At 45.2% G+C, this 128,286-nt stretch overlaps 2 protein-coding genes and 2 long non-coding RNA genes across 4 annotated transcripts; 2 read left to right on the plus strand and 2 right to left on the minus strand.

The window, feature by feature from the left end:
- Positions 1-1,114: 1,114 nt before the first annotated feature.
- Positions 1,115-30,702, minus strand: LOC130707094 (uncharacterized). Its single transcript, XR_009007084.1, has 4 exons — positions 30,310-30,702; positions 18,531-18,703; positions 7,683-8,322; positions 1,115-3,733 (listed from the first exon to the last, which is right to left on the minus strand). It is a non-coding gene; the product is annotated as an uncharacterized LOC130707094 (long non-coding RNA).
- A 5,807-nt stretch (positions 30,703-36,509) lies between these two features.
- LOC130707221 (thimet oligopeptidase-like) lies at positions 36,510-44,454 on the plus strand. Its single transcript, XM_057540444.1, is given in 13 exon segments — positions 36,510-36,516; positions 37,631-37,779; positions 38,139-38,264; positions 40,535-40,741; positions 40,888-41,188; positions 41,390-41,431; positions 41,434-41,723; positions 41,725-41,759; positions 41,839-42,105; positions 42,953-43,086; positions 43,192-43,320; positions 43,949-44,085; positions 44,299-44,454. Coding segments are annotated over 13 exon segments (1,980 nt in total).
- A 17,337-nt stretch (positions 44,455-61,791) lies between these two features.
- Positions 61,792-99,320, minus strand: LOC130707110 (uncharacterized). Its single transcript, XR_009007116.1, has 4 exons — positions 98,962-99,320; positions 87,188-87,360; positions 76,024-76,662; positions 61,792-72,689 (listed from the first exon to the last, which is right to left on the minus strand). It is a non-coding gene; the product is annotated as an uncharacterized LOC130707110 (long non-coding RNA).
- A 6,130-nt stretch (positions 99,321-105,450) lies between these two features.
- Positions 105,451-113,075, plus strand: LOC130707222 (thimet oligopeptidase-like). The gene is given in 13 exon segments (XM_057540445.1): positions 105,451-105,457; positions 106,577-106,725; positions 107,085-107,210; positions 109,157-109,363; positions 109,510-109,810; positions 110,012-110,053; positions 110,056-110,345; positions 110,347-110,381; positions 110,461-110,731; positions 111,633-111,708; positions 111,814-111,942; positions 112,570-112,706; positions 112,920-113,075. Coding segments are annotated over 13 exon segments (1,926 nt in total).
- Positions 113,076-128,286: the final 15,211 nt, after the last annotated feature.

A 128,286-nucleotide genomic window follows, 5' to 3' on the forward strand; every position in this document is an offset into this window, starting at 1 on the left:
TTCAAACTAATTGAGATATATACCAGGTACATAAAAAACAGTATGTGTTCTCAAGATGATTCTGTGGAATGAACAGAACAGAACAGAAACAATCAAATAATAACACAAAACATTTTTATAGATTTTTAAACCTTACAAAGCATTTTCATGTTCATTATCTAATTTAATCCTCAAATCAACTCCATGAGACAGTTATTATTTTCCCATTAGAAATGACCACATATTAAATCCTTAGTGATTGCTCAGGAAAAGCTGAAATCTTGAGTGTTACATCTATTAATGCCAGGGTTGGGTTTTTTCCCATGGGAACACTGGATGCTAAAATCAACAGGAATTTTCAGCGCAAGATGGCAGACTAGGAAACATTTACTTTCTGTTCCTCCTGAAACCGTATTTAAATAAAACTGTAGAAATACCAAAATTAAGCAACCAATAAAAGCCAAGACATTGTGGAAGTCATCAACCACAGAAAGATTTCAACACATTTTGAGAAGGCAAACAATGAAATGGAGGAGCCACGAATAAAATAATTAAGAAAAGACTACCTTAAGTAGGGTCTGCACAAAGCCAGTCAGCTTTTGCTGAGCTCTGGTTATAGTCAAGGGCAGAGGAAAGAAGAGGGGCTGAAAACAAGGAGACAAACATCATTTTAGGAACAAAAGTTCATTTAATGAGCTCCAGGGAACACTCAGCCTGCTGCCATACTAACTCATGCATTACAATGGATTGTTGGTAAGCAAGACAAGAAAACAGGGAACAAACAAAACAAAAAAAATCAAGACATCGGGCTTCCCTGGTGGTGCAGTGGTTGAGAATCTGCCTGCCAATGCAGGGGATACGGGTTCGAGCCCTGGTCTGGGAAGATCCCACATGCCACAGAGCGACTGGGCCCGTGAGCCACAATTACTGAGCCTGCGCGTCTGGAGCCTGTGCTCCGCAACAAGAGAGGCCGCGATAGTGAGAGGCCCGCGCACCGCGATGAAGAGTGGCCCCCGCTTGCCGCAGCTAGAGAAAGCCCTCGCACAGAAACGAAGACCCAATACAGCCATAAATAAAATAAATAAATAAAAATTTAAAAAAAAAAAAAAAAAAAAAAAAAAAATCAAGACATCGTTTCTTACAGAACTCTTCTCAAATGAGATCAAGGAATTATGGTTCAATGGCACAGCTGTAAATCATTTCCGCTCCTGGAGAGGTTAGAAAGGGCTTATAATATTTACCCCTTTTTTTCAGACAGAATTTAGGTCTGAGCAAAACCTTTTGTGTCCTCAAACCTCAAAGTTTATTGGGGATGGAAGTCCAAATTAGCTGTCACATATCATAAAAAGAATCTCATGGGCAGAGGGTCAAACCAATTTTGCAATATATGAATTATGCCCAGTGTTATTTTCAATAGATTTTAAACTAAAATATATAAATAAATGTTTACTCATCTATATGACTCTGGGTTCTGAAACTTCTACATGTCACATGCGTGATACAGAACACACAATGTCAGCCCCAGGAGAGAGAAAACACTCCAATGAAGCAAGCCAAAGAAACAAGTTTCAAACAAGGTAAAGTCATGTGTAGACCAGGATTTTTCAATTCTTTCCTGTCATGCTGAAGCTTCCAGCTCCTGAATAACAACACGTTTCCCTTGCCCTAGACACCCAAGAGTATGTCTCCTCTCTTGGGCATAAGAATCGCTAGAGTTACATATGTGTAGTAAACAGTGGACCCAGCTGCCATACTCACAATGACCAAATTGTGTTGATCGTACTTTAAACCAATACCTCACTCCACGATGAAGCTGCAATAAATGATATATTTGCTTTCCAGACACGAATGAGATGCCTTACTGGATATACTCCAGGAAGGCCAGAGAAACTGGAATAATTTACTGGTGAATTTCTTTCCGGATAGCCCATGATTTGTCTAGAATATAAGCTTTACATATCTGGATCCTTCACACTAGACCAAAGGGAAAATCTGGGCTGCAAGCCTCAGTTAGAAATGTGGGACGCTGCTATGCTGACAGCTGGTGCTCCCTGACCTGTATCTTCTGAGACTAGAACCCCGTGTGGTGGATGAGCAATTCATGCGTTGAACAAAAGAAGACCTCCTACAGGGCAGTGTACGTGTTCCTCACACGTATGGCACTTAGGGCTAAGTACCATAAGGGCCACAAGAAAAAAAAAACAAAAGTAACACATGAAGCATATATGATAAGAAGGCGCCACAGTCCAGAGCACGAGCTCTGGAATCACACAGCCTTGCTTCGAATCCCGGCTAAGCCACTACCATCTGTACACCCTGAAGAGCAGTCGAAGGTTTAAATGTTGTTTTACCAAATTTTGAAAAGGAAGTGAAAAAAGAACCTATCTGCCAGGAAGGGACATCGTGGGGTGCAGCACCCAGTCGGGTCAGGGCTCTGCATCCCCTGCTCAGAAACCTTCGCCACCTGGCTCATGGTGATGCTGGCAGCTGAGCAGCCCTGGAGAAGGTGCTCCCGTCATCAGGCCTCGCAGAGAAGCTGGGGAGGTCCCTGGAGGAGGCGGGCCACAGCCTGGCAAGCTCTGGGTGCCTCCTGCACTCAGCTCTGAACAGGCTCCGGCCCCTGGGCCCCTTGGGGGGCAAGGGCTGGCCGATACATACGCAGGGCTGAGGGGCCTGCAGAGCCGGTGCCCAGGCAGGGCGAGCTCTGCAGGAGAAGGCTTCCAGAGTCCCCAACAGTCTCCGCATGGTGGCCCATCCGGTGCCAAACACCTGCCACCCACAGCGAGAAGTCCCAGCCACTAGAAAGTCCAGAAGGGGTCGGGCTCTGGGGCCCCGCCCTTTGCCCTTGGGCGGGGGTTTCTCCACGGGCTGGGCTTGCATGCGACCCCCGCCCCACACCCTGCCCCGCCCACCCTTTCTCTGTGACGAGTACAATGGACATGTCACAAGCGCCAGGCTGAGCCATCCAGTGTCCAGTGCGTGCTAGACCTTGAGAGGAGGTGAAGCGAAGGAGAAGCTCTCCCAGTTTCACACTCTTCTCGGATCGCTTGGCGCACAACCGGTCCTACATGGGCAATTTACTGTGTAAATTTCGTACCTGGCTCCGCCACCGCCGCCGGCCCCACCGGCCCCGCCGCCCGCCCCGCCGTGGGGCCCCGGTGGGCTGTCACCCGCTGGTTTTGCCCTCCTGGGAGGCTGCCACATCTGACCGGGACCACCCTGCTGCTCCAGCGCCGGCCTTCTGCCCTGAGCAGGGAGTCAACGTCAGGAAGCCGCTACCATCCAGTCACCTCCCACTGAGGACACGGGGGCTGGGGAAAACAGGGGCACAATGGAAAATGACAGCCCCGGAAGGAGGTGAGAAGAGGGAGGTGAAGGCCCCATCCCATGCCGTGCTGTCCTCTGCCCCAACCGCATGCTGTTCCCTGCTGCTGAAGAAGCCAACAAAAAAAGTGCTGGGTGAAGACCACCGGCCCAAATCACCAGGCTCACCGACGTCTGGGAAGGAGCTGCAGCGTGAAGAGTCTTCACGCATCCCAACAAGAAGCTCCTCTTCCCTGCTATCTACCAGCAGTAGGCCCTGGAAGCGGAAGATTCCCCTGCCGCTTTTTCTGCCGCTGCCAAGGCTGAGGTCGCCCCCGTCGGGGAACGAGGCACTGACGTGGGATCGAGGTGAGCTGCCCCCTCCTCCTAAGCTTCCGTGCTTAGCTGCTGCCAAACACCCAGGCACCTTGGAGAAGAACATTCAGTGTCGCTGGAAAAAGATCCCCAAGAATGGAAGGAAGGTCCAGACACCGTCCCATGAAAAAGAACCCCCAACACCCATCTGTGTAGATCCTACCCCTCCTTTATACTCACCTACCCCTCTTCCAGCCCCTACCATCCATCCCCCTATTGTAACTGGGCAGCCCAGGACTTCTGTGGCAATCCCTTCCACCAGCATGGTCACGGCATCTGGAAGTGTGACCTTGCAGCCTAGTGTCTACATGGACACTGCTGCCCCTTCCCAAGCTGTCATTGTTAGGTCTCCCCCAGGTTTCAGGGTGGAGCAGAGGCACCTTACAGGGGTACCAGTGTCCATCACCCAACCTGTGCCAATGGTCCCCTGCGCCACCCCAATTGTTAACCATCCCTTTGGCCCCCAAACCAACCCTCAGCCCATATTTGGGACCTCTGATGGGCAGCAGAGGGCCTCTCTCCCTGGTGCTCCTGTTTTCTCCAGCCGCCCATTTAGGGCTTCAGCTCCTGTTTTCCCCAGACCCCCATTTACGGCTTTGGCTCCTGTTTTCCCCAGACCCCCATTTACAGCTTTGGCTCCTGTTTTCCCCAGACCCCCATTTACGGCTTTGGCTCCTGTTTTCCCCAGACCCCCATTTACGGCTTCGGCTCCTGTTTTCCCCAGACCCCCATTTATGGCTTCAGCTCCTGTTTTCCCCAGACCCCCATTTACGACTTCGGCCGGCATCGGTGCTTCAGCAGGCAGCACCTCTGACACTGTACCTATGGACACCACACCTCCTTCTCAGGCTGTCATTTTCCATCTGGCTCCTGCTTTCCCCAGCCCCCCAGTTACAGCTTCGGCCGTCACCAATGCTTCAGCAGGCAGCAGCTCTGACACTGTACCTATGGACACCACACCTCCTTCCCAGGCTGTCATTTTCCATTCGGCTCCTGTTTTCGCCAGCCCCCCAGTTACGGCTTCGGCCGTCACCAATGCTTCAGCAGGCAGCAGCTCTGGCACTGTACCTATGGACACCACACCTCCTTCCCAGGCTGTCATTTTCCATTCGGCTCCTGCTCTCCCAGGCCCCCCAGTTACGGCTTCGGCCGTCACCAATGCTTCAGCAGGCAGCAGCTCTGGCACTGTACCTATGGACACCACACCTCCTTCTCAGGCTGTCATTTTCCATTCGGCTCCTGTTTTCCCCAGCCCCCCAGTTACGGCTTCGGCCGTCACCAATGCTTCAGCAGGCAGCAGCTCTGGCACTGGACCTATGGACACCACACCTCCTTCCCAGGCTGTCATTTTCCATTCGGCTCCTGTTTTCCCCAGCCCCCCAGTTACGGCTTCGGCCGTCACCAATGCTTCAGCAGGCAGCAGCTCTGGCACTGGACCTATGGACACCACACCTCCTTCCCAGGCTGTCATTTTCCATTCGGCTCCTGTTTTCCCCAGCCCCCCAGTTACGGCTTCGGCCGTCACCAATGCTTCAGCAGGCAGCAGCTCTGGCACTGGACCTATGGACACCACACCTCCTTCCCAGGCTGTCATTTTCCATTCGGCTCCTGTTTTCCCCAGCCCCCCAGTTACGGCTTCGGCCGTCACCAATGCTTCAGCAGGGAGCAGCTCTGGCACTGGACCTATGGACACCACACCTCCTTCCCAGGCTGTCATTTTCCAGTCTGCCCCTGTCTCCAGGCCGAACCAATAGACGTTTCACAGGGCTGTTCCTAGTTCTGGGAACACACCACCCAGTGGTAGCAATGCCTCAGCCCATGACTCGACTCATTTACCTGCAACGCCGGCCAACAGATAGACCAACACTTCAAGCTTCCTTGGACCTAGGTCTCCCGTCTCAGGCCACATTGGGGGCCAACGATGGGCAGAGGCCTAACGATAATTTTCTATTGGGAAACCCAGCAGCCTCAGCACAAGATAAAGTCCTAGTCGCCCCTGCAGCCTAGCCACCGCGAGTCAGCATCATGCCGGCAGCTTCGCCAGCTTCCCTATTCACCACCACCAGCAACACACAGCCGGCCTTTGGCGACAACCCAGGCATTCTCCCCAGGGCTGTGTCCATTGCTACTGGCTTTGGACTTGCCACCAGGATGCCCAGTACTGGGGACAGCGGCTCGCTCTTTGCCGACACCACACCGGGCCCACTGTTCATGGGACCTGCAGCCCCTACGGCCGGTGGGAGCCTTGGGGTCGGTGTGTCAGCCCCAGGCCTCACTCACTCACAGGCTTCCAGACCACTTAACTTTGGGGCAGGACTAAGTGGGGCACCCAGCACCGCTTCTGTTCCTACTTCGGGCCAGACAACCTGCCATCTACCTGACCACGGCAAGGCTGCTGCACTAGGAGGGGCAGGCACCATCCCAGCATTTGGGAACATACCTGATTCCACCTTAAATCCAAATACCTGGGGCCCACCTGGGCTGAATACAGGTGGTACGGTGATGGCAGGGGACAACACCATCCCCACGATGGGAGGCCCTAGAGTTTCCACTTTCCGTCACTGCACACAGGGCCCATCTGGACGTAGAAAATCTACATTTCAAAGTTCCATCACCAAGGAGAAGAAATCTGTGTCAAGAGACATGTCACTTTCCACCTTCTAACAGAGCACACCACATCTGTTGCAGTTGCAAGTGTGGTTATCACCCGTGGGTTTCAACACACTTCTAGTTCTACCTTATTTCCAAGCACAAGGGGCCCACCTGCCCACAATCTAGGTGGTGGTCGTCTAGGAGGGAACAACATCATGCCCATGATTGGAGGACCTGCTATTCCCGCTTACAACTGGGACCCACCTGGCCAACACACAGGTGGTGCGGATGGAGGGCACAACATCTCACCGGTGCTGGGAGGCCCTGTGTCAATAACTGCCATCAGACTTGGAACCCATCTGTGCAGAGAACCGGGGGGGGGGGCATGGGGGACAGCACCACACCTGCTGTGACTGGATACACTTCTGGTGCCACATTCATACAAAGCACCTGAGGCCCCCCCTGGTCAAAACCCAGGTGGTACCATGGGGGATAGCAGCATCCATACTTAGAGAGGAAGCTCCCCTCTCAGTAAGAACACTGGGGTCCCCGAATCAGGACACCCCTCTGACTTAGACGAGCCAGCATTGTGTTTGCAGGCCCCTGGTCAGGGCAGCTGTGCCTGTGCTCATAGGAGTCTGGCAGCCTCATAACCTGCCCAGGGCTTCCTAGGAGCCACCAGCGAATTCCTTTCTTCTATGAAGAAACTCAACAAATGAAGAGCAGATCTTATTCTGCAAACTGTGTGTCACCATGAATGGACCTTGCCTCACTGGAAAGTGGCTCAGCCCCTTGAAGTGAAACTTCACCTCCTCTCTTCCTACAGCAAGCCGGAGGACCACACCTCAGGGGTGTGCAAGTGTGTGTGTGTCTGTGTGTGTCTGTGTGCGTGTGTGTGTGTGTGTGTGTGTGCTGGAGGGTGAGGAGCATATGAGCCCACTTCAGCACTACACCAGACTTGAGAAGCTCCAGTCAGGAGAATGGAAGACAGCTGCCTGTATCATCCTCTGTGCCATCCCTGGCTTGACTGTTAACTTGGCGGACCCAAGTTTTCCCTAGACTTGGAACTGGCAGGATGCCCACTGCTGTTCTCAGATGCTTCCTCTCCCCCTATGCATTTGCCTCAATGGGCCTTTCTCTTTCCCAGCTTTATGTACATATATATATATGTCAATAAAACCTTGTTCGTATTAATCTACTTCTGTTTATGTGTCTTTACTCACTGACTCAGCTGTAGAGGAAGAACTGACATATGTGAGTGGTGATGTGGGAGCCAGACTTAAGACACTAAAATTTTGTGTCCCAGTGACTGGGATGTGGAATTAGGCACACATTATGGCTGCATGTGCTGACTCCTGAAATCTGTTTTCAGTGTAACGAGTGACAATCAGGAGGAACTAAGGTCCAGAGGAGGGAGAGTTGGGGTGACTCACCCTGACTGATTAAGTGTGCTGATGTGTCCAATCCCTGCCGACCCCTGGAGCAGTGCATTGAGTGGGCCGCACGTATCTCAGACGAATGTTTTTCTCAGACTGATGAAGAGAAGCGACAGGACTTGCCTGTGGTGATGGCAGTTTTTGACAGAAATACCTGCAGCATCCCCAAATCCCAAATCTCTTTCATTGGCTATTTCATCACAGACATGTTTGCTGCTTGGGACGCCTTTGTAGACCTGCCTGAGTTAACCCAGCATCTTGACAACAATTTTAGATACTGGAAGGGACGGGACGAAATGAGGCTGCGGAGCCTCCGCCCGCCTCCGGAACAGTGGGCGACACTGCCTGGGGCCCTGACGCGGTGTCCCTCCAGTCACTTGGGATTCCCGAGGGCGGTCAGAGTTCCTTGGTCCTTTCGTCCCCCGGTCTGCAGAGCCTGTCAGAGCACACAGGGACGTCGGCAACCTTCTGTAGCCACCATCTGATGCCATTGCCATAAAGTGAGACTTAGTCCACTCAAGGTACCTGGGCCTGCTGCGGGGGCTCTTCAGAAAGTCACGTGAGAACCACGCTTTGCATTCGCGTCCGTTAAAACATGAGCTCGGGACTGCCCCCGCAAAGGACGGAGATGGATTTCCTGCCAGTGACAGAGAGTGTCTTGTTACAATTTCTCTCAGTTATGTTCAGCACTTAAGAACAGCTAATGGCAATCGGATCTTTTTTCACATCATACAAGGTGCAATCACTCACTTTGGAACACTACTGAAAGTGACTTCTCTTTTAAAATTGAACAGAAAATGCAGACAAAGAAATTTTGAAGTTGATTATTAATATCAATTATTACAATGTTTTATTTATTTTATTAGAAGTTCAATATTTTCTATGAATTTAAAAATACTTCAAAGCCAAAGCCAACTTTAAATACCATGACCAAATTTACATGATTCATATTCATTAAATATGTATTACTTCGTGTACAGACTTATTTTCACAATGCAAATTTAAAATATAAAATGACACATTTTTACTGCAAAAAACAAAAACCACACTGGAGGCTAGATAATCCCTGATGTGTGATAAGGAACCACACTTTATGATTGAACTTTTCGAAAATGTTGAAATGTCTTTTGGGGCATCTTTTTATTCAACTGAGACTTAGGCCAGTCATCTTCATACATTCCCACTACACCCAGAGAGGATGGATTTGGCATCCAGGTTCATGTGTCTGGAGAAACAAAGGAAGAGTTCATACCTGCTCTGCAATTATTGAAAATTTAAGTTGACCTCAAACGTACCATGCTGCTTCAAATAGCAGAAAAGATCCTCTTTAATAACTGGCTTGGCTCTGAGCTAACCCACTAAAATATCAAATCACGAGAGTTCTAATTGTGCCCAGTTCTGGCTGACCCTAGAGCTCTGCTGGGCCTCCACTAGGTTTAATAACGGCAAGATTCCTGAGTCTGTGCAGCCTATCTTCCAGTTGGAGGGGAGAACAGAAACCCATGTACATTATTTGGTAGGTTCGCCAGGAATAAATGTTATGGAGATTAAGCAGTATATGGTGAGGTGAGATTGTGGGCAGAGAGGAGCGAGGCTTTCAACTTAAACGGTAGACAGGATAAGTCTTCCTGGGAAGGTGGAATTTGAACAGTCTAGAGGGAGGCAGATGAGTCAGACATCTGAGGGAAAAGCATTCCAGATCATGGGAATAACCTCTGCAAGGCCCAGAGGAAGGATGCCAGTGTCCTCAGGGAAGAATTAGTAAATAATGTGGCTGGAATAGAGTCAGCAAGTAGGAAGGAGGGAAGGAGGAAGGGAGGACAGAGAAGATGTGGGTGGAATTCCCTGCATCACCATTTCCTGATTGAGTGATCACAAACAGTTAATTCAACCTTCAAGTGTTTCAGTGAACTCAGTGCTTTTCCTATGGCCTATTGACCTCTCAAGAGTTTTGGAAGGATAAAATAATGTAGGGAAGTGACTTATAAGCCATTGTTACTGTTCTATACATAAGGATAGATGGGTAGACAGGTAGATATAGATAGATACATAGATAGATAGATACATAGATAGAGAGATGATAGATAGATAGATGATAGAGTGATAGAGATAGATAGATAGATAGATAGATAGACAGACAGACAGACAGACAGACAGATACATAGATAGAGATAGATAAACAGAGAGATAGATAGATAGGTAGAGATAGACAGATCGGGAGATAGAGAGACAGATAGAGAGAGCGAGATAGGCAGATAGATAGAGAAGAGAGAGAGAGAGAGAGAGATAGATAGAGATAGACAGAGGGATAGATAGGTAGATAGAGTGATAGATAGATACACAGATAGAGATAGACAGACAGGTAGATAGATAGAGAGATAGATAAACAGATAGATTGATGGATAGATAGATAGACAGATAGATGGATAGATAGACAGATAGAGATAGATACATAGATAGATAGATAGATAGATAGACAGACAGACAGACAGACAGATAGATAGATAGATAATAGAGTTAAGGACTGAATTTCTGTAAAATCATAATTTTAAATAATAGTTTCATTGAGATATAATTTACTTCCATATTATTTAAAGTGTACAATTTAATGTGTTATGCATCTACCACCACAATCAATTGTAAAACTTTCATCCACCCCCCCGCCAAAAATAATCTACTATAAATCACTCACTCCCCCACTTCTCCGAACCCTAGGCAGCCACTAATATACTTTGTCTCTACAGATTTGCCTAGTCTGGACATTGCATACAAATGGAATCATACAATTACTTAGCATGTTTTCAAGGTTCATCTATGTTGTAGCATGTATCAGTACTTGATTTCTTTTTATGGCTGAATAATATTCCATGGTGTGGTTATTACTGTGTTTCATTGATCATTCACAGTAAATGGCCATTTGGGTTATTTCCTCTTTGGGGCTCTTATGAATAATGCTGCTGTGGTTGGATTTACGTGCAAGTTTTGTATGCAGGTCTACATTTGTTTTTTAAATTAATAGACTATTTTGGAGCTGTTTCTGGTTTACAGAAAAATTAAGCAGAAAGGACAGAGTTCTCATACTTCCTTACCTCTCAACCCAGTTTCCCCTATTATTAACATCTTACATTAGCATAATATATTTGTTATAGTTAATGAACCAATATTGATACATTATTACTAACTAATGTCCATGCTTTACTTTACACTTCACTCTTTGTTTTGTACATTATATGATTTTTGACAAATGTGCAATAACCTGTATCCACCATTACAGAACCATACACAGGAGTTTCTCTGCCTTTACAATTCCGGGCTTCACCCATCCTTTTCTCCCTCCCCACAACCTCTGGCAACCACTGATCTCTTGATTGTCTCCACACTTTTGCCTTTTCCTAAATTTCATATAGCTGCAATCATATAATATGCATGTAGCCTTTGCAGATTGGCTTTTTTTCACTTAGCAATATGCATTTAAGCTTCTTCCATGCCTTTTCATGGCTTCATAGCCTTTTCTTTTTATTGCTGAATGCTATTCCTTTGTACGGATACACAATAGCTTGTTTATCCATTCACCTATTGAAAAACATCTTGGTTGATTTCAAGTTTTGGCAATTATGAAAGAAACTGTTATAAACATCCATGTGCAGGTTTTTATGTGGACATAACTTTTCTGTTCCTATGGGTAAATACCAAAGAGCATGATTACTAGATCACTGTATGGTAAAAGTATGTTTAGTTCTGTAAGAAACTGCCAAGTATCCTGCTAGCAACAAATGAGAATTCCAGTTGTTCTGCATCGTCAACATTTTTGGTATTTCAGTATTTGGATTTTAGCCATTTGAATAGGTGTGTAGTGGTATCTCATTATTGTTCTAATTTAAAATTCCCTGATGACATGGAATGTGTAGCATCTTTTCATACGCTTATTTGCCATGTGTCTATTTTCTTTGTTTAATCATAGTTGTTTTGTTTTTTTTTTAACCAATGCCTGGTAACTCTTGTCCTCCTTTGTCTATTTATATTGTCTTCTTTCTTTCTTTCTTGTTCTGTTTTTTTTTTTTTTTTTTTTTGAGCTTTGGATCATTTAGTCTTTTTCCTAGTATATCAAATTATTTTTTATATTAAAATTGGGCTTAACTTATTTTAGGAAACTATAAAGATACCTCCACATTCTGGATGTCGTTATCATTCTCTTGAAAAGATTTCCTTTTGCCCATGGCAGACAGTTACTATAGGGACTGGAAACCTTAGTCCATTCTCAGTTTGAGCTCATTCAAAGCTGTTTTTCAGTCTGTGTGAAGGTTGCTCTATTTCTGTCTTGTCCTTCCTCTACGGGTGTTGCCCTTTGGGATTACCATATGAGCGTTTGGATTCAACCTATTCCCAACTACCCATGTATTTGTTAGGCTTTAAATGTAATGGTTTCCGCAGCCCTGTGAGACTAAAGATACACTTAGCTTGTCATTCCATTAGTTGTTGCCTTTAGCTTGAGCTTTTGCCGTTTGGCTTCTGTGGTTAGAGTCTTTTGAACTCCTTGGCTTTTCAGCTCCTAGGCTGTAAGATTTGAATCAGCAAATGCCCCAAGGAGAAAAGCTGCACCAAATGTCAAGCTTGCGTCTGTGTTTCCCTTCTCTCCAGAACTTGGCCCACATGTCTTGGTGTCTCTCTAACATTCAGATGCCAGCAAACAGATGTTTTCTTACTTTATCCAGCTTTTCTAAAATGTCTTTAGACTTCACCTGATCTTATGTTATTATTCAACTATCATCTCAATTACCCCAAGAAGAAAATCTACAATTTCATGTTTAATTTTCTTATTTTCTATATTACCTCAGTTTCTGTAGAGACCTTTTACCTGACTGTTCAGTCTAGTTCCTGTGTTACCAGATAAAGTGGAGGCTAAGAATATTGGGGGGAAACCACTGATGAATGATAGGTCTCGTTCGTTTTGTTTTTCCTCTCCTTATTTACTCCGGCAGCCTACATTTGCCTTTCCTCATTTGACCCAGTTGCCCAAATAAGGAACCCACTCTGGCAAAGACCTGACTTTACTCTCATAAATGTCTGCATGTTAGGATTAGCGAGATGATGAACACCATGCCAAAGCTCTTGGTGCGAGACTTTTGCAGACTTTTGTTATCCCTTTAGTTTGCCTCTTGCCATCACTGCTCAGATTGTTGAGGTTTTCTAAGATTCTGTAGGTCAAACCTCTCTACCTGCATACCAGATGAGCCCTTCTCTCTTTCCTGAGCTCACTTGCGGGAGGTTAGCCCTCGGTTTTTCTTTTTCCCCATCCAATCATAATTGTTCATGAATTCCAAAAAGCCCTGAAAGTACCTGTCATCCCTTTCTCTCCTCTCTTTTTTATCAACACTGTGAAATGTTAAGCATATATTTGCATACCTCTTTCTTACTTACAATGGAATACTGGAAGGCGCGATCATGCAGTGTGAGCCCCACCAAACTAGGACTCATACAACACTCTCCCCCAGGCCTAAACTTGTGACATCCACTGGTTTTCTTGTAATATCTTATATGTATCTAAATTTGTAATGATTTAGTTAATTCCTGAGTTATGTGACAATAAGAAATCAGTCAAATTAGCACTACAGAAGCACAGCTTAGACCTAGGGACCAGAACCAAGAACCACAAAAACCTGTTAACCAATAAGTTTCACTTGTACTTTGTGTTTAACAAGTGGGTGAATGGGAAGTGAGGGAAAAGGAGTTTAACTTCATATCACAGAAACTTGCACTAAAATGAAGAGGAAAATGACCCAGTTCCTGGTTCAAGTCACTATAATCTGCTTCAATAAATAATAACAGCACATAAGAAAAACAAACACTATATGATAGGAACAATGGATAATTAATTACCAGATCAGGGAGGACAGATGACACTTGCTATGGGATTTCATTAAAGAAGGATTCCAAAAAGCACTGGCTTCTTCTGAGAAGACTTCTTAGAACAGGCAGCATTTAAACTGAGTCTTGAGCAAGTATATAGAGGGTGGGGAACAGGCCTTCCGGGCAGGGCACAGGCACAGTGTCAGCAATGGCGCAAAGGGCTTATGGAATAGGGAGCAAAACCGGCTGAACACAGGAGTGCTACGTGTTGGGGAATATGGGGGAAAGGCTGACTGAGGTTGGTTAAATGAAACATCATTAGACGGAAGAGAAAGTAGGTGGAAAGACAGACGGAAGACTGTGGAAAGCCTCTGAAGATGGAGGTCAGCATAATAATATTAAGAAATCAGTGGTACTTTGACACTGTATGAATGTCTAGGTTTAAAAAATCAAGAAAACACAATAAAAGAATAAACTACTGATATAATGATATGTAACCAAAGGCCAGATACCAAAGAATACACACTGTGTGATTCCCTGTATGTCATATATGGTGAAAGAGGTCAGCTTGGGTGTTGCCCTGGGGGAGTATGGAACAGAAAGAAATAACAGAGAACCTTGTAGGGTGTTACAAATATTTTATAATACCTTGACCTGGTGTTGGATACATGGGTGCATAGAGATGTAAAAATTCAGTTATTAGCAATGCAACTGGTGTTTATGGTTTGTATGCATACATTAAAAAAAACTCTAGTAGGTTAATTAGGCTGTCAGTTGTATGAAGTAAATTTTGGTCAAGGAATAGCCAAGGTAGTAATGCAGTAATAAGTTATACATGTGCTCACTGTGCTCTAGAACGTCACGACTGGAATACAAGAAATATGTGTAAGAAAAAAGACAAATGTTCAATATTGATGGTTGGATGAGCTGAATAAATTAGATCACTCTACTTTCAATTTAAGAACTTGGCCAGTGTTTGGATACCTTTGAACAAAGAAAAAAAGGAAATACAATTGTTATTGAGCATATGCTATATATCAATCCCTGACTTATATTTTGACACACATAAACGTGGGAAATATTGCACCTTGTAACTGAGACAATGAAGATGAGCGAGGTGGCTGGTTTTGACACTAGAGGCTGAGAAAACAATCAGCTCATAATCGTAAGAAGTTTGAAGTCGGAGGAAAAGAATCAAGAGGAAATACTGGTAAGTGCCAGGAGCTTCTGGAAACTACATAAGAGATGAAGACCGCAGAATTGTTGAGCTTTCTAAGAGGCCCAATGACTCAGGTAAAAACAGAAGGCTTAAAACTGAAACCTGGGGATATATGTATACATACAGCTGATACACTTTGTTATACAGCAGAAACTAACACAACACTGTAAAGCAATTATACTCCAATAAAGATGTAAAAAAAAAAAAAAAACAAAACAAAACCCTGCAAAGTAACAATTGTTAGGACAAACAGTAAAGAATTATAAGAAAAATAATCACATGCCTGTCCCCACACAGAAATATCTTAAGCTCCATCTCAGCATTTCTCGATTGGCCTTTCACAAAATACAGTCCCATCAGCTGAATATAGGTTTCTCAAGTAACTGTGAGTAAGACTGAATTAAAAAAATGAAATCACTTCCTTCCTCCAAAACTTTTCAGAGTACGTAATGTAACAAAGTGAAACCTGAATTTCATGTCGGGATGTACAGTACGGCTCTTCCCATATGCTTCTGTCTTGTAACTACATCAACATCATCTAAAACCAGTGTTCTGCAGGACAGACATTGTGAAACGCTGTTCTCATCATGTAAGATATCAGGTCCTTCTCAAAATCCATTCTTCCTTCTGCCCTTTCTCATGTTGTCCCTGCCACCTGATGGGTCTCTCCTAAGCTCCACCTGCCAAAACCCTACCCATTTTTAGGATCCAAGAGATAATAAAGGCTTACATTACTAAAAAGCAGAGAAAGAAATCCCTTCCCAGGGATCTACATTTCCTTCCTAGGGAAAAGAAAAACTGTAAAGTATACCACAGTGACCTTAAGTCTATGAATGTAACTATGTTGTGTTACTTTGAGTTCTGTAAAAGTCAATGTGCTACAGTATATACGGATATGAATATTTGATCTCTTGCATGCAGATCTTGCTGATAACTTTCATCGTGAGCGAGGTTAATGATTCAGGAGCCACGCTATTTGGCTCAGCCCTTATAACCAGGGAATGTTAAAATTGGAAAGGTCCCTAGATATTAGCAAATCTATCCACCTCATATTCTAAGTAAGGAAACTGAGACGTTCGTAGATTGGATATTTATATTAACAAAGGATAAGGATATAAGATATTGGCAGATATATCTTTTAGATTAAGAATTTAGAGATTTTTATAGAATACTAAGACATTATGTCCACTGATACTGAGACAATGTGTTTTTGTTTTTGTTTTTCTTTTTTTTATTAATTAATTAATTAATTTTTGGCTGCGTAGGGTCTTCGTTTCTGTGCGAGGGCTTTCTCTAGTTGTGGCAAGCGGGGACCACTCTTCATCGTGGTGCGCGGGCCTCTCACTATAGTGGCCTCTCTCGCTGCGGAGCACAGGGTCCAGACGCGCAGGCTCAGCAGTTGTGGCTCACGGGCCCAGTTGCTCCCCGGCATGTGGGATCTTCCCACACCAGGGCTTGAACCCGTGTCCCCTGCATTAGCAGGCAGATTCTCAACCACTGCGCCAGCAGGGAAGCCCAGAGACAATGTGTTTCTTAGTCATCATTTTCTATTGCCGTGATGAAGCGAGGTGGTAGTCAGTAGTTGTACAAAGGGAAAAAGATAACTTTACAAACTCCCAATTTATATACACAGGGAAATTCATCATTCATGTTATTTAAGCTAACTGGATGCAGTTTATCAGCTACATTGAGGAATGGTGAAGTGTCTATACAATTAACATGTTCGTTTCTGTCATGAGCTCCCTGTTGTTCAAGTGAGTTAATGGTCAGCACTCAACTAGGCACTTAGAGTCCATTATAAATCTGGACTAAACGTTTATCTGTGGCATCTTTATTCTTCTTTGGTGCCCTTAGGCAGAATTAGCTCTCTTATGTTTTGATAAATTCAAGTATTAAACAGGGCTAAGGTTTCACAAGTTCTTTGGCCTAAACAGGGGGGTAAGGAGGACCAATGAGCTGGAGTACTTCTAGATTTGAGAATGGTCAGATTGAGGAAGAAGAGTCTTATACCAGAGGTGAAAGAAGACTTATTAGAATTACCTATTTTTAAAAATTCCAACCCTTTTCAATGTTCTAAAGTGATCATGAAGTACATGGGTATGCTAGGAAGTAAGGGAGTCAACCAAGAATATTCTGTAAGAGTTTGTGGATGGCAATAAAGAGGCAAGGAAGATAGAGAACAGACTAGAAAAGGCTTCGGTTGGCCATAATGAAGACAGAAGGAGAAGGAGAAGAAGAATGACAGATGCAATGGGAAAGAGAAAGCAAGAATAGAGAAGCAAAAGGGAAAGTAGAAAAATGAGACAAATTTGGAGAAGGAAATGAGGAAGAAACCTGGGTGAAAGAGGGAAGCACTGATGGTAGACCACATGACACTCAAAACTTAACACGATGGGGCTTCCCTGGTGGCGCAGTGGTTGAGAATCTGCCTGCCAATGCAGGGGACACGGGTTCGAGCCCTGGTCCGGGAAGATCCCGCATGCCACGGAGCAAATGGGCCCGTGAGCCACAATTACTGAGCCTGCGCGTCTGGACCCTGTGCTCCGCAGAGAGAGAGGCCGCGATAGTGCGAGGCCCCCGCTTGCCACAACTAGAGAAAGCCCTCGCAGAGAAAGGAAGATCCAACACAGCCATAAATAAATAAATAAATAAATAAAATTAAAAAAAAAAAAACTTAACACGATGCACATTTAACATGAGCCACCAATGGCCATGGTCATTACCCTCAAATAGTTTACAATATGTGTTTCAAAGACATTTATAAATTGAAAATGCCATTAAAATAAGTGCCAGGGTAAAAGTATTCATGGAATTGTATGGGAGAATAAAAAGTCTCCCGTCAAAGAGCCTTCTGAGACATAGGAAAAAAAAGAAAAACCTAAAAAGCATAAGAGTCTTCCTATTTTCATTTCCAATGATACATCCCAATCTTGATGATCAATCAGCGATTTAAATGTCAACTATAAACCCAGTATTTTATTAGCTGCTATGCAGTATACTGGAGCAATAGAAGAGAGAGGACCTCAAACCCTCTGTTCCCTCAAACTGAAAGGCAGGCTTCCTGACCCCTCCAGACCACTACTGGACACAGGGAACACACACACTAATGTTTCAGGACCCCAACCAACAGTCACCTGCTTTGTGATTACTTCCGTGACACACCCCCACTAACACCACTGACTCTGCTGCTCCTACGGGACATTACATATATTTCCTATTTTAACACATACCACAGTGCATTATAATTATGATTGCAGATACATGTTCTAACAATTTAAAGAGAATGATGACTTTTTTGCTCTTTACATCTTGCTATTTCCCTTCTCATAATATTTCTTGAAGAGAAACCATAAAAATGTAAACAAACACAAAAAACAGAAATTATACAAAATGTGTGCTTTGCGGCTTAACACAAACTTAAGTAAAATTCGTTCTGACAGCATCCAGCATGACAAACTTCCATGGTACAAATGACAATGGACCAAGGTTTGAGCAGGTACAGGAGACAATCCAGGCATGAACAACACCAAGAAAAGGTAGACAGGAAGTAACATGGTGCGTAGGAAATCACGAGACCAGTCTGATGGGAAGAGACTTAAACAAGACTGAAACTCACTTTCTAAACCTCCATCTCCAATTGGACAATTCGCAAGACACAGGTGCACCAAAGTGGCCTATTTATTCAATCCCTTTAATGGGGAGAACAGTTTAAAATTTTACCCGTTTAGTTTGCCCCAAAAGCAACTATCAAATGTTGGCAGGACACAATGAAGGCTTACCTTTGTTAACGTAGTTAAGTCTCTCTCTCTCAGAACTAGCCCATTTAGCTCCAGGTTCCTTATTGCACCCGACGCACTTACACAGCATTCATGAGCTTTACACAACTGGAAGGTCATATCTTTATTTCTTATTGCAGGAACACAACTTCTGGAAACTTTATTTCTGTCACAACCTAAAGCAAAATTATTGTAAAATGAGTGATTTAAACCGTACATTTTATCATCATTAAAAAGCATCTAAAAAGAAAAAAAAGCATCTGCTCTGTGCTAAGGATTAGAAACGACTCCTGCCCTTAAAACCTCGTTAAGGAGGGACATGTATAAACTCAAAATTTCAATCACATGAGATAAAGAACCATAACCTTTATGCACAGAGGTTCCTATGGAGGCAAAAAGTTATATCTAAGTGATGGCTTCATGATAACTCTGAAGTACAATCGAGAAAGCTGAGGCTCTGCAGAGGTGGAGGAGGAGGTGCAGTAACTGCAGAGGGAGCACCTCTGCAAAGACACTCAAGCCTGACACCTGCTGGGCACTGTAAATACTGCAGGTGGGGATGACTAAACGCCGGGGGGTCCAAGTGTGAGAAGGGACAGAAAATAGAGATGTTGGTCGAAGCAAGCCTGGGAGAGAGCATGGCTTGTATCCCACAGGTGATGAGCCCTGGGGCTACCACAGGCTGAGTAAGGGTGCCTCCGCTGATTAGAAAAAGGCGCCCCGCTGCTGAAGGACTGATTAGATAAAGGGAGTGATCACAAAAAGCTCCCCTTCCTCAGGGCCAAAGAGCCCCAGGAGGCTTGGCCAAGCACAGTTCAGACTACACGCCTCTGGGCAGAGCACACGCTGGGCGGCTAGTACGCACTAACTCTGTGTGGGCAAGTCATTAGCAGCATTATTTTAGGCGTATCTTTTCATGTTAGAAGATCACTCAACCCGAGTAGGCAGATGAACTTAGAGGAACTGAGTCCAGGGGCCGCGAAACCACCCAGGAGCTTCTGCCATAGTCCGGGCAAAATGTAATGTGGATGAAGAAGCAAATTTACGAGGAGGCCAAAATCTACAAGCTAGACCCACTGGATGAAAAACACAAAGAAAGTTCAGTGAAGGACCTCTGAAGAGAATGGGCTCTGCAATAAATTTTTCTTACAATCAAGGTAAAATATTAGGCAACATTAAGTACAGTGGCCTTTAAGGTCCCTTCCAGCTCTAATTTCTTTTGATTTCTAACTTATTACTCTGGTTAAGTAAAGTCCCTTCAGAGGGACAGAACAGTTCCTACACCTGAATGGGATGCAAAGAATAATCTGACTTCTCTTCACCAGGGGATGAGTTGAACTGTCCTTGCAGAAGATATAACACACGGTGTGAAGCCCAGATCCTAGAAAACGGCCAGGCACACAATAAGTATTCAGCTTTTTGAAAACAAATGAGCAATCATTTCCTCTCCTAGATCTTCACACCCTTCCTATGCTGGCTACTTTCTTTCAGCTTATAAGCATCCTCAATATACCCACTGAAAAAACTCTCACACCTATGACTCTTTGGACCTTCTTGTGGGTAACCTAAGTCTCTCCCATGCCTTCAAACACCTGTCCTCCCAAAAAGCCCAGATCTGTACCTTGGGCCCAGACCTGTCTACCAGGCCCCTCAAAAGCACTGAAGATGAAGTAAGATCCTCTCCCCAGCCCCAATCCCTTCCTACTGTGCTCTGTATCTCACAAAAAGATGCAGCTGTAAACTGTCACCCACGCTTGCTGCCCTCCCTTTTCTAACTGGTCACCAGGCCCCACCCATTCCCTCTCGGATCTCCGAAATCCAATCCAACCTTTTACAACTTAAGTGGGACCCTTAGATTACAATGCAGCCTGCACCCCATCAAGTGCTTTCCACATGGAGGTCCGAGTGAGTCTCTAAACCAGAAGTCCATCTCACTGTTGTTCAGCGTTTCCCACAGCCTTCAGGATAAACATTAAAACCTCTGACAGGACAAAGGCCCTTTTCTGTTTGGCCCCAGTAGGTTTCCAGTATCAACTCTCATTTCTTTCCCAAAACCTGAGTTCCACTCGTGTACCTTAGTTTTGCCATATTTTCTTATATTTCTCAAACTTTGACACACACTGCTCCCTCCTGCCACCCCAGGAGCTTCTATATATCCTGAGAAAGGATAGCACCTCCTCCAAGAAGCCTGAACTCTCCCTTCCAAGATTCTGTGCTCTGCAAAGGGGAAGGGGGGGAGGGATAAATTAGGAGTTTGGGATTAACATATACACACGACTATATATAAAATAGGTAATCAACAAGGACCTAATGCATAGCACAGGGAACTCTACTTCATATCCTGCAATAACCTGCACGGGAAAAGAATCTGAAAAAGAATGGATATATGTATAACTGAATAACTGTGCTGAACACCTAAAATTAACACAATATTGTAAATCAAGTATACTCTAATATAAAATAAAATTTAAATTAAGAAAAAAAAAAGATTCTGTGCTCTGCAGCACCAGAACTCACTTCTTCCAGAGCACTGACTACTGTGTCTGTGTTTACTTGCCGCCCAGTAGAAGGGGAGATGACCTAGGGCATAAGCATCGTCTCCAGCAGCCCTTGGTTCTGACAACTCATTCAAGTGCCAGGATACTTTACACACATAACCTGCTTAATTAATTCTAAGAACCCACAGAAAGAGTGGTTTTTAATGTCATTTTACAAGTGTGGGGATTGCAGTTCAAAAGTAACCTGGGCTTCCCTGGTAGCGCAGTGGTTGAGAGTCTGCCTGCTAATACAGGGGACATGGGTTCGAGCCCTGGTCTGGGAAGATCCAACATGCCGTGGAGCAACTAAGCCCGTGCACCACAGCTACTGAGCCCGTGCACCTAGAGCCCATGCTCCGCAACAAGAGAAGCCACCGCAATGAGAAGCCCGCACACCGCAACAAAGAGTAGCCCTCACTTGCTGCAAATAGAGAAAGCCCACGTGCAGCAACAAAGACCCAACGCAGCCAAAAGCATAAATCAATAAATAAAAATCAAAATTTTTAAAAACACAAAAACACCATCACAGAAATATCCAGAAAAATATTTCACCAAATAACTGGGCATGGTGGCCCAGACAAATTGACATGTAAAATTAACCACCTAAGCCATAGTTTTACCATCTTTTACTGAGAAATTTGACTTATCTGAACTATTTTGATACCTAGAAGATACCTTCTAGAGGTAACACCCTCAGTTTTTGACATGGTAGGCAGCAGAGGGAAAGAGCCCATTTGCCCAGTCAGATGACACCTAAAAGGATAAAATGCTGTCTTCTCTCTCCAACCCACAAGGATGAATGCCAAAAACACATCACTTATATCTGTTTTAGCTAACATATGATAGGTCTGGAACAGACCTATGCTCCCAGCAAGTCTCATGAAATGCTGTTTCATTAAGGGGAGACTTTACTTGCTAAGATTAGAAGCAAAAGAGGGTGGTGGATGAAAAACTGCCCAAGGATATAAGTTCACGCAAGGGAGCAGGAGAGAGAATGGGTATCCGAAGATGTGCGCTCTGAGCCAACACTAATTGCACAGCATCAGGTTGTAATTCAGGCAGCCAAACTGCTGGGGTTTCCCCCCCCCCCCTTTTTTTTTCCTCCAAAGAGGGACAAATCAAGCATACTGACAAAGGAAGAGCATTAGTCACCACAGATAAACTCCTTTTTAGAGGTGATACCGCAAATGATTTGGCTCAGTGTAGACTATGATTTGGCTCCACAAACCATAAGCTAGAGCACTTCATGCCAGGCCCCTCCTCAAATATCCATGATAGGTAGAAATTAGGCATCAGTAGTTTTTGAAATCTTCCCAGGTGATTGTAATATGCAACCAGGGCTGAGAATCTGGAGATGTAGAGAGAATTTAAATTGAACTTTAGTTTAACAGTAAAACAAGCTCTGACTCTACTGGCTGGAGCTAGACAAGGGATATGGATTTAGTGGGATGAGAAGATAAAGAACACCAGGGAGTAAATCAAATGCTTTACACCTGTGCTTAGCTAATTGTTACTCAGATAATTCAGACAATCTTACAGCACCTGAACCCTGAAATTCCTTAGCTCTGTTTTAAAAAAAGTAACTCTTCAAGTACCTGAACTCTGAGAATCACGTAAATCATAAAGAAAAAGAAGAAATCTTACTTTTTGAATTAGTTGATTTCATATATACTGTTTCACTTTCATGATATTAACTAGATATCTTTCTTTCCATTTTATGTTTGAGGAAAGTAAGGCTTTAAAAATCTCAGTAACTTTCTCAAGGTCACTTGTTAAGGGTGTGGTAGGCAGCATAATGGCTCCTAAAAATGCCCTCACCCTAATCCCTAGAACCTATTAATATCTTACGTTACATGGTAAAGAGGACTTTGCAGATATGACTGAAGTTATAGACCTTGAGATAGAAAGATTATCCTGGATTACCTCATGGAACAAATCTAATTGCATGAGTCCGTAAAAGCAGAAAATCATTCCCAACTGTAGAAAGAGAAAGAGAGAGATGTCCTAATAGAAGCAGAATCAGAGAGATGCAACATTTTGGGTTTTGTAGGTGGAGAAAGGGGACTCTGAGTCAAGGACTATAAGTGACCGCTGGAAGCTGATAAAGTCCAGGGAACAGAAACACCCCTAAGAGCCTCCAGAAAAGAATGTAGCTCTGCCAACACTTTTTTTTTTTTTTTAACCATCTTTATTGGAGTATAATTGCTTTACAATGGTGTGTTACTTTCTGCTTCATAACAAAGTGAATCAGCTATACATATTCATATATCCCCATATCTCCTCCCTCTTGCGTCTCCCTACCACCCTCCCTTCCCTAACCCACCCCTCTAGGTGGACACAAAGCACAGGGCTGATCTCCCTGTGCTTTGTGGCTGCTTCCCACTAGCTATCTATTTCACATTTGGTAGTGTATATATGTCCAAGCCACTCTCTCACTTCATCCCACATTACCCTTCCCCCTCCCTGTGTCCTCAAGTCCATTCTTTATGGCTGAGTCTTTATTCCTGTCCTGCCCCTAGGTTCTTCATAACCATTTTTTCTTTTTTTTTTTAGATTCCACAGATATGTGTTAGCATACGGTATTTGTTTTTCTCTTTCTGACTTACTTCACTCTGTATGACAGTCTCTAGGTCAATCCACCTCACTACAAATAACTCAATTTCATTTCTGGCTGAGTAATATCCCATTGTATATATGTGCCACATCTTTATCCATTCATCTGTCGATCCTGCCAACACTTTTACTTGACTCAATTGAGACCAATGTCAGACTTGTAAGGTAATAAATTTACGTTGTTTTGAGTCACTCAATTTGTGGTAATTCGTATGAAAGCAATAAAAAACAAGTACAGAGGTCCTACAAGAGCCAGGCTACATATTTATATTTAAATATTTCTAAAATGAATTTAACCTTGTGATTGACAGCAGCAGCAGCTTCCAAGGGATCCCACCACACACCTGAGGCAAAAGCAGCCTAATAAAGAAGCAGTGACAGCAGCAGCTCACTGCCCCACACCTGGGGTAGAGGGGGATTTGATCAACTGTAGCAGCAGCATAGCCTGAATGGGAATGCATCCTCCTGGGGCACTAGTCCCATCAACATTAGTCTAATCTGCTAGCATCTGCTGTGCCAACAGGCCCAACATATACAAACCCTCCAACTCAGCAGCATTAAGTGAGCCAGGCTCAGTGTTTCCTGAAACTCATATCCAATGGCACTGGAAAGCCCAGATATCACCTACTGTTATGAAAACATAAAAAAACAATAACAGAAGACTGGGAACTTCAGAAAGAAAAGGGGAACAATGGAATGGGTGAAAACAAATGGGGTAAATATAAGAGACTCTCATTAGCTTCATGAGTTTCTTAAATCCTATATGATGGTCAAAGCAAAAATTATGACACCATCTGATGTGGTTCTCAATGTATCTAAAGGAAATACTACAGAAAATCATACTTTAAAACTGGGGAATACTAAGAGACCTAAATGGAAGTAACATTTTGAAACTTCACTTGAAATAATAAAACACTGATTCCAGTAGGCTATGATAAGTTACATATGTATAGTGTAATGCCAAAAGCAACCACTAAGAAAACTATACAAACAGTATACACAAATGATTATAAGTAAATTAGATTAAAATGGACTTATTAAAAAATGTTTAAGTAACCCACAAGAAGGCAAAATAAGAGAAACATAGGATTCAGAAACTAAGGTAAAAGACAAAACAAAAAATAAAATGGTAGACCTAATCTTTAACATAGCAATAATTACATTAACTGCAAATGATCTAAGTAACCAAGTCAAAGACAGAGATTGGAAGAGTAGATGAAAAAAATCACAAGCATGATCCAACTATATACTGTCTATAAGAAGCTTACTTTAAACATCATGATCTAGGTAGTTCAAAGTAAAAGGATGAAAAAGATATATCATATGACCATTAATCAGAAAAAGCAGGAATGGTTATATTAATATCAGATAAAGTAGATTTCAGAGCAAAGGAAATTATTAGGGGCAAAGAGGGTCATTACATAAAGATAACAGGAATAATCCACCTAGATGACCTAGTGATACTAAGTGTGTGTGCACCAAACAAAAGAACTTCAAAACACATGAAGCAAACACTGAAAAAGGTAAAAGGAGAAAATTTTAAATCTACAATTATTATTTGAGACTTCAACACAGCAATTTATAGAACTACCAGAGAGAAAAATCAGCAAGGATATGGAAGAACTGAAAACATCATCAATCAACAGGATAGAACTGACATTTAAAGAACACACTCAATAAAAGCAGAATACATATTCAAGTGTCCATGGAACATTCACTCATATACCATATACTGGGTGATAAAAAAACATTAGCAGATTTAAAAGAATTAAAATCATAGAGAGTATGTTCTCTAGCCATAATGGAATCAGACTAGAAGTCAATAACAGAAAGACAACAGGAAAATCTTCAATCACATGAAAACTAAACATCACAATTCCAAATAACTCATGGGTAAAAAGTCAAGGAAAAAATTTTAAATGCATAGAATAAAAGAAAATGGAGGTATAACAGATCAAAGTTTGTGGAATGAAGTGAAAGCAATGCTGAAAGGGAAGTTTATAGCACTAAATTGGGAAAGTAAATATTACAAAGCAATCATCTAATTTTCTATATTAAAATAGTAAAAACGGAAGAGGAAAAAACACTAAACAAGCAGAAAGAAGGAAATAATAAAGATGAAACAAAAATCCATGAAACTGAAAACAGGAAAATGGGGGGGGAAATCAATGAAACAAAAGGCTGGTTTTTTGAAATAAACAATCTTCTCAATAAAGATGTAGCAAGACTGATCAAGATAAAAAGAGAGATGGCACAAATCACAGATATCAGAAATGCAACCGGGGATACCATGACATATCCTGCAGGTTAATAAGGGACAAGTTATTATGAACAAGTCTACACTATAAATTCAAAAATGTAGATGAAATGGACCCATGCTTCTACACCCAAAACTACCAAAACTCAGCCAAGATGAAATAGATAATCTCAATTTTCCTGTAACCATTAGAAACACTGACTTTTCATTTAAAAACTCCCAAAAGAAATATTCAGGCTTAGATGTTTCACTTTTACCCAAGACTTAAAGAATTAACACCAATTTTACATGACTTGATAAGAAATAGAAGTAGAGGGAACAGTTCCTAATTAATTTTATGAAGCCAGTATTACCTTGATACCAAAACCAGACAGGGATAGTATAGAAAGAAGAAAATCACAGACCAATATTTATTATGAAATTGCCTGTAAAAATCATCAGCCAAATATTAGCAAATTAAATCCAGAAATATATAAAAAGAATAATATACCATAACCAAATGGTATTTATTCCAGTTATGCAAAGTTGGTTAAATATTTGAAAATCAAATAATGCAATCCACCATATCCAATAGATTAAGGGGGAAAAGTCATATAATCCTATCCATTAATGCAGAGAAAGCATTTGACAAAATCCAATCCCATTCATGATTTTAAAACAAGAAGAAAGAAAACTCCAAGCAAACTAGGAATAGAAAAGGAACATACTGAAACTCATAAAGATGATCTACAACCTATACCGACATTATAGTTAACTGTGAAAGACTGAATGCTTTCTCTGTAAGATCAGAAACAAGGCACCGATATCTGCCCTCACCACTTTTATTAAATATATTACTGGAGGTTCTAGTAAGAAAATAAAGCAAAAATAAAGAAATACATACATTCAAAAGTTAAGTTTTTAAAAAGTTTATTTAAAAGATAAAAGGACTATTCCTACTATGTTGAATAGGAAGGAATATATCCTACTGAATGTTGAATAGTAATATATCCTATTCTATTGAATAAGGAAAAGTAAAACTGTCTACATCTGAAGATGAGATGACAATCTAAATGGAGACAATACCAAGGAATCCACAAAAAGCTTGAGAAATAATATTAGTTTGTAAATGTTTTAGAGTACAAGATCAACACAATTTTATCAAATTATGTATTAATAACAAATGTGTACAAGCTTAAATAAAAATATGTGATGCCATTTACAACTGACCTAAATAAATACTTAAATGTAAGCCCAATAAGACATTTATAGGACCTCTATACTGAAAATGACAAAATGCTGATGAAGAAAATTTTAAAAGTCCCAAACAAATAGGGAGACATACCTTGTTCATGGATTAGAAAACACAACATAATAAAGATGTCAATTCTCCCCAAGTTAAGAGGCTTAACACAATTACTCTTAAAATGCCCTCAAGGTTTTTGTGGATATAGACAGGCTTATTCTAAGATTTATATGGTAAGAAGAGGCTGAAGAATAGCTAAAACAATTTGTAAAGGAAGATTAAAATGGGAGGAATTAATCTACCCAATTTCAAGATTTTGCAGTAATGATGGAGGCTAGATACATAGATCAATGGAATGGAACAGAGAACCCGGAAAGAGACTGACATAAATACATTTAACTTGTTTTTGACAGCAGTGCAAAAGCTATCAAGGAAGAATAGACTTTTCAAAAAATGGTACTGCAACAGTTGGACATCCCTCGACAAAAACAAACAAATAAAAAATGAACCTTAACCTAAACCTTACACACCTTACACAAAAATTAAATCAAAGTGGATCATAATCTTAAATGTAAAAGCAGGACATTTTTAGAAAAAAAAAAATAGGAGAAAATCTTTGGCATCTAGAACTAGGTGAATAATTCTTAGACTTGACACCTAAAGTATGATCGATAAAAGCAAAAACTGATAAATTGGATCTCATCAAAATGAGTGAAAAATGCTTCATAGAAGATCCTTTTAAGTGGATGAAAACTCAAATTACACAGTGGGAAAACATATTTGAAAATCCCAGATGAGACAAATGACTTGTATCTATAATATACAAAGAACTCTCCAAACAACTTACAAAAATCCAACTAGAAAATAGGCAGAAGACAGGAACAGACATTTCATGGAAGAGAATATACACATGGCAAAGAAGCACATGAAAAGATGTTCAACGTCGTTAGCCATTAGGGAAATGCAAATTAAGACCATAATGACATATCAGAGAATAACTAAAATTAAAGTATAGTGACAGCATCAAATGCTGGCGAGTACGTAGAAAAATTATATCACATCACTGGTGGGAATATAAAATGGTTTAGCCACTCTGAGAAACAGCTTGACAGTCTCTTTTAATCCTAAAAGTAGATTCACCCTACAATGCAGTAATTGTCCTCTTGAGCATTTATCCAAAAGAAACAAAAACTTAATGAAGTTCCCACAGAAACTTACACATAAATGTTCATAGCAGTTTTATTTATAATAGCCCAAAACTGGCAACTACCCAAATGTCTTTCAATGAGTGAATGTTGAAACAAATTGTGATAAAATCTTATGATAGAATACTACCGAGCAACAACAAGGAACAAATTATTAATATATGCAAAAATTGAAATGAACTTCAAGGGAATGATGCCGAGGGAAAAATTTTAAAAAGCCAATCTCCGAAGATGAAGTAATTCATGATTATGTTTACATATTATTCTTAAAATAACAAAACTGTGGAGATGGAGAACCGATTAGAAGTTGCCAAGGGTTAGAGATGGGAGTAGAAGGTACAGCGGGGGAACTTTGTGAGGTTTTTGTGGTCCCAGTACAAATAATACAGCAATCTTGGTTTTAATCCCTAAAGAGTTTTAAAAGCAATTCCTAATAAAGAGGTGTCCAGATATTTAGCAATGGCAGCAGATTAGAGGTATAGCTCCCCAACATGACAACTTCGAAAGAGATCTATACTATCAACACTAATTTAATGCATATGTTAATTTTTAAAAGGCCAGTCACAATACTTAAATGGTACATATCTTAACGATATTATTCTGGGTATCCAGCTACACCAGATGGACTAGCAGGATTTTCTGTACATTCAATCTTATTTAAGACAGTAAATCTTATAATAAGACAGTGAAAAAAAGAAAAAGAAAAAGAACAAACCTCAACTACAATTGGATATTCTCATAGGAAGATGAGGTGAAAATATGTAGCAGCGGTTCAAACGCTTAAGCAGTGGCACCTAAATTTGGCTGCACATTAGAATCATCTGAAGCACTTTTTAAAAACCCTCACACCGACGGTTGGTCATCCTAGACCAATAAAATCATTTTAAATCTCCTCAGACGATGCCAATGTCTAGCCAGAACTGAGAACCAGCGGACTAAGCAGAAGGGGATGTTTCTACAAAGATCTCTTAACAGTAAGTCCTTTCACCCAATCAGATTTACCTCCCCGCAAAAGGGTAAAGAAGGCTAGATGTTGTCCATACTTGCTTAGCTTTAATTAGCACTTGTGACTTGCCCAAAACCTACATCTTGTTTCCCCTAAATTTCATGTTATTCCCTAAGCTTTTCAAACCCAGGGCTAAGGGGTTTGCCAGGATGAGATTTTAAGTGCTCACACAGGGGAAGTCCCTGGCAAACCAGGACAGCGGTCACTCTACACTGAAATGTAAAGCATCCTAAATAACCCTGCCACTGCTCCCAGATATTAGTCTGTGCCAACCAGTGGAGAAAAGGCATTCTCCATTACTACCACGGCAAATGCTCCTGTACTTGCCTTGGCCAGTCCCTATCTTTTGCAGGCGCCACTCCCCTTCACCTGCTGGTGGACGCTTTGGTCAGCTGACAATGCAGATATTTTCAAACTTTAAGGTGAATAAAAATCACCTGGAGGGCCTGTTATAACAGAGATCACTGAGCCCCACCAGAGTTGCTGATTCCATAGGGCTGGGACCGGGCCCTAAAACTTGAATATCTAACACATTATCAGGGGACGCTGGTAAAGCTGGTCAGGTAAAGTCTGGTAAAGCCGGTCAGGAAAAAGAAACCCGACGTGTCAGATCATGAAGTACGGAAGGGCAAGCCCGCCGGCAGTCCAGGCCCGGGGGGACCGGGGTCCCCAGCCCTACAGAGCCAACGGCAGCCCGGCTCGGGCGCCCCTCGGAAGCACGGGGTCCCCGCGGCCGAGTCTGCGCCCCCAGCCGGTCCCGGCTCCCCTCTGCCCACTCTGCGCGCGGGGGCTGGAACGGCCGCGGAGAACCACGGGGGGGCGGGAAGGGGGGCTCCAAAGGGTCTGGCGACTCGAGTCGCTCCGTTTCTCGGTGGGCTCAGCGCACGCCGTGGGGGAAGAGGGGCGGGGGTCCGGGAAGAGGGGACGGGCGGCACTCACGTAGACCGGCAGCGGCCACGGGTAGACGGCGGGCTCGGCCCCCACGGGCGACTCCAGCCTCAGCTTCTCTCCCATGTCTTCGCGCGCGGCCCCCCCACCAGGCTAGTCTGGCGGTTAGGGGAGGGGCGGGGCGCCGCCGGCGGGGGCGGGACAGGCGGGCGGGCCGGCGGGAGGCTGAGGGGAGGAGGCCTGGCCTGGGCCTCAGCCGGCGCCGCCGCCGCCGCCGCCGCCGCCGCCGCCGCCGCGCTCCCGTCCGGCCCCCGGCTCCCTCTTTGTGGTCACCGGCCCGGGGCCTCCAGCGCTGCTGCCAACTCCGGCCGGTGTGAGGCGAGCACAACGAGCCGGGGCCGAGCTGAACCACTCACTCGTGGCGAGCGCCGCCCGCCCCGTGGACACGCCCCCTCTCACGCACGCACGCACGCACGTCTTCGGCTGCCCCCGGCCACCCCCACCGGCCCGAAGTGGGGACCCGGGGAGACACCTCGGGGCCTGGGGTGGCGGGTTCGACTCCCGCCCTTGACGTACCGTGACACGCCCCCCCCCCCCAATAATAAGACTATAATTCCTCATTAAGTATGACAGCCGGAATCCTGGCTTCTGTTCACAAAAATGCCGTGTATTTAGCCTATGCTAGGCACCAGACCCTGGACGCTCAGTACTGGCAAAAAAGGAAATGCCCTGCCCTCATGGCGCTGCCATTTTAATTGGAATAGTAGTGACAATGGTCAAGGGAGAAAATAAAGTGTCATCATCGCCACGGGGATGGTTAATCTCATGTGCGCACTGCGTGGGGCCCCGGCAGCCACAAACATTATTCCAGATGTGGCCAGGAAGGTATTTTTCAGAAGAGATGAACACTGAAATTGGTCCACTTTGAGTAAAGGAGATTGTCAATGCCGCGGCGTGGGTGGGCCTCGTCCATCAGTTGAAGGACTGGAGAGAAAAATGAGGTTCCGTAGAAAGAGGGAACTGTTCCTCCAATGGCCTTGGGACATCAGCTCTTGCCTGTGTCTCCAGCCCAGAGTCCTGCCCTGACTTGCCTGCCTCACGGTCACATGAGTCAACTCCTTAAAACAAAACTATATATGTAAAAATACTGAATATATACAAGCCTATTAATTTGTATATGTGTGTATACATATTATATATATGTATACACATATGTTTATATGTGCGTGCGTTTGTAGTATATGTGTAAGTACTATATACAGTATACATACAAGCCTATATATTTGTGTGTATATATTGTATACATGAATGTCTGTGTATATATATAGAATACATATTATAAATGTGAACATGCTGTAAATATACACACACCCATATATTAATATATGGGCGTGTGTATATATACAGTATATGTACACTGTATGTATGTATGTATACAGTGTATATTTATATATAGGTGTGTATATATGTTGTATACCTGTATGTGTATATGTTTCCAGGTATTATATGTATATCTGTATATACTATTATATACACACTTGCGTATGTATTTATATGTGTATGTACATGCGCATATTTACATATAGGTGTGTATGTGTGTGTATACATTGTATATATGTATGTGTCTATATCTTATATATATGATATATGTATGTATATATACGATGAATTTATATATCCAGTACATATATATTTTTATGCTATGTGCTTTTATATGTAGGTGTATATGTGTGTCTATATGTATATATACGTGTATGTATTGCCTATATTATATGTGTATGTATGTATACTGTCTATATACACACCTAAATATCTTTGTATGTGTGTATATATGTATGATATATATGTACCTAGGTGTGTATATTGCATGTGTTATACGTATATGTACATACTGTATATATACAAACTATGCATTTTATATGTGTGTATATATGTATGTGTGTATTGTATATACTATATGTGTCTATGTGTGTATGCATACGGCATATATACACAGCTGTCTATTTTTGTATGCGTGTACATATGTACGTGTGTCTGTATATACACACACACACCCTATGGATTCTGTTTGTCTGGAGAACCCTCACTGATACGGACACTTATGACAATTGAGTAGCTGCTCTTTGCCAGCCAGGGAGCCAAAGGCTTGTCCTTTCGGTGTCTGCCTTAAGTGTCCCAAGTCCCGGGAGGGAAGGGGATGCGGCTCCTACCAGCTGAGGTGCCTCAGGGTCAGAGAGGCGCACAGGGCGGGGGGCTGGAGCCTGGTGGAGCCCAGGTGGAGTTCTAGCAGCAGTACAGCCTAGCAGTCCCACTTCCCCGGGTGCTTCTCACAAAGACGCCGAGGGAGCGACGGGATCTGAAGGAGGGGATGAGGAAGCTTCCGTGGGTCCGCAAGCCCAGACCAAGGCTGACTCGTCAAGGGTGTTAGAGGTCAGGACTGTGGTTACCCTGGGGGTGGGCTTACACAGAGCCATTCACATTCTGAAAAAGTATCCATTCTGCTCTTGTTTGTATGTTTACCCCCCTCCCCCAAATCTTTTAAAAACAGACTCTCTTGGTTGCTGGGAACACACACGGGGAAGTTGTGTGTGAGGGGGTGTGATCCAGGGGACAGGGAGGAGAAGCCCCCCACTCGTAGGGCAGGAGTGGCTCAGCTTTGTGAGCTGAGGATGGCCCACGAGGTCCCAGAGAGAAGGGTCCCCGCTCCGTCCCTGCTCTGTGCACCCCATTCCCAGCCTGAGAAGCCCAGAGCCACCCCCCCCCACCCCAACACACACACACCAGGGAGGAGAGCCAGTCACCCTGGCTCCCAGGCTCCGGCTCCAAGGCTCCCGGCACTAGGAGCTATTTTCAGCTTTCATGCCCTAGGACACGGCCAGAGCTGTAGTCTCCGGAAACTCTCTGTCTCTCGCCTGCCCTCCCTCCCTCCCTCCCTCCCTCCTCTGCTTCTTCCCCTCCCGCTCCATCTGTCCTCCCCTCCACCCTGCATTTCTACACAGGATGGCTCACAGACAGCTGCTCCCCGCGCCCACCTGCCACCATTCGATGGATGTCAAAGCAAGCCCTGGGGACTTCCCTGGAGGTCCAGTGATTAAGACTCCGAGCTTCCACTGCTGGGGGCGCGAGTTCGATCCCTGGTCAGGGAAATAAGATCCCACATGCCGCACGGCACGGCCAAAAAAAATAAATGAATAAAAAATAAACTTATAGTGATGAAACAGCCCTAGTGGTGCAAGGATGGGACGTATAGCTCTATGGTATAGAATAAAGGTCCAGAAACAGATATATGAGAACTTGCTATGACAGAAAGTGGGGAAATTAAGGAGTTTTCAATAAATGGCATGAGGACAATTGCATATCCATGTGGGAAAAAGTAAATTAGAAAAAAAAAAAGCAAGCCCTGGTCAGGTGTGACCTTGGGCCCAGGGCCATTGGCACACGTTGTCATGTGGGACGTTCTTCCTTCGACTCCTCCCTCCCTCCTGTGTCACTGTCACTTCCTCCAGAACCTTCCTGGACTCCCCTACACAAGCCCGGGTGTGCCCTCACCCGCCCTGGATCGCCAGAATTCCAATCCCGGCCCACCCTTCCCCGCCAGGTAAAGAACTGTGCATGGTCGATAAGACCGTAGAGGTCATTGGCCATTGCTACTGCAGCTGGAATTGTTACTGTGTTTAGATAGGGTGACCAACACCCGCCCCCAGTTTGCCCAGGACCGCTCAGGTTTGAGCGCTGGAACTCTGGGGAAACCCTCAGTCGCGGGGAACCCCAGAAGGCTGGTCAGCCTATTTAGGACGGATCTTTCACTTGATCTCCCAACCCCCGAGAGCTAGAAAGGGCATCTCCCCCCTCCTTCCATTGTAACCTTCATTCATTCATCCACTCATCCCTTTATTCAACTCCTTTATTCAGAAAGTATTTAGGAAGCATCTACTGCACAGCAGACACTCTTCTAGGTGCTGGGGACATAACCGCATCCCTGTCCTCAAAGAGCTCACGTTCTAGCGAGGGCAGCAAACAGTAAACTGAGAAGGTGTGATTTATTACATGGGGATGATGTCTCGGAGACCACTGCAGGGCAGGGGAGGTGGGAGAGGAAAGGGGCAGTTCTAAATGCAGGCGCTGACGGGATTGGGGCAGACCTTGCCCTGGGCCAGGCTGGTTGCTTCCACACAACTGTCCTCGCCCAGGGCCATCCTGCCCCCGCCTGACCCAGTTCTTCCGTGATGTGTGGGGAAAATCTGTGGTTGTCACAACTCGGGGGGAGGGGCCCCTGGAATCAAATGGGTGCGGCTAGGGATGCTGCTGAACCCCACACAGTGCCCAGGAGGGGCCCTCAGCAGAGGGTGACCCGCCCCGAATAGCCCCAGTGCCGCGGGGGAGGCCCTGCACTAATATGATTCAGACCCGCTGGTGCCCCCAGCTTCCTGCACAGGCAGGGGCTCTAACTGGGTCACCTCTGTATCCCGAGGTGACCTAGTGTGGGGCAGCCAGGAGGGCTGAGATGAGTATCGGGGGTGAAATGACAAATCTCTGTGCCCACTCTCCCCGCCGCACCCCAGGGGCGATGGCCTCTATCTCCTCCCTGTGCAGGTAGCTTTTCCCTGAGCCATTTCTTCTTGTCAAGGTCCCTGTCGCAGGTTGGGTTCCCCAAAGATGACGTTGAGAGCAAGGATTGGAGTGCAGGTGGTTGATGTGAGACGTGCAGGAACAGATTCAGCTGCCATAGGGTCCCGCAATTCCACTCCTGGGCATAGATCCGGAGAAATCTCTAATTCAAAACTATACATACACCCCTGGGATTTCCCTGGTGGTCCAGTGGTTAAGACTCCGTGCTTCCAGTGCAGGGGGCATGGGTTCCATCTCTGCTCAGGGAACTAAGATCTCACATGCCGTGTGACAATAAAAGAAGAAAGAAAGAAAAAAGAAAGAGAGAAACAGAGAAACAGAGAAAGAGAGAGAGACAAAGAAAGAAAGAAAGAGAGAGAAAGAAAGGAAGAAAGAAGAAAGAAAGAAAGAAAAGATACATGCACCCCAATGTTCATTGCAGCACTATTTACAATAGCCAAGACATGGAAGCTACCTAAATGTCCACTGATGGATGAATGGATAAAGAAGATGTGGTACATATATACAGTGGAATATTATTCAGCCATAAAAAGGATGAAATAATGCTATTTGCAGCAACGTGGATGGACCTAGAGATTATCATACTAAGTGAAGTAAGTCAGAAGAGAAAGACAAATATCATATGATCTCACTTATATGTGAAATCTAAAATACGACACAAACGAACTCGTCTAGGAAACAAAAACAGACTCACAGACATAGAGAACAGACTTATGGTTGCCAAGGGGGAGAAACAGTGAGGGAGGGTTGGATTGGGAGTTTGGGGTTAGCAGATGCAAACTATTAAATATAGGATGGATAAACTACAACGTCCTACTGTCTAGCACAGGGAACTATATTCAATATCCTGTGATAAGCCATAATGGAAAAGAAAAAAGTTTTATTTATAGGTCCCATCCCGAACTGAGCTGGCCCATCCCCTCCCATGGTTCTAAGTGCAGCCCGAGGCTGCAGACTTCCCACCGTGGTCTTCAGCTCCAGAGCAAGCCACCTGCAAACCACCCACATCTTCCCAGGGGCTGGCAACTCTCCTTTGCTACTGATTCCAAGACACATCCAGATAGCAAAAATGTGACCATGAAAAGAAACTCAGGCATGTTCAAATCAGGGAAATAACATTCTTATCTCTGTTCAGTACTCGCTTAATTTTAGAATAGCTTAGAGTTACAAAAAAGTTGCAAAGATCTGTACAGAGTGTACAGAGTGCCGTGGACCCTGACCCAGTATCCCTATTTCCAACACGTTAGTACGTTAGTACGACATGTTTATCCAACTAAGGAACCAAGATGGATACATTGTTATTAACTAAAGTCCACACTTGATTAGAATTTCCCTAGTTTTCCCCTAACATCCTTTTTCTGTCCCAGTCTCCTCTGGGCTGTGACATTTCTCAGACGTCCCTGGGTTTTGATACCTTGAAAGTTTTGAGGAGGACTGGTCAGGTATTTTGTCCCTCAATTTGTTTGTCTGTTCGTTTTCTGATGTTTTCTTATGGTTGGTCTGGAGTTATGGGGTTTGGGGTGGAAGATCCAGACAGAGATAAAAATGCCATTCTCCTCAGGTCACATCAAGGATACACACCATCAACGGGACTTATGACAAACGATTTTACCCTTGATCACATGGCCAGTATCGTCTTTTTTTTGTGTGTGGCTGCATTGGGTCTTCGTTGCGTGCGGGCTGCTGTAGTTGTGGCACGGGGGCTCAGTAGTTCTGGCTCCCAGGATCTAGAGCGCAGGCTCAGTAGTTGTGGCCCATGGGTTTAGTTGATCCGCGGCACCTGGGATCTTCCCGGACCAGGGCTTGAACCTGTGTCCCCTGCATTGGCAGGCGGATTCTTTTCTTTTTTTCTTTTGCAACCCAAACTTTAATCCCAAGGATTCTCACAAAACATATTACAAATGACAGCATGAAAAAAAAATTGCACAGTAACTCAAAGTTCAGCTCTACAATATACTCTTAATCTGGCAGGACATTGGTATCCTGATAATCTCAAATTTCCAAAAAATATTACAAAGAGCTATGTATTCATGTACAGCAATCACAGAGGGGACTTATGACCTAACTCAAAGGTAAACCAACTTCCTTGAAACTTCTTAGATTCTAAACTCCCTGGACAACCTCTTGTCCAGTGTGAAGACTAGTGGAATTTCTAAACCTCTAATCTAGGGTAAGGGTGCGGCTTTCATTTTTACCTGCTGGCTTGTGTTCACAGCACCTTTTAAAGACTGCTTGCTTAACTACAGCTGCATACCATATCCCAGCTACAGAAAGCCTTTTCAATGTTTGCCAGTGTTGTTTCCATAATAGTAAACATCACACTTTAGGTGGGCAGGAGTTAGAGTTTTATTATCAGTCTAGGCAAGACCAAAAATTCAAAGCAAATTCAATTTTGCCTAAGGGAACATTGTAAGGTAACAATTCTTCACATTACATGCCTCATATGACCCATTTCAAACCAGAGAGATTGACACCTTTATGTGTCACTGGGTCAAGAGACAAACAAATGTGAACAGCTAAAACATTTAAAAAGTGCACCAAGCGTCGCAAGTCTCAAACAAAACTTGAATTTTCTGTACATACTCTTGCCAAATGAAGTTATTGCCTGTACACCACTCCTCTTGCAAAGTGGTCTTCTATTTCCTTTCATTTGGCCTAGATCGGCTAGGAGACATAGAGAAAGATCGGGACGGCTTGTGATTTCTCTCCTGGGACAGTGATCTCTCTCTTCTCCTATATCTAGAAAGGGACCTGCTCTGGCTGACGGAGAAGGCTCTCCATCTCGGAGATGTGTGGGAGGTGGAGGACTCCTCCTCCGATAATCATCTCGAGGGCGACGACCCCAAGAAGGAGGCGGTCACGATTTCGACTTCTCTTTTCCCCATTCGACAGGTCCACTCTTACTCGGCAGCCACATAGTCTTCTCCCATCCAGTTCTCGGACAGCATCGGCTGCATCTCGGGGATCTTCACGTTCAACAAGAGCGAAGCCGGGAGGGTTTTTAGCAACCCACACACTTCCATAAGAGTGTCCATAATAGCCTAAAGCTCGTTCCGATTCAGCCTTGTTACCACTGTTTCCAAGATTCCCTACATAAACTTGACAGTCCAAGGGACAGGAATCACGATGCAAGGCCCTCGTGGCTCCTGGGTTTCACGGGCCACAGGGTGGTCCCGGGCCTCTATAATCTGGCAGCTGAATCTGCTCGCGTAAGTTGTCCTGTGGGGATGCTTTGCCCCCTATGTGTCCAGCCCGGGGCCCTGCTGTCTTGGCCCGGCCTCCCGGGTGAGAAGGTGAACCCCAGCTCCCTGGAGCAGACACTCAGAGCCCTGGTGATCGGACTCATGGCTGACGGGGCTGGAGTGGCGGCTGGACATGTGTGGCCAGCCTGGTGGTGTTTGGCCCCGTCTGCAGTTCCCGTTCCAGCTGAGAAAGAGCCTCCCTGTGCTATTTTCTCCTGGTTGTGTAAGGATCCCCGGTGTCATTTGACAGAAATGTAGATGGTGTGTTCTTTCTCTCTTTTCTCCCTGCTTCCTCTCCTCCCTCTCTGCCTCCCTCTCTCCCTGTCCCTCTTTCCCTGTTCTGCTCTCCCTCTACCTCTTTCCCTCTCCCTCTCTCTCTCCATCTGACTCTCCCTCTCCCCCCTCCCTCTCCCTCCCTCTCCCTATCTCTCTTTCCTCTCCCTCTCTCCCTCTTCCCTCTCGCTCTCCCTCTCCCTCCTCCCTCTGCCTCTCCCTCTTCCCTCTCCCTCTCTCCCTCTGCCTCTTTCCTCTCCCTGTTTCCTCTCCCCGTTTCCTCTCCCTGTTTCCTCTCTGTTTCCTCTCCCTCTTCCCTTTCCTCTCTCCCTCTCCCTCCCTCCCTCCCTCTCTCCCTGTGCCTGTTTCCCTGTCCTTGTTTCCTTGTTCCGCTGTGCCTCTACCTCTTTCCCTCTCCCTCCCTCCCTCTCCCTCTCTCTCCCTCTCCCTCCACCTCCTTCCCCCTCTGGAGAGGGAAGGAGGTGGAGGGAGAGGGAGAGAGAGCAGGAGAGGGAGGGGGAGAGGGAGAGAAAGGGGGGAGAGGGAGAGAGGGATAGAGGGAGGGAGGGAAAGACATCTCTCCCTTCCTCCCTCTATCTCTCTCTCCCTCCCTCTCTCCCGCTCCCTCCCCCCTCCCTCTCCCTCTAACTTTCCCTCTCCCTCCGTCTCTCCATCTCCCTCACTCCCTCCCAGAGAGGGAGAGATGAGATGGAGGGAGAGGCAGAGACAAGGGAGAGGGAGAGAGGGAGAGGGAGAGGTAGGGGGAAGAGAGGGAGAGAGAGAGAGGTCTCTTCCTCCCTCCCTCTCCCTCTCTCCTCCTTCTCTCCCTCTCTCCCTCATCCTCTCTCCCTCTCCCTCCCTCCATCACTTTCCCTCCTTCTCACTCTCCCTCCCTCTCCCTCTCCCTCTCTCCCTCCCAGAGAGGGAGAGACAGAGGGAGAGGGAGAGGGGGACAGGGAAAGAGAGACAGGGATGGAGGGAGGGAGAGAGGGAGGCAGAGAGGGACGGGGTGGAGGGAGGCAGAGAGGGACAGGGGTGGAGGGAGGGAGAGAGGGAGGGAGAGAGGGACAGGGAGAGAGGGACAGGGAAAGAGAGACAGGGGTGGAGGGAGGGAGAGAGGGAGGCAGAGAGGGACAGGGAGAGAGGGAGAGGGAGAGAGGGACAGGGAAAGAGAGACAGGGATGGAGGGAGGGAGAGAGGGACAGGGCAAGAGGGACAGGGAGAGAGGGAGGGAGAGAGGCAGAGGGAGAGATGGAGGGAGAGGCAGGGAGGTAGAGGGAGGGAGGGAGGGAGACAGGGAGACAGACAGGGAGACAGGGAGAAGGGCTGATGGGGGCTCCCTCCGCCTCCCATGCTCTCCCCACTGCTTTCTCTTTTTTCTGCTTCAACAAACACCAGGTGCCTTTTAGATCAGCCCTGAAGTCAACGTTGATGCTTGGACGGCCTGACCTCCCCGCTGCCTTCCAGCCCAGCCCAGGACCACAGCTGGAAGATGAAGTCTGCGGGTCCCTGGGCGGTGGCGGCGGGCTGCACAGACAACTCCTCTGACGCCCAATCTCTCCTCCTTTACGAGGCAGCCGCCAGCTCCCTTCCCTGACTCCCCAACATTTGGGGCTTTTTAAATATGTGTCGATAATGCCATGAGCTACTATTTAACTTTTCCACGAGGACCCATCTCCCAAAATGCAGTGGTTTTCAGGCTTGGCTGCAGTAGACAACCCCCAGGGAAGGGAGAGACATCTGTACCTCCCTCTCTCTCCCTCTCCCTCCGTATCTCCTTCTGGCTCTCTCCCTCTCCCGCTCCCTCTCCCTCTGGGGTGATGCCCGATGAGCTCAGATTCGCAGATGTTCCCCCCATCCCCTCTCTGTGCCTTGCGTGGGGCCTGGGCCTTCTCACTGTGGGCCGGCTACGGCCTTGACATTCAGACATCGGTTCCTGCAAGGACACTTGCGTTTGGTCCATACCGCGTGTGGCTGCAGTCTGGGCTTCTCCCTTTCAGCATCTTCAGTAGATGGGGGCTGTGCACGAGCCCTTCATCTTCCCCGCAGACACCACTGGTGCTTGCTCGGCCTCGCGGGTGATGCGGGGGGCACGGGGGACAGTCTTGTGTCCCCACCTTCTTGGGCTGCAGACAGGCCACGTTGGTCCTGTGGTGACTGGGGGCTCCCAGGAGAACCCCACCGCAGAGCCGGAGAGGTGGCCCCAGAGAAGGAGGCGTACGCCTGGGGCCGGGCCTCACCAGCGAGCCCCGGGCCACCTGCAGCAACAGGCCTCTCGCCGTCCAGGGGCTGGGTGTTCGGGCGCCGTGGGCATGAGCTGCTGTCTGCACGGCAGCCGAGTTTGTATTGTTGAGCCCGGGGAGGCCCCTGGGTGGCTCCTGGAGAGCGTGGCCGCATTTCTTCCTGCCCTTGGCCTTAGAGCTCATCACGGGTCACGCCGTTTCTGGTTCCAAAAGGACCTGTGTTCATAAAGACCACGTGTTAGGACAACACCAAAGTGTCTAGAAATCCGGGCCAGGAGGAGGAGGGAGGGGGATTGGCTGTGCCCGCCAGTGGCCTGAGAGCCCTGGCCGCCCGCAGAGACCTGACCCAGGGCCCGTGGGGAGGGCGTGGCCCACGGTCCCCAGCGCTGGCCGTCTCTGGGTTCCAGGAGAACTGCGCGATCCTCGGGGAGCTGGTGAGGCTGCAGGCTCAGAAGTTCCGCCTGCTGGGGTTCAGCACGCGTGCCGACTCCGTGCTGGAGATGAACATGGCCAAGACCAGCCAGCTGGTGAACACTTTCCTAGGTAAGCCCGCCTCCCCGAGTCCCAGTGGGGACGGGGGTCAGGCGGACCTTCACTGGACGTGGCGCTGCCTGAGACCCCACTGTGTCAGCCCTTGGGGGTCGCCTTCTCCAACCCTTCATTCTGCCTCGAGGGGCGTGGGGTGGGGGGCGGCTGGGGGGGCTGCCACAGGGACATAGCCAAGCCTCTCCCCTCCGCCCGCAGATGAGCTGGCCCAGAAGCTGAAGCCCCTCGGGGAGCAGGAGCGGCCGTGATCCTGGAGCTAAAGAAGGCCGAGTGCCAGAGGCGGGGCCTGCACTTTGACGGGCCCATCAACGTCTAGGACCTGCGCTACTACATGAACCAGGGGGAGGACACGCGCTACCACGAGGACCAGTACCTGCTCAATGAGTCCTTCCCCATGCAGGTGGTCACGCGCGGGAGGCTGGGCATCTCCCAGGAGCTGCTGGGGCTGACCTTCGACCTGGAGAAGGGCGCCAACATGTGTCACGAAGATGTGAGGCTCTACACGGTCCAGGACGCGGCCTCGGGCAAGGTCATCCATCGGCAAGTTCTACCTGGACCTCTACCCTCGGTGCATGCGTGGGGGAACCAGTCGGCCATGGGCCGGGGCTCCTCTGTGGAAGCGGGGCATCACCCGCGTCCCTCCCCAGGGAAGGGAGGTCCGGGCACATGGCCTGCTTTGGCCTGCAGCCGGGCTGCCTGCAGCAGGATGGGAGGCGCCAGATTGCCATCGCGGCCATGGTGGCCAACTTCACCAAGCCTATGCCCAACCCGCCCTCCCTGTTGCAGCATGATGAGCTAGAGACCTACTTCCATGAGTTCTGGCAAGCGATGCACCAGTTCCGCTCCCAGGAGGGTGCGGGCGCGGTGCTGCAGGCAGGGGGCGGGGAGGGCCCAGGCTCTCCCGTGGTCCTCCGGCAGGCCCTGGCCACGGGATTCTTCCGCTGATGTCACCCCGCATGTGGCGACGCCCTCGGTGTCAGCTTCCATCATCAAACCCCACGCACTGGGCGCGTAAACAACGGAAGTGGATGTCCTCGAGATTCTGGAGGCTGGAAGCCCCAGGTCAAGGAGTCAGGACTGGTTCCCTGAATGTTAAATACATGTATTCAAGAGTTGCCTTCAAAAAAGACAAACGACAAGAAAGGCACGTTGCCTGCGAGTCTGGTGACAGGCGGTGATGAGACCCAGAGGGGAGGCTCTGGGGCCGGGAGCGCCGCGCCCTTTGAAGCCCTGGTGCTGCTGCCAGTCTCGGTGGAGGCTCAGCAAGTCCCAGTGACTTCCCCACGGGGGTGGTCCCCAGCTGAGAGTCTGGGCCCAGGACCCCGTGCTCGTTCAGTCTCCCTGCGGTCAGCCCTTCGTCCTGAGAGCGATGCTCTCACAGGCTGCACCGGAGCGCGTGGGGACACCTTACTGAGCTGTGCAGCCGTCACTACTGCCCTGTTTTGGAACATTTCCCTCACCCCAGAAATGTCCCTCACGCCCTTAGTTACCATTCCCTCCCCTCCCCTGCCCCTGACAACCAGGAACCCACTCTGACTCTGTGGATCTACCTGTTCTGGACGTTTCCCCTCAGTGGGGTCACACCCTGTGTGTCCTTCTGTGTCTGACTTCTCTCGCTGAGCATCGTGTTCTCAGGGTGCATCCACGTGGCAGCGAATGTCAGGGCTTCACACCTTTGCGTGGCTGAGGGACGGAAAACAGACAAACGAAAAGAAAGGCACGTTGCCTGCCAGTCTGGTGACAGCCGGTGATGAGAACCAGAGGGAAGGCTCTGGGGCCGGGAGCGCCACGCCCTGTGAGGCCTTGGCGCTGCTGCCAGTCTTGGTGGGGCACGGGCAACGCCGTCCCCCAGGGGCTGCGGGACAAGCTCATCAAGTCCCGGCAGGCCAACCCAGGTGCGGCCGGGCCGAGGGAAGGGAAGGGAGCGCCCGGACCGCCCGGCTGGAAAGCGCAGCCTGGACACAGTGCCAGCCCCCCGTCTCCTTCCGCCCGCCCCCCAGGCCTCTTCAACCTGTGCCAGATCGTCCTGCCAGATGTGGACCAGGCCCTGCACACGCAGACGCCCGCGGACCCGGTGCAGGAGAATGCCCACCTCTGCCAGGAGATCTTCGGGGGCCCAGCCACGCAACGTAGCCAAGCGCTCACCGAGCCCACCTTGGCGGTCGGTTGGCAGCTACTGCCCAGGACAAGAGGATCCTCTGGTGGTGTGTGAAAGGGGACCGACTGACAGGCTCTGGCCGAGGCCCGGTGACCTCTGGCCTCTTCCTGCCTGGGTTCCTGGGCTGGTCCCTCCAGCTGTGGCCCGCCGAGTCCGAGGGTGGGGTGGGCGTATCTGCACGTGCTTTCTGGAGAGCCTGGAAGAGGCAGGAGAGGGCTTCATAGCCCGGACGGAACGCGTCGACGAGGTGTGCCTGCGCGTGTCGGTGCGGACACGCGGTTCACTCCCTCGTGAGCGCTTTCACCCGCGCTCTCCCCGTGCTGGAGGGCGAGCCCTGACTCATCCCTCGGAGCCTCGGGCAGCTGTCCTTGTAAGAGGCTCAGGGGTGAACCCTCGTGAGCTTCAGCAGAAAGTCGGCAAAGATTGATTTGTGTCCCTCCACTGAGTTGCCCGCAAGGTCCCCGTTTTCTAGAAGTGTTGGGCCAATACTCCCTCTAGTGGCAGGGGACTCAGACAGGGCTGCTTTGAGGCCCCCGCTCTGGGGAAGGGGCACGGAGCGGCCAGGGGGCCGGGCAGGAGCCTCTCCGCGTGTGTCCCAGGGACCCACCTGCCTGCAACCTTCGGCCGCCTGGCAGGAAGCTACGACGCCCAGTCCTATGGCTACCTGTGCAGCAAGGTGTACTCCATGGACACGTTCCACACACGCTTCAAGCAGGAGGGCGTCCTGAGTGGCAAGGTGAGAGGCCGGCCTGCCGCGCAGACCAACACGGAGGTCCTTGGCCTGGGCCTAGATGCTCATGCCGCCCGCCTGGACCTGCCAGGCTCTGAGGGCCCTGCCCTGGACCTCCTGCTCCCCTGCCCTTTGTTGAGTCACAGCAGAGGTGGCCACACCCACACCCTCAGTGAAGGGGGTGCTCCACCCTCCTGCAGCCCCGCCCCCTCTCGGCAGGTTGCCATGGACTACAGAAGCTGCATTCTGAGGCCAGGGGGCTCCGAGGATGCCAAGGGCATGGTGACGCTCTTCCTGGGTTGCGACCCCACGCAGGATGCCTTCCTCCTGAGCAAAGGGCTGCAGGTTGAGGGCTGCAAGCCGCCGGCCTGCTGACGGCACGGGGTTTTGCCCACCCAGGCGGGCCCGGTGGCTTGGCGCCCCACCGGGGCGGGGGAGGGGCCACGTGTCCTCCCAGCCCCTGAGTCTCTGGTGGCCGGCCTCGGCCAAACGTCTCCACCTGGACATGTCTGGAGAGTCTGGCGTCAAGGCTCCCCCTTGTTGCACTAATGCAATCCCTTCCTGGGGAGCTTTCCTGCTTACAAAATGGTTCTTTGAAAACGCAGCCATTAATAAAAAGACTCCACTCCTGGTCTCTGCCTGCGGTCCCTTCCACCACAGGAGCGGGATGGGGGCCGTCACACTGGGGGGAGTTCTGACCTTGGTCGGGGATCAGCCCTGGGGCCGTGGTGACGCGTCTGGGTCACTGGGAGACGGCTGAGCTGTGAGGTGAGTTCAGACAGCGATGGTGCCCCGCACCCCAGCTGGGCAGGCTGTCCAGTGAGGGGGTGTCAGTTTCCTGCCGGCCTCTTGCCCATCACTGTTTGGCATCTCGGGGGCTGTGATTGGCTGCAGCCGGTTCTGGCGGTGGGCACAGCTGCGGGAAGCCCGGCTGTGGCTGTCCCTCTCCCCGAGTCCTGTCCTCCTGCTCACGGCCGGCCGGCTGGCTCCCTCCGCTCATCGGCAGCTGCTGAAGTCTGGACCACAGCAAGGGGCCGCCTTCCTGGGTCCTAGCGATTCTTCCCAAAGGCCTTAGGGATGCGGTTTGGTGGCAGTAGGAATTCAGAGAGGGTGCTGCCCCACTGGAGCGCTAGGGTGGCTCTGGACCGTCCCGTGTGTCCTTCCCTGGCCTTTGAGCTCCTCAGGAGCCCTGCCTCCGGCCCTTCGCCCCCACAAAGGACGCCAGGCAGCGGAGCGAGGGCGCGGGCGGCGCCCCGACCTTCTCCCCGTGGCCCAGGCGGGCAGGCCGTGCCACGCTCTGTCCTTCCCTCAGCCTGCCCGCCCGTTCTCACCCACCCTGGGCCAGTCGGCTGTGGACCAGGCTGTGGTGTCTGCCCTTCTGCCGACCCGGCTCAGCTCCCTGCACCCACTTCTGTGCCTTCTGTGTTCTGGGCTGGTCGCAGGCCCAGAGCCGGTGGGCAGGCACCCCGTGGCCGGGAGGGCTGTCCGGGTGAATTCCCTGGGGCTCGAAAAGGAGCACAGCCGGCCTTCCATCCGGCACTTCTCGATGGACATGGAAGGGGCGTTTCGAGGCCTGGGGGCTGCTCGTCTCCCCGTGCACCGAGCCCCCGGATGGTCCCCGCGCAAAATCCAGGTGTGGCGTTGGCACCCCAGCCGTGTGCCAGGCAGTCCGTGGCGGGCGCCACAGGCCTCGTGCTGGTGGGCCACAGGGTTTCCGAGCGGCAGGTCAGGACTGAGAGGGTGAGGCCTTTCCCTGGGTCCAGGGCCCAGGCTGACGCCGGCTGGAGGCCCCTCTGCTCACCGCCCGCACCCCCCAGCCCCTGCCCTCACGTGAGCCCCCAGGGCTGAGCTCAGGTGCTGCATGCCCAGGCTCCCCGGCAGCCCAGCCCGTTCCCACTCCTCCGAGGTCACTGAAGGACTTGGAGGCAGGCTGCCCCACAGAGACTGCTGTTCCCCGAGCCCTGGGCAGGGGGCAGGGAGGACGGGCACAGGGCCTGCAGGGGTGTGGTCGCCGGGGCAGCCGGAGCAGCTCCACACAGTAAGTAAGAGCAGCTCACCAAAACCAGTGCGTTTCTCCAGCCGCCCCGGGACCTGAGCTCAGGTCCTGGGGCAGGAAGGGGCAGCACTGCAGCTGTTAGCTGTCACTGGGGGTCGACTGTGGCCCAGTGCCACCTCTTAGATCCTCCCCCGTCCCCTTACGGGGTTGCGACCGGACCCCTGCCAACCGGGTTCTCACTCCTCCCCGTCCCCTACGCCTGCTCCATGAAGGTGGAAGGAACACATTTTTTAAAAGGTTAGAGCTCGGGTTTCCCTGGTGGCGCAGTGGTTAAGAATCCGCCTGCCAATGCAGGGGACAAGGGTTCAAGCCCTGGTCCGGGAAGTTCCTACACACCGCGGAGCAATGAAGCCCGTGCGCCACAACTACTGAGCCTGCGCTCTAGAGCCCAAAAGCCACAACTACTGAGTCCTCATGCCCCAACTACTGAAGCCCGTGCGCCTAGAGCCCGTGCTCCGCAACAAGAGAAGCCACCGCAATGAGAAGCCCACGCACCGCAACCAAGAGTAGCCCCCGCTCACCGCAACTGGAGAAAGCACGCACGCAGCAAGGAAGACCCAACGCAGCCAAAAATAAATAAATAAAATCAATAAATAAATTTTAAAAAATCATATTAAATACCTATTAATGAGATTTTAAAAAATAGTCAGTTAGTTAGTTAATTGTGCCGGGTCTTAGTTGCCACAGGCCGGCTCCTTAGTTGTGGTAATGAGATATTTTATATTCTTTTTTGTCCCTGAACAAACGCCTCAGAATCCAGTATCTATTTGATAACGCTCACAGCATAGCTCAGCACGGAATAGCCACATTGTTTTTCTTTGGCTGCTATGTACCAAACAGCCTTTTGTACTGTTTTACCAAATGCATGTATTTAATACCTGTTTTAAAAAACATAGTGAGATCTCAAAACTTTAAATTGACTAAAGTAAGATTCTCTCCGTAATACTGCTTATTTGACCAACACCACCTGATAACACCGGTGTGGTGCACTGAGCCTTACTCTAGCATATCGGGATAAACCCTGTTGCGACAAGTGTTCATCCTCCAAGTCCCCAAGGCCTCTCACACACTGCCAGTGAAACTGCTTCCTGCTTGGGAAAGAGTGCCCCAGTTCGTTTCTTCAGAAGCTTGAAGGCTATGTATGCCCTCCAAAAGGTTAGAGGGCAAAGAACAACTCTAAAACTGGCACATTTGTTTCAAAAAACAAAGACGTGTCAATATTACAAGAGCCAGCTTGCTTTCACTTGTGACACGTTTTCTTAGGAGGCAAGGGATGTGGCCATGTGACTTGGACAAGCTCTTTCCCTCTGTCTCAGTGTCCCACCTGTGAGTGGGTAGTCTGACTCAACTTAATTACAGACATCTGAATAAGGATCATGAACAGTGGCATCTAATTTCCAAAGTAAAAACAGGAGAATGAGTATGTCTCTTACAACAGGACGTCAAGTCTACCTCAAAGATATTGGTAGCCTTGAGTCCACTGCTTCTCACTGAGTGCAATTGTGCCCCCCAGGGGACATCTGGGAAAGTCTGAAGGTGATTTTGGTTGTCACAACTGGGAGGAGAGAGAGGGAATGTTACGGGCACTTAGTGAGTTGAGGTCGGGACCTTGCTAAACACTCCACGATGCACAGGACTCACACACCACAGCAAAGGTTTACCTGGCCCCAAAAGTCAATCCCTTGGTTGAGAAACCCTGCCTTGGAGCAAACCACGGATACTCATCTTTAGCAGGTAACAGGGCATTTACTACCCACCTGTAAACCTACAGACTTCCCGACTTACACAGCTAATCCTGTGGCAGGAATGAAATAGATAGCGTGTGACCATCTGGTATTATCTAGGTTTGCCCCTCAAGTCACATGGGACAGTGATAGAGACTGACATTTTCTATATTGGAAGTCTTTGGCAAGTCACCAGTTTCCTAACCTAAGAAGTCTAAGCAGCATTATTACAATACACATAATAACACAACAATTCTGCTTTTACAGAGAAATTAGATGTGGGAAAGGAGCTTATCTGACATCAGAAGCAAATGCTTTGAACACATCACATCTGCTGGTTCGACTGTCAAATCTTGACAGCTGGAGACGTAGGACGGTAGACAGGAGAGAACAGACCAAAGTTACGGGCCTGCTGAGTCCTCGGGTCTAACCATAATACACTTCGTACTGCCCTGGGTCCAGGGATGTGTTCTAACACCCTCTCATCGAAAGACAAAGGAGAAGCCACAATGAGACGGTAGGAGGGGCACAATCAGAGTAAAATCAAGTCCCATAACTTGTGGGTGGGTGACTCACAGACTGGCAAACACTCATACCACAGAAGTCCGCCCACTGGAGTGAAGGTTCTGAGCCCCACGTCAGGCTTCCCAACCTGGGGGTCCGGCAACAGGAGGAGGAATACATACAGAATCAGACTTTGAAGCCTAGTGGGAATTGATTGCAGGACTTCGACAGTACTGGGGGAATCAGAGACCCCACTCTTGGAGGGCGCACACAAAATAGTGTGCGCATCGGGACCCAGGGGAAGGAGCAGTGACCCTGGGGGAGACTGAACCAGACCTACCTGCTAGTGTTGGAAGGTCTCCGGCAGAGGCGGGGTGTGGCTCTGTTTCACCGTGGGGACAAGGACATTGGCAGCAAAAGTTTTGGGAAGTACTCCTTGGCGTGAGCCCTCCCAGAGTCTGTCATTAGCCCCACCAAAGAGCCCAGGTAGGCTCCAGTGTTGGGCTGCCTCAGGCAAAACAACCAACAGGGAGGGAACGCAGCCCCACACATCAACAGTCAAGTGGATTAAATTTTACTGAGCTCTGACCACCACAGCAACAGTCAGCTCTACCCACCACCAGAGCCTCCCATCAAGCCTCTTAGATAGCCTCAACCACCAGAGAGCAGACAGCAGAAGCAAGAAACACTATAATCCTGCAGCCTGTGGATCAAAAACCACATTCACAGAAAGATAGACAAGATGAAAAGGCAGAGGGCTACATACCAGATGAAGGAACAAGAAAAACCCCCAGGAAAACAACTAAATGAAGTGGAGATAGGCAACCTTCCAGAAAAAGAATTCAGAAAAATGATAGTGAAGATGATCCAGGACCTCGGAAAAAGAGTGGAGGCAAAGATCGAGAAGATGCAAGAAATGTTTAACAAAGACCTAGAAGAATTAAAGAACAAACAAACAGAGATGAACAATACAATAACTGAAATGAAAAATACACTAGAAGGAATCAATAGCAGAATAACTGAGGCAGAAGAACGGAGAAGTGACCTGGAAGACAGAATGGTGGAATTCACTGCTGTGGAACAGACTAAAGAAAAAAGAATGAAAAGAAATGAAGACAGCCTAAGAGACCTCTGGGACAACATTAAATGCAACAACATTCACATTATAGGGGTCCCAGAAGGAGAAGAGACAGAGAAAGGACCGGAGAAAATATTTGAAGAGATTATAATCGAAAACTTCCCTAACATGGGAAAGGAAATAGCCACCCAAGTCCAGGAAGCGCAGCGAGTCCCATACAGGATAAACCCAAGGAGAAACACGCCAAGACACATAGTAATCAAAGTGGCAAAAATTAAAGACAAAGAAAAATTATTGAAAGCAGCAAGGGAAAAACAACAAATAACATACAAGGGAACTCCCATAAGGTTAACAGCTGATTTCTCAGCAGAAACTCTGCAAGCCAGAAGGGAGTGGCATGATATACTTAAAGTGATGAAAGGGAAGAACCTACAACCAAGATTACTCTACCCAGCAAGGATCTCATTTAGATTTGATGGAGAAATCAAAAGCTTTACAGACAAGCAAAAGCTAAGAGAATTCAGCACCACCAAACCAGCTCTACAACAAATGCTAAAGGAACTTCTCTAAGTGGGAAACACAAGAGAAGAAAAGGATCTACAAAAACAAACCCAAAACAATTAAGAAAATGGTCATAGGAACATACATATCAATAATTACCTTAAACGTGAATGGATTAAATGCTCCAACCAAAAGACACAGGCTTGCTGAATGGATACAAAGACAAGACCCATATATATGCTGTCTACAAGAGACCCACTTCAGACCTAGAGACACACACAGACTGACAGTGAGGGGATGGAAAAAGATATTCCATGCAAATGGAAATCAAAAGAAAGCTGGAGTAGCTATACTCATATCAGATAAAATAGACTTTAAAATAAAGAATGTTACAAGAGACAAGGAAGGACACTACATAATGATCAAGGGATCAATCCAAGAAGAAGATATAACAATTCTAAATATATATGCACCCAACATAGGAGCACCTCAATACAGAAGGCAACTGCTAACAGCTATAAAAGAGGAAATCGACAGTAACACAATACTAGTGGGGGACTTGAACACCTCACTTACACCAATGGACAGATCATCCAAAATGAAAATAAATAAGGAAACAGAAGCGTTAAATGACACAATAGACCAGATAGATTAATTGATATTTATAGGACATTCCATCCAAAAACAGCAGATTACACTTTCTTCTCAAGTGCGCACGGAACATTCTCCAGGATAGATCACATCTTGGGTCACAAATCAAGCCTCAGTAAATTTAAGAAAATTGAAATCATATGAAGCATCTTTTCTGACCACAACGCTATGAGATTAGAAATCAATTACAGGGGAAAAAACGTAAAAAACACAAACACATGGAGGCTAAACAATACGTTACTAAGTAACCAAGAGATCACTGAAGAAATCAAAGAGGAAATCAAAAAATACCTAGAGACAAATCACAATGAAAACACGACGATCCAAAACCTATGGGATGCAGCAAAAGCAGTTCTAAGAGGGAAGAGGGACGTTTATAAGAGGGAAGTTTATAGCTATACAAGCCTACCTAAAGAAACAAGAAACATCTCAAGGAAACAATCTAACCTTACACCTAAAGGAACTAGAGAAAGAAGAACAAACAAAACCCAAAGTTAGCAGAAGGAAAGAAATCATAAAGATCAGAGTGGAACTAAATGAAATAGAAACAAAGAAAACCATGGCAAATATCAATATAACTAAAAGCTGGTTCTTTGAGAAGATAAACAAAATTGATAAGCCATTAGCCAGACTCATCAAGAAAAAGAGGGAGAGGACTCAAATCAATAAAATTAGAAATGAAAAAGGAGAAGTTACAACAGACACCGCAGAAATACAAAGCATCTTAAGAGACTACTACTAGCAACTCTATGCCAATAAAATGGACAACCTGGAAGAATGGACAAATTCTTAGAAAGGTATACCCTTCCAAGACTGAACCAGGAAGAAACAGAAAATATGAACAGACCAATCACGAGTAATGAAATTGAAACTGTGATTAAAAATCTTCCAACAAACAAGGGTCCAGGACCAAATGGTTTCACAGGTGAATTCTATCAAACATTTAGAGAAGAGCTAACACCCATCCTTCTCAAACTCTTCCAAAAAATTGCAGAGGAAGGAACACACCCAAACTCATTCTATGAGGCCACCATCACCCTGATACCAAAACCAGACAAAGTACTACAAAGAAAGAAAATTACAGACCCATATCACTGATGAATAGAGATGCAAAAATCCTCAACAAAATACTAGCAAACAGAATCCAACAACACATTAAAAGGATCATACACCATGATCAAGTGGGATTTATCCCAGGGATGCAAGGCTGCTTCAATATATGCAAATCAATGAATGGGATACACCATATTAACAACTTGAAGAATAAAAACCATATGATCATCTCAATAGATGCAGAAAAAGCTTTTGATAAAATTCAACACCCATTTATGATAAAAACTCTCCAGAAAGTTTGCCATATACGACAAACCCACAGCAAACATCATTCTCAATGGTGAAAAACTGAAAGCATTTCCTCTAAGATCAGGAACGAGACAAGGATGTCCACTCTCACCACTATTATTCAACATAGTTTTGGAAGTCCTAGCCATGGCAATCAGAGAAGAAAAAGAAATAAAAGAAATACAAATTGGAAAAGAAGAAGTAAAACTATCGCTGTTTGCAGATGACATGATACTATACATAGAGAATCCTAAAAATGCCACCAGAAAACTACTAGAGCTAATCAATGAATTTGGTAAAGTTGCAGGATACAAAATTAATGCACAGAAATCTCTTGCATTCCTATACACTAATGATGAAAAATCTGAAAGAGAAATTATGGAAACACTCCCATTTACCACTGCAACAAAAAGAATAAAATACCTAGGAATAAACCTACCTAGGGAGACAAAAGACCTGTATGCAGAAAACTATAAAGACACTGATGAAAGAAATTAAAGATGATACCAACAGATGGAGAGATATACCATGTTCTTGGATTGGAGGAATCAATATTGTGAAAATGACTATACTACCCAAAGCAATCTACAGATTCAATGCAATCCCTATCAAATTACCAATGGCATTTTTTACGGAACTAGAACAAATCATCTTAAAATGTGTATGGAGACACAAAAGACCCCGAAGAGCCAAAGCAGTCTTGAGGGAAAAAAACGGAGCTGGAGGAATCAGACTCCCTGGCTTCAGACTATACTACAAAGCTACAGTAATCACGACAATATGGTACTGGCACAAAAACAGAAATATAGATCAATGGAACAAGATAGAAAGCCAAGAGATAAACCCACGCACCTATGGTCAACTAATCTATGACAATGGAGGCAAATATATACAATGGAGAAAAGACAGTCTCTTCAATAAGTGGTGCTGGGAAAACTGGACAGCTACATGTAAAAGAATGGAATTAGAATACTCCCTAACACCATACACAAAAATAAACTCAAAATGGATTCGAGACCTAAATGTAAGACCGGACACTATAGAACTCTTAGAGGAAAACATAGGAAGAACACTCTTTGACATAAATCACAGCAAGATCTTTTTTGATCCACCTCCTAGAGTAATGGAAATAAAAACAAGAATAAACAAATGGGACCTAATGAAACTTCAAAGCTTTTGCACAGCAAAAGAAACCATAAACAAGACGAAAAGACAACCCTCAGAATGGTAGAAAATATTTGCAAATGAATCAACGGACAAAGGATTAACCTCCAAAATAGATAAACAGCTCATGCAGCTCAATATTAAAAAAACAAACAACCCAATCCAAAAATGGGCAGAAGACCTAAATAGACATTTCTCCAAAGAAGACATACAGATGGCCAAGAAGCACATGAAAAGCTGCTCAACATCACTAATTATTAGAGAAATGCAAATCAAAACTACAGTGACGTATCACGTCACACCAGTTAGAATGGGCATCATCAGAAAATCTACAAACCACAAATGCTGGAGAGGGTGTGGGGAAAATGCAACACTCTTGCCCTGTTGGTGGGAATGTAAATTGATACAGCCACTATGGAGAACAGTATGGAGGTTCCTTAAAAAACTAAAAATAGAATTACCATATGATCCAGCAATCCCACTACTGGGCATATACCCAGAGAAAACTGTAATTCAAAAAGACACATGCACCCCAATGTTCACTGAAGCACTATTTACAATAACCAGGTCATGGAAGCAACCTAAATGCCCATCGACAGACAAATGGATAAAGAAGTTGTGGTACATATATACAATGGAATATTACTCAGCCATAAAAAGGAACGAAATTGAGTCATTTGTTGAGACGTGGATGGATCTAGAGACTGTCATACAGAGTGAAGTATGTCAGAAAGACAAAAACAAATATCGTATATTCACGCATGTATGTGGAACCTAGAAAAATGGTACAGATGAACCGGTTTGCAGGGCAGAAGTTGAGACACAGATGTAGAGAACAAACGTATGGACACTAAGCGGGAAAAACCACGGTGGGGTGGGGATGGTGGTGTGCTGAATTGGGCGATTGGGATTCACATGTATACACTGATATGTATAAAAATGATGAATGATAAAAAAAAAAAGTTAGCCTTGTTATCTCCTTTAACAAAGAAGAATGCTAAGACACAGTCTCAGTTAGTACAGTATGGATAAATCATTTGAAGTCTTGGGTAAACTTGTACCTTAACGAGTGTCTTCACTTTGCGGAAGACAGGAATTCACAATTGTCATTCTCGATGCATATTATTGCCATATAAACTAACTCCAGCAAAAGAAAGCTATAGTTAGGTAGATCCTTTCATAAAGTGATGCAGTCACTCAGGAATACTTTATAACCTAAACCGACTGGACAGCCAGTAACCAATGAATTATCCTAATGCTGATTCATCTGAGAGGTCCTTTATTCCAATGACTTTCGCTGCTATCCTTCTCTTTTCCTTTTGGGACTAAGACCTATGCATAAAGTCTTACTTACTCTAAGCTTCACCTTTTACTTCTCCTGTCATACAACTCGTCACTTTCCCCATCATATGCCACCAAATGCCAAAAAGAAATCTGAGTACTCTGCGGTCATGGCACAGGTATTTCTAAAGAGATGAACACCTGTTCAAAAATCACTAATCTGAGAATAAATATATGTGGAAATGAACTGGGAACATGACTGGAACCAACTGAAACTGTGAGAGGCCAGCAGGGCGGATATGTGTGTCTGTATGTGCCTTAAAGAATAATGTTCTCTATGAGAAAAAATGCTTTATTGCCCCAAACTTTAATCCAATTAATATCTGGGAATATATTTCAAGACCACTTGTATATATGTGTATGTACATAATGTTAGCATTATATATTATTTGTATTATGTTCTCCCTTCTATTCATGGGAATATGTTGCCTTTAAAATTGAACCTTTCTTGTTGGTCTTGCACATGGATGAAGGTTCACACAGTAAGATAAGTTCAAGGATTTCTTTCTCCAATATCATTGATATGAATTCCTATTACTTAATTTCTTTTTGATAGATTTTCAGATGACAGTCCAAGATAGTTCTGCCAATGGAAATCACAGGACTACCAAATATGGAAAACACACTTACAGTGTGTTTTCATGGTCTGCATCAGAATTCTACAGAAGGCTTTTGGCTGAATTGGCAGTGAAATGAGAATGGAAAGTTAGCGTATCAGTTACTTTTCAGTGCGGTATTTTTTCTTTTCTACTATTCTACTATGTATTAGAAATTATGTAAAAATCAGGAGAAGAGAAATGGTTAAGAAAAAATATAATCTGTCATGGTAAAGACATTCGGCACTTACCTAGACTCACAGGTAACATGAAAGAACATGAGAGCTGGCTTGTGAGAGCTAACCTTGTTCCAATTCCCTCACTGTCTTGATGAAAAGCTCTGAGGCTCAAAGAAGGAAGTGACCCTGCCAGAAGCATACCATGAATCCGTGATGAAAGGGGAGACTCCTTGGCTTCTGTAGAGCCATGCCTCTGTGCACAAGGTATTAAAGAAGCATTAATTAAATGCCCCTTTACCTAACAACGTGGAGCTTAATCATAAGGTTTGAGCTTCTTGTCTCTTCTTTTCTTTTGCTTTCCCTTTTACATCCTTGGGGGCCTTAGTTTTTAGTTGCTCTCTTGAACTGGACTTACAAGACATTTATTTTCACTAGCCCTTATTGTTTTGGATTGTAGGCTGAATTTTTAAGAAGTTGGGGAAGGATACTGAACTGCCAAAAGTTAACAGATTAGTGGCAAAGAGATAAAAATAATTATAAGGCCAATTTCCCTGGGTATTCCCTGTGTACTTTAGGGGTAAAAATAGTATTTGTAAAGTGATTTCAAAATGTGCAAATATTACCTGTGGGACATAACCTACTGGTTAAGAGCACTAACTCTGAAATTAATTTGCCTGGATCTTTTTTCCCCAGCTCCACCACTTAGTAGTGGTGGGACTTCAGGAGTGTTACTTCTTTGTGTTTCATCTACTCTTTGAAAAACAACCTCCTCTTAATAACCTCACCCATTTTACAGAGCTGTGGCGTGGAGTTAATACAGGTAGAGTGCTTAGGAATCCATGCCACTCTTAAGTCTTTTAAAATCAATCTTACTATTGTTGTTACTACTATTATTATTTTGTTAGCTGTCCTTGAAAAACTTTGCCAGCAGTACTCACTTGCTTTCCTTTTTGTTGTATATTCTCTACATCCCACTTAAGCGTTCTACCAAACCCTAAGAGGCTCTTTTCAGATGTTTTACACCTCTTTACTTGTTTGTCACAGCAAAAGTAAAAGGAGTGTGGCTCCCCTTGATGGAACAAACCAGAACTTTGGTTTTCTCCCATTCACACACATTGGTGAAGAGATGTGAAAAAACGACTCCATGGGGCTTTCAGTCTGGAGCCAAACATCCAGGCTCTGTGTAACTCGACACTATTATGCACACATGTTGTTCCCTTAGGACCCAAAAGAATCTCAACTAAGCCCATCATTATTTCAGGAATATGAAGAATGCTTTTTGTGAAGTAGCTGAACATAACAGAAATACAAGAAAAGGCAGAGGTGTTTCGTATCACAACTTTTTGAGAAATGCTCAGAGCTCTAAGATGTAGCTGACAATTCCCCCATCAGCTAATGCTTTCAAAGTTACCATAAATTTCACCATAAATACATTTTTTCAGCAATGGCAATAATGCGGTGACTATACTACTCAATTCCTCACAGTGTCAGCATTAAATACATTAAAAGGGTAAGTTAAAATATCTGTCTGATTGCTTCTGACATAACCCCCAGATCTCTTTTATTTCTGTACTCCATCAATTATAATGTGGAACATTAACACAAATTATTTCTAAACACTAACAAGCAATGTAGCAACAAGTGGCAGACAATCAAGGGGAATTTTGCCGTAGCACGGTGCTTATTTTGTTACAGGCAGGAATGCAAACCCAAAGGATGTAATTTAGAGGAAACTCTGTTCTGTCTATTCTCTAGGAACTAGAACAAGGGGACTGAGAGAAGATGATTCTGGGTAAATCAAACCGTTTTCTCCTAATTACAGCTGAATAATAGGGAGCAAACTCCCATGGAAGGTTGTGGCCTGCTTGGAAGAAAGCTAGGAGGTTGCCCTGGCTAGGGTCTTTCATACACAGTTATTCAAGCTCACACTTGATCATCTCTCAGGGATGCTACGGTTGGGAGAGTTTTGCCGTAGCTGTGAGACTCAGGAAGATCACTTCCAACTCTAAAACCTACAGTTTTAATTTAATCACCAACACCAGCCATCATTAAGAGCGACCTCAAATAACTCCAAATCTGTTCATCTACTCACATATTCTTTACACAGTCAACAGGCCTCGAGTGATTACTACATGCCAGACACAGTTCTAAGACACAGAATAAGGGATAAGAAAGGTAACAACCTCTGTCACTGTGGGGCTTGAGCTCTTTGGGAAGAAGTTCACCTAAATACAAAGAGACACCAAAGATAATATTTGTTTTGATTATTATTCTGTGAAAGAAGTAAGGTAATCTGATAAATTGGGACTAAGTTAGGCTAGTAGGACAATCAAGGAAAAAATATCTTTAAGAGATGAGTGCCAAAGAATAGAAAGGAATCATTTATGGACAATTTTTCTGGAAATAATATTTCCAAAACATGGGAATAGCAAATACAAAGGCCCTGAGGCAAGATGAAGCTTAACTACAATCAAGGAACAAAGAGAAGCTAAAAGCTTAGGTCAGGAGATAACCACACAAATTTACACCAGCTGGTCCCTAACCTGAAGTCTACGTGGATATATTCTTGAGGTGAGTTAGACATATATATCATCCAAAAAACAAAAAAAGTTGACTCCAAAATTACCGTGGAAATTCTGAGTGAGCCTCTTTACAAAGGCACAACCATATTAAAGATCACAGCCATCATTCTCCAAACTCCACTCTGGCCATCACTTGCAGGCATTTAACGGGGGTGTTTGATATCCTCTCTAAAATATTGGGCAGGAAGAACAAACATCCTAGCATGTCTGCACCGTGCACCTAGTGTCTCACAATTGAAAACTAGCTGGAGCTCACCCTGCTGATGGCTTTGCCGGTTTTTTTTTTTTTTTTTACCTTTTATTAAGAGTCCCACCTCTTTTAAGAACTGGGATCTATTTTTTGAGGGAACTCAACTATAGGAAAATTCAACTGACAGAGATCATACTGTACTTGACTTTTCTGTTCTTTGCTACATTTATTTGTTGAGACAAACGTCTGTTCTTAGCCTTTTTGTAATGGCTCTGTTAAATAGAACGGACACACCGTACACTGCACATACTTAAAGAACACAATTTAAGTTCTGAAATATGCATATACCCATGGAACTGCCAACACAATCAAGAAAAGGAACATATCCATCACTTGCAAGTGTTTTTAAGCCTCATTCATAAAGCCCCTTATTTTCCCTCACATTCCACCCCTCCACATCCCCAAGTGACCACTGATATTCTTTCTATCGTTAGAGATGTGTTTGCAGTTTTCTAGAAATTTATATAAATGGATTCACACAGTGAGGACTCTTTTATCTGGCTTCTTTCACTCAATGTAATTATTTTGAGAGTAACTCATATTTTTGTGGGTATCAATAGTTGATCACTTTGTTTTGCTGAGTAGTGTTTCACTGTATGAATATACCACAGTATGTTTACTCATTCGCCTGTTGATGGGTGCTCGAGGTTGTTACAATTCTGTCTATTAAAAATAAACATGCTATGATGATCCACGTACAAGTCTTTGTATGAACATATGCTTTCATTTTTCTTGCATAAATATCTAGGTGCAGAAAGGCTGGATCATACGGTAGGTGTATGTTCAACTTATAAAGAAACAGCCAAACTGTTGACTGAAGTGACTGTACCATGTTCCTTCCCACTAGCAGTGCAAAAGACTTCCAGTTCCTACACTGCCTCACCAATACTTGGTGTGCTTGGACTTTTCTAATTTTAGCCATTCAATAGGTGTGTAGTGGTATCTCCTGGGGCTTTCATTTTCATTTAGATAATAATTTATTACATTGGACAACTTCATGTGCTTATTTGCATCCGTACACCTCCTTGGCAGGATCTCTTTTTAAATATTTTTACCCATATTGTTAATTTTAAAAAATTTTTCTGATGACTGAGTTTTGAGAGTTCTATACGTGTTAGAGACACAAGTCTTTTCAGGTATATAATTTGTAAATATTTTCTTCCAACCTGTGGCTTTTCTTTCATTAATAATGGCTTCCAAAGATGAAACCCAATTTATCACTTTTTTTCGTTTATGGATCTTGTTTTTGGTGTCATCTCTAGGAAATCTTTGCTTAACCCAAGGTCAAAAAGATTTTGTCCAAGTTTTAGAGATTTATGTTTTGACCTACATTTAGCTAATTCTTTATATGATGTGACGTAGGTATCAAAGGTCATACTTTTGCATATGGCTATCTATGCACAATATCCGTGTGCTATATGCTTCCAGCAACATTTGTCAAGAAGACTATCCTTTCTCCTCAAAATTGGCTTTGCAGCTCTGTTGAAAAATCAATTGTCCTTATATGTGTGCATATGTTTCTGGGATCTACATTCTATTTGACTGACGTATTATATCTGACTCTTGGTTATAATACATTCTTTCACTGATGTCTTTTCACTTGCTCATGTAAATAGTCTCCCAGTAATATAGCCTTACCATTTGACTGGACATACCTAGGTATACCTGAAATGCATTTGATAAATCGATGGATCTTGCACCCAAACTAGGGTTACTTTCCAAAAACACTTTTGTAAGTGTAAGAGGTGTAAGAACTATGTATCCTACAGCCTTCCTGCCTCAACCAAGTGTATGTTAACACATCCGCACGAGCTATTTTGCATGTGTATGGGGCTGTAGAGTCTGGGGAGTATGAGAGTGGTATGTGCTGTCTATCCCAAAAGATCATCATACGAGGCAAAGGAAACATTAAGGAAGTAGATAGGAATAGTCAAATGCCAAATGTTAAAATATTTCTCATGCGTTTTTAATATTTACATTGAGATAAATAAGCAAATTATTATAAAATACAATACAAAACTTTAGAGACTATTTCAAAATGCTCTTTTTTGCCAGATGCAACAAGACACTAGGAATAAACAGAGGAATTTTCTGGAACCAGCTTGTCTTTCCTTTTTTTATCACCATCGAGTGATGCGGTTGTATTTTATTCAGTCTATTGTACATGTGGGTGTGAATAAGATGGAACTTGTCTCAAAAAGAGAAATGAGCAAAGAATATATGTTGTCAACTTGTCTAAAACATTTTTTCATGTTCTGACTCATTTTTCTTTGTATTGGCATTTCAAGGGATTTCGGTTTTGTTTTTTTTGTTTGTTTGTTTGTTTTTGGTTTTTTTGTTTTTTTAATTATTTATTTTTATTTATTTATTTATGGCTGTGCTGGGTCCCCGTCTCTGTGCGAGGGCCCTCTCCAGTTGCGGCAAGTGGGGGCCACTCCTCACTGCGGTGTGCGGGCCTCTCACCATCACGGCCTCTCTCGCGGCGGAGCACAGGCTCCAGACGCGCAGGCCCAGCAACTGTGGCTCACAGGCCTAGCCGCTCCGCGGCACGCGGGATCCTCCCAGACCAGGGCCCGAACCCGCGCCCCCCGCATTGGCAGGCAGACTCCCAACCACTGCACCACCAGGGAAACCCGGATTTCGTTTTTTAATTTGACTATTAAAAAACCTTGATAACTTCAGTGAAATCCCATGAAGATAATATCAACAACTGGAATGGAAAATGAAAAGATGATAATAGCAACCAGCACTGTGATATTTCTTGTCAGTGTTCTTTACTATTTAGAATAGTAACAAATGCCATATTCATTTGACTTTTTGAACTTTGGCCTTTACTTTGGTGGAAGAAGTTCCTTTCACTTTGCTTATTATCTGTTTGCAATGAAAAACAGTTCATGACCATACTTTGATATGATCATCTTAGAGTTGTATAGAGGGAGGATAGTTATGCAACTATTTATATATCTATGGGTTTAAGGAACTTTAAAGGCTTGATATTTGAATCCTGTGGAATGTAGCCTCCTTTCCCACAGGGAAATGAACATATACATGTACTTAATGTAGTTTAAAATAAAGCAACACCTGTTCATAGAGGCACCTTCTATTCCAGGCATGTTTAGGTAGAGGGAAGGGGAACAAGAGCTATAAAACATAACTCTTGTCTATAAGGAGTTTACAGTTTAGGGGGGTTGAGGGCACTCAATGACTCAACGGGGATGAGCCTGATGCAGGTGGCTACAAGGTCACCCTTGGATAAACTCTGCTTTAGGAAAGACCAGCCTACTCTTATTCTGGTAAACTCTTCAATGCGGTGTCCAATAAACCTGAATATCAGGCTCAAACGCCACTTGAGAAATGTTTCCAGGGGTGCTAACAGCCAACAAGTTAATATGATTCCTACACACTTGACACAACTCACCAGAGGTCTTGAATTCAGTGAGCATATTGACCTCCTTTAAGAAAGATCACCATTGAAACTTCGAATGCTAAGTTCTAAGAGAATGAAGTAAGTAATAAGTGATATTCAGCTTCAGAGGTGGAAGAGAAAAGAGGTCTCACCTTGAGTAGAACATGTTGTTGGATTCTCCAAAGTGGCAAACAATAAGGAGAACACTAACCAACTAAGACTCTGAATAAGTTGAAAATTAAGATGAAAGCCTAAGATGGAGGTCAAAAGGTCCCCTAGATTGAAGGATACACTTAGGCTGAAAGGGAAACGATTGGAAAAGATGTAGAAAATGCTAACTATTTCACAAAAAATTTATTAGAACTAATAAAACAACTTAGCAAAGTTTGTTTGCAGAATATGAAATCAACATATACGCATCACTTGCATTTCTGCACATTAGCAATGAACAATCCGAAAAAGAAATTAGGAGAACAATTCCATTTACAATAGCATCAAAAAGAATAAAATACTTAGGAATAAGTTTAACCAAAGACATGAAAGACTTGTACACTGAAAACTACAGTGTTACTGAAAGAAATTAAGGAAGACATAAATAAATGGAAAGACATCTCATGTTCATGAACTATTGTTAAAATGTCCATATTACACGAAGCTATCTGCAGATTTAATGCAATGCCTGTCACAATCCCCTATTTTTGCAGAAATAGAAGAAACGGCTCCAAAATTGATATGGAACCACAAAGGACCCTCAATAACCAAAGCAAACTTGAAGACCTCACACTTTCTTTTGAAATGAAGTTTTCTTGTTCCTGTGGGTTAAAAGTCCTAAATGTCCATAAATTATCCTCCTAAATTTACACTTTGGTTCATTCTCAGTGACAGGGCTTTCAGTGCCTGAGTGGCATTGAGGGCTCCTTCAATATCTCTAGCTTGGACTTCTGTCACTGACATGGTGTGGGCATCTCAGAGCCTTGACTCTTTTACCAGTTGGTCAAGTCCCGCATGAACCATGCTCAGAAGGGCCCCACGCCTTGCTTGCTTTCATGCTCTGCTATTGCTGTCTTGAAATTCTTAATGATTTTATCTTTGAACTTACGTTTTGTAAGTAAAATTTATGGGACAATAAAATATACGCATGAGCAGAGGAGACATGTGCAATATGTGTGTCTGCCATCATTCCTGCTGCCCCATTCCCATCTAGTTTTCACCCTGCTTATGGTGTGCTTTCCATGACATGCTTATTTCGTACCCATTTGGAGTCTTACTGAGTTCCACCAGAATTCTGTGCTACTGGTCACATCCAAGACTAAGTGAAGGTGTTAACAGCTCCGGGAGGCCACGCTTTCCATCTGAATCTGAACTTACTTCTAACACAGAAAGAAAGCAGTTGTTTTGTAAGAAACAAGAATGTCCAAGGAATCTTATCATATCCTTTCTTACTCGTGTTACTTCCCAATATTAGCCAAACGCTTCGGCTGAAAAAGAGAAGAGAGAACAACCCATAGAACCCATTTAGGGCTCACCCTAATCCAGTATGATGTCATCTTATCTCGATTCTATCTGAAAAAAGAATTTACTTGGGCACATTCACAGGTTCCAGGTGAACATGAATTTGGGAAGGACACTATGCACCCCAGTGCAAATACTTTCAACAACACTTTTTCTTTGCAGTTTGAACAAGAGGCACTATAGTTTCATTTTGCACTGGAGCCCACACATTATGTCACTTTTTACTGTTAGAGCCCATGTGGGGAAAAGGGGCTTCATGAGACAGCCAAGTGAGTCTGTCAACTGAATTCTAGAATTATCCAGACTTACACACTTTGTTGCAGCAAGTTGGTTCCAGGCAAACCCATGTGAAAGGGGCGTGTCCACAGTGGAGCAGAGAACTTTTGTCTCTCTATCACCAGACTCACTCCCAAGATGAAGGAAAGAAGAGCTTAGCAAAGCATGGCCAGTTATTCTTCCTAACTTTGCCAGTCAAGTAGGTCACCTCACCCAGCCAGTGTCAGTGAATAGAAGAGCAGGGAAGTTAAAAGTTATACTAATCAAATTCCCTTCACATGGAGGTACCATTAGGAACGAGAAGGGAAATTGTCACTAATGCTTCCCTGGTTTTTTCAATCTCTTAACCCACTCAACTATGACTGTAAGCCTGTAATTAACGGAATATCGCTCTCCCTTCAGGAAAAAGAATAGACCTTTATCAGGACAGTCCTGCTCACACTTTTATGGGGCTACTCATTTGAGTGGCCTCCGGGAACTGCTGGTGGACGACTTAGAGTTTCATCCCAGAAGTCTCTGATATGGGTGAGAAATTGCATTAATTTAAATTAACTCCAGGGCTACTCATAACCAATGATCAGAAACAACTTTTTGTTCGACCAGCCATCCACAGCACAGCTAACCACAGAAAGTTGATGAGGTTAAGTGACACACTAAGGTTAAATACATAAAAGCATCCAGTAATACAATTCAGAAATCATAGAAATGTTGCAAATTTGAAAGTACACCATTGCCAGTATCAAATTCTTCACAGAGAAATTAAAAGGGCACATATTAAACGCTCTTATGAATTAAGGTCCCAAAGTATTAAAGCCCAATTTTGAAATCAAGTGTCCTTGTTACTGTGGGTTAAAAATCCAAAGTCCTAAATGTCCATAAACAATCCTCCCAAATGTACATTTGGTTCATTCTCAGTGACAGGGCTTTAACTGCCTGAATGGGACTGAGGGCTCCTTCAGTATCTGTAGCTTGGACTTCTGTCACTGACACGGGTGTGGGTCTCTTAGGGCCTTGGCTGTTTTATCAGTTTATCAAGTCTCTCATGAACCATGCTTTTAAAGAGTCTAAAGAGTTCCTAAGATACAATTTGATTTTACAGCACTATCCCCAAAATTTAAAAACAACCTCAAAAGCAAGCCAATCCCCGACTCCTAGAAGAGTGAAACTAGGCACATTTTTGTTCCCAGAATCCAGTACAGAATTCGACCAAAGAACATAGCAGAAACTCAATGGCATTTGAGAGAAAGATAAAGTCTCTTTCGTTTTAGCCTCACTAGGATGTCCATTAGTCTATGCCATTTATTTGAAATTTCTGACCTGCCAACTTCGAACCAGGAGGAATCTATTAGCCTGACGTTGATTTGTCACTATGAATTTGCCATGTGCAGTGCACAGCCCTGAGCATCTGTCACACGTGGACTCTTGAGTTATCGTTCCTCATTGATGACCTTGTGGTTCACAGTGCAGTACTGAACTGATTATGGCTTCTGTCGAGTGACATTACACCTCCAGTTCTGATGCGTAGATTTGACAGTCCTATGCCGCCATGGCCATTTTCACTGCCTCCTGCTATGGAACTGCATAGACCAAAGGCAGCTGCCTTTAAGAGAACACTTCTTTCTCCAACATAATTGACAAATCCAGTGTCAGCTTGCGTCCACATGTAAAGGGAGTCACTTGAGCCTACGGTAGACCATATGTGTCAATGCCGACAAGTTCTACAAAACAGGGTTTCCTTACAATTGAGTCTTTTTCTCGGTCAAGCCTGCTTGGGAAAAACTGTACCTGAAGAGTAAGGCAAGGTGGACGGCTGCCTGAGACTTTCCTGCCCTGTAAACTCCTGCACACTCTCAAGTCAAGTGCCAGGTAAAGGTCTCTGTATACTAAAGATCCTCCAGGTGGGTGCCTTATTCATTCCGCTCCAGGTATTGCTCAGTCACCTGCAACTCCCTAACACCCCTTTTCTTTATGTCAGACTTTTACTTAAGTGGCTCTAAAGAAACAGCCACTCTCCCACGCCATAAGCTGCAGCCATCAGCCAAAATCAAAGTATCTTACGGCTGGTATAGTGGGTTGGATGGTGGCCCCCAAAAGGATATACCCATGTCCTAATCCTTGACTGTTACCTCGTTTGATAAAAAAAAGGTTTTGCAAAATGTCATTAAGGATCTTGAGATGGGATTTCCATCCTATATTATCTGGATGGGTCCTAAATAGAATGATAATTGTCCTTATTATACAAGAAGGGCAGAGGGACATTTGAGACAGACAAAAGAGAAGATACAGACACAGAAAGGGGGTGATGTGAAGACAGAGACAAAAGCTGAGTGATGTGGCCTCAAGCCAAGGAAGCTGGCCGCCAGCAGAAGCTGAAAGAGGCAGGGATAGAATCTCCCCTAGAGCATCTGTAGGGAGAGCAGCCTTGCTGACGCCTTGATGTCACACTTCCGGCCTCTACAACTGTGAGATAGTAAATTTCTATTGTGTTAAGCCTCCAAGTTTATTAGTCTCCCAGCAAGCACGGAGGACACTTTTACAGCATGCATTAAACCTTTTCTAGGCTTCAGCAGTTTACTGCACAAACCTAAATATTTTCAAACAGTCAAAGGTCTCAACTTCCCACCATACATTAAAGACCAAGGCACTAGACTACCTTCCTTGGCAGTACCAAAATATTTTCCACATGGACATTTTCCTCTCCAAAATGCCTGCTCCTTTCTTTTTATTTCTCAGTGTTCCCAGGTAATGCGCCAAATGTTAGGGTCTTTTCATTACCTTCCAGCAAGTACAATGCCTTAATTCCATTTGGTTTGGAATAAATTAGGAAATAAGAGAAAAGAGAAAAGATGGAGGGCCGAATATTCCTGTTACTGTTGATAACCTTGGCTTGAGAATCCAGTTTGAACGCAATGATCACATAACAGAACCCCAGAATTGGGCAGATTTACTAACTCGTAATACACAGAATGAGAGAAACAGAAGACACTCACTCACACTCTCAAGGGAGAGAACAGAATTAGTCAAGGCAAGCATGCTCACTTAATTCTTTTCAAGCTTTCTATATAAGTCACTTGATCACCCTGGGGCAGAGTCAGTAAAGAAGCAGGGTTGAAATGACCCTAAGAGCTCTCTTGACGGGACTGAGACACCAGGAGCAGGAAAGGAACATTCCCTCACTCCCCACCACCACCACCCCCAGCAGTAAAAAATGATCATCCACATTAACAATGTAAAAGAAATCAGAAACTACGCTAACTCTGATTCACTCTTAGTATACCAACAGCTAATCAGGAGCCTTGTGCAAAAGCATGTTGACTAGTTGCTAATAAAACTCTTTAGAAGCAGACCCCTCCACATGCCTCAAAGGGAAGATGCAGACCTGTATGCTTCAGGATTTTCTCACCAAAACCCCACACAATTTCTTTACTATTCCAGCCAAGTATGGCCTAGCCCTACCCTCATACCTGTTTTTCTTGGTTTAGCAATAAAGAAACATACATGGAAATAAAGAAGAGCTATCAGGTAGAAAGATATAAAATAGTGGGGAAAATATTATAAGTAGAGTCAAGTAGCACCACCATTTACTAGAAGTGAACTTTCAGCACCAACATTAATATTTTTTCCTGTTATATCTGTAAAGTGATAATAAGTAATATGCACATAACAACTTTTAATTTATTCAAATCTCATTTTTATAACTAACTACTTCACAACAAGTAACATGCTAAGGCAGCATCAATAGATGAAAAAAGGTAGTCCTTGGCCCCAAGGAATGTTGCCCAGGAGAACACAGAGATATGTAAAAAATACAGTCACAATACAGTGTAGCGAGTGCAACAATCAGGCATGCAGAAGTGCAAGGGTAGCAAAAAGGAGCGTGTGATCACAACACTAAAAAGAAGAGTGCACAAAAGACATAATATGTAAATTGAGTTTTGAAAAATGAAGTGGGTTTCCCAGGTGCCCCATAGGGAGAAAGGAATTCTTGGAGGAGGGAAAAGCATAAATGAAGACAGTGAATTGTTCATATAATCCAGAAGTGAAGTAGGCAATGGCAGGAGAAATGATTGGACACAGGCGTCATGAATACTTACATGTCTGCGTTTTAGCAAGTCCATTCTAAAGGAAACTTTGAGGATCAACTCGGGGGTTGGGGGCCGCGGGGGGACAGAACTAGTCATTCCTGCAAGAAACACTGTACAGTTGTGCAAAACACTGGAACCAGTTTCTACCAACCCACCAAAAAAAACGACTTCAAAGGCAACGTGGTTATCACAGGAAGGGCTTGTTTTTGTGTTTGTTTTCAGTTCATTAGGCCTCACTTAAAATTCTGATTCCACAATGCACTTGCGTTGGGATCTTGAACAACACTCATAACCTCTGCAAGTTTCAGTATAGTAAGTTTATGTGATTACCTTCATCTGTAATATCCCTGTGTTGCAATCTTAATTAATTAAGATTAATTCATCTTAATCTTAATCTCAAGTTCAGGTCAAAGACTTGTTCCTCTGTGACTTCTCCTCTGAACTGATTCAAAAGCCTTCTCTCCTGTCCTCATTTGGCTTCTCTTCTCTTATGGAATCTCATAAGAACTTCTACGACCTCTTTGGTTTTTTGTTGTTGTCATTGTCTGTTTGTTTTTTAATTGAAGTATAGTTGATTTACAATGTCGTGTCAGTTTCAGGTGTAGAGCACAGTGATTCCGTTTTCAGATTCTTTTCCCTTAGAAGTTATCGCAAAATATTGAGTAGAGTTCCCTGTGCCATAGAGGAGATCCTCGTTGTATCTATTCTATGCCTTCTTTGAATGACCGTAGCACTTGTTGTCTGTATCATTTTTATGTCTGTTGTGGTTTTGTGACTGAACAGGAAAATTTTCTATTTGTTCATGTCCTGGCCCTTCCTTTAAAATGTGTTCATTTATCTATTTCATATTTATTGACTACATCTTAGACACCGTGTTAGCTGCTTGTTCTAGATGTTAGTAAAATATAGACCTTCCTGCTCAAAGGGTCACAGTATTTGTGGGAAAACAAAAAAATGAACAACCTATGTCTCAAATAGCTTTGTACTTCCCGAAGAGAACTCACCTCGTAGGTACAATAAATATATGTATTATACATAAATGTATAAATAGTTAATGGCATTAAAAACTTGAGATAACTGCTTTTCTATTCTGAGGAAATGATGATTATATTTCACCAGGAGCTCAATACCACTCTGAGAATGAGGGCTTAACCCCCATCCTGACTCACTGCATCGCTTTCTTACATGAAAATAGACAAGTCTCTACATACTCTCTACAAAAAGGCTTATCTGGCATGAATTTCAGATAGCAAGAAGAAAAATTCAAGAGGTTCAGAGAAGCATCCAGAAGCTCAGATGATTGTCTGGCACTAATACAACTTGCTTGACAGGAAAATAGAGCCGTAAATCTCACAAAATTAGATGATCTTTTAAGGATTTCAAAACCTCCTGCTATTAATTGGAAATCCTAGAAGAACAGCTTCTTTTAAACTATGCTGATAATATGCTTTACAGCTTAATATTCAGAAGCCTATGTTGTGGCTAAGTGAGCGTCAGGAAAGAAGGAAACTTGTGGTTTAGCTCCATTTACTCCGGAACCTCTGGTCAAAACATCTGCTTCTGTGCTCAGCCATCTTATCATCTGTACAATGGAGGCAACTCTAAGAAAACATAGTTACAGAGATGTTGCACAGCTTCGTGTGTCATTGTCGTCATTTGTTTCAGAAAACCAATCACATCTAAGCTACGACTGAAAGAGTGCAATGTTATTTGGGGTCATCTAGTGCAGCTCCGTCAAAGTAAAGAGAAGGAAAGGGGCCTAGAATAACTATAATTTTCCCAAGAGGACACAATTATTTTATGGTAAATCTGGGTCAAGAACCCTGATCTCTTTGATGCCATTCCATTGTTCTTTCGTTGGGTTCTGAACAACCCAGAGAAAGAAAGAAAAATAAAATTCCTATGTGCTGTTTCACTGGTACAGGACGTGGCAAGATTGGAATTGGAGAACTACATATTAACAGGTATCTGGGAAATTCTTCAAACTAATTGAGATATATACCAGGTACATAAAAAACAGTATGTGTTCTCAAGATGATTCTGTGGAATGAACAGAACAGAACAGAAACAATCAAATAATAACACAAAACATTTTTATAGATTTTTAAACCTTACAAAGCATTTTCATGTTCATTATCTAATTTAATCCTCAAATCAACTCCATGAGACAGTTATTATTTTCCCATTAGAAATGACCACATATTAAATCCTTAGTGATTGCTCAGGAAAAGCTGAAATCTTGAGTGTTACATCTATTAATGCCAGGGTTGGGTTTTTTCCCATGGGAACACTGGATGCTAAAATCAACAGGAATTTTCAGCGCAAGATGGCAGACTAGGAAACATTTACTTTCTGTTCCTCCTGAAACCGTATTTAAATAAAACTGTAGAAATACCAAAATTAAGCAACCAATAAAAGCCAAGACATTGTGGAAGTCATCAACCACAGAAAGATTTCAACACATTTTGAGAAGGCAAACAATGAAATGGAGGAGCCACGAATAAAATAATTAAGAAAAGACTACCTTAAGTAGGGTCTGCACAAAGCCAGTCAGCTTTTGCTGAGCTCTGGTTATAGTCAAGGGCAGAGGAAAGAAGAGGGGCTGAAAACAAGGAGACAAACATCATTTTAGGAACAAAAGTTCATTTAATGAGCTCCAGGGAACACTCAGCCTGCTGCCATACTAACTCATGCATTACAATGGATTGTTGGTAAGCAAGACAAGAAAACAGGGAACAAACAAAACAAACAAAAATCAAGACATCGTTTCTTACAGAACTCTTCTCAAATGAGATCAAGGAATTATGGTTCAATGGCACAGCTGTAAATCATTTCCGCTCCTGGAGAGGTTAGAAAGGGCTTATAATATTTACCCCTTTTTTTCAGACAGAATTTAGGTCTGAGCAAAACCTTTTGTGTCCTCAAACCTCAAAGTTTATTGGGGATGGAAGTCCAAATTAGCTGTCACATATCATAAAACGAATCTCATGGGCAGAGGGTCAAACTAATTTTGCAATATATGAATTATGCCCAGTGTTATTTTCAATAGATTTTAAACTAAAATATATAAATAAATGTTTACTCATCTATATGACTCTGGGTTCTGAAACTTCTACATGTCACATGCGTGATACAGAACACACAATGTCAGCCCCAGGAGAGAGAAAACACTCCAATGAAGCAAGCCAAAGAAACAAGTTTCAAACAAGGTAAAGTCATGTGTAGACCAGGATTTTTCAATTCTTTCCTGTCATGCTGAAGCTTCCAGCTCCTGAATAACAACACGTTTCCCTTGCCCTAGACACCCAAGAGTATGTCTCCTCTCTTGGGCATAAGAATCGCTAGAGTTACATATGTGTAGTAAACAGTGGACCCAGCTGCCATACTCACAATGACCAAATTGTGTTGATCGTACTTTAAACCAATACCTCACTCCACGATGAAGCTGCAATAAATGATATATTTGCTTTCCAGACACGAATGAGATGCCTTACTGGATATACTCCAGGAAGGCCAGAGAAACTGGAATAATTTACTGGTGAATTTCTTTCCGGATAGCCCATGATTTGTCTAGAATATAAGCTTTACATATCTGGATCCTTCACACTAGACCAAAGGGAAAATCTGGGCTGCAAGCCTCAGTTAGAAATGTGGGACGCTGCTATGCTGACAGCTGGTGCTCCCTGACCTGTATCTTCTGAGACTAGAACCCCGTGTGGTGGATGAGCAATTCATGCGTTGAACAAAAGAAGACCTCCTACAGGGCAGTGTACGTGTTCCTCACACGTATGGCACTTAGGGCTAAGTACCATAAGGGCCACAAGAAAAAAAAAACAAAAGTAACACATGAAGCATATATGATAAGAAGGCGCCACAGTCCAGAGCACGAGCTCTGGAATCACACAGCCTTGCTTCGAATCCCGGCTAAGCCACTACCATCTGTACACCCTGAAGAGCAGTCGAAGGTTTAAATGTTGTTTTACCAAATTTTGAAAAGGAAGTGAAAAAAGAACCTATCTGCCAGGAAGGGACATCGTGGGGTGCAGCACCCAGTCGGGTCAGGGCTCTGCATCCCCTGCTCAGAAACCTTCGCCACCTGGCTCATGGTGATGCTGGCAGCTGAGCAGCCCTGGAGAAGGTGCTCCCGTCATCAGGCCTCGCAGAGAAGCTGGGGAGGTCCCTGGAGGAGGCGGGCCACAGCCTGGCAAGCTCTGGGTGCCTCCTGCACTCAGCTCTGAACAGGCTCCGGCCCCTGGGCCCCTTGGGGGGCAAGGGCTGGCCGATACATACGCAGGGCTGAGGGGCCTGCAGAGCCGGTGCCCAGGCAGGGCGAGCTCTGCAGGAGAAGGCTTCCAGAGTCCCCAACAGTCTCCGCATGGTGGCCCATCCGGTGCCAAACACCTGCCACCCACAGCGAGAAGTCCCAGCCACTAGAAAGTCCAGAAGGGGTCGGGCTCTGGGGCCCCGCCCTTTGCCCTTGGGCGGGGGTTTCTCCACGGGCTGGGCTTGCATGCGACCCCCGCCCCACACCCTGCCCCGCCCACCCTTTCTCTGTGACGAGTACAATGGACATGTCACAAGCGCCAGGCTGAGCCATCCAGTGTCCAGTGCGTGCTAGACCTTGAGAGGAGGTGAAACGAAGGAGAAGCTCTCCCAGTTTCACACTCTGTTCTCGGATCGCTTGGCGCACAACCGGTCCTACATGGGCAATTTACTGTGTAAATTTCGTACCTGGCTCCGCCACCGCCGCCGGCCCCACCGGCCCCGCCGCCCGCCCCGCCGTGGGGCCCCGGTGGGCTGTCACCCGCTGGTTTTGCCCTCCTGGGAGGCTGCCACATCTGACCGGGACCACCCTGCTGCTCCAGCGCCGGCCTTCTGCCCTGAGCAGGGAGTCAACGTCAGGAAGCCGCTACCATCCAGTCACCTCCCACTGAGGACACGGGGGCTGGGGAAAACAGGGGCACAATGGAAAATGACAGCCCCGGAAGGAGGTGAGAAGAGGGAGGTGAAGGCCCCATCCCATGCCGTGCTGTCCTCTGCCCCAACCGCATGCTGTTCCCTGCTGCTGAAGAAGCCAACAAAAAAAGTGCTGGGTGAAGACCACCGGCCCAAATCACCAGGCTCACCGACGTCTGGGAAGGAGCTGCAGCGTGAAGAGTCTTCACGCATCCCAACAAGAAGCTCCTCTTCCCTGCTATCTACCAGCAGTAGGCCCTGGAAGCGGAAGATTCCCCTGCCGCTTTTTCTGCCGCTGCCAAGGCTGAGGTCGCCCCCGTCGGGGAACGAGGCACTGACGTGGGATCGAGGTGAGCTGCCCCCTCCTCCTAAGCTTCCGTGCTTAGCTGCTGCCAAACACCCAGGCACCTTGGAGAAGAACATTCAGTGTCGCTGGAAAAAGATCCCCAAGAATGGAAGGAAGGTCCAGCCACCGTCCCATGAAAAAGAACCCCCAACACCCATCTGTGTAGATCCTACCCCTCCTTTATACTCACCTACCCCTCTTCCAGCCCCTACCATCCATCCCCCTATTGTAACTGGGCAGCCCAGGACTTCTGTGGCAATCCCTTCCACCAGCATGGTCACGGCATCTGGAAGTTTCACCTTGCAGCCTAGCGTCTACATGGACACTGCTGCCCCTTCCCAATCTGTCATTTTCCATTCGGCCCCTGTTTTCCCCAGCCCCCCACTTACAGCTTCGGCCGGCATTGGTGCTTCAGCAGGCAGCACCTCTGACACTGTACCTATGAACACCACACCTCCTTCCCAGGCTGTCATTTTCCATTCGGCTCCTGCTTTCCCCAGTTCCCCATTTACGGCTTCGGCCAGCATCGGTGCTTCAGCAGGCAGCACCTCTGAAACTGTACCTATGGACACCACACCTCCTTCCCAGGCTGTCATTTTCCACTCGTCTCCTGCTTTCCCCAGCCCCCCATTTACGACTTCGGCCGTCACCGGTGCTTCAGCAGGCAGCAGCTCTGACACTGTACCTATGGACACCACACCTCCTTCTCAGGCTGTCATTTTCCATTCGGCTCCTGTTTTCCCCAGCCCCCCAGTTACGGCTTCGGCCGTCACCAATGCTTCAGCAGGCAGCAGCTCTGGCACTGGACCTATGGACACCACACCTCCTTCCCAGGCTGTCATTTTCCATTCGGCTCCTGTTTTCCCCAGCCCCCCAGTTACGGCTTCGGCCGTCACCAATGCTTCAGCAGGCAGCAGCTCTGGCACTGTACCTATGGACACCACACCTCCTTCCCAGGCTGTCATTTTCCATTCGGCTCCTGTTTTCCCCAGCCCCCCAGTTACGGCTTCGGCCGTCACCAATGCTTCAGCAGGCAGCAGCTCTGGCACTGTACCTATGGACACCACACCTCCTTCGCAGGCTGTCATTTTCCAGTCTGCCCCTGTCTCCAGGCAGAACCAATAGGCATTTCACAGGGCTGTTCCTAGTTCTGGGAACAAACCTCCCAGTAGTAGCAATGCCTCAGCCCATGACTCGACTCATTTACCTGCAACGCCGGCCAACAGATAGACCAACACTTCAAGCTTCCTTGGACCTAGGTCTCCCGTCTCAGGCCACATTGGGGGCCAACGATGGGCAGAGGCCTAACGATAATTTTCTATTGGGAAACCCAGCAGCCTCAGCACAAGATAAAGTCCTAGTCGCCCCTGCAGCCTAGCCACCGCGAGTCAGCATCATGCCGGCAGCTTCGCCAGCTTCCCTATTCGCCACCACCAGCAACACGCAGCCGGCCTTTGGCGACAACCCAGGCATTCTCCCCAGGGCTGTGTCCATTGCTACTGGCTTCGGACTTGCCACCAGGATGCCCAGTACTGGGGACAGTAGCTTGCTCTTTGCCAACACCACACCGGGCCCACTGTTCATGGGACCTGCAGCCCCTACGGCCGGTGGGAGCCTTGGGGTCGGTGTGTCAGCCCCAGGCCTCACTCACTCACAGGCTTCCAGACCACTTAACTTCGGGGCAGGACTAAGTGGGGCACCCCGCACCGCTTCTGTTCCTACTTCGGGCCAGACAACCTGCCATCTACCTGACCACGGCAAGGCTGCTGCACTAGGAGGGGCAGGCACCATCCCAGCATTTGGGAACATACCTGATTCCACCTTAAATCCAAATACCTGGGGCCCACCTGGGCTGAATACAGGTGGTACGGTGATGGCAGGGGACAACACCATCCCCACGATGGGAGGCCCTAGAGTTTCCACTTTCCGTCACTGCACACAGGGCCCATCTGGACGTAGAAAATCTACATTTCAAAGTTCCATCACCAAGGAGAAGAAATCTGTGTCAAGAGACATGTCACTTTCCACCTTCTAACAGAGCACACCACATCTGTTGCAGTTGCAAGTGTGGTTATCACCCGTGGGTTTCAACACACTTCTAGTTCTACCTTATTTCCAAGCACAAGGGGCCCACCTGCCCACAATCTAGGTGGTGGTCGTCTAGGAGGGAACAACATCATGCCCATGATTGGAGGACCTGCTATTCCCGCTTACAACTGGGACCCACCTGGCCAACACACAGGTGGTGCGGATGGAGGGCACAACATCTCACCGGTGCTGGGAGGCCCTATGTCAATAACTGCCATCAGACTTGGAACCCATCTGTGCAGAGAACCGGGGGGGGGGGCATGGGGGACAGCACCACACCTGCTGTGACTGGATACACTTCTGGTGCCACATTCATACAAAGCACCTGAGGCACCCCCTGGTCAAAACCCAGGTGGTACCATGGGGGATAGCAGCATCCATACTTAGAGAGGAAGCTCCACTCTCAGTAAGAACACTGGGGTCCCCGAATCAGGACACCCCTCTGACTTAGACGAGCCAGCATTGTGTTTGCAGGCCCCTGGTCAGGGCAGCTGTGCCTGTGCTCATAGGAGTCTGGCAGCCTCATAACCTGCCCAGGGCTTCATAGGAGCCACCAGCGAATTCCTTTCTTCTATGAAGAAACTCAACAAATGAAGAGCAGATCTTATTCTGCAAACTGTGTGTCACCATGAATGGACCTTGCCTCACTGGAAAGTGGCTCAGCCCCTTGAAGTGAAACTTCACCTCCTCTCTTCCTACAGCAAGCCGGAGGACCACACCTCAGGGGTGTGCAAGTGTGTGTGTGCCTGTGTTTGTGTGTGCGTGCGTGTGTGTGTGTGTGTGTGTGCTGGAGGGTGAGGAGCATATGAGCCCACTTCAGCACTACACCAGACTTGAGAAGCTCCAGTTAGGAGAATGGAAGACAGCTGCCTGTATCATCCTCTGTGCCATCCCTGGCTTGACTGTTAACTTGGCGGACCCAAGTTTTCCCTAGACTTGGAACTGGCAGGATGCCCACTGCTGTTTTCAGATGCTTCCTCTCCCCCTATGCATTTGCCTCAATGGGCCTTTCTCTTTCCCAGCTTTATGTACATATATATATATATGTCAATAAAACCTTGTTCGTATTAATCTACTTCTGTTTATGTGTCTTTACTCACTGACTCAGCTGTAGAGGAAGAACTGACATATGTGAGTGGTGATGTGGGAGCCAGACTTAAGACACCAAAATTTTGTGTCCCAGTGACTGGGATGTGGAATTAGGCACACATTATGGCTGCATGTGCTGACTCCTGAAATCTGTTTTCAGTGTAACGAGTGACAATCAGGAGGAACTAAGGTCCAGAGGAGGGAGAGTTGGGGTGACACCCTGACTGATTAAGTGTGCTGATGTGTCCAGTCCCTGCCGACCCCTGGAGCAGTGCATTGAGTGGGCCGCACGTATCTCAGACGAATGTTTTTCTCAGACTGATGAAGAGAAGCGACAGGACTTGCCTGTGGTGATGGCAGTTTTTGACAGAAATACCTGCAGCATCCCCAAATCCCAAATCTCTTTCATTGGCTATTTCATCACAGACATGTTTGCTGCTTGGGACGCCTTTGTAGACCTGCCTGAGTTAACCCAGCATCTTGACAACAATTTTAGATACTGGAAGGGACGGGACGAAATGAGGCTGCGGGCCTCCGCCCGCCTCTGGAACAGTGGGCGACACTGCCTGGGGCCCTGACGCGGTGTCCCTCCAGTCACTTGGGATTCCCGAGGGCGGTCAGAGTTCCTTGGTCCTTTCGTCCCCCGGTCTGCAGAGCCTGTCAGAGCACACAGGGACGTCGGCAACCTTCTGTAGCCACCATCTGATGCCACTGCCATAAAGTGAGACTTAGTCCACTCAAGGTACCTGGGCCTGCTGCGGGGGCTCTTCAGAAAGTCACGTGAGAACCACGCTTTGCATTCACGTCCGTTAAAACATGAGCTCGGGACTGCCCTCGCAAAGGACGGAGATGGATTTCCTGCCAGTGACAGAGAGTGTCTTGTTACAATTTCTCTCAGTTATGTTCAGCACTTAAGAACAGCTAATGGCAATCGGATCTTTTTTCACATCATACAAGGTGCAATCACTCACTTTGGAACACTACTGAAAGTGACTTCTCTTTTAAAATTGAACAGAAAATGCAGACAAAGAAATTTTGAAGTTGATTATTAATATCAATTATTACAATGTTTTATTTATTTTATTAGAAGTTCAATATTTTCTATGAATTTAAAAATACTTCAAAGCCAAAGCCAACTTTAAATACCATGACCAAATTTACATGATTCATATTCATTAAATATGTATTACTTCGTGTACAGACTTATTTTCATAATGCAAATTTAAAATATAAAATGACACATTTTTACTGCAAAAAACAAAAACCACACTGGAGGCTAGATAATCCCTGATGTGTGATAAGGAACCACACTTTATGATTGAACTTTTCGAAAATGTTGAAATGTCTTTTGGGGCATCTTTTTATTCAACTGAGACTTAGGCCAGTCATCTTCATACATTCCCACTACACCCAGAGAGGATGGATTTGGCATCCAGGTTCATGTGTCTGGAGAAACAAAGGAAGAGTTCATACCTGCTCTGCAATTATTGAAAATTTAAGTTGACCTCAAACGTACCATGCTGCTTCAAATAGCAGAAAAGATCCTCTTTAATAACTGGCTTGGCTCTGAGCTAACCCACTAAAATATCAAATCACGAGAGTTCTAATTGTGCCCAGTTCTGGCTGACCCTAGAGCTCTGCTGGGCCTCCACTAGGTTTAATAACGGCAAGATTCCTGAGTCTGTGCAGCCTATCTTCCAGTTGGAGGGGAGAACAGAAACCCATGTACATTATCTGGTAGGTTCGCCAGGAATAAATGTTATGGAGATTAAGCAGTATATGGTGAGGTGAGATTGTGGGCAGAGAGGAGCAAGGCTTTCAACTTAAACGGTAAACAGGATAAGTCTTCCTGGGAAGGTGGAATTTGAACAGTCTAGAGGGAGGCAGATGAGTCAGACGTCTGAGGGAAAAGCATTCCAGATCATGGGAATAACCTCTGCAAGGCCCAGAGGAAGGATGCCAGTGTCCTCAGGGAAGAATTAGTAAATAATGTGGCTGGAATAGAGTCAGCAAGTAGGAGGGAGGGAAGGAGGAAGGGAGGACAGAGAAGATGTGTGTGGAATTCCCTGCATCACCATTTCCTGATTGAGTGATCACAAACAGTTAATTCAACCTTCAAGTGTTTCAGTGAACTCAGTGCTTTTCCTATGGCCTATTGACCTCTCAAGAGTTTTGGAAGGATAAAATAATGTAGGGAAGTGACTTATAAGCCATTGTTACTGTTCTATACATAAGGATAGATGGGTAGACAGGTAGATATAGATAGATACATAGATAGATAGATACATAGATGGAGAGATGATAGATAGATAGATGATAGATAGAGTGATAGAGATAGATAGACAGACAGACAGATAGATACATAGATAGAGATAGATAAACAGAGAGATAGATAGGTAGAGATAGACAGATAGGGAGATAGAGAGACAGAGAGAGAGAGAGATAGATAGGGAGATAGATAGAGAAGAGAGAGAGAGAGAGATAGATAGATAGATAGAGATAGAGAGATAGATAGATAGATAGAGAGACAGATACACAGATAGAGATAGACAGACAGGTAGATAGATAGACAGAGAGATAGATAAACAGATAGATAGATGGATAGATAGATAGACAGATGGATAGATAGACAGATAGAGATAGATACATAGATAGATAGATAGACAGACAGACAGACAGATCGATAGATAGATAATAGAGTTAAGGACTGAATTTCTGTAAAATCATAATTTTAAATAATAGTTTCATTGAGATATAATTTACTTCCATATTATTTAAAGTGTACAATTTAATGTGTTATGCATCTACCACCACAATCAACTGTAAAACTTTCATCCACCACCCCCCCCAAAATAATCTACTATAAGTCACTCACTCCCCCACTTCTCCAAACCCTAGGCAGCCACTAATATACTTTGTCTCTACAGATTTGCCTAGTCTGGACATTGCATACAAGTGGAATCATACAATTACTTAGCATGTTTTCAAGGTTCATCTATGTTGTAGTATGTATCAGTACTTGATTTCTTTTTATGGCTGAATAATATTCCATGGTGTGGATATTACTGTGTTTCATTGATCATTCACAGTAAATGGTCATTTGGGTTATTTCCACTTTGGGGCTCTTATGAATAATGCTGCTGTGGCTGGATTTACGTGCAAGTTTTGTATGCAGGTCTACATTTGTTTTTTAAATTAATAGACTATTTTGGAGCTGTTTCTGGTTTACAGAAAAATTAAGCAGAAAGGACAGAGTTCTCATACTTCCTTACCTCTCAACCCAGTTTCCCCTATTATTAACATCTTACATTAGCATAATATATTTGTTATAGTTAATGAACCAATATTGATACATTATTACTAACTAATGTCCATGCTTTACTTTACACTTCACTCTTTGTTTTGTACATTGTATGATTTTTGACAAATGTGCAATAACCTGTATCCACCATTACAGAACCATACACAGGAGTTTCTCTGCCTTTACAATTCCGGGCTTCACCCATCCTTTTCTCCCTCCCCACAACCTCTGGCAGCCACTGATCTTTTGATTGTCTCCACACTTTTGCCTTTTCCTAAATTTCATATAGCTGCAATCATATAATATGCATGTAGCCTTTGCAGATTGGCTTTTTTTTCACTTAGCAATATGCATTTAAGCTTCTTCCATGTCTTTCCATGGCTTCAGAGCCTTTTCTTTTTATTGCTGAATGCTATTCCTTTGTACAGAGATACAATAGTTTGTTTATGCATTCACCTATTGAAAAACATCTTGGTTGATTTCAAGTTTTGGCAATTATGAAAGAAACTGTTATAAACATCCATGTGCAGGTTTTCATGTGGACATAACTTTTCTGTTCCTATGGGTAAATACCAAAGAGCATGATTACTAGATCACTGTATGGTAAAAGTATGTTTAGTTTTGTAGGAAACTGCCAAGTATCCTGCTAGCAACAAATGAGAATTCCAGTTGTTCTGCATCCCCAACAACTTTGGTATTTCAGTATTTGGATTTTAGCCATTTGAATAGGTGTGTAGTGGTATCTCATTATTGTTCTAATTTAAAATTCCCTGATGACATGGAATGTGTAGCATCTTTTCATACGCTTATTTGCCATGTGTCTATTTTCTTTGTTTGATCATAGTTGTTTTGTTATTTTTTAACCAACGCCTGGTAACTCTTGTCCTCCTGTGTCTATTTATATTGTCTTCTTTCTTTCTTTCTTGTTCTTTTTTTTTTTTTTTTTTTTTTTTGAGCTTTTGATCATTTAGTCTTTTTCCTGGTATGTCCAATTTTTTTTTTTTTTTTTTAAAGTCGAAGCCTAGTGCTTTTTTTTTTTTAAGTTGTTTTTTTTTTAATTTAATTAATTAATTTATTTATTTTTGGCTGTGTTGGGTCTTCGTTTCTGTGAGGGCTTTCTCTAGTTGCGGCAAGCGGGGGCCACTCTTCATCGCGGTGCGCGGGCCTCTCACTATCGTGGCCTTTCTTGTTGCAGAGCACAGGCTCCAGACGCGCAGGCTCAGTAGTTGTGGCTCACGGGCCTAGTTGCTCCGCGGCATGTGGGATCTTCCCAGACCAGGGCTCGAACCCGTGCCCCCTGCATTAGCAGGCAGATTCTCAACCACTGTGCCACCTGGGAAGCCCCCCCCAATTATTTTTTATATTAAAATTGGGCTTAACTTATTTTAGGAAACTATAAAGATACCTCCACATTCTGGATGTTGTTATCGTTCTCTTGAAAAGATTTCCTTTTGCCCATGGCAGACAGTTACTGTAGGGACTGGAAACCTTAGTCCATTCTCAGTTTGAGCTCATTCAAAGCTGTTTTTCAGTCTGTGTGAAGGTTGCTCTCTTTCTGTCTTGTCCTTCCTCTATGGGTGTTGCCCTTTGGGATTACCATATAAGCGTTTGGATTCTCCCTATTCCCAACTACCCATGTATTTGTTAGGCTTTAAATGTAATGGTTTCCGCAGCCCTGTGAGACTAAAGATACACTTAGCTTGTCATTCCATTAGTTGTTGCCTTTAGCTTGAGCTTTTGCCGTTTGGCTTCTGTGGTTAGAGTCTTTTGAACTCCTTGGCTTTTCAGCTCCTAGGCTGTAAGATTTGAATCAGCAAATGCCCCAAGGAGAAAAGCTGCACCAAATGTCAAGCTTGCGTCTGTGTTTCCCTTCTCTCCAGAACTTGGCCCACATGTCTTGGTGTCTCTCTAACATTCAGATGCCAGCAAACAGATGTTTTCTTACTTTATCCAGCTTTTCTAAAATGTCTTTAGACTTCACCTGATCTTATGTTATTATTCAACTATCATCTCAATTACCCCAAGAAGAAAATCTACAATTTCATGTTTAATTTTCTTATTTTCTATATTACCTCAGTTTCTGTAGAGACCTTTTACCTGACTGTTCAGTCTAGTTCCTGTGTTACCAGATAAAGTGGAGGCTAAGAATATTGGGGGGAAACCACTGATGAATGATAGGTCTCGTTCGTTTTGTTTTTCCTCTCCTTATTTACTCCGGCAGCCTACATTTGCCTTTCCTCATTTGACCCAGTTGCCCAAATAAGGAACCCACTCTGGCAAAGACCTGACTTTACTCTCATAAATGTCTGCATGTTAGGATTAGCTAGATGATGAACACCATTCCAAAGCTCTTGGTGCGAGACTTTTGCAGACTTTTGTTATCCCTTTAGTTTGCCTCTTGCCATCACTGCTCAGATTGTGGAGGTTTTCTAAGATTCTGTAGATCAAACCTCTCTACCTGCATACCAGATGAGCCCTTCTCTCTTTCCTGAGCTCACTTGCGGGAGGTTAGCCCTTGGTTTTTCTTTTTCCCCATCCAATCATAATTGTTCATGAATTCCAAAAAGCCTTCAAAGTACCTGTCATCCCTTTCTCTCCTCTCTTTTTTATCAACACTGTGAAATGTTAAGCATATATTTGCATACCTCTTTCTTACTTACAATGGAATACTGGAAGGCGCGATCATGCAGTGTGAGCCCCACCAAACTAGGACTCATACAACACTCTCCCCCAGGCCTAAACTTGTGACATCCACTGGTTTTCTTATAATATCTTATATGTATCTCAATTCGTAATGATTTAGTTAATTCCTGAGTTATGTGACAATAAGAAATCAGTCAAATTAGCACTACAGAAGTGCAGCTTAGACCTAGGGACCAGAACCAAGGACCACAAAAACCGATAAGTTTCACTTGTACTTCGTGTTTAACAAGTGCTGAGGGTGAATGGGAAGTGAGGGAAAAGGAGTTTAACTTCATATCACAGAAACTTGCACTAAAATGAAGAGGAAAATGACCCAGTTCCTGGTTCAAGTCACTATAATCTGCTTCAATAAATAATAACAGCACATAAGAAAAACAAACACTATATGATAGGAACAATGGATAATTAATTACCAGATCAGGGAGGACAGATGACACTTGCTATGGGATTTCATTAAAGAAGGATTCCAAAAAGCACTGGCTTCTTCTGAGAAGACTTCTTAGAACAGGCAGCATTTAAACTGAGTCTTGAGCAAGTATATAGAGGGTGGGGAACAGGCCTTCCGGGCAGGGCACAGGCACAGTGTCAGCAATGGCGCAAAGGGCTTATGGAATAGGGAGCAAAACTGGCTGAACACAGGAGTGCTACGTGTTGGGGAATATGGGGGAAAGGCTGACTGAGGTTGGTTAAATGAAACATCATTAGACGGAAGAGAAAGTAGGTGGAAAGACAGACGGAAGACTGTGGAAAGCCTCTGAAGATGGAGGTCAGCATAATAATATTAAGAAATCAGTGGTACTTTGACACTGTATGAATGTCTAGGTTTAAAAAATCAAGAAAACACAATAAAAGAATAAACTACTGATATAATGATATGTAACCAAAGGCCAGATACCAAAGAATACACACTGTGTGATTCCCTGTATGTCATATATGGTGAAAGAGGTCAGCTTGGGTGTTGCCCTGGGGGAGTATGGAACAGAAAGAAGTAACAGAGAACCTTGTAGGGTGTTACAAATATTTTATAATACCTTGACCTGGTGTTGGATACATGGGTGCATAGAGATGTAAAAATTCAGTTATTAGCAATGCAACTGGTGTTTATGGTTTGTATGCAATACATTAAAAAAAAACTCTAGTAGGTTAATTAGGCTGTCAGTTGTATGAAGTAAATTTTGGTCAAGGAATAGCCAAGGTAGTAATGCAGTAATAAGTTATACATGTGCTCACTGTGCTCTAGAACGTCACGACTGGAATACAAGAAATATGTGTAAGAAAAAAGACAAATGTTCAATATTGATGGTTGGATGAGCTGAATAAATTAGATCACTCTACTTTCAATTTAAGAACTTGGCCAGTGTTTGGATACTTTTGAACAAAGAAAAAAAGGAAATACAATTGTTATTGAGCATATGCTATGTATCAATCCCTGACTTATATTTTGACACACATAAACGTGGGAAATATTGCACCTTGTAACTGAGACAATGAAGATGAGCGAGGTGGCTGGTTTTGACACTAGAGGCTGAGAAAACAATCAGCTCATAATCGTAAGAAGGTTGAAGTCGGAGGAAAACAATCAAGAGGAAATACTGGTAAGTGCCAGGAGCTTCTGGAAACTACATAAGAGATGAAGACCGCAGAATTGTTGAGCTTTCTAAGAGGCCCAATGACTCAGGTAAAAACAGAAGGCTTAAAACTGAAACCTGGGGATATATGTATACATACAGCTGATACACTTTGTTATACAGCAGAAACTAACACAACACTGTAAAGCAATTATACTCCAATAAAGATGTAAAAAAAAAAAAAAATCCTGCAAAGTAACAATTGTTAGGACAAACAGTAAAGAATTATAAGAAAAATAATCACATGCCTGTCCCCACACAGAAATATCTTAAGCTCCATCTCAGCATTTCTCCGATTGGCATTTCACAAAATACAGTCCCATCAGCTGAATATAGGTTTCTCAAGTAACTGTAAGACTGAATTTAAAAAATGAAATCAATTCCTTCCTCCAAAACTTTTCAGAGTATGTAATGTAACAAAGTGAAACTTGAATTTCATGTCGGGATGTAGAGTACGGCTCTTCCCAAATGCTTCTGTCTTGTAACTACATCAACATCATCTAAAACCAGTGTTCTGCAGGACAGACATTGTGAAACGCTGCTCTCATCATGTAAGATATCAGGTCCTTCTCAAAATTCATTCTTCCTTCTGCCCTTTCTCATGTTGTCCCTGCCACCTGATGGGTCTCTCCTAAGCTCCACCTGCCAAAACCCTACCCATTTTTAGGATCCAAGAGATAATAAAGGCTTACATTACTAAAAAGCAGAGAAAGAAATCCCTTCCCAGGGATCTACATTTCCTTCCTAGGGAAAAGAAAAATTGTAAAGTATACCACAGTGACCTTAAGTCTATGAATGTAACTATGTTGTGTTACTTTGAGTTCTATAAAAGTCAATGTGCTACAATATATATGGATATGAATATTTGATCTCTTACATGTAAATCTTGCTGATGACTTTCATCATGAGCGAGGTTAATGATTCAGGAGCCACGCTATTTGGCTCAACCCTTATAACCAGGGAATGTTAAAATTGGAAAGGTCCCTAGATATTAGCAAATCTATCCACCTCATATTCTAAGTAAGGAAACTGAGACGTTCATAGATTGGATGTTTATATTAACAAAGGATAAGGATAGAAGATATTGGCAGATATATCTTTTAGAGTAAGAATTTAGAGATTTTTGTAGAATACTAAGACACTATGTCCACTGATACTGAGACAATGTGTTTTTTTGTTTGTTTGTTTTATTAATTAATTTATTTATTTTTGGCTGCGTAGGGTCTTCGTTTCTGTGCGAGGGCTTTCTTTAGTGTGGCACGCGGGGACCACTCTTCATCGCGGTGCGCGGGCCTCTCACTATCGCGGCCTCTCTCGCTGCGGAGCACAGGCTCCAGACGCGCAGGCTCAGCAGTTGTGGCTCACAGGCCCAGTTGCTCCGCGGCATGTGGGATCTTCCCACACCAGGGCTTGAACCCTTGTCCCCTGCATTAGCAGGCAGATTCTCAACCACTGCGCCAGCAGGGAAGCCCAGAGACAATGTGTTTCTTAGTCATCATTTTCTATTGCCGTGATGAAGCGAGGTGGTAGTCAGTAGTTGTACAAAGGGAAAAAGATAACTTTACAAACTCCCAATTTATATACACAGGGAAATTCATCATTCATGTTATTTAAGCTAACTGGATGCAGTTTATCAGCTACATTGAGGAATGGTGAAGTGTCTATACAATTAACATGTTCGTTTCTGTCATGAGCTCCCTGTTGTTCAAGTGAGTTAATGGTCAGCACTCAACTAGGCACTTAGAGTCCATTATAAATCTGGACTAAACGTTTATCTGTGGCATCTTTATTCTTCTTTGGTGCCCTTAGACAGAAGTAGCTCTCTTATGTTTTGATAAATTCAAGTATTAAACAGGGCTAAGGTTTCACAAGTTCTTTGGCCTAAACATGGGGGTAAGGAGGACCAATGAGCTGGAGTACTTCTAGATTTGAGAATGGTCAGATTGAGGAAGAAGAGTCTTATACCAGAGGTGAAAGAAGACTGATTAGAATTACCTATTTTTAAAAATTCCAACCCTTTCCAACGTTCTAAAGTGATCATGAAGTACATGGGTATGCTAGGAAGTAAAGGAGTCAACCAAGAATATTCTGTAAGAGTTTGTGGATGGCAATAAAGAGGCAAGGAAGATAGAGAACAAACTAGAAAAGGCTTCGGTTGGCCATAATGAAGTCAGAAGGAGAAGAAGAATGACAGATGCAATGGGAAAGAGAAAGCAAGAATAGAGAAGCAAAAGGGAAAGTAGAAAAATGAGACAAATTTGGAGAAGGAAATGAGGAAGAAAACTGGGTGAAAGAGGGAAGCACTGATGGTAGACCACATGACACTCAAAACTTAACACGATGGAGCTTCCCTGGTGGCGCAGTGGTTGAGAATCTCCCTGCCAATGCAGGGGACACGGGTTCAAGCCCTGGTCCGGGAAGATCCCACATGCCGCGGAGCAAATGGGCCCGTGAGCCACAATTACTGAGCCTGCGCGTCTGGAGCCTGTGCTCCGCAACAAGAGAGGCCGCGATAGTGAGAGGCGCGCGCACCGCGATGAACAGTGGCCCCCGCTTGCCACAACTAGAGAAAGCCCTCGCAGAGAAAGGAAGATCCAACACAGCCATAAATAAATAAATAAATAAATAAAATTAAAAAAAAAAAAACTTAACACGATGCACATTTAACATGAGCCACCAATGGCCATGGTCATTACCCTCAAATAGTTTACAATATGTGTTTCAAAGACATTTATAAATTGAAAATGCCATTAAAATAAGTGCCAGGGTAAAAGTATTCATGGAATTGTATGGGAGAATAAAAAGTCTCCCGTCAAAGAGCCTTCTGAGACATAGGAAAAAAAAGAAAAACCTAAAAAGCATAAGACTCTTCCTATTTTCATTTCCAATGATACATCCCAATCTTGATGATCAATCAGTGATTTAAATGTCAACTATAAACCCAGTATGTTATGAGGTGCTATGCAGTATACTGGAGCAATAGAAGAGAGAGGACCTCAAACCCTCTGTTCCCTCAAATTGAAAGGCAGGCTTCCTGACCCCTCCAGACCACTACTGGACACAGGGAACACACACTAATGTTTCAGGACCCCAACCAACAGTCACCTGCTTTGTGATTACTTCCCTGACACATCCCCACTAACACCACTGACTTTGCTGCTCCTACGGGACATTACATACATTTCCTATTTTAACACATACCACAGTGCATTATAATTGTGATTGCAGATAGGTGTTCTAACAATTTAAAGAGAATGATGACTTTTTTGCTCTTTACATCTTGCTATTTCCCTTCTCATAATATTTCTTGAAGAGAAACCATAAAAATATAAACAAACGCAAAAAACAGAAAATATACAAAATGTGTGCTTTGCGGCTTAACACAAACTTAAGTAAAATTAGTTCTGACAGCATCCAGCATGACAAACTTCCATGGTACAAATGAGAATGGACCAAGGTTTGAGCAGGTACAGGAGACAATCCAGGCATGAACAACACCAAGAAAAGGTAGACAGGAAGTAACATGGTGTGTAGGAAATCACGAGACCAGTCTGATGGGAAGAGACTTAAACAAGACTGAAACTCACTTTCTAAACCTCCATCTCCAATTGGACAATTCGCAAGACACAGGTGCACCAAAGTGGCCTATTTATGCAATCCCTTTAATGGGGAGGAACAGTTTAAAATTTTACCCGTTTAGTTTGCCCCAAAAGCAACTATCAAATGTTAGCAGCACACAATGAAAGCTTACCTTTGTTAACGTAGTTAGGTCTCCCTCTCTCAGAACTAGCCCATTTAGCTCCAGGTTCCTTATTGCACCCGACGCACTTACACAGCATTCATGAGCTTTACACAACTGGAAGGTCACATCTTTATTTCTTATTGCAGGAACACAACTTCTGGAAACTTTATTTCTGTCACAACCTAAAGCAAAATTATTGTAAAATGAGTGATTTAAACCGTACATTTTATCATCATTAAAAAGCATCTAAAAAGAAAAAAAAGCATCTGCTCTGTGCTAAGGATTAGAAACGACTCCTGCCCTTAAAGCCTCATTAAGGAGGGACATGTATAAACTCAAAATTTCAATCACATGAGATAAAGAACCATAACCTTTATGCACAGAGGTTCCTATGGAGGCAAAAACTTATATCTAAGTGACCGCTTCATGATAACCCTGAAGTACAATCGAGAAAGCTGAGGGTCTGCAGGGTTGGAGGAGGAGGTGCAGTAACTGCAGAGGGAGCATCTGCGCAAAGACACTCAAGTCTGACACCTGCTGGGCACTGTAAACACTGCAGGTGGGGATGACTTAAGGCCAGGGGTCCAAGTGTGAGAAGGGACAGAAAATAGAGATGTTGGTCGAAGCAAGCCTGGGAGAGAGCATGGCTTGTATCCCACAGGTGATGAGCCCTGGGGCTACCACTGGCTGAGTAAGGGTGCCTCCGCTGATTAGAAAAAAGGCGCCCCGCTGCTGAAGGACCGATTAGATAAAGGGAGTGATCCCAAAAAGCTCCCCTTCCTCACGGCCAAAGAGCCCCAGGAGGCTTGGCCGAACACAGTTCAGACTATACGCCTCTGGGCAGAGCACACGCTGGGCGGCTAGTACGCACTAACTCTGTGTGGGCAAGTCATTAGCAGCATTATTTTAGGCGTATCTTTTCATGTTAGAAGATCACTCAACCCGAGTAGGCAGATGAACTTAGAGGAACTGAGTCCAGGGGCCGCGAAACCACCCAGGAGCTTCTGCCATAGTCCGGGCAAAATGTAATGTGGATGAAGAAGCAAATTTACGAGGAGGCCAAAATCTACAAGCTAGACCCACTGGATGAAAAACACAAAGAAAGTTCAGTGAAGGAACTCTGCAGAGAATGGGCTCTGCAATAAATTTTTCTTACAATCAAGGTAAAATATTAGGCAACATTAAGTACAGTGGCCTTTAAGGTCCCTTCCAGCTCTAATTTCTTTTGATTTCTAACTTATTACTCTGGTTAAGTAAAGTCCCTTCAGAGCTACAGAACAGTTCGTACACCTGAATAGGATGCAAAGAATAATCTGACTTCTCTTCACCAGGGGATGAGTTGAACTGTCCTTGCAGAAGAGATAACACACGGTGTGAACCCCAGATCCTAGAAAAGGGCCAGGCACACAATAAGTATTCAGCTTTTTGAAAACAAATGAACAATCATTTCCTCTCCTAGATCTTCACACCCTTCCTCTGCTGGCTACTTTCTTTCAGCTTATAAGCATCCCCAATATACCCACTGAAAAAGCTCTCAGACCTATGACTCTTTGGATCTTCTTGTGGATAACCTAAGTCTCTCCCATGCCTTCAAACACCTGTCCTCCCAAAAAGCCCAGATCTGTACCTTGGGCCCAGACCTGTCTACCAGGCCCCTCGAAAGCACTGAAGATGAAGTAAGATCCTCTCCCCAGCCCCAATCCCTTCCTACTGTGCTCTGTATCTCACAAAAAGATGCAGCTGTAAACTGTCACCCACGCTTGCTGCCCTCCCTTTTCTAACTGGTCACCAGGCCCCACCCATTCCCTCTCGGATCTCCGAAATCCAGTCCAACCTTTTACAACTTAAGTGGGACACATAGATTACAATTCACCCTGCACCCAATCAAGTGCTTTCCACATGGAGGTCCGAGTGAGTCTCTAAACCAGAAGTCCATCTCACTGTTGTTTAGCGTTTCCCACAGCCTTCAGGATAAACATCCAAACTTCTGACAGGACAAAGAAGGCCCTTTTCTGTTTGGCCCCAGTAGGTTTCCAGTATCAACTCTCATTTCTTTCCCAAAACCTGAGTTCCACTCGTGTACCTTAGTTTTGCCATATTTTCTTATATTTCTCAAACTTTGACACACACTGCTCCCTCCTGCCACCCCCAGGAGCTTCTATATATCCTGAGAAAGGATAGCACCTCCTCCAAGAAGTCTGAACTCTCCCTTCCAAGATTCTGTGCTCTGCAAAGGGGAAGGGGGGGGGAGGGATAAATTAGGAGTTTGGGATTAACATATACACACGACTATATATAAAATAGGTAATCAACAAGGACCTAATGCATAGCACAGGGAACTCTACTCCATATCCTGCAATAACCTGCACGGGAAAAGAATCTGAAAAAGAATGGATACATGTATAACTGAATAACTGTGCTGTACACGTAAAACTAACACAATATTGTAAATCAAGTATACTCCAATATAAAAAAAAATTAAATTAAAAAAACAAAGATTCTGTGCTCTGCAGCACCAGAACTCACTTCTTCCAGAGCACTGACTACTGTGCTTGTGTTTACTTGCCGCCCAGTAGAAGGGGAGATGACCTAGGGCATAAGCATCGTCTCCAGCAGCCCTTGGTTCTGACAACTCATTCAAGTGCCAAGATACTTTACACACATAACCTGCTTAATTAATTCTAAGAACCCACAGAAAGAGTGGTTTTTCATGTCATTTTACAAGTGTGGGGATTGCAGTTCAAAAGTAACCTGGGCTTCCCTGGTAGCGCAGTGGTTGAGAGTCTGCCTGCTAATACAGGGGACATGGGTTCGAGCCCTGGTCTGGGAAGATTCCACATGCCGTGGAGCAACTAAGCCCGTGCACCACAACTAGTGAGCCCGTGCACCTAGAGCCCATGCTCCGCAACAAGAGAAGCCACCGCAATGAGAAGCCCGCACACCGCAACAAAGAGTAGCCCTCGCTTGCTGCAAATAGAGAAAGCCCACGTGCAGCAACAAAGACCCAACGCAGCCAAAAGCATAAATCAATAAATAAAAATCAAAATTTTTAAAAACACAAAAACACCATCACAGAAATATCCAGAAAAATATTTCACCAAATAACTGGGCATGGTGGCCCAGACAAATTGACATGTAAAATTAACCACCTAAGCCATAGTTTTGCCATCTTTTACTGAGAAATTTGACTTATCTGAACTATTTTGATACCTAGAAGATACCTTCTAGAGGTAACACCCTCAGTTTTTGACATGGTAGGCAGCAGAGGGAAAGAGCCCATTTGCCCAGTCAGATGACACCTAAAAGGATAAAATGCTGTCTTCTCTCTCCAACCCACAAGGATGAATGCCAAAAACACATCACTTATATCTGCTTTAGCTAACATATGATAGGTCTGGAACAGACCTATGCTCCCAGCAAGTCTCATGAAATGCTGTTTCATTAAGTGGAGACTTTACTTGCTAAGATTAGAAGCAAAAGAGGGTGGTGGATGAGAAACTGCCCAAGGATATAAGTTCACGCAAGGGAGCAGGAGAGAGAATGGGTATCCGAAGATGTGCGCTCTGAGCCAACACTAATTCCACAGCATCAGGTTGTAATTCAGGGAGCCAAACTGCTGGGGTTTTTTTCCCCCTCTTTTTTTCCCCCAAAGAGGGACAAATCAAGCATACTGACAAAGGAAGAGCATTAGTCACCACAGATAAACTCCTTTTTACAGGTGATATCACAAATGATTTGGCTCAGTGTAGACTATGATTTGGCTCCACAAACCATAAGATAGAGCATTTCATGCCAGGTCCCTCCTCAAATATCCATGATAGGTAGAAATGTGGCATCAGTAGTTTTTGAAATCTTCCCAGGGGATTGTAATATGCAACCAGGGCTGAGAATCTGGAGATGTAGAGAGAATTTAAATTGAACTTTAGTTTAACAGTAAAACAAGCTCTGACTCTACTGGCTGGAGCTAGACAAGGGATATGGATTTAGTGGGATGAGAAGATAAAGAACACCAGGGAGTAAATCAAATGCTTTACACCTGTGCTTAGCTAATTGTTACTCAGATAATTCAGACAATCTTACAGCACCTGAACCCTGAAATTCCTTAGTTCTGTTTAAAAAAAAAAGTAACTCTTCAAGTACCTGAACTCTGAGAATCATGTAAATCATAAAGAAAAAGAAGAAATCTTACTTTCTGAATTAGTTGACTTCATATATACTGTTTCACTTTCATGATATTAACTAGATATCTTTCTTTCCATTTTATGTTTGAGGAAAGTAAGGCTTTAAAAATCTCAGTAATTTTCTCAAGGTCACTTGTTAAGGGTGTGGTAGGCAGCATAATGGCTCCTAAAAATGCCCTCACCCTAATCCCTAGAACCTATTAATGTGTTACCTTACATGGTAAAGAGGACTTTGCAGATATGACTGAAGTTATAGACCTTGAGAGAGAAAGATTATCCTGGATTACCTCATGGAACAAATCTAATTGCATGAGTCCGTAAAAGCAGAAAACCATTCCCAACTGTAGAAAGAGAAAGAGAGAGATGTCCTAATAGAAGCAGAATCAGAGAGATGCAACATGTTGGGTTTTGTAGGTGGAGAAAGGGGACTCTGAGTCAAGGACTACAAGTGACCGCTGGAAGCTGATAAAGTCCAGGGAACAGAAACACCCCTAAGAGCCTCCAGAAAAGAATGTAGCTCTGCCAACACTTTTTTTTTTTTTTTAACCATCTTTATTGGAGTATAATTGCTTTACAATGGTGTGTTACTTTCTGCTTCATAACAAAGTGAATCAGCTATACATATTCATATATCCCCATATCTCCTCCCTCTTGCGTCTCCCTACCACCCTCCCTTCCCTAACCCACCCCTCTAGGTGGACACAAAGCACAGGGCTGATCTCCCTGTGCTTTGTGGCTGCTTCCCACTAGCTATCTATTTTACATTTGGTAGTGTATATATGTCCATGCCACTCTCTCACTTCATCCCAGATTACCCTTCCCCCTCCCTGTGTCCTCAAGTCCATTCTCTATGGCTGAGTCTTTATTCCTGTCCTGCCCCTAGGTTCTTCATAACCGTTTTTTCTTTTTTTTTAGATTCCATAGATATGTGCTAGCATACGGTATTTGTTTTTCTCTTTCTGACTTACTTCACTCTGTATGACAGTCTCTAGGTCAATCCACCTCACTACAAATAACTCAATTTCATTTCCGGCTGACTAATATCCCATTGTATATATGTGCCACATCTTTATCCATTCATCTGTCGATCCTGCCAACACTTTTACTTGACTCAATTGAGACCAATGTCAGACTTGTAAGGTAATAAATTTCGGTTGTTTTGAGTCACTCAATTTGTGGTAATTCATATGAAAGCAATAAAAAACAAATACAGAGGTCCTACAAGAGCCAGGCTATATATTTATACTTAAGTATTTCTAAAATGAATTTAACCTTGTGATTGACAGCAGCAGCAGCTTCCAAGGGATCCCACCACACACCTGAGGCAAAAGCAGCCTAATAAAGAAGCAGTGACAGCAGCAGCTCACTGCCCCACACCTGGGGTAGAGGGGGATTTGATCTACTGTAGCAGCAGCATAGCCTGAATGGGAATGCATCCTCCTGGGGCACTAGTCCCATCAACATTAGTCTAATCTGCTAGCATCTGCTGTGCCAACAGGCCCAACATATACAAACCCTCCAACTCAGCAGCATTAAGTGAGCCAGGCTCAGTGTTTCCTGAAACGCATATCCAATGGCACTGGAAAGCCCAGATATCACCTACTGTTATGAAAACATAAAAAAACAATAACAGAAGACTGGGAACTTCAGAAAGAAAAGGGGAACAATGGAATGGGTGAAAACAAATGGGGTAAATATAAGAGACTATCATTAGCCTCATGAGTTTCTTAAATTCTATATGATGGTCAAAGCAAAAATTATGACACCATCTGATGTGGTTCTCAATGTATCTAAAGGAAATACTACAGAAAATCATACTTTAAAACTGGGGAATACTAAGAGACCTAAATGGAAGTAACATTTTGAAACTTCACTTGAAATAATAAAACACTGATTCCAGTAGGCTATGATAAGTTACATATGTATAGTGTAATGCCAAAAGCAACCACTAAGAAAACTATACAAACAGTATACACAAATGATTATAAGTAAATTAGATTAAAATGGACTTATTAAAAAATGTTTAAGTAACCCACAAGAAGACAAAATAAGAGAAACACAGGAGTGAGAAACTAAGGTAAAAGACAAAACAAAAAATAAAATGGTAGATCTAATCTTTAACATAGCAATAATTACATTAACTGTAAATGATCTAAATAACCAAGTCAAAGACCGAGATTGGAAGAGTAGATGAAAAAATCACAAGCATGATCCAACTATATACTGTCTATAAGAAGCTTACTTTAAACATCATGATATAGGTAGTTCAAAGTAAAAGGATGAAAAAGATATATCATATGAACATTAATCAGAAAAAGCAGGAATGGCTATATTAATACCAGATAAAGTAGATTTCAGAGCAAAGGAAATTATTAGGGGCAAAGAGGGTCATTACATAAAGATAACAGGAATAATCCACCTAGATGACCTAGTGATACTAAATGTGTGCGCACCAAACAACAGAACTTCAAAACACATGAAGCAAACACTGAAAAAGGTAAAAGGAGAAACTTTTAAATCCACAATTATTATTTGAGACTTCATCACAGCAATTTATAGAACTACCAGAGAGAAAAATCAGCAAGGATATGGAAGAACTGAAAACATCATCAGTCAACAGCATAGAACTGACATTTAAAGAACACACGCAATAAAAGCAGAATACATATTCAAGTGTCCATGGAACATTCACTCATATACCATATACTGGGCGATAAAAAAACATTAGCAGATTTAAAAGAATTAAAATCATAGAGAGTATGTTCTCCAGCCATAATGGAATCAGACGAGAAATGAATAATAGAAAGACAACAGGAAATTCTTCAATCACATGAAAACTAAACATCACAATTCCAAATAACTCATGAGTAAAAAGTCAAGGAAAAAATTTTAAATGCATAGAATAAAAGAAAATGGAGCTGTAACAGATCAAAGTTTGTGGAATGAAGTGAAAAGGAAGTTTATAGCACTAAATTGGGAAAGTAAATATTACAAAGCAATAATCTAATTTTCTATATTAAAATAGTAAAAACGGAAGAGGAAAAAACACTATAAACAAGCAGAAAGAAGGAAATAATAAAGATGAAACAAAAATCCATGAAACTGAAAACAGGAAAATAGGGGGGAAAAAAATCAATGAAACAAAAGGCTGGTTCTTTGAAATAAACAATCTAATCAATAAAGATATAGCAAGACTGATCAAGATAAAAAGAGAGATGGCACAAATCACAGATATCAGAAATGCAACCAGGGATACCATGACATATCCTGCAGGTTAATAAGGGACAAGTTATTACGAACAAGTCTACACTATAAATTCAAAAATGTAGATGAAATGGACCCATGCTTCTACACCCAAAACTACCAAAACTCAGCCAAGATGAAATAGATAATCTCAATTTTCCTGTAACCATTAGAAACACTGACTTTTCATTTAAAAACTCCCAAAAGAAATATTCAGGCTTAGATGTTTCACTTTTACCCAAGACTTAAAGAATTAACACCAATTTTACATGACTTGATAAGAAATAGAAGTAGAGGGAACAGTTCCTAATTAATTTTATGAAGCCAGTATTACCTTGATACCAAAACCAGACAGGGATAGTATAGAAAGAAGAAAACTACAGACCAATATTTTTTATGAAATTGCCTGTAAAAATCATCAGCCAAATATTAGCAAATTAAATCCAGAAATATATAAAAAGAATAATATACCATGACCAAGTGGTTTTTATTCCAGTTACGCAAAGTTGGTTAAATATTTGAAAATCAAACAATGTAATCCACCATATCCAATAGATTAAGGGGGAAAAGTCATGTAATCCTATCCATTAATGCAGAGAAAGCATTTGACAAAATCCAATCCCATTCATGATTTTAAAAAAAGAAGAAAGAAAACTCCAAGCAAACTAGGAATAGAAAAGGAACATACTGAAACTCATAAAGATGATCTACAAACAACCTATACCGACATTATATCTAACTGTGAAAGACTGAATGCTTTCTCTGTAAGATCAGAAACAAGGCACCGATATCTGCTCTCACCACTTTTATTAAATATATTACTGGAGGTTCTAGTAAGAAAATAAAGCAAAAATAAAGAAATACATAAATTTAAAATTTAAGTTTTTAAAAAGTTTATTTAAAAGATAAAAGGACTATTCCTACTATGTTGAATAGGAAGGAATATATCCTACTGAATGTTGAATAGTAATATATCCTATTATATTGAATAGGGAAAAGTAAAACTGTCTACATCTGAAGATGAGATGATAATCTAAATGGAGACAATACCAAGGAATCCACAAAAAGCTTGAGAAATAATATTAGTTTGTAAATGTTTTAGAGTACAAGATCAACACAATTTTATCAAATTATATATAACAAATGTGTAGAAGCTTAAATAAAAATATGTGACGCCATTTACAACTGACCTAAATAAATACTTAAATATAAGCCCAATAAGACATTTATAGGACCTCTATACCGAAAATTACAAAATGCTGATGAAGAAAATTTTAAAAGTCCCGAACAAATAGGGAGACATACCTTGTTCATGGATCAGTAAACACAACGTAATAAAGATGTCAATTCTCCCCAAGTTAAGAGGCTTAACACAATTACTCTTAAAATGCCCTCAAGGTTTTTGTGGATATAGACAAGCTTCTTCTAAGATTTATATGGTAAGAAGAGGCTGAAGAATAGCTAAAACAATTTGTAAAGGAAGATTAAAATGGGAGGAATTAATCTACCCAATTTCAAGATTTTGCAGTAATGATGGAGGCTAGATACATAGATCAATGGAATGGAACAGAGAACCCAGAAAGAGACTGACATAAATACATTTAACTTGTTTTTGACAGCAGTGCAAAAGCTATCAAGGAAGAATAGACTTTTCAAAAAATGGTACTGAAACAGTTGGACATCCCTCGACAAAAACAAACAAACAACAAATGAACCTTAACCTAAACCTTACACACCTTACACAAAAATTAAATCAAAGTGGATCATAATCTTAAATGTAAAAGCAGGACATTTTTAGGAAAAAAAAAATAGGAGAAAATCATTGGCATCTACAACTAGGTGGATAATTCTTAGACTTGACACCGAAACTATGATCAATAAAAGCAAAAACTGATAAATTGGATCTCATCAAAACGAGTTAAAAATGCTTCATAGAAGATCCTTTTAAGTGGATGAAAACTCAAATTACACAGTGGGAAAACATATTTGAAAATCCCAGATGAGACAAATGACTTGTATCTATAATATACAAAGAACTCTCCAAACAACTTTAAAAAATCCAACTAGAAAATAAGCAGAAGACAGGAACAGACATTTCATGGAAGAGAATATACACATGGCAAAGAAGCACATGAAAAGATGTTCAACATCGTTAGCCATTAGGGAAATGCAAATTAAGACCATAATGAGATATCAGAGAATAACTAAAATTAAAGTATAGTGACAACATCAAATGCTGGCGAGTACGTAGAAGAATTATATCACATCACTGGCGGGAAAATAAAATGGTTTAGCCACTCTGAGAAACAGCTTGACAGTCTCTTTTAGTCCTAAAAGTAGATTCACCCTACAATGCAGTAATTGTACTCTTGAGCATTTATCCAAAGGAAACAAAAACTTAACGAAGTTCCCACAGAAACTTACACATAAATGTTCATAGCAGTTTTATTTATAATAGCCCAAAACTGGCAACTACCCAAATGTCTTTCAATGGGTGAATGTTGAAACAAACTGTGATAAAATCTTATGATAGAATACTACCGAGCAACAACAAGGAACAAATTATTAACATATGCAAAAATTGAAATGAACTTCAAGGGAATGATGCCGAGGGAAAAATTTTAAAAAGCCAATCTCCGAAGATGAAGTAATTCATGATTATGTTTACATATTATTCTTAAAACAACAAAACTGTGGAGATGGAGAACCGATTAGAAGTTGCCAAGGGTTAGAGATGGGGGTAGAAGGTACAGCGGGGGAACTTTGTGAGGTTTTTGTGGTCCCAGTACAAATAATACAGCAATCTTGGTTTTAATCCCTAAAGAGTTTTAAAAGCAATTCCTAATAAAGAGGTGTCCAGATATTTAGCAATGGCAGCAGATTAGAGGTATAGCTCCCCAACATGACAACTTCGAAAGAGATCTATACTATCAATACTAATTTAATGTATATGTTAATTTTTAAAAGGCCAGTCACAATACTTAAATGGTACATATCTTAACGATATTATTCTGGGTATCCAGCTACACCAGATGGACTAGCAGGATTCTCTGTACATTCAATTCTTATTTAAGACAGTAAATCTTATAATAAGACAGTGAAAAAAAGAAAAAGAAAAATAACAAACCTCAACTACAGTTGGATGTTCTCATAGGAAGATGAGGTGAAAATATGTAGCAGCGGTTCAAAAGCTTAAGCAGTGGCACCTAAATTTGGCTGCACATTAGAATCATCTGAAGCACTTTTTAAAAACCCTCACACCGACGGTTGGTCATCCTAGACCAATAAAATCATTTTAAATCTCCTCAGACGATGCCAATGTCTAGCCAGAACTGAGAACCAGCGGACTAAGCAGAAGGGGATGTTTCTACAAAGATCTCTTAACAAGAAGTCCTTTCACCCAATCAGATTTACCTCCCCGTAAAGGGGTAAAGAAGGCTAGATGTTGTCCATACTTGCTTAGCTTTAATTAGCACTTGTGACTTGCCCAAAACCTACATCATGTTTCCCCTAAATTTCATGTTATTCCCTAAATTTTTCAAACCCAGGGCTAAGGGGTTTGCCAGGATGAGATTTTAAGTGCTCACACAGGGGAAGTCCCTGGCAAACCAGGACAGCGGTCACTCTACACTGAAATGTAAAGCATCCTAAATAACGCTGCCACTGCTCCCAGATACTAGTCTGTGCCAACCAGTGGAGAAAAGGCATTCTCCATTACTACCACGGCAAATGCTCCTGTACTTGCCTTGGCCAGTCCCTATCTTTTCCAGGCGCCACTCCCCTTCAACTGCTGGTGGACGTTTTGGCCAGCTGACAATGCAGATACTTTCAAACTTTAAGGTGAATAAAAATCATCTGGAGGGCCTGTTATAACAGAGATCACTGAGCCCCACCAGAGTTGCTGATTCCATAGGGCTGGGACCGGGCCCTAAAACTTGAATATCTAACACATTATCAGGGGACGCTGGTAAAGCTGGTCAGGTAAAGTCTGGTAAAGCTGGTCAGGAAAAAGAAACCCGACGTGTCAGATCATGAAGTACGGAAGGGCAAGCCCGCCGGCAGTCCAGGCCCGGGAGGACCGGGTTCCCCAGCCCTACAGAGCCAACGGCAGCCCGGCTCGGGCGCCCCTCGGAAGCACGGGGTCCCCGCGGCCGAGTCTGCACCCCCGGCCGGCCCCGGCTCCCCTCTGCCCACCCTGCGCGCGGGGGCTGGAACGGCCGCGGAGAACCACGGCGGGGCGGGAAGGGGGGCTCCAAAGAGGGTCTGGCGACTCGAGTCGCTCCGTTTCTCGGTGGGCTCAGCGCGCGCCGTGGGGGAAGAGGGGCGGGGGTCCGGGAAGAGGGGGCGGGCGGCACTCACGTAGACCGGCAGCGGCCACGGGTAGACGGCGGGCTCGGCCCCCACGGGCGACTCCAGCCTCAGCTCCAACTTCTCCCCCATGTCTTCGCGCGCGGCCCCCCCCCACCAGGCTAGTCTGGCGGTTAGGGGAGGGGCGGGGCGCCGCCGGCGGGGGCGGGGCAGGCGGGCGGGCGGCTGAGGGGAGGGGCCTGGCCTGGGCTCAGCCGGCGCCGCCGCCGCCGCCGCCGCCGCCGCCGCCGCCGCCGCCGCCGCCGCGCTCCCGTCCGGCCCCCGGCTCCCTCTTTGTGGTCACCGGTCCGGGGCCTCCAGCGCTGCTGCCAACTCCGGCCGGTGTGAGGGGAGCACAATGAGCCGGGGCCGGGCTGAACCACTCACTCGTGGCGAGCACCGCCCACCCCGTGGACACGCCCCCTCCCACGCACGCACGCACGTCTTCGGCTGTCCCCGGCCACCCCCACCGGCCCGAAGTGGGGACCCGGGGAGACACCTCGGGGCCTGGGGTGGCGGGTTCGACTCCCGCCCTTGATGTACCGTGACACCTCCCCCCCCGCCCCCAATAATAAGACTATAATTCCTCATTAAATATGACAGCCGGAATCCCGGCTTCTGTTCACAAAAATGCCATGTATTTAGCCTATGCTAGGCACCAGACCCTGGACGCTCAGTACTGGCAAAAAAGGAAATGCCCTGCCCTCATGGCGCTGCCATTTTAATTGGAATAGTAGTGACAATGGTCAAGGGAGAAAATAAAGTGTCATCATCGCCACGGGGATGGTTAATCTCACGTGTGCACTGCGTGGGGCCCCGGCAACCACAAACATTATTCCAGATGTGACCAGGAAGGTATTTTTCAGAACAGATGAACACTGAAATTGGTCCACTTTGAGTAAAGGAGATTGTCAATGCCGCGGCGTGGGTGGGCCTCATCCATCAGTTGAAGGACTGGAGAGAAAAATGAGGTTCTGTAGAAAGAGGGAACTGTTCCTCCAATGGCCTTGGGACATCAGCTCTTGCCTGTGTCTCCAGCCCAGAGTCCTGCCCTGACTTGCCTGCCTCATGGTCACATGAGTCAACTCCTTAAAACAAAACTATATATGCAAAAATACTGAATATATACAAGCCTATTAATTTGTATATGTGTGTATAGATATTATATATATGTATACACATGTTTATATGTGCGTGCGTTTGTAGTATATGTGTAAGTACTATATACAGTATACATACAAGCCTATATATTTGTGTGTATATATTGTATACATGTATGTATGTGTATATATATAGTATACATATTATAAATGTGAACATGCTGTATATATACACACACCCATATATTGATATATGGGTGTGTATATATACAGTATATGTACACTGTATGTATGTATGTATACAGTGTATATTTATATATAGGTGTGTATATATGTTGTATACCTGTATCTGTATATGTTTCTAGGTATTATATGTATATCTGTATATACTATTATATACACACTTGCGTATGTATTTATATGTATGTGTATGTACATGTGCATATTTACATATAGGCATGTATGTGTGTGTATACATTGTATATATGTATGTGTCTATATCTTATATATATGATATATGTATGTATATATACGATGAATTTATATATACAGTACCTATATATTTCTACGCTATATGCTTTCATATGTAGGTGTATATGTGTGTCTATATGTATGTACGTGTATGTATTGCATATATTATATGTGTATGTATGTATACTGTCTATATACACACCTAAATATCTTTGTATGTGTGTATATATGTATGATATATATGTACCTAAGTGTGTATATTGCATGTGTTATACGTATATGTACATACTATATATATACAAACTATTCATTTTATATGTGTGTATGTATAGTGTATATGTCTTTGTGTATTGTATATATTATGTGTATATGTGTGTATACATACTGTATATATACCAACTATGCATTTTATATGTGTGTATGTATAGTGTATAGGTCGGTGTGTATTGTATCTATTATGTGTATATGTGTGTATACATACTGTATATATACAAACTATGCATTTTATATGTGTGTATGTATAGTGTATAGGTCGGTGTGTATTGTATCTATTATGTGTATATGTGTGTATACATACTGTATATATAGAAACTATGCATTTTATATGTGTGTATATATGTATGTGTGTATTGTATATACTATATGTGTCTATGTGTGTATGCATACGGCATATATACACAGCTGTCTATTTTTGTATGCGTGTACATATGTGCGTGTGTGTGTATATACACACACACACCCTATGGATTCTGTTTGTCTGGAGAACCCTCACTGATACGGACACTTATGACAATTGAGTAGCTGCTCTTTGCCAGCCAGGGAGCCAAAGGCTTGTCCTTTCGGTGTCTGCCTTAAGTGTCCCAAGTCCCGGGAGGGAAGGGGATGCGGCTCCTACCAGCTGAGGTGCCTCAGGGTCAGAGAGGCGCACAGGGCGGGGGGCTGGAGCCTGGTGGAGCCCAGGTGGAGTTCTAGCAGCAGTACAGCCTAGCAGTCCCACTTCCCCGGGTGCTTCTCACAAAGACGCCGAGGGAGCGACGGGATCTGAAGGAGGGGATGAGGAAGCTTCCGTGGGTCCGCAAGCCCAGACCAAGGCTGACTCGTCAAGGGTGTTAGAGGTCAGGACTGTGGTTACCCTGGGGGTGGGCTTACACAGAGCCATTCACATTCTGAAAAAGTATCCATTCTGCTCTTGTTTGTATGTTTACCCCCCTCCCCCAAATCTTTTAAAAACAGACTCTCTTGGTTGCTGGGAACACACACGGGGAAGTTGTGTGTGAGGGGGTGTGATCCAGGGGACAGGGAGGAGAAGCCCCCCACTCGTAGGGCAGGAGTGGCTCAGCTTTGTGAGCTGAGGATGGCCCACGAGGTCCCAGAGAGAAGGGTCCCTGCTCCGTCCCTGCTCTGTGCACCCCATTCCCAGCCTGAGAAGCCCAGAGCCACCCCCCCCACCCCCCACCCAACACACACACACCAGGGAGGAGAGCCAGTCACCCTGGCTCCCAGGCTCCGGCTCCAAGGCTCCCGGCACTAGGAGCTATTTTCAGCTTTCATGCCCTAGGACACGGCCAGAGCTGTAGTCTCCGGAAACTCTCTGTCTCTCGCCTGCCCTCCCTCCCTCCCTCCCTCCCTCCTCTGCTTCTTCCCCTCCCGCTCCATCTGTCCTCCCCTCCACCCTGCATTTCTACACAGGATGGCTCACAGACAGCTGCTCCCCGCGCCCACCTGCCACCATTCGATGGATGTCAAAGCAAGCCCTGGGGACTTCCCTGGAGGTCCAGTGATTAAGACTCCGAGCTTCCACTGCTGGGGGCGCGAGTTCGATCCCTGGTCAGGGAAATAAGATCCCACATGCCGCACGGCACGGCCAAAAAAAATAAATGAATAAAAAATAAACTTATAGTGATGAAACAGCCCTAGTGGTGCAAGGATGGGACGTATAGCTCTATGATATAGAATAAAGGTCCGGAAACAGATATATGAGAACTTGCTATGACAGAAAGTGGGGAAATTAAGGAGTTTTCAATAAATGGCATTAGGACAATTGCATATCCATGTGGGAAAAAGTAAATTAGAAAAAAATAAGCAAGCCCTGGTCAGGTGTGACCTTGGGCCCAGGGCCATTGGCACACGTTGTCATGTGGGACGTTCTTCCTTCGACTCCTCCCTCCCTCCTGTGTCACTGTCACTTCCTCCAGAACCTTCCTGGACTCCCCTACACAAGCCCGGGTGTGCCCTCACCCGCCCTGGATCGCCAGAATTCCAATCCCGGCCCACCCTTCCCCGCCAGGTAAAGAACTGTGCATGGTCGATAAGACCGTAGAGGTCATTGGCCATTGCTACTGCAGCTGGAATTGTTACTGTGTTTAGATAGGGTGACCAACACCCGCCCCCAGTTTGCCCAGGACCGCTCAGGTTTGAGCGCTGGAACTCTGGGGAAACCCTCAGTCGCGGGGAACCCCAGAAGGCTGGTCAGCCTATTTAGGACGGATCTTTCACTTGATCTCCCAACCCCCGAGAGCTAGAAAGGGCATCTCCCCCCTCCTTCCATTGTAACCTTCATTCATTCATCCACTCATCCCTTTATTCAACTCCTTTATTCAGAAAGTATTTAGGAAGCATCTACTGCACAGCAGACACTCTTCTAGGTGCTGGGGACATAACCGCATCCCTGTCCTCAAAGAGCTCACGTTCTAGCGAGGGCAGTAAACTGAGAAGGTGTGACTTATGACATGGGGATGAGAGAGGGGTCTCGGAGACCACTGCAGGGCAGGGGAGGTGGGAGAGGAAAGGGGCAGTTCTAAGTGCAGACGCTGACAGGATTGGGGCAGACCTTGCCCTGGGCCAGGCTGGTTGCTTCAACACAACTGTCCTCGCCCAGGGCCATCCTGCCGCCGCCTCACCCAGTTCTTCCGTGATGTGTGGGGAAAATCTGTGGTTGTCACAACTGGGGGGGAGGGGCCCCTGGAATCAAATGGGTGCGGCCAGGGATGCTGCTAAACCCCACACAGTGCCCAGGAGGGGCCCTCAGCAGAGGATGACCCGCCCCGAATAACCCCAGTGCCGCGGGGGAGGCCCTGCACTAATATGATTCAGACCCGCTGGTGCCCCCAGCTTCCTGCACAGGCAGGGACTCTAACCGGGTCACCCCTGTATCCCGAGGTGACCTAGAGTGGGGCAGCCAGGAGGGCTGAGATGAGTATAGGGGGTGAAATGACAAATCTCTGTGCCCACTCTCCCCGCCGCACCCCAGGGGCGATGGCCTCTATCTCCTCCCTGTGCAGGTAGCTTTTCCCTGAGCCATTTCTTCTTGTCAAGGTCCCTGTTGCAGGTTGGGTTCCCCGAAGATGACGTTGAGAGCAAGGATTGGAGTGCAGGTGGTTGATGTGAGACGTGCAGGAACAGATTCAGCTGCCATAGGGTCCCGCAATTCCACTCCTGGGCATAGATCCGGAGAAAACTCTACTTCAAAACTATACATACACCCCTGGGATTTCCCTGGTGGTCCAGTGGTTAAGACTCCGTGCTTCCAGTGCAGGGGGCATGGGTTCCATCTCTGGTCAGGGAACTAAGATCTCACATGCCGTGTGACACTAAAAGAAGAAAGAAAGAAAAAAGAAAGAAAGAAAGAGAGAACGAGAAAGAGAGAAAGAAAGAAAGAGAGAGAGAAAGAAAGGAAGAAAGGAAGAAAGGAAGAAAGAAGAAAGAAAGAAAGAAAAGATACATGCACCCCAATGTTCATTGCAGCACTATTTACAATAGCCAAGACATGCAAGCTACCTACATGTCCACTGATGAATGAATGGATAAAGAAGATGTGGTACATATATACAATGGAATATTATTCAGCCATAAAAAGAATGAAATAATGCTATTTGCAGCAACGTGGATGGACCTAGAGATTATCATACTAAGTGAAGTAAGTCAGAAGAGAAAGACAAATATCATATGATCTCACTTATATGTGAAATCTAAAATACGACACAAACGAACTCGTCTAGGAAACAAAAACAGACTCACAGACATAGAGAACAGACTTGTGGTTGCCAAGGGGGAGAAACAGTGAGGGAGGGTTGGATTGGGAGTTTGGGGTTAGCAGATGCAGACTATTAAATATAGGATGGATAAACTACAACGTCCTACTGTCTAGCACAGGGAACTATATTCAATATCCTGTGATAAGCCATAATGGAAAAGAAAAAAGTTTTATTTATAGGTTCCATCCCGAACTGAGCTGGCCCATCCCCTCCCATGGTTCTAAGTGCAGCCCGAGGCTGCAGACTTCCCACCGTGGTCTTCAGCTCCAGAGCAAGCCACCTGCAAACCACCCACATCTTCCCAGGGGCTGGCAACTCTCCTTTGCTACTGATTCCAAGACACATCCAGATAGCAAAAATGTGACCATGAAAAGAAACTCAGGCATGTTCAAATCAGGGAAATAACATTCTTATCTCTGTTCAGTACTCGCTTAATTTTAGAATAGCTTAGAGTTACAAAAAAGTTGCAAAGATCTGTACAGAGTGTACAGAGTGCCGTGGACCCTGACCCAGTATCCCTATTTCCAACACGACATGTTTATCCAACTGAGGAACCAAGATGGATACATTGTTATTAACTAAAGTCTACAGTTGATTAGAATTTCCCTAGTTTCCCCCTAACATCCTTTTTCTGTCCCAGTCTCCTCTGGGCTGTGACATTTCTCAGACATCCCTGGGTTTTGATACCTTGAAAGTTTTGAGGAGGACTGGTCAGGTATTTTGTCCCTCAATTTGTTTGTCTGTTTGTTTTCTGATGTTTTTCTTATGGTTGGTCTGGAGTTATGGGGTTTGGGGTGGAAGATCCAGACAGAGATAAAAATGCCATTCTCCTCAGGTCACATCAAGGATACACACCATCAACGGGACTTATGACAAACGATTTTACCCTTGATCACATGGCCAGTATCGTCTTTTTTTTGTGTGTGGCTGCATTGGGTCTTCGTTGCGTGCGGGCTGCTGTAGTTGTGGCACGGGGGCTCACTAGTTCTGGCTCCCAGGATCTAGAGCGCAGGCTCAGTAGTTGTGGCCCATGGGTTTAGTTGATCCGCGGCACCTGGGATCTTCCCGGACCAGGGCTTGAACCTGTGTCCCCTGCATTGGCAGGCGGATTCTTTTCTTTTCTTTTTTTCTTTTGCAACCCAAACTTTAATCCCAAGGATTCTCACAAAACATATTACAAATGACAGCATGAAAAAAAAATTGCACAGTAACTCAAAGTTCAGCTCTACAATATACTCTTAATCTGGCAGGACATTGGTATCCTGATAATCTCAAATTTCCAAAAAATATTACAAAGAGCTATGTATTCATGTACAGCAATCACAGAGGGGACTTATGACCTAACTCAAAGGTAAACCAACTTCCTTGAAACTTCTTAGATTCTAAACTCCCTGGACAACCTCTTGTCCAGTGTGAAGACTAGTGGAATTTCTAAACCTCTAATCTAGGGTAAGGGTGCGGCTTTCATTTTTACCTGCTGGCTTGTGTTCACAGCACCTTTTGAAGACTGCTTGCTTAACTACAGCTGCATACCATATCCCAGCTACAGAAAGCCTTTTCAATGTTTGCCAGTGTTGTTTCCATAATAGTAAACATCACACTTTAAGTGGGCAGGAGTTAGAGTTTTATTATCAGTCTAGGCAAGACCAAAAATTCAAAGCAAATTCAATTTTGCTTAAGGGAACATTGTAAGGTAACAATTCTTCACATTACATGCCTCATATGACCCATTTCAAACCAGAGAGATTGACACCTTTATGTGTCACTGGGTCAAGAGACAAACAAATGTGAACAGCTAAAACATTTAAAAAGTGCACCAAGCGTCGCAAGTCTCAAACAAAACTTGAATTTTCTGTACATACTCTTGCCAAATGAAGTTATTGCCTGTACACCACTCCTCTTGCAAAGTGGTCTTCTATTTCCTTTCATTTGGCCTAGATCGGCTAGGAGACGTAGAGAAAGATCGGGACGGCTTGTGATTTCTCTCCTGGGACAGTGATCTCTCTCTTCTCCTATATCTAGAAAGGGACCTGCTCTGGCTGACGGAGAAGGCTCTCCATCTCGGAGATGTGTGGGAGGTGCAGGACTCCTCCTACGATAATCATCTCAAGGGCGACGACCCCAAGAAGGAGGCGGTCACGATTTCGACTTCTCTTTTCCCCATTCGACAGGTCCACTCTTACTCGACAGCCACATAGTGTTCTCCCATCTAGTTCTCGGACAGCATCGGCTGCATCTCGGGGATCTTCACGTTCAACAAGAGCGAAGCCGGGAGGGTTTTTAGCAACCCACACACTTCCATAAGAGTGTCCATAATAGCCTAAAGCTCGTTCCGATTCAGCCTTGTTACCACTGTTTCCAAGATTCCCTACATAAACTTGACAGTCCAAGGGACAGGAATCACGATGCAAGACCCTCGTGGCTCCTGGGTTTCACGGGCCACAGGGTGGTCCCGGGCCTCTATAATCTGGCAGCTGAATCTGCTCGCGTAAGTTGTCCTGTGGGGATGCTTTGCCCCCTATGTGTCCAGCCCGGGGCGCTGCTGTCTTGGCCCGGCCTCCCGGGTGAGAAGGTGAACCCCAGCTCCCTGGAGCAGACACTCAGAGCCCTGGTGATCGGACTCATGGCTGACGGGGCTGGAGCGGCGGCTGGACATGTGTGGCCAGCCTGGTGGTCTTTGGCCCCGTCTGCAGTTCCCGTTCCAGCTGAGAAAGAGCCTCCCTGTGCTATTTTCTCCTGGTTGTGTAAGGATCCCCGGTGTCATTTGACAGAAATGTAGATGGTGTGTTCTTTCTCTCTTTTCTCCCTGCTTCCTCTCCTCCCTCTCTGCCTCCCTCTCTCCCTGTCCCTCTTTCTCTGTTCTGCTCTCCCTCTGCCTCTTTCCCTCTCCCTCTCTCTCTCCATCTGACTCTCCCTCTCCCCCTCCCTCTCTCCCTCTCCCTCCCTCTCCCTATCTCTCTTTCCTCTCCCTCTCTCCCTCTTCCCTCTCGCTCTCCCTCTCCCTCCTCCCTCTGCCTCTCCCTCTTCCCTCTCCCTCTCTCCCTCTGCCTCTTTCCTCTCCCTGTTTCCTCTCCCTGTTTCCTCTCTGTTTCCTCTCCCTCTTCCCTTTCCTCTCTCCCTCTCCCTCCCTCCCTCCCTCTCTCCCTGTGCCTGTTTCCCTGTCCTTGTTTCCTTGTTCCGCTGTGCCTCTACCTCTTTCCCTCTCCCTCCCTCCCTCTCCCTCTCTCTCCCTCTCCCTCCACCTCCTTCCCTCTCTGGAGAGGGAAGGAGGTGGAGGGAGAGGGAGAGAGAGGGATAGAGGGAGGGAGGGAAAGACATCTCTCCCTTCCTCCCTCTATCTCTCTTTCCCTCCTTCTCACTCTCCCTCCCTCTCCCTCTCCCTCTCTCCCTCCCAGAGAGGGAGAGACAGAGGGAGAGGGAGAGGGGGACAGGGAAAGAGAGACAGGGATGGAGGGAGGGAGAGAGGGAGGCAGAGAGGGACGGGGTGGAGGGAGGCAGAGAGGGACAGGGGTGGAGGGAGGGAGAGAGGGAGGGAGAGAGGGAGAGGGAGAGAGGGACAGGGAAAGAGAGACAGGGGTGGAGGGAGGGAGAGAGGGAGGCAGAGAGGGACAGGGAGAGAGGGAGAGAGGGACAGGGAAAGAGAGACAGGGATGGAGGGAGGGAGAGAGGGACAGGGCAAGAGGGACAGGGAGAGAGGGAGGGAGAGAGGCAGAGGGAGAGATGGAGGGAGAGGGAGAGGCAGGGAGGTAGAGGGAGGGAGGGAGGGAGACAGGGACACAGACAGGGAGACAGGGAGAAGGGCTGATGGGGGCTCCCTCTCCCTCCCATCCTCTCCCCACTGCTTTCTCTTTTTTCTGCTTCAACAAACACCAGGCCCCTTTTAGATCAGCCCTGAAGTCAACGCTGATGCTTGGACGGCCTGACCTCCCCGCTGCCTTCCAGCCCAGGACCACAGCTGGGAGATGAAGTCTGCGGGGCCCTGGGCGGCGGCGGCGGGCTGCACAGACAACTTCTCTGACGCCCAATCTCTCCTCCTTTACGAGGCAGCCGCCAGCTCCCTTCCCTGACTCCCCAACATTTGGGGCTTTTTAAATATGTGTCGATAATGCCATGAGCTACTATTTAACTTTTCAACGAGGACCCATCTCCCAAAATGCAGTGGTTTTCAGGCTTGGCTGCACTAGACAACCCCCAGGGAAGGGAGAGACATCTGTACCTGCCTCTCTCTCCCTCTCCCTCCGTATCTCCTTCTGGCTCTCTCCCTCTCCCGCTCCCTCTCCCTCTGGGGTGATGCCCGATGAGCTCAGATTCGCAGATGTTCCCCCCATCCCCTCTCTGTGCCTTGCATGGGGCCTGGGCCTTCTCACTGTGGGCCGGCTACGGCCTTGACATTCAGACATCGGTTCCTGCAAGGACACTTGCGTTTGGTCCATACCGCGTGTGGCTGCAGCCTGTGCTTCTCCCGTTCAGCATCTTCAGTAGATGGGGGCTGTGCACGAGCCCTTCATCTTCCCCGCAGACACCACTGGTGCTTGCTCGGCCTCGCGGGTGATGCGGGGGGCACGGGGGACAGTCTTGTGTCCCCACCTTCTTGGGCTGCAGACAGGCCACGTTGGTCCTGTGGTGACTGGGGGCTCCCAGGAGAACCCCACCGCAGAGCCGGAGAGGTGGCCCCAGAGAAGGAGGCGTACGCCTGGGGCCGGGCCTCACCAGCCAGCCCCGGGCCACCTGCAGCAACAGGCCTCTCGCCGTCCAGGGGCTGGGTGTTCGGGCGCCGTGGGCATGAGCTGCTGTCTGCACGGCAGCCGAGTTTGTATTGTTGAGCCCGGGGAGGCCCCTGGGTGGCTCCTGGAGAGCGTGGCCGCATTTCTTCCTGCCCTTGGCCTTAGAGCTCATCACGGGTCATGCCGTTTCTGGTTCCAAAAGGACCTGTGTTCATAAAGACCACGTGTTAGGACAACACCAAAGTGTCTAGAAATCCGGGCCAGGAGGAGGAGGGAGGGGGATTGGCTGTGCCCGCCAGTGGCCTGAGAGCCCTGGCCGCCCGCAGAGACCTGACCCAGGGCCCGTGGGGAGGGCGTGGCCCACGGTCCCCAGCGCTGGCCGTCTCTGGGTTCCAGGAGAACTGCGCGATCCTCGGGGAGCTGGTGAGGCTGCAGGCTCAGAAGTTCCGCCTGCTGGGGTTCAGCACGCGTGCCGACTCCGTGCTGGAGATGAACATGGCCAAGACCAGCCAGCTGGTGAACACTTTCCTAGGTAAGCCCGCCTCCCCGAGTCCCAGTGGGGACGGGGGTCAGGCGGACCTTCACTGGACGTGGCGCTGCCTGAGACCCCACTGTGTCAGCCCTTGGGGGTCGCCTTCTCCAACCCTTCATTCTGCCTCGAGGGGCGTGGGGTGGGGGGCGGCTGGGGGGGCTGCCACAGGGACATAGCCAAGCCTCTCCCCTCCGCCCGCAGATGAGCTGGCCCAGAAGCTGAAGCCCCTCGGGGAGCAGGAGCGGCCGTGATCCTGGAGCTAAAGAAGGCCGAGTGCCAGAGGCGGGGCCTGCACTTTGACGGGCCCATCAACGTCTAGGACCTGCGCTACTACATGAACCAGGGGGAGGACACGCGCTACCACGAGGACCAGTACCTGCTCAATGAGTCCTTCCCCATGCAGGTGGTCACGCGCGGGAGGCTGGGCATCTCCCAGGAGCTGCTGGGGCTGACCTTCGACCTGGAGAAGGGCGCCAACATGTGTCACGAAGATGTGAGGCTCTACACGGTCCAGGACGCGGCCTCGGGCAAGGTCATCCATCGGCAAGTTCTACCTGGACCTCTACCCTCGGTGCATGCGTGGGGGAACCAGTCGGCCATGGGCCGGGGCTCCTCTGTGGAAGCGGGGCATCACCCGCGTCCCTCCCCAGGGAAGGGAGGTCCGGGCACATGGCCTGCTTTGGCCTGCAGCCGGGCTGCCTGCAGCAGGATGGGAGCCGCCAGATGACCATCGTGGCCATGGTGGCCAACTTCACCAAGCCTATGCCCAACCCGCCCTCCCTGTTGCAGCATGATGAGCTAGAGACCTACTTCCATGAGTTCTGGCAAGCGATGCACCAGCTCCGCTCCCAGGAGGGTGCGGGCGCGGTGCTGCAGGCAGGGGGCGGGGAGGGCCCGGGCTCTCCCGTGGTCCTCCGGCAGGCCCTGGCCACGGGATTCTTCCGCTGATGTCACCCCGCACGTGGCGACGCCCTCAGTGTCAGTTTCCATCATCAAACCCCACGCACTGGGCGCGTAAACAACGGAAGTGGATGTCCTCGAGATTCTGGAGGCTGGAAGCCCCAGGTCAAGGAGTCAGGACTGGTTCCCTGAATGTTAAATACATGTATTCAAGAGTTGCCTTCAAAAAAGACAAACGACAAGAAAGGCACGTTGCCTGCGAGTCTGGTGACAGGCGGTGATGAGACCCAGAGGGGAGGCTCTGGGGCCGGGAGCGCCGCGCCCTTTGAAGCCCTGGTGCTGCTGCCAGTCTCGGTGGAGGCTCAGCAAGTCCCAGTGACTTCCCCACGGGGGTGGTCCCCAGCTGAGAGTCTGGGCCCAGGACCCAGTGCTCGTTCAGTCTCCCTGCGGTCAGCCCTTCGTCCTGAGAGCGATGCTCTCACAGGCTGCACCGGAGCGCGTGGGGACACCTTACTGAGCTGTGCAGCCGTCACTACTGCCCTGTTTTGGAACATTTCCCTCACCCCAGAAATGTCCCTCACGCCCTTAGTTACCATTCCCTCCCCTCCCCTGCCCCTGACAACCAGGAACCCACTCTGACTCTGTGGATCTACCTGTTCTGGACGTTTCCCCTCAGTGGGGTCACACCCTGTGTGTCCTTCTGTGTCTGACTTCTCTCGCTGAGCATCGTGTTCTCAGGGTGCATCCACGTGGCAGCGAATGTCAGGGCTTCACACCTTTGCGTGGCTGAGGGACGGAAAACAGACAAACGAAAAGAAAGGCACGTTGCCTGCCAGTCTGGTGACAGCCGGTGATGAGAACCAGAGGGAAGGCTCTGGGGCCGGGAGCGCCACGCCCTGTGAGGCCTTGGCGCTGCTGCCAGTCTTGGTGGGGCACGGGCAACGCCGTCCCCCAGGGGCTGTGGGACAAGCTCATCAACTCCCGGCAGGCCAACCCAGGTGCGGCCGGGCCGAGGGAAGGGAAGGGGGCGCCCGGACCGCCCGGCTGGAAAGCGCAGCCTGGACACAGTGCCAGCCCCCCGTCTCCTTCCGCCCGCCCCCCAGGCCTCTTCAACCTGTGCCAGATCGTCCTGCCAGATGTGGACCAGGCCCTGCACACGCAGACGCCCGCGGACCCGGTGCAGGAGAATGCCCACCTCTGCCAGGAGATCTTCGGGGGCCCAGCCACGCAACGTAGCCAAGCGCTCACCGAGCCCACCTTGGCGGTCGGTTGGCAGCTACTGCCCAGGTCAAGAGGATCCTCTGGTGGTGTGTGAAAGGGGACCGACTGACAGGCTCTGGCCGAGGCCCGGTGACCTCTGGCCTCTTCCTGCCTGGGTTCCTGGGCTGGTCCCTCCAGCTGTGGCCCGCCGAGTCCGAGGGTGGGGTGGGCGTATCTGCACGTGCTTTCTGGAGAGCCTGCAAGAGGCAGGAGAGGGCTTCATAGCCCGGACGGAACGCGTCGACGAGGTGTGCCTGCGCGTGTCGGTGCGGACACGCGGTTCACTCCCTCGTGAGCGCTTTCACCCGCGCTCTCCCCGTGCTGGAGGGCGAGCCCTGACTCATCCCTCGGAGCCTGGGCAGCTGTCCTTGTAAGAGGCTCAGGGGTGAACCCTCGTGAGCTTCAGCAGAAAGTCGGCAAAGATTGATCTGTGTCCCTCCACCGAGTTGCCCGCAAGGTCCCCGTTTTCCAGAAGTGTTGGGCCAATACTCCCTCTAGTGGCAGGGGACTCAGACAGGGCTGCTTTGAGGCCCCCGCTCTGGGGAAGGGGCACGGAGCGGCCAGGGGGCCGGGCAGGAGCCTCTCCGCGCGTGTCCCAGGGACCCACCTGCCTGCAACCTTCGGCCGCCTGGCAGGAAGCTACGACGCCCAGTCCTATGGCTACCTGTGCAGCAAGGTGTACTCCATGGACACGTTCCACACACGCTTCAAGCAGGAGGGCATCCTGAGTGGCAAGGTGAGAGGCCGGCCTGCCGCGCAGACCAACACGGAGGTCCTTGGCCTGGGCCTAGATGCTCATGCCGCCCGCCTGGACCTGCCAGGCTCTGAGGGCCCTGCCCTGGACCTCCTGCTCCCCTGCCCTTTGTTGAGTCACAGCAGAGGTGGCCACACCCACACCCTCAGTGAAGGGGGTGCTCCACCCTCCTGCAGCCCCGCCCCCTCTCGGCAGGTTGCCATGGACTACAGAAGCTGCATTCTGAGGCCAGGGGGCTCCGAGGATGCCAAGGGCATGGTGACGCTCTTCCTGGGTTGCGACCCCACGCAGGATGCCTTCCTCCTGAGCAAAGGGCTGCAGGTTGAGGGCTGCAAGCCGCCGGCCTGCTGACGGCACGGGGTTTTGCCCACCCAGGCGTGCCCGGTGGCTTGGCGCCCCACCGGGGCGGGGGAGGGGCCACGTGTCCTCCCAGCCCCTGAGTCTCTGGTGGCCGGCCTCGGCCAAACGTCTCCACCTGGACATGTCTGGAGAGTCTGGCGTCAAGGCTCCCCCTTGTTGCACTAATGCAATCCCTTCCTGGGGAGCTTTCCTGCTTACAAAATGGTTCTTTGAAAACGCAGCCATTAATAAAAAGACTCCACTCCTGGTCTCTGCCTGCGGTCCCTTCCACCACAGGAGCGGGATGGGGGCCGTCACACTGGGGGGAGTTCTGACCTTGGTCGGGGATCAGCCCTGGGGCCGTGGTGACGCGTCTGGGTCACTGGGAGACGGCTGAGCTGTGAGGTGAGTTCAGACAGCGATGGTGCCCCGCACCCCAGCTGGGCAGGCTGTCCAGTGAGGGGGTGTCAGTTTCCTGCCGGCCTCTTGCCCATCACTGTTTGGCATCTCGGGGGCTGTGATTGGCTGCAGCCGGTTCTGGCGGTGGGCACAGCTGCGGGAAGCCCGGCTGTGGCTGTCCCTCTCCCCGAGTCCTGTCCTCCTGCTCACGGCCGGCCGGCTGGCTCCCTCCGCTCATCGGCAGCTGCTGAAGTCTGGACCACAGCAAGGGGCCGCCTTCCTGGGTCCTAGCGATTCTTCCCAAAGGCCTTAGGGATGCGGTTTGGTGGCAGTAGGAATTCAGAGAGGGTGCTGCCCCACTGGAGCGCTAGGGTGGCTCTGGACCGTCCCGTGTGTCCTTCCCTGGCCTTTGAGCTCCTCAGGAGCCCTGCCTCCGGCCCTTCGCCCCCACAAAGGACGCCAGGCAGCGGAGCGAGGGCGCGGGCGGCGCCCCGACCTTCTCCCCGTGGCCCAGGCGGGCAGGCCGTGCCACGCTCTGTCCTTCCCTCAGCCTGCCCGCCCGTTCTCACCCACCCTGGGCCAGTCGGCTGTGGACCAGGCTGTGGTGTCTGCCCTTCTGCCGACCCGGCTCAGCTCCCTGCACCCACTTCTGTGCCTTCTGTGTTCTGGGCTGGTCGCAGGCCCAGAGCCGGTGGGCAGGCACCCCGTGGCCGGGAGGGCTGTCCGGGTGAATTCCCTGGGGCTCGAAAAGGAGCACAGCCGGCCTTCCATCCGGCACTTCTCGATGGACATGGAAGGGGCGTTTCGAGGCCTGGGGGCTGCTCGTCTCCCCGTGCACCGAGCCCCCGGATGGTCCCCGCGCAAAATCCAGGTGTGGCGTTGGCACCCCAGCCGTGTGCCAGGCAGTCCGTGGCGGGCGCCACAGGCCTCGTGCTGGTGGGCCACAGGGTTTCCGAGCGGCAGGTCAGGACTGAGAGGGTGAGGCCTTTCCCTGGGTCCAGGGCCCAGGCTGACGCCGGCTGGAGGCCCCTCTGCTCACCGCCCGCACCCCCCAGCCCCTGCCCTCACGTGAGCCCCCAGGGCTGAGCTCAGGTGCTGCATGCCCAGGCTCCCCGGCAGCCCAGCCCGTTCCCACTCCTCCGAGGTCACTGAAGGACTTGGAGGCAGGCTGCCCCACAGAGACTGCTGTTCCCCGAGCCCTGGGCAGGGGGCAGGGAGGACGGGCACAGGGCCTGCAGGGGTGTGGTCGCCGGGGCAGCCGGAGCAGCTCCACACAGTAAGTAAGAGCAGCTCACCAAAACCAGTGCGTTTCTCCAGCCGCCCCGGGACCTGAGCTCAGGTCCTGGGGCAGGAAGGGGCAGCACTGCAGCTGTTAGCTGTCACTGGGGGTCGACTGTGGCCCAGTGCCACCTCTTAGATCCTCCCCCGTCCCCTTACGGGGTTGCGACCGGACCCCTGCCAACCGGGTTCTCACTCCTCCCCGTCCCCTACGCCTGCTCCATGAAGGTGGAAGGAACACATTTTTTAAAAGGTTAGAGCTCGGGTTTCCCTGGTGGCGCAGTGGTTAAGAATCCGCCTGCCAATGCAGGGGACAAGGGTTCAAGCCCTGGTCCGGGAAGTTCCTACACACCGCGGAGCAATGAAGCCCGTGCGCCACAACTACTGAGCCTGCGCTCTAGAGCCCAAAAGCCACAACTACTGAGTCCTCATGCCCCAACTACTGAAGCCCGTGCGCCTAGAGCCCGTGCTCCGCAACAAGAGAAGCCACCGCAATGAGAAGCCCACGCACCGCAACCAAGAGTAGCCCCCGCTCACCGCAACTGGAGAAAGCACGCACGCAGCAAGGAAGACCCAACGCAGCCAAAAATAAATAAATAAAATCAATAAATAAATTTTAAAAAATCATATTAAATACCTATTAATGAGATTTTAAAAAATAGTCAGTTAGTTAGTTAATTGTGCCGGGTCTTAGTTGCCACAGGCCGGCTCCTTAGTTGTGGTAATGAGATATTTTATATTCTTTTTTGTCCCTGAACAAACGCCTCAGAATCCAGTATCTATTTGATAACGCTCACAGCATAGCTCAGCACGGAATAGCCACATTGTTTTTCTTTGGCTGCTATGTACCAAACAGCCTTTTGTACTGTTTTACCAAATGCATGTATTTAATACCTGTTTTAAAAAACATAGTGAGATCTCAAAACTTTAAATTGACTAAAGTAAGATTCTCTCCGTAATACTGCTTATTTGACCAACACCACCTGATAACACCGGTGTGGTGCACTGAGCCTTACTCTAGCATATCGGGATAAACCCTGTTGCGACAAGTGTTCATCCTCCAAGTCCCCAAGGCCTCTCACACACTGCCAGTGAAACTGCTTCCTGCTTGGGAAAGAGTGCCCCAGTTCGTTTCTTCAGAAGCTTGAAGGCTATGTATGCCCTCCAAAAGGTTAGAGGGCAAAGAACAACTCTAAAACTGGCACATTTGTTTCAAAAAACAAAGACGTGTCAATATTACAAGAGCCAGCTTGCTTTCACTTGTGACACGTTTTCTTAGGAGGCAAGGGATGTGGCCATGTGACTTGGACAAGCTCTTTCCCTCTGTCTCAGTGTCCCACCTGTGAGTGGGTAGTCTGACTCAACTTAATTACAGACATCTGAATAAGGATCATGAACAGTGGCATCTAATTTCCAAAATAAAAACAGGAGAATGAGTATGTCTCTTACAACAGGACGTCAAGTCTACCTCAAAGATATTGGTAGCCTTGAGTCCACTGCTTCTCACTGAGTGCAATTGTGCCCCCCAGGGGACATCTGGGAAAGTCTGAAGGTGATTTTGGTTGTCACAACTGGGAGGAGAGAGAGGGAATGTTACGGGCACTTAGTGAGTAGAGGTCGGGACCTTGCTAAACACTCCACGATGCACAGGACTCACACACCACAGCAAAGGTTTACCTGGCCCCAAAAGTCAATCCCTTGGTTGAGAAACCCTGCCTTGGAGCAAACCACGGATACTCATCTTTAGCAGGTAACAGGGCATTTACTACCCACCTGTAAACCTACAGACTTCCCGACTTACACAGCTAATCCTGTGGCAGGAATGAAATAGATAGCGTGTGACCATCTGGTATTATCTAGGTTTGCCCCTCAAGTCACATGGGACAGTGATAGAGACTGACATTTTCTATATTGGAAGTCTTTGGCAAGTCACCAGTTTCCTAACCTAAGAAGTCTAAGCAGCATTATTACAATACACATAATAACACAACAATTCTGCTTTTACAGAGAAATTAGATGTGGGAAAGGAGCTTATCTGACATCAGAAGCAAATGCTTTGAACACATCACATCTGCTGGTTCGACTGTCAAATCTTGACAGCTGGAGACGTAGGACGGTAGACAGGAGAGAACAGACCAAAGTTACGGGCCTGCTGAGTCCTCGGGTCTAACCATAATACACTTCGTACTGCCCTGGGTCCAGGGATGTGTTCTAACACCCTCTCATCGAAAGACAAAGGAGAAGCCACAATGAGACGGTAGGAGGGGCACAATCAGAGTAAAATCAAGTCCCATAACTTGTGGGTGGGTGACTCACAGACTGGCAAACACTCATACCACAGAAGTCCGCCCACTGGAGTGAAGGTTCTGAGCCCCACGTCAGGCTTCCCAACCTGGGGGTCCGGCAACGGGAGGAGGAATACATACAGAATCAGACTTTGAAGCCTAGTGGGAATTGATTGCAGGACTTCGACAGTACTGGGGGAATCAGAGACCCCACTCTTGGAGGGCGCACACAAAATAGTGTGCGCATCGGGACCCAGGGGAAGGAGCAGTGACCCTGGGGGAGACTGAACCAGACCTACCTGCTAGTGTTGGAAGGTCTCCGGCAGAGGCGGGGTGTGGCTCTGTTTCACCGTGGGGACAAGGACATTGGCAGCAAAAGTTTTGGGAAGTACTCCTTGGCGTGAGCCCTCCCAGAGTCTGTCATTAGCCCCACCAAAGAGCCCAGGTAGGCTCCAGTGTTGGGCTGCCTCAGGCAAAACAACCAACAGGGAGGGAACGCAGCCCCACACATCAACAGTCAAGTGGATTAAATTTTACTGAGCTCTGACCACCACAGCAACAGTCAGCTCTACCCACCACCAGAGCCTCCCATCAAGCCTCTTAGATAGCCTCAACCACCAGAGAGCAGACAGCAGAAGCAAGAAACACTATAATCCTGCAGCCTGTGGATCAAAAACCACATTCACAGAAAGATAGACAAGATGAAAAGGCAGAGGGCTACATACCAGATGAAGGAACAAGAAAAACCCCCAGGAAAACAACTAAATGAAGTGGAGATAGGCAACCTTCCAGAAAAAGAATTCAGAAAAATGATAGTGAAGATGATCCAGGACCTCGGAAAAAGAGTGGAGGCAAAGATCGAGAAGATGCAAGAAATGTTTAACAAAGACCTAGAAGAATTAAAGAACAAACAAACAGAGATGAACAATACAATAACTGAAATGAAAAATACACTAGAAGGAATCAATAGCAGAATAACTGAGGCAGAAGAACGGAGAAGTGACCTGGAAGACAGAATGGTGGAATTCACTGCTGTGGAACAGACTAAAGAAAAAAGAATGAAAAGAAATGAAGACAGCCTAAGAGACCTCTGGGACAACATTAAATGCAACAACATTCACATTATAGGGGTCCCAGAAGGAGAAGAGACAGAGAAAGGACCGGAGAAAATATTTGAAGAGATTATAATCGAAAACTTCCCTAACATGGGAAAGGAAATAGCCACCCAAGTCCAGGAAGCGCAGCGAGTCCCATACAGGATAAACCCAAGGAGAAACACGCCAAGACACATAGTAATCAAAGTGGCAAAAATTAAAGACAAAGAAAAATTATTGAAAGCAGCAAGGGAAAAACAACAAATAACATACAAGGGAACTCCCATAAGGTTAACAGCTGATTTCTCAGCAGAAACTCTGCAAGCCAGAAGGGAGTGGCATGATATACTTAAAGTGATGAAAGGGAAGAACCTACAACCAAGATTACTCTACCCAGCAAGGATCTCATTTAGATTTGATGGAGAAATCAAAAGCTTTACAGACAAGCAAAAGCTAAGAGAATTCAGCACCACCAAACCAGCTCTACAACAAATGCTAAAGGAACTTCTCTAAGTGGGAAACACAAGAGAAGAAAAGGATCTACAAAAACAAACCCAAAACAATTAAGAAAATGGTCATAGGAACATACATATCAATAATTACCTTAAACGTGAATGGATTAAATGCTCCAACCAAAAGACACAGGCTTGCTGAATGGATACAAAGACAAGACCCATATATATGCTGTCTACAAGAGACCCACTTCAGACCTAGAGACACACACAGACTGACAGTGAGGGGATGGAAAAAGATATTCCATGCAAATGGAAATCAAAAGAAAGCTGGAGTAGCTATACTCATATCAGATAAAATAGACTTTAAAATAAAGAATGTTACAAGAGACAAGGAAGGACACTACATAATGATCAAGGGATCAATCCAAGAAGAAGATATAACAATTCTAAATATATATGCACCCAACATAGGAGCACCTCAATACAGAAGGCAACTGCTAACAGCTATAAAAGAGGAAATCGACAGTAACACAATACTAGTGGGGGACTTGAACACCTCACTTACACCAATGGACAGATCATCCAAAATGAAAATAAATAAGGAAACAGAAGCGTTAAATGACACAATAGACCAGATAGATTAATTGATATTTATAGGACATTCCATCCAAAAACAGCAGATTACACTTTCTTCTCAAGTGCGCACGGAACATTCTCCAGGATAGATCACATCTTGGGTCACAAATCAAGCCTCAGTAAATTTAAGAAAATTGAAATCATATGAAGCATCTTTTCTGACCACAACGCTATGAGATTAGAAATCAATTACAGGGGAAAAAACGTAAAAAACACAAACACATGGAGGCTAAACAATACGTTACTAAGTAACCAAGAGATCACTGAAGAAATCAAAGAGGAAATCAAAAAATACCTAGAGACAAATCACAATGAAAACACGACGATCCAAAACCTATGGGATGCAGCAAAAGCAGTTCTAAGAGGGAAGAGGGACGTTTATAAGAGGGAAGTTTATAGCTATACAAGCCTACCTAAAGAAACAAGAAACATCTCAAGGAAACAATCTAACCTTACACCTAAAGGAACTAGAGAAAGAAGAACAAACAAAACCCAAAGTTAGCAGAAGGAAAGAAATCATAAAGATCAGAGTGGAACTAAATGAAATAGAAACAAAGAAAACCATGGCAAATATCAATATAACTAAAAGCTGGTTCTTTGAGAAGATAAACAAAATTGATAAGCCATTAGCCAGACTCATCAAGAAAAAGAGGGAGAGGACTCAAATCAATAAAATTAGAAATGAAAAAGGAGAAGTTACAACAGACACCGCAGAAATACAAAGCATCTTAAGAGACTACTACTAGCAACTCTATGCCAATAAAATGGACAACCTGGAAGAATGGACAAATTCTTAGAAAGGTATACCCTTCCAAGACTGAACCAGGAAGAAACAGAAAATATGAACAGACCAATCACGAGTAATGAAATTGAAACTGTGATTAAAAATCTTCCAACAAACAAGGGTCCAGGACCAAATGGTTTCACAGGTGAATTCTATCAAACATTTAGAGAAGAGCTAACACCCATCCTTCTCAAACTCTTCCAAAAAATTGCAGAGGAAGGAACACACCCAAACTCATTCTATGAGGCCACCATCACCCTGATACCAAAACCAGACAAAGTACTACAAAGAAAGAAAATTACAGACCCATATCACTGATGAATAGAGATGCAAAAATCCTCAACAAAATACTAGCAAACAGAATCCAACAACACATTAAAAGGATCATACACCATGATCAAGTGGGATTTATCCCAGGGATGCAAGGCTGCTTCAATATATGCAAATCAATGAATGGGATACACCATATTAACAACTTGAAGAATAAAAACCATATGATCATCTCAATAGATGCAGAAAAAGCTTTTGATAAAATTCAACACCCATTTATGATAAAAACTCTCCAGAAAGTTTGCCATATACGACAAACCCACAGCAAACATCATTCTCAATGGTGAAAAACTGAAAGCATTTCCTCTAAGATCAGGAACGAGACAAGGATGTCCACTCTCACCACTATTATTCAACATAGTTTTGGAAGTCCTAGCCATGGCAATCAGAGAAGAAAAAGAAATAAAAGAAATACAAATTGGAAAAGAAGAAGTAAAACTATCGCTGTTTGCAGATGACATGATACTATACATAGAGAATCCTAAAAATGCCACCAGAAAACTACTAGAGCTAATCAATGAATTTGGTAAAGTTGCAGGATACAAAATTAATGCACAGAAATCTCTTGCATTCCTATACACTAATGATGAAAAATCTGAAAGAGAAATTATGGAAACACTCCCATTTACCACTGCAACAAAAAGAATAAAATACCTAGGAATAAACCTACCTAGGGAGACAAAAGACCTGTATGCAGAAAACTATAAAGACACTGATGAAAGAAATTAAAGATGATACCAACAGATGGAGAGATATACCATGTTCTTGGATTGGAGGAATCAATATTGTGAAAATGACTATACTACCCAAAGCAATCTACAGATTCAATGCAATCCCTATCAAATTACCAATGGCATTTTTTACGGAACTAGAACAAATCATCTTAAAATGTGTATGGAGACACAAAAGACCCCGAAGAGCCAAAGCAGTCTTGAGGGAAAAAAACGGAGCTGGAGGAATCAGACTCCCTGGCTTCAGACTATACTACAAAGCTACAGTAATCACGACAATATGGTACTGGCACAAAAACAGAAATATAGATCAATGGAACAAGATAGAAAGCCAAGAGATAAACCCACGCACCTATGGTCAACTAATCTATGACAATGGAGGCAAATATATACAATGGAGAAAAGACAGTCTCTTCAATAAGTGGTGCTGGGAAAACTGGACAGCTACATGTAAAAGAATGGAATTAGAATACTCCCTAACACCATACACAAAAATAAACTCAAAATGGATTCGAGACCTAAATGTAAGACCGGACACTATAGAACTCTTAGAGGAAAACATAGGAAGAACACTCTTTGACATAAATCACAGCAAGATCTTTTTTGATCCACCTCCTAGAGTAATGGAAATAAAAACAAGAATAAACAAATGGGACCTAATGAAACTTCAAAGCTTTTGCACAGCAAAAGAAACCATAAACAAGACGAAAAGACAACCCTCAGAATGGTAGAAAATATTTGCAAATGAATCAACGGACAAAGGATTAACCTCCAAAATAGATAAACAGCTCATGCAGCTCAATATTAAAAAAACAAACAACCCAATCCAAAAATGGGCAGAAGACCTAAATAGACATTTCTCCAAAGAAGACATACAGATGGCCAAGAAGCACATGAAAAGCTGCTCAACATCACTAATTATTAGAGAAATGCAAATCAAAACTACAGTGACGTATCACGTCACACCAGTTAGAATGGGCATCATCAGAAAATCTACAAACCACAAATGCTGGAGAGGGTGTGGGGAAAATGCAACACTCTTGCCCTGTTGGTGGGAATGTAAATTGATACAGCCACTATGGAGAACAGTATGGAGGTTCCTTAAAAAACTAAAAATAGAATTACCATATGATCCAGCAATCCCACTACTGGGCATATACCCAGAGAAAACTGTAATTCAAAAAGACACATGCACCCCAATGTTCACTGAAGCACTATTTACAATAACCAGGTCATGGAAGCAACCTAAATGCCCATCGACAGACAAATGGATAAAGAAGTTGTGGTACATATATACAATGGAATATTACTCAGCCATAAAAAGGAACGAAATTGAGTCATTTGTTGAGACGTGGATGGATCTAGAGACTGTCATACAGAGTGAAGTATGTCAGAAAGACAAAAACAAATATCGTATATTCACGCATGTATGTGGAACCTAGAAAAATGGTACAGATGAACCGGTTTGCAGGGCAGAAGTTGAGACACAGATGTAGAGAACAAACGTATGGACACTAAGCGGGAAAAACCACGGTGGGGTGGGGATGGTGGTGTGCTGAATTGGGCGATTGGGATTCACATGTATACACTGATATGTATAAAAATGATGAATGATAAAAAAAAAAAGTTAGCCTTGTTATCTCCTTTAACAAAGAAGAATGCTAAGACACAGTCTCAGTTAGTACAGTATGGATAAATCATTTGAAGTCTTGGGTAAACTTGTACCTTAACGAGTGTCTTCACTTTGCGGAAGACAGGAATTCACAATTGTCATTCTCGATGCATATTATTGCCATATAAACTAACTCCAGCAAAAGAAAGCTATAGTTAGGTAGATCCTTTCATAAAGTGATGCAGTCACTCAGGAATACTTTATAACCTAAACCGACTGGACAGCCAGTAACCAATGAATTATCCTAATGCTGATTCATCTGAGAGGTTCTTTATTCCAATGACTTTCGCTGCTATCCTTCTCTTTTCCTTTTGGGACTAAGACCTATGCATAAAGTCTTACTTACTCTAAGCTTCACCTTTTACTTCTCCTGTCATACAACTCGTCACTTTCCCCATCATATGCCACCAAATGCCAAAAAGAAATCTGAGTACTCTGCGGTCATGGCACAGGTATTTCTAAAGAGATGAACACCTGTTCAAAAATCACTAATCTGAGAATAAATATATGTGGAAATGAACTGGGAACATGACTGGAATCAACTGAAACTGTGAGAGGCCAGCAGGGCGGATATGTGTGTCTGTATGTGCCTTAAAGAATAATGTTCTCTATGAGAAAAAATGCTTTATTGCCCCAAACTTTAATCCAATTAATATCTGGGAATATATTTCAAGACCACTTGTATATATGTGTATGTACATAATGTTAGCATTATATATTATTTGTATTATGTTCTCCCTTCTATTCATGGGAATATGTTGCCTTTAAAATTGAACCTTTCTTGTTGGTCTTGCACATGGATGAAGGTTCACACAGTAAGATAAGTTCAAGGATTTCTTTCTCCAATATCATTGATATGAATTCCTATTACTTAATTTCTTTTTGATAGATTTTCAGATGACAGTCCAAGATAGTTCTGCCAATGGAAATCACAGGACTACCAAATATGGAAAACACACTTACAGTGTGTTTTCATGGTCTGCATCAGAATTCTACAGAAGGCTTTTGGCTGAATTGGCAGTGAAATGAGAATGGAAAGTTAGCGTATCAGTTACTTTTCAGTGCGGTATTTTTTCTTTTCTACTATTCTACTATGTATTAGAAATTATGTAAAAATCAGGAGAAGAGAAATGGTTAAGAAAAAATATAATCTGTCATGGTAAAGACATTCGGCACTTACCTAGACTCACAGGTAACATGAAAGAACATGAGAGCTGGCTTGTGAGAGCTAACCTTGTTCCAATTCCCTCACTGTCTTGATGAAAAGCTCTGAGGCTCAAAGAAGGAAGTGACCCTGCCAGAAGCATACCATGAATCCGTGATGAAAGGGGAGACTCCTTGGCTTCTGTAGAGCCATGCCTCTGTGCACAAGGTATTAAAGAAGCATTAATTAAATGCCCCTTTACCTAACAACGTGGAGCTTAATCATAAGGTTTGAGCTTCTTGTCTCTTCTTTTCTTTTGCTTTCCCTTTTACATCCTTGGGGGCCTTAGTTTTTAGTTGCTCTCTTGAACTGGACTTACAAGACATTTATTTTCACTAGCCCTTATTGTTTTGGATTGTAGGCTGAATTTTTAAGAAGTTGGGGAAGGATACTGAACTGCCAAAAGTTAACAGATTAGTGGCAAAGAGATAAAAATAATTATAAGGCCAATTTCCCTGGGTATTCCCTGTGTACTTTAGGGGTAAAAATAGTATTTGTAAAGTGATTTCAAAATGTGCAAATATTACCTGTGGGACATAACCTACTGGTTAAGAGCACTAACTCTGAAATTAATTTGCCTGGATCTTTTTTCCCCAGCTCCACCACTTAGTAGTGGTGGGACTTCAGGAGTGTTACTTCTTTGTGTTTCATCTACTCTTTGAAAAACAACCTCCTCTTAATAACCTCACCCATTTTACAGAGCTGTGGCGTGGAGTTAATACAGGTAGAGTGCTTAGGAATCCATGCCACTCTTAAGTCTTTTAAAATCAATCTTACTATTGTTGTTACTACTATTATTATTTTGTTAGCTGTCCTTGAAAAACTTTGCCAGCAGTACTCACTTGCTTTCCTTTTTGTTGTATATTCTCTACATCCCACTTAAGCGTTCTACCAAACCCTAAGAGGCTCTTTTCAGATGTTTTACACCTCTTTACTTGTTTGTCACAGCAAAAGTAAAAGGAGTGTGGCTCCCCTTGATGGAACAAACCAGAACTTTGGTTTTCTCCCATTCACACACATTGGTGAAGAGATGTGAAAAAACGACTCCATGGGGCTTTCAGTCTGGAGCCAAACATCCAGGCTCTGTGTAACTCGACACTATTATGCACACATGTTGTTCCCTTAGGACCCAAAAGAATCTCAACTAAGCCCATCATTATTTCAGGAATATGAAGAATGCTTTTTGTGAAGTAGCTGAACATAACAGAAATACAAGAAAAGGCAGAGGTGTTTCGTATCACAACTTTTTGAGAAATGCTCAGAGCTCTAAGATGTAGCTGACAATTCCCCCATCAGCTAATGCTTTCAAAGTTACCATAAATTTCACCATAAATACATTTTTTCAGCAATGGCAATAATGCGGTGACTATACTACTCAATTCCTCACAGTGTCAGCATTAAATACATTAAAAGGGTAAGTTAAAATATCTGTCTGATTGCTTCTGACATAACCCCCAGATCTCTTTTATTTCTGTACTCCATCAATTATAATGTGGAACATTAACACAAATTATTTCTAAACACTAACAAGCAATGTAGCAACAAGTGGCAGACAATCAAGGGGAATTTTGCCGTAGCACGGTGCTTATTTTGTTACAGGCAGGAATGCAAACCCAAAGGATGTAATTTAGAGGAAACTCTGTTCTGTCTATTCTCTAGGAACTAGAACAAGGGGACTGAGAGAAGATGATTCTGGGTAAATCAAACCGTTTTCTCCTAATTACAGCTGAATAATAGGGAGCAAACTCCCATGGAAGGTTGTGGCCTGCTTGGAAGAAAGCTAGGAGGTTGCCCTGGCTAGGGTCTTTCATACACAGTTATTCAAGCTCACACTTGATCATCTCTCAGGGATGCTACGGTTGGGAGAGTTTTGCCGTAGCTGTGAGACTCAGGAAGATCACTTCCAACTCTAAAACCTACAGTTTTAATTTAATCACCAACACCAGCCATCATTAAGAGCGACCTCAAATAACTCCAAATCTGTTCATCTACTCACATATTCTTTACACAGTCAACAGGCCTCGAGTGATTACTACATGCCAGACACAGTTCTAAGACACAGAATAAGGGATAAGAAAGGTAACAACCTCTGTCACTGTGGGGCTTGAGCTCTTTGGGAAGAAGTTCACCTAAATACAAAGAGACACCAAAGATAATATTTGTTTTGATTATTATTCTGTGAAAGAAGTAAGGTAATCTGATAAATTGGGACTAAGTTAGGCTAGTAGGACAATCAAGGAAAAAATATCTTTAAGAGATGAGTGCCAAAGAATAGAAAGGAATCATTTATGGACAATTTTTCTGGAAATAATATTTCCAAAACATGGGAATAGCAAATACAAAGGCCCTGAGGCAAGATGAAGCTTAACTACAATCAAGGAACAAAGAGAAGCTAAAAGCTTAGGTCAGGAGATAACCACACAAATTTACACCAGCTGGTCCCTAACCTGAAGTCTACGTGGATATATTCTTGAGGTGAGTTAGACATATATATCATCCAAAAAACAAAAAAAGTTGACTCCAAAATTACCGTGGAAATTCTGAGTGAGCCTCTTTACAAAGGCACAACCATATTAAAGATCACAGCCATCATTCTCCAAACTCCACTCTGGCCATCACTTGCAGGCATTTAACGGGGGTGTTTGATATCCTCTCTAAAATATTGGGCAGGAAGAACAAACATCCTAGCATGTCTGCACCGTGCACCTAGTGTCTCACAATTGAAAACTAGCTGGAGCTCACCCTGCTGATGGCTTTGCCGGTTTTTTTTTTTTTTTTTACCTTTTATTAAGAGTCCCACCTCTTTTAAGAACTGGGATCTATTTTTTGAGGGAACTCAACTATAGGAAAATTCAACTGACAGAGATCATACTGTACTTGACTTTTCTGTTCTTTGCTACATTTATTTGTTGAGACAAACGTCTGTTCTTAGCCTTTTTGTAATGGCTCTGTTAAATAGAACGGACACACCGTACACTGCACATACTTAAAGAACACAATTTAAGTTCTGAAATATGCATATACCCATGGAACTGCCAACACAATCAAGAAAAGGAACATATCCATCACTTGCAAGTGTTTTTAAGCCTCATTCATAAAGCCCCTTATTTTCCCTCACATTCCACCCCTCCACATCCCCAAGTGACCACTGATATTCTTTCTATCGTTAGAGATGTGTTTGCAGTTTTCTAGAAATTTATATAAATGGATTCACACAGTGAGGACTCTTTTATCTGGCTTCTTTCACTCAATGTAATTATTTTGAGAGTAACTCATATTTTTGTGGGTATCAATAGTTGATCACTTTGTTTTGCTGAGTAGTGTTTCACTGTATGAATATACCACAGTATGTTTACTCATTCGCCTGTTGATGGGTGCTCGAGGTTGTTACAATTCTGTCTATTAAAAATAAACATGCTATGATGATCCACGTACAAGTCTTTGTATGAACATATGCTTTCATTTTTCTTGCATAAATATCTAGGTGCAGAAAGGCTGGATCATACGGTAGGTGTATGTTCAACTTATAAAGAAACAGCCAAACTGTTGACTGAAGTGACTGTACCATGTTCCTTCCCACTAGCAGTGCAAAAGACTTCCAGTTCCTACACTGCCTCACCAATACTTGGTGTGCTTGGACTTTTCTAATTTTAGCCATTCAATAGGTGTGTAGTGGTATCTCCTGGGGCTTTCATTTTCATTTAGATAATAATTTATTACATTGGACAACTTCATGTGCTTATTTGCATCCGTACACCTCCTTGGCAGGATCTCTTTTTAAATATTTTTACCCATATTGTTAATTTTAAAAAATTTTTCTGATGACTGAGTTTTGAGAGTTCTATACGTGTTAGAGACACAAGTCTTTTCAGGTATATAATTTGTAAATATTTTCTTCCAACCTGTGGCTTTTCTTTCATTAATAATGGCTTCCAAAGATGAAACCCAATTTATCACTTTTTTTCGTTTATGGATCTTGTTTTTGGTGTCATCTCTAGGAAATCTTTGCTTAACCCAAGGTCAAAAAGATTTTGTCCAAGTTTTAGAGATTTATGTTTTGACCTACATTTAGCTAATTCTTTATATGATGTGACGTAGGTATCAAAGGTCATACTTTTGCATATGGCTATCTATGCACAATATCCGTGTGCTATATGCTTCCAGCAACATTTGTCAAGAAGACTATCCTTTCTCCTCAAAATTGGCTTTGCAGCTCTGTTGAAAAATCAATTGTCCTTATATGTGTGCATATGTTTCTGGGATCTACATTCTATTTGACTGACGTATTATATCTGACTCTTGGTTATAATACATTCTTTCACTGATGTCTTTTCACTTGCTCATGTAAATAGTCT

Source organism: Balaenoptera acutorostrata, chromosome 2 (genome assembly GCF_949987535.1).
Source record: "Balaenoptera acutorostrata chromosome 2, mBalAcu1.1, whole genome shotgun sequence".
Lineage (NCBI taxonomy): Eukaryota > Metazoa > Chordata > Mammalia > Artiodactyla > Balaenopteridae > Balaenoptera > Balaenoptera acutorostrata.